The 144,179-nt window shown below is 35.6% G+C and overlaps 7 protein-coding genes across 14 annotated transcripts in view; 2 read left to right on the forward strand and 5 right to left on the reverse strand.

Moving 5' to 3' along the window:
- Positions 1-4,474: 4,474 nt before the first annotated feature.
- Positions 4,475-33,070, forward strand: LOC127813982 (COP9 signalosome complex subunit 7-like). 3 transcript variants are annotated; one of them, XM_052355177.1, is made up of 9 exons: positions 4,475-4,846; positions 8,330-8,405; positions 26,284-26,372; positions 26,976-27,065; positions 27,743-27,787; positions 28,254-28,324; positions 30,276-30,414; positions 31,743-31,851; positions 32,525-33,070. In XM_052355177.1, exons 1-8 carry the CDS (start codon positions 4,688-4,690, stop codon positions 31,815-31,817), a joined length of 744 nt encoding a protein of 247 aa, XP_052211137.1. In that variant the 5' UTR covers positions 4,475-4,687; the 3' UTR covers positions 31,818-31,851; positions 32,525-33,070. The 3 variants fall into 3 exon arrangements, with proteins under 3 accessions (XP_052211137.1, XP_052211138.1, XP_052211136.1); XM_052355178.1 differs by having other exon boundaries at positions 31,746-31,851; XM_052355176.1 differs by having other exon boundaries at positions 31,763-31,851.
- Positions 33,071-40,307: 7,237 nt separating this feature from the next.
- On the forward strand, positions 40,308-41,128 carry LOC127813984 (ethylene-responsive transcription factor 1-like). Its single transcript, XM_052355180.1, has one exon. It carries the CDS (start codon positions 40,384-40,386, stop codon positions 40,966-40,968), a length of 585 nt encoding a protein of 194 aa, XP_052211140.1. The 5' UTR covers positions 40,308-40,383; the 3' UTR covers positions 40,969-41,128.
- A 386-nt stretch (positions 41,129-41,514) lies between these two features.
- Positions 41,515-61,389, reverse strand: LOC127813972 (uncharacterized). 2 transcript variants are annotated; one of them, XM_052355153.1, is made up of 7 exons: positions 61,225-61,389; positions 60,948-61,049; positions 59,872-60,340; positions 51,597-51,907; positions 51,450-51,506; positions 45,989-46,428; positions 41,515-42,208 (listed from the first exon to the last, which is right to left on the reverse strand). In XM_052355153.1, the coding sequence occupies exons 3-7, from the start codon at positions 60,279-60,281 to the stop codon at positions 41,939-41,941; spliced, it is 1,488 nt and encodes a 495-aa protein (XP_052211113.1). In that variant the 5' UTR covers positions 60,282-60,340; positions 60,948-61,049; positions 61,225-61,389; the 3' UTR covers positions 41,515-41,938. The 2 variants fall into 2 exon arrangements, with proteins under 2 accessions (XP_052211113.1, XP_052211112.1); XM_052355152.1 differs by having other exon boundaries at positions 60,906-61,049.
- Positions 61,390-75,635: 14,246 nt separating this feature from the next.
- Positions 75,636-103,370, reverse strand: LOC127813969 (protein ARABIDILLO 1-like). Of its 4 annotated transcripts, none has more exons than XR_008026254.1 (14): positions 101,101-103,370; positions 100,734-100,892; positions 100,590-100,667; positions 100,339-100,470; positions 97,842-97,969; positions 91,958-92,045; positions 90,607-90,701; positions 87,025-87,088; positions 83,277-83,452; positions 82,476-82,697; positions 76,808-76,892; positions 76,366-76,577; positions 75,903-75,975; positions 75,636-75,808 (listed from the first exon to the last, which is right to left on the reverse strand). XR_008026254.1 is itself a non-coding variant. In XM_052355127.1 (13 exons), the coding sequence occupies exons 1-12, from the start codon at positions 102,448-102,450 to the stop codon at positions 76,395-76,397; spliced, it is 2,760 nt and encodes a 919-aa protein (XP_052211087.1). In that variant the 5' UTR covers positions 102,451-103,370; the 3' UTR covers positions 75,636-75,975; positions 76,366-76,394. The 4 variants fall into 4 exon arrangements, 1 of the variants encoding a protein (XP_052211087.1); XR_008026253.1 differs by having other exon boundaries at positions 76,212-76,577; positions 101,101-103,368; XR_008026252.1 differs by having other exon boundaries at positions 75,636-75,975; positions 76,212-76,577; positions 101,101-103,368.
- A 17,278-nt stretch (positions 103,371-120,648) lies between these two features.
- Positions 120,649-131,844, reverse strand: LOC127813981 (peptidyl-prolyl cis-trans isomerase FKBP20-2, chloroplastic). The gene is made up of 7 exons (XM_052355175.1): positions 131,677-131,844; positions 129,561-129,666; positions 129,253-129,464; positions 129,062-129,171; positions 127,024-127,132; positions 126,846-126,922; positions 120,649-120,916 (listed from the first exon to the last, which is right to left on the reverse strand). Exons 1-7 carry the CDS (start codon positions 131,732-131,734, stop codon positions 120,797-120,799), a joined length of 792 nt encoding a protein of 263 aa, XP_052211135.1. The 5' UTR covers positions 131,735-131,844; the 3' UTR covers positions 120,649-120,796.
- Positions 131,845-133,402: 1,558 nt separating this feature from the next.
- On the reverse strand, positions 133,403-139,068 carry LOC127813976 (phosphatidylglycerophosphate phosphatase PTPMT2-like). Of its 2 annotated transcripts, XM_052355168.1 has the most exons (7): positions 138,862-139,068; positions 138,197-138,569; positions 137,288-137,410; positions 136,275-136,368; positions 135,503-135,585; positions 135,333-135,422; positions 133,403-134,660 (listed from the first exon to the last, which is right to left on the reverse strand). In XM_052355168.1, the coding sequence occupies exons 2-7, from the start codon at positions 138,413-138,415 to the stop codon at positions 134,286-134,288; spliced, it is 984 nt and encodes a 327-aa protein (XP_052211128.1). In that variant the 5' UTR covers positions 138,416-138,569; positions 138,862-139,068; the 3' UTR covers positions 133,403-134,285. The 2 variants fall into 2 exon arrangements, with proteins under 2 accessions (XP_052211128.1, XP_052211127.1); XM_052355167.1 differs by having other exon boundaries at positions 138,197-139,068.
- Positions 139,069-143,183: 4,115 nt separating this feature from the next.
- Positions 143,184-144,179, reverse strand: part of LOC127813971 (uncharacterized) — a 2,151-nt gene continuing 1,155 nt past the window's right edge. The window contains exon 1 of the mRNA XM_052355151.1: positions 143,184-144,179. This exon is cut by the window's right edge and continues 1,155 nt beyond it. Within this exon, the coding sequence (XP_052211111.1) occupies positions 143,607-144,179 (573 nt within the window). The 3' untranslated portion in view covers positions 143,184-143,606.

A 144,179-nucleotide genomic window follows, 5' to 3' on the forward strand; every position in this document is an offset into this window, starting at 1 on the left:
TATCATGATATCTTTTGTCAATCCATATAGGATGATTTCATCTCTATTATGTGTCACTCTACTTCAAATGTCACTTTAATTCCATCATATCCAATATTACCTTTTATGTTTCAATATATTTTTGGTTTGATAAAATATGGTTAATGATTTATTGTTCCAATGTTAATTATGTAATAGGCTTTATTTTTATTATAATATTTTTATATTATAAATTATATAATATATGAGCAAAAATGAACTTATGAGATTAGAATTTCATAACATAAACTTATTATAATTATAATATTTATATATTCATAATTATATAACATATTAACAAATTAGTATTACCATATAATCATAAATAAAATAATTATTTTGTTATAAATTGAACTTCTATAAATATTACCTGTTTAGTTTAAATTATCATACTTTATTAAATATTTAATAAATTACTTTCAAAAAATATTTAAAAAATCAAATTAAAATTAAAATATTTGTTTGAATCACTTTCGTACTCAACATGATACTTAATTGCTAAAAATGTGATAATCTATTTAATGTATTAATTATTTTTTAGTACATTGAATAGCGGTATATTGAATTAATGGTGTTATAATACCCGAAAAACTTTTGGATCAGAAATATGAGATTTCAAAGGAAATTAATATAATAATAGCCAAAGAAAATGTCTGAATCGACTAGAGGGAATGCCCAGGGGCTCATATACCTAAGGAAATAGGCATATACCTATTAAGAATCTCAAGAAATTATTTTTAGTATCGAGAGAAATTGGATCAGGAATGATTTTCGCTACAACTAAAATATAACTATGATTCTGGCTGAAAACTGAATTATCGTAGGAGATTCTCAAAAGGTCAACGAAATCCCAATAAATTTCATATTTAGTATGTAGAGCAGCCTTTCAATGGTTTCAGAAAGAAATAAAATGATTTACGATCAAAATGAAGATTCGGACTTAAGTGCAATTTCTCAAATTTGCCCGATAGAGGTCAAAATGACATTTTTTCAGAATCTTAGAGGAAGAAATGAAGAATTCAAACCTTGAGGGACTCAATAGAAGTTATAGAAAGTTCAGGAGCTTCATGGAAAGGCCAAAATGTAAAGAAGTCAAAATGAAAAGGCAAAAATGCAATTTTCAAAACTTGGAGGCTGTCATGGTAGACCAAGCTTTTGGCCACCCTTCCCATCATCGAATTCAGTGGCGGAAGACCCAAGAAATTGGCAAGGAACGTCGGGGTAAGGCCTCAGAATAAATCTTAGCCGACAATCGGCCTTGGCTTGGTTGAAAATGGCCAAATTTTTGGCTGAAAGCAACCATAATTTACCCTCGATAAATCAGTTTTCAAGCAACTTTCGGTGCATTTTGGACCAATCTAGGGCATGGGAAGGCCTTAGTGACTTTGGGTGAAGCAAGATCCATCGTTATGGGGTTAGAATTTGTCTATAAATATAATATATAGTGGCTAAGAGTTTTGCAAGATTTGAGCTTCAAATCGATATCATTTTTGAATAAATTGAGGCACCAAACCATAAAACTTTTGTTGCCCATAAGGTGATGATCATTTATGGAGATTTTGAGAAATTTTGGAGTTTATTTGAGGGGTGATCGGAGTTTCGCCGAAAAAAACCGAATCTCGTCGGAGTCGGACTGATTTTTACTCGGGGATAAGTCTTTCAAGTGTTGTTTCAAACGCAAATTTGGGCAAAGTAATCGACTCAAGATAAACTATCTTTTGGTATAGTTAGTTTAATTTTTTGGTGTGCCGGCGCCGAAGAAGACGACCGAAGATAATTTTTATTATTTTTAAATACTAAAAACAAAGGAAAATAGATTAAAAATAGAAATAAGATGGAAAAATATTTATAAATACAAGAAAAATTAATAGTTTACGTTTATGAATTTTTATTTGGAAAATTTCAGGAGAAAATAATTATTATGAATTTTTGAAAGGAAATTTAATTAGAGAAAAATAGTAAGAGGTTTTGGAAAATTCTTATAAAATTTATGGAGATTAGTTAGGAATTTTCATGAAGAACCATTGAATAAATTACTTTATTAGGTATTTATTTTGAATTTTGAAAGAATTTATGACTATGAAAAATAGAGAAAAATTAAGAAAAATTATGGAAAAATAATGTTATTGATTTTAGTTGGAAATTATTGGCCAGGAAGTGATTGGCCAAGGAGTTTGAGGATTCGCACGATTTTTTAGTTTGACACATATTTCGAGATAAGTCGAATTTATGTTCAAGGTGAGTGGTTTTACCCCTAAAACTTATACATGTTATATTGAGGATGATAGTCATGAAAATGGCTAAGTTATTTGTATTATATGAGTATCTTATCATATTTATACATGTATTATTGCATCGATGTATTATAATTTATGCATGGCACGATATTATTGGCATATTGATATTCGTGTCGGGTCTGGATGTCGCCTTGATAGTGTAGTCGTAAATTCCCTAAGGACAAATGATGGAACAACGTTAGGATTATCCTGAAAGAAGGTTGGGATTCTGTCTAGGGTTTTGTGCCCGGCTGGTGGGCCAGGAAAGTTGCATTAGGGCACATGTTCATTCGCGTTATTGTATCATGCATTCATGTAACTGTCATTTTAACCCTTACCTAGAAGATTCATCTTCTAATATTTGACGTATGTCCTTAGAATATTCCACATTCTATGTGAGTTGAGCAGTCGGAAGGGCAAATGAGTAATCGACACGTGAGCATGATGGAGATTGTGATGGGTCCTAAGCCAAGGCCAGGACAAGTTATCATGTTTAATTGATTTACTTTATTTCAATTATTGTAATGTTGTGCTGATTAAGTAATATGTATAAATTCGTGGACGTTATGATTCGTTACTAAAGTTTTTTTTAGGTTTTGATCTTATTCAACTGATAATTATTAATTTCATTTTCTTAATATTAATTTTAGGAATTGATATTATACGAATGTGTTAAGGATTTTAGTTTGATTTATGTATATAAAAAAAAAAATTACAGCATATGATATAACGCCCTAAAGAGACTGGGGTGTTACAGGTGTTCTTCATTAGCACATTGAATGGTGAACAATTAATTAAACTTAAATTTTGGTGAAAGGTTGAGTATTAAAAGAAAAAAAAAGAATTACGAATATCAATCCTGCTAGAGTCATTTAAAATATCGGGTTTAGCTTTTTTTTTTTTAATTTATAAATCTATTGTGATTACACTCCCTGCACAAATTTAACACTAGTTCTTAAATTATTCTAATATTTGATCTGTTAAATTCTTGATAATAAATTTTTAGTTTAATACATATGACTCCATTTAATGATTATAAAATATGGGATTTAGTCAGTGATATACAAAACGTAAAGATTTGATAACTCAAATAATAAAAATTGCTACTTTAAGTCCTTACTGTGATGGAACATTATCACATGTATGAATGAACCCGTATCCATAAGTAACACATTACGTGATGGAACATTAGTGCATGTATGAATGAACCCGTATCCATAAGTAACACATTATGTGAATGCCTAGTTGGGAGTATTTGAATAGATTGATTGGTTTGTTATACTTTATTAGCAATTAAAAAATATAACATTTAATTTCTAATATGTAAAATGTCAAATTTTCTTATCCAAATTATTAAAAATTATTATTTTAAATTTGTATCCTGTAACACAAAATAAGATATAAACAAGAGAGTGAAAGAGGATGAAATCGAGTTCAACAAAGATAAAAAATAGAGAATAGTTCTATTATATTTTGTGATTGAAAATATAAGAATGTAGCATTTTTTAGGTTAGTAATTCATATATTTAGATGTTTGGGATTTAGGATTTTTTTTTTAATCTATGAGTAATTTGGTATTTTCCCTTGTCAAGGTAAATTTTAATATTATATGCCTCGTTGACGTGATTTTTTTATAACATAACATTTTTTCTTTTTTATGTAGCATAAATAATAACTTTATTTATTCTTAGGGTGTGTTTGATAGCATTTAGGTGGAAATGAAATCATTTTTCAACTTATATGGAAAACAAAAATCATCTCCCCTTAGATGGAATTTTCCATTAAAAAGAGGCAAAAATATGCTTTAATGATTGTATTATGAAATTCAATTCCATGAAAAATATAATATGTCAAACACTAAAAATGGAATTCAATTTATTGAATGTGACATTTTTTATGTATTTTTCATACTATCAAACACATTCTTAATCAATCTAATGATTAAAACAATAAATTTTAATAGTTAATATATAAAATATTGATATTATTATACATTATGGATCAAACGTCATATATTAATCTCGTAATATAAAAGATTAAACTTTTTCTCTATGGTTCGGGTCATACGACAAATAAATTGAATTTAAAATTTAAACTTTAATTTAAAAAATACAAGATAATTTATCATTTATTTTATTATTTAAAAAAAGGATGTCACTAAGGAGAGAGAGAGAGGGGAAGTGAAGTGACCAGAACGCAAGAGCATAAGTTCAACAAAATTTCTCAAATTTGTAAACCTTTTAGAGCCCTAATCTCAAATTCACCACCGATGGATCCCTGACTCTCCATAGAAATCCAATCTCAAGCTAAAACTCTAGTTTTGTCCTTCGCACAAGTCAATGATCTCTAACCATTTTCAGACCTGAGCTATTTTACATCCCAGTGATTCAAAGATGGACATCGAACAAAAGCAAGCAGAGCACATCGAGTTCTTCGTCAAGCAAGCGTCGACCCAGAAGGGCGCGTCTCTCTTGAACGTCATCGTTGAAGCCACTTCGCATCCCCATCTCTTCGCCTTTTCCGAGATCCTAGCCGTTCCCAATCTTCGTGAGGTCGAAATGCATCCACTATGAACATTATTTATGTAATTAAACTCTAGTCCGTTTTGTTTTATTTGCAAAATGTGCATCGCAATTCGTTTGTTTTAAGTTTTTGTCATTCCGTTGATGCATCATAAATCTAGTTTAAACCTGTGAAGTTAGGTGTTTATTCCGTCAGTTGGCATCCCTGTCCCAATTAATGCGATAATTGAGCTGCCAGTCGCTCAGGCCATTATATACGAGATTAGGACCATTAGGTTGACTGATTAGTTACCGGACCTTGGTGACTTGGGGTTACTTGGGATACAATGTAAGTCAAAGTCCTACTCCTATGCCAAGGGATTGTTCAAATTCATTAAGACCATTGCTAATTGTGAAACTATTTTATTTTGCGAGACATAAATAATAAATTCACAAGGAAAGTGCCCAAGGTGTGCAACTGATGCATCAGCATTCAGCAAAATATATGAAGAACTCATCTTGCACAGCCAAGGGGAGGAAATAAGAGAGGTATTGCAAGCAATGTCATGTTTGCGATATATTTGAATAAAGGAATAGATGCTTTGTTAAGTACTAGGATTGGTTGTGATGAAGCTAAAACATAGAGCAAATGGAACAAATTGGTCTTCCCTTCAATTGCTATGTATTGACAGTCACATGCCATCCCAGGCCGAATCTCCAAGATATTGCTACAACTTAATTGGTTGTACTTCCAATGAGCTACTTAGACTGGTTTGCTATATTTATTTCATCATCTATTACATTTTAAGTACTTTTCCCATGGACCTTTTGAGAAGCTCAAGTCATATGAATTTTGTTTCAGTTGGACAACCAATATTCTGTGGGATAACTATTATATTTCTTATGCTGTACTACACTCAATTAAAAGTAATTTTAATTCCCTGGTCTAGTTCATTACATCTCATTTTTACCTTTATGCTTCATTTCAAACTAAATTATCCATGTTTCTACATCTCTGTCTTTGTGATTGTTCATGTTACTTCCTCCCATCATTCAATTTCAAAGAGTCAAAACATTATAGCTCTATGATCTATGATGAGTTAGTTTAGTGTATAGTAGTTCTCTTGATTGGGTTTTCTTATTAACACAACAACCAAGTTTTAAATCCATTTACACGGGAATGGATATATGAACTCTAGCTGCCAATCTTCTTATGCCTAGAATCAATGTTCAAAGATTCAATAGTTTTATATTGGATGCCAGTTACTTAATGCAACCTTCTTTATGCATCTAGACCTGGGACCAGCTGTGATGGAAGTAATGTCTTCAACGAAGTATTAAGGGAATTACTCAATCCACATGTGGAGTTCTTGGTTGAGTTTTTCATATTAAATTTGGAAAATCTCACTACTATGCATGAATATATAATGTCCTTTCTCTCTCACTTCGCCTAAGCTTTCTTCAATCTTGATGCAAATTTCTTGATCAATAATTTAAAGGCATTCTTTTCTTTATGCTAAGTGTTTATGCACTGTTGATTTGTCATGAAATTAATAGACGAGGAAGAAAATAAATAAAAGGGAAAAGGAAAGGACAAGATTTTTATTTTTTGCTTGTGGTGTTAGAGTTGAGCCACTGTTGTTGTCTGAGTGTTTACATTGGATCCTGAAGAAACCAAGAAAATGCAATATCAATTTAGGTGTTCATTTGGGGTGGGTGGGTGTTGAATACCTCCTTTGTTCTAGGAAACAGAGAGAAGGCGAGTGCTTGTATAATGAAAGTTAATTTTAGTAGCTAGGACTTGGCTATATCTGCTTAAAGACAGTTTTTTGTATTGCCTCGCATTCAAGGGGTCTGAATAAATGGCAAAATGGTGGTCACTGGTGCTAGTGGTCAGGTATTAGACTGTGCGGGGTAACTTCATTATGGAAAAAGCAAAATGATGGGGCTAACATTGGACGTGCAGGTGTTTGAAGTTGCTCGAGGTGGCTGATGAGAGAATAATGTAGTGGCAGTTAGGAGCATGCTTACCAGAAGTCAAAACTAAACTAGTCTTGTCAGTTGAACTGATGCAACTAGGAAACTGCTTGTTAATGTGTCCAATCCAATGATTATTACCATTAGATAAAGGCCTAAGGCATTTTTAATTTGAAAACCTGGGCGATAATAGCAACTTTTAAATTTGACATTCAGATTCAAGATGGCATTAATGCTTTTTTGAATGTACTGTTGGAATTCATGTGCAGTGACGGTGACTTGTTAAATAAGATATTGTAATTTTCCCTTTGAAGTTTAAATGTTTTCTGCTGGAAGTTTGAAACACAGGCACTTGTGTGGCATTAGCAGCACAACCCACTAAGGCATGTACCTTTTTGTGTAAGTTGACTGCAAGTTAAGTAACTTTCTAATTTAGCAAAACATGTTATCCTTATAATAGTGGTTGAACCACCAGATCAAAGACTCAACTTCAACTGTTAGCTGCACCAGTATAATGTCTGGTTTGGTTTTATGAACTATATACCATTTCCTGTTTATTCAAAGCTAAAACTTGAATTAAGTAGATCTTTTTGTTGCCTTAACCTTGGTGGTATAGGTCACGCAACGTTGTACTTTGGAGGACAAAACATGGATGTGTTAGTCTACAGGCTAGGGTGCTGTCAAATAGGATTGTATTGATCATTCAATCATTTGGTCAAATAGGATTGTATTGATCATTCAATCTGTGCTGAATGTGTTTTGAAAGGATAAATACTGAATGAGTTTGAAATGCTCGAGAGCTGGACAAGATAGGGGAAAGTGAAAGTACACGAGATGAACTGGGTGGGCGAGTTTTCATTTTTCTTTCTCTTTTTGTGTTTTGTTTCTTACCTTCTCTTATGTGCTTGCTTGTTTTTGATAAGTTTGAGCATGCGCATTTGTTAACTTAGGAAGCTTCCATCTATGCATGTCTCCTCGCATGCACATGCATGATTCTGTTCAATTCTTGGTGTTCTCAGTCTGCTCTTGTTCTATCCTGTTGTTTCTCATTTATGATCGTGTACTATACAAGTTATACAAGTTTATTTTCATTCAATCATTTTTGTTGAACTTCTTATGGTTGTGTCAGATCCTAGATTTGACAGGAGAATTCTCAGCTATTTGAGAAGGAAATTTGGTGGGGAAAATGAGAGGGATAAGAATTAGAGAATTGAGGGGGAAAATTCGAGAGAGAGAGAGAGAGAGAGAGAGAGAGAGAGGAGGGAATTTGAATTGCTTCTATATAATTGTCATGGTTTGAAATGGCTGGGTCAGTTCCTCTTATACTGCCCTCAGCTACAGATTGGCGCCAAAAACGGTTACCAATCTCTAATACACTAGTATAACTTGCATTACTGGAACATTCCTCCAGCTATGTTAATTCCCTTTATTTTGTAAAGGTCTAGTAGCCTAAGTATGTGACAGGTTGAATGTCCGCACAGTTATTGACAGCAAATTTTGTGGCAGAAATATTTTGGAATCATCATCTAATACATGTTTTTTTTTGACTAACTGCAGCTTGAAGGAACTGAGAACTCTGTATATCTTGGTCTACTCGGTTTGTTTTCCCATGGAACATGGAATGATTACAAGAGTAAGCATTCTGTGTACTAAACTGAAAGATTCTGATCTCATCTTCCAATTTGCTGGACTTTTATACTTGTTTTTCCTTATTCTTTTGATATTGATTATGCATCTAAATATTGTTGTATTAAATTGAATACTAGGTTAAGATAGTTTTATTTTATTGTGAAAGAACACTGTTAGAAGTTTTGATGTCTACAACCGAAAAAGTATATCGTGTTCAGACAAGAATAGGCAAAATCATTCCAGTTGTTAGATGGCAGTGTTATTTTGATTAGAAATCTGATTGACCTAAAGTTTGTAGTCGATGCTTTTCTTGCATGATTTACTTTTTAAAATTATTCTTTGTTACCAACCTGTGGCATGTGGGATTGTTTTCTGACAACTTGGTGGGGCTGACATGGAAATGCATGTCTTTTACTCTGTTTAAACTTGTCTGGACTCCACCTATTTATTCCAGCCTTGCCTTTTGTTTCCCTCTTCAAAATTATGCAAAACAATAATAGTTGTGTAAACCTTCTGAACATATTGGGCCCGTTTGTTGTAGCTTAATTAAAGAAATTATAGCTTATAGCTTCTTAGATTATAACTTCTAAAACTTAGAATAAGTTGTGAACCTGTTTGCTGCAGCTTCTTAGAAGTTGTAGTTAAGTAGTTATGGTGTTTGATACCATAAGCTGTAAAATAACTTATTTTTGTATAATTGTCCATAATACCCTTAGTAGTTATAGAATGATAATTTAAAAATTAATTAGTGTATATGTATAACTTTCAAGTGTTATAAAAAAATTAATTAAAGTATAGAGAGAGAGAAAGATGACGAGAGAGAGGAAGAGATTTGAAAATGGAGATGGCGGTGGAAAAGAAAAACCCATGATTGCGTAGACAAGAGGGTAATTCTTTACTAAAAATAAGGGCAAAATTGTCATAAAAATGTAATTATTTAAGTAGAAGTTGTAAAAGCTGGGGTACTGACTGCACTCTCACCCTGCATTTAAAACACAAAACAAAACACAATAAAAATTTTTTATTTTTTTTTATTTATTTAGGCGAGAGGTTTATACTCGTCAGTGTACGAGTGCAGTTGTAGTCCAAATTTAAATTTATACTTTCTGGATAAGTCCAGGTCGTCCACTGAGAGATTTATTTATGGCAAAAGAAAAAGAATGTCACACACACACACACGCATTTAGAGGATGGATAACATGATTTTTTATGATTTTTTTTAGATAACAAATACTAGAAAATAAAACAAGACAGAAGTTGAAATAAATACTGAACGTGAGAATATGAAATTGGATAGTACTTGAGTTAAGACAATTTCAGTGCCAACCCGTTGATTCCCAAATTTAAGCATAAAAGATTAGCAACATTAATTTAATTTCAGATATGAGGGTTTGTTATTAAATGCAATTAAAGATAATGATAGCTCTAGTTTCAGCAATCCCCATACATGATATGCGGGATTCTAAGTTAAGAAACTACCATAAATTCAATTACAATTAATACACAAAACAACTAAATTAATCATCCGGGTTTGGGTATGATAGCGTTTCCAGTTCTAGTAACTCTCATGCATGACATGAAAGCTCTAAGTTAGGCTTACGCTCCAATCCAAACCTAGTGATTTTTCAATAATCAAAACACACTCATATTGAAGTTTAAACTAATGTTACTCATTTAAAGCGTAACTTTATTTGGGAATCATTAGCGTTGGACACTGTCCTTGCCTTAACCCAAGATTAGATTTAGCTACTCATCTCCATTAAATTAATTGACAGGAATTTAAATGACATAATTTAAATAACAGAATTTAAATGACAGAATTTAAATGACAGGAATTAAAATAGAAGAAACTAACCGGCCATTTAGGCGGTAGATAATTAAAATACAAGAATTAAAATTGCAAGAATTTAAAGGCATAAACTAACCGTCCATTTAGGCGGTGAACAATTAAAATACAAGAATAAAAATTACAGAAATTTAAAGGCATAAACTAACCGTCCATTTAGGCGGTGAATAATAAAGTAATAATAAATGACATAAGAATTTAAAAGAAGAAAGAAATGAAGGTAGTAAGATCACAAGAGAAAATACTAAAGAAAATGAGAGAGAACAAAAGCAATTCTCAAAGAGAGAATTCTAAGGAAATAACTAAACTTTGATTCAAGAATAATAATCACACTTACAAATGCAATCAAGTGAGCTATTTATAGGCCACAAGATGCAATACAAACCACACAATTTCAATTATTCAATTAGACATAATTATATCTAATGGGCACTCACACACTTAAAGTTAAATGGATTTTAGCTATAATACACACCTAATATTAAATGGATTTTAGCTAAAATACATACCTAATAAAGCACTCATAAAGTTAAATGGATTTTAGCTATAATATCCACCTAATAGTTAAATGGATTTTAGCTAAAAAACATACCTAATAAAGCTCTCACATAAAAAATAAAAATAGATTTCTATAAATTGGTTTTTTAATCTTTATTATGATTAAAAATAATCCTTGGGTCTTCTCCAAATAATATCTTCCATGGGTTGCTCAAATTGGGCCTTAATTCTTCATGGGCTTGAATTCTTCATGGATTTGAATTTTTCATGGGCTTGATTTCTTCATGGATTTGATGTCTTCATGGACTTTAAATCTTCATGGGCTTGATTTCTTCATGGGTTTGATTTTTTCATGGATTTGATGTTTTCATGGACTTTAAATCTTCATGGGCTTGAATTCTTCATGCCTAAAAAAAAAATAATTTAATGTTATTAATAAATTATATATTATATATATGTATTACACATGGCACACATATATATATATTAGATTATATTATATATATATATTACATGCATGCATATAATGATGTATATGTATTATATATAATTTTATATATTATTATTATTATTATTAAATTTTACTTTAAAATTTCATTTAATTCATTTTTCAATTTAAACTTGCATATAACCATAAAATATATATTAATATCTATTTAAACCATTTTTAAGATCAAAAGAAGGGTATAATTATAACAAAATTTTTACAAAATTAACCACTAATCATACCCCCAACTTAAACATTGCTAGTCCCTTAGCAATCAGACTATACACATGCCAAGTTTTAATAACTGTATGAATGTAAAAATTTCAAATTTGAAATCGAAATGCATAAAATTGAATAAATAATTTAGCATTCTAAATCAGATTTTTGGTTAAAGATCATACAATCTCAGGAATAGCAATTAGGATGACCAACACACAGACTTACTCTCTTGAAGTTTTGACTCAAATCTCACTATGGATTTTCCCTCCAATAAAAAGGATTTCTCAGGTGTACACACAAGGGGGTGCACCGTTATAAGAGTAAATGCAGAACAAGTTCAAAACTCAGTGTCATCCCAAATACAAGGAACGTATTTTCATGAAAGAACAAGGAAATTGATATAGCTTCATGATTGCAATAATGCTCTAGATGAGTAACTTCTGAATTTAAACATGATTCCCTACTCCAAACTCGAATTCTGAGATCACATGATTTATAGCATAAAATGGGACCAGACTGGGTTGTAATGGGGCTATGAGGTTAATACGGGTTGTCAAAGAAAATGTAGATTATGGAAAGTGTGTGTGTCGGGATTTTTTTTTTTTTTTTTTTAAGCAGTTATGCTGAATAGCTAAGAGAAGTTGCCCCATTTTTTTTCACTTTTTTTTTTTCTTTCTTTTTTTTTCTCTTTTTTTTTTTTTTCTCTCTTTTTCTCTTTTTCTTTCTCTTTAAATATGAAAATAGATAGACAGATTAATTCCCAAAAACACACCAGGTTGGTCAAAATTCATATTGTTTTGGGTAAAACGAAGGTAGCGAAGAAAGTTGTACTACAAATGGCTCAAAAGGGCTACCAAAGGAGGTTAATTTAAAGAAAGAAAAAGGTTTAATAAGCTCAAAATGAAAGAAATTGATCCCCCTATCATGCTTCTACAAAACGATGATACTCAGTCATCTAATTCAGAGTTTGAAACCAGTCAAACTTATCCGTTATCATACTAGACATTCAATGCGAATTGATGTTTTGAAGCCATTGAAAAGATAAGATAAACAATAAAGCATATTTAGAGTAAGTGTTATTTCACTCAGAATTAACGGTTATTAGGCTCAAACACTCACTTGGGTAATAGTCTCCACTTTTGTTGAGAGATCATACAGTGTACTAATCAGCTAATTACTGTTACCTTTGACTTTATGACCGATAACTAATTTTTAAATTTTGAATCCCCGATGAATGCAAATTACTTATTCTAATGCATATACGTTTTCAAATAAGAAATCAATGCATTCATGTTTTGTATTGCAAACTTAACCGGCTATCAGTGCATAACTTCAAGCTTTAGGAATAGCATTATTTAAAACACATAATTTTTTTTTTATTATTATTATTTTTTATTTTTTTAATAAGAGCAGATAAAGATAATCAAAATCACACAATACTACAAACTAGCAATAGCAAACTCACAGTTAAATATGAACCAGATAATTCATAATTAGACCTTACACCCCCCAACTTGAATTGCAGTAATAAACTAGGGTTGTTAGGAATACCTGTAACTCCACAAGTCCATAGATTTGCTGTGAACTGCTAAAACTTAAACAACAAATGAGCATACCATATATATATATATATTTATATTTTCACACCAAAATAAAAATTCCATGCAAGTCATAAGATAAAAAAAATGCGTCTCAAGAGTACAAAAAGTACTCCTTACTCAGCCATCTTATCAAAGACTTTGCCTAACAACATTCCACAGTTTTTTTTTTTTTTTTTTTTTTATTAAGAACACAACCAAGAAAAATCCTGCAAGTTGTTCAATACTTAAAATGCGTCTCAAGAGTACAAAAAGTACTCCTTACTCAGCCATCTTAATAAAGAGCATTTCTCACAGTGATAAATCTAAATTAATCGGACCCCTTTGGCGCTTGTTACTAATTGCCTTAGACCAGTCTATCCAAGGCTCATAAGGATCGTGCTGTGGAACATAAGTGTGTAATTTTTCTAGCAGCTCATCAATGGTGGATGCGGAAATGAGAATCTTTCTTGCTGAAAGAGAAATGAACTTTTGATCCACAGCCTGATCAAGAAAAGAGAGCAACCCATCAAAAAAATTGTTAACATTTAAAAGTCCAATGGGTTTGGTATGGAGATTACTCTTGGCCCAGGAGATTATACAAAACATTTCTTCAAGTGTTCCAAAACCTCCTGGTAAAGCAATGAAGGCGTCTGACTGATAAATCTTACAAGCCATACGCTCAGACATAGAAGTCGTTTCTATAAGTTGACCGCGTGTAATCCCAGAAATATGTGGTTCAGCTAAAGGGAATGGCATTACACCTACCACAGATGAATTTCCAAGATGTACAGCTTGTGAAACATAACCATTCAATCCACGACTTCCCCCTCCATATACCAAATTAATTTTTTTCTCTCCTAATTTTTTGCCTAGTTCGCTTGCTGCAAGTGCGTAACAAATATCACTCCCAAGTTGAGAGCCACAAAGTACACATATGGTTTTGATTCGACGAACTAACTGACCTTCCATGTTTGTTCCTTTTGTATGCCCTGGAAAGAGATTTAGCGATCAAAAGTAGCTATACAACAATTCAACAAGAAATAAATACAAACAAAAATCATGCGTATGTATAAGTAGTTGTGATTGTGGCTCACATCTTCCTCTGGTTTTACGTCCAGAAACGGCTTAAACACTTTCTATGAAGCGGGGATAAGCTTCCCATCCAATTTTCTTATAGATTGGCAAACAGGGTCGTTTTTAGTCAGATTCCCAAGACTATAGCGTTGGTGGTCACTTCTGAACTGGGTCCATAAAGCAAGAAGTTCTCTTTGCACTATTCCACATGGATGCGTCTCAAGAGTCAATCGGATATCATCCAAAGACTCCTTACTCAGTCCATCCTTTATGAAACTAATTTTATCTTCTCGATTTATGGACGTAAACCCCACAGATTTGCATCGTGTGTTACAGGTCCATCGAGCACATTTGTAACAACCATTCACTCTTTTCGCTCTTCTTTTCTTCGAAAAACTACTCTTCCCTAAACCTGGAAAGTGCTTAAAACTCGGTGAAGTTTCACCAGCTAATCGAACTTTTGCTTCGATCAGCCAACGAATATCTTCAGGAATGTTATTATGCATCAACAGCCTAAGTCTTTCACACCTAGCAGCATAAATCTTTTTCAAATCATTCTGTGGGAGAGATGGATAGTATTTGTGAATTTTTGAGAGATAAAAATCCATTTTTTTTTTTTTTTTAAATAACTATACTGAAAAGAAAGTAAAGAACTATAAACTTTGCAAAAGGGATGAGAGTACCTGATCGGAGGATAACACAAAGGAGAGAAGATTGAGCTCAAGAAGGGTGACTTGCCTCATACAGATATGGAGTCTCTTATAGAGCAACGGTCATCACTATTCTACACTCGAGTCGAGACATGTCACAATTACAGGGTCAGGCTTGGCGTCTCTTTTTCAACGCTTGGTGCCTCATTTTTCAACATTTGGCAGTGTGCCTTATCCTTTATAGGGCAGTGTGATTGCACTGCCCAAGAAAAGATAGCTACCACCAGCGTCAATTCTGTCTCTCTCAATTCAAATTTTTTTTTTTTAATTTTTTTTTTTTTTTTTTTGGTAAATTTTTTTTTTTTTATTTTTTTTTTTAGTAGGGGCCCAATAAAATCATATATATCACACAAGACAATATTATCAAGTCAATCAAAATTATTTCACTAATAAATCAATAAGTACACCTTACCCCCCAACTTAAATTGCGCATTGTCCTCAATCGGCAATAAAAGGATAGAAGATAGGCATACCTGACGGTCTTCAATACATGAACTCGTATGGAAAAATTTTTATTTAGACTGCATACAGAGAAACACTATTTGAATCAAAGTTAATTAAGTAATGCAGAAAATGAACAACTTATATATATACTTCTTTATTATTATTATTATTATTTTTTTTTTATTTTTTTTTATTTTTTTTTTTTCAGATCTATAAACATCCATTTAACCTAAATGGAAAGGTGGTCTTTTAACGTCAGATTCCCAGACGACATGAAACTTCCCTTATTCATCAGATGATGGTGGATCATCCAAATCCACAACTCCTTCATTCTCCTCAACACTACCCTGGTATGGTTTCAACCTATGACCATTGACTGTTAGAAGCTGTCCTGACTCCGGATTTTCTATCTCAAATGACCCATATCCTGAGATGAACTTGATTACAAAAGGGCCGACCCATCGAGACTTCAATTTTCCTGGGAATAGATGCAATCGAGAATCGTACAAGAGTACCTGTTGCCCTACCTGAAAGCTTTTTCGAATGATGTGCCGATCATGTAACTCTTTCATGCGAACCTTGGCCAATCGTGCATTTTCAAATGCTTCATTCCGAATTTCCTCAAGTTCATTCAATTGGAGCTTCCTGGATAAGCCTGCTTCAGTTAGACTCTTGTTGATCTTATGAATTGCCCAATATGCTTTATGCTCAATTTCCACCGGCAGATGACAAGATTTACCGTATACTAGCCTATAGGGAGACATTCCCAAAATTGTTTTGTAAGCTGTCCTGTATGCCCAAAGAGCGTCTACTAGTCTTAAGGACCAATCCTTACGATTAGCAGCAACAGTCTTTTCCAATATGCGCTTAATCTCCCTATTGGCTAGCTCGGCTTGACCATTGGTTTGGGGATGGTATGGTGTTGCAACCTTATGCAGTACACCATATTTATTCATTAATCATGCCACAACTTTATTACAAAAATGGGAACCCCCATCACTGATGATTGCTCGTGGCATCCCAAATCGACTGAATATGTTTTCTTTCAAAAATTTCACGACAGTCCTATGGTCATTTGTTCTGGCCGGGATTGCTTCTACCCATTTGGACACATAGTCAACAGCAAGTAAGATATATTCATGACCAAATGAATTGACAAATGGGCCCATAAAATCCATACCCCAACAGTCAAAAACTTCTAACACTTGGATCGGATGTAATGGCATCATGTTTCTCCTTGACAGACTTCCTAACCTTTGACATCGATCACAATTTGAACAGAACTTGTACACATCCTTGAACAATGTCGGCCAATAAAATCCACTCTGAAAAATTTTTGCAACTGTTTTCTTGACAGAAAAATGGCCTCCACATGCAAGAGTATGACAGAAATTGATGACACTTTGTTGCTCATGATCGGGTATGCATCTACGGATGATTTGATCAGGACAATACTTGAAGAGGTAGGGCTCATCCCAAAAGAAGGTTCTGACTTTTCTGAAAAATTTATGCCTATCTTGCTTACTCCAATGGTCTGGGATCAGACCAGTTGCCAGGTAGTTCGCAATGTCAGCATACCAAGGGACAACAGATGATGCACGAATAACATTCACTTCAAACAGTTGCTCATCAGGGAAACTGTCATGAATTGGTTCATCAAATTGTGTGAGATCTTGACTTGGAATCCTTGACAAATGGTCAACCACCACATTTTCTACTCCCTTCTTGTCTCTGATTTCAATGTTGAACTCTTGCAGGAGTAAGATCCATCGGAGCAGACGGGGTTTTGCATCTTGCTTTGTGAACAAATACTTCAGAGCAGCGTGATCAGTAAAAATGATCACTAGTGACCCTACGAGGTAAGATCGGAACTTGTCCAGGGCAAAGACAACTGCTAGTAACTCTTTCTCTGTAGTGGTGTAATTCTTTTGTGCCTCATTAAGAGTTTTGCTAGCATAGTATATCACATGAGGTTTCTTATCCTTCCTCTGCCCTAACACAGCTCCTACCGCGTAATCACTAGCATCGCACATAAGTTCAAACGGGAGGGACCAATCAGGGGACTGAATGATAGGTGCTGAAATGAGTGCATCTTTCAATTTATCAAAAGCATTTTGACAGGCAGGACTCCATTCAAACGGAACATCTTGAGACAACAAATGGCACAAGGGTCTTGTTATGGTGCTAAAGGAAGCAATGAATCTCCTATAAAACCCTGCATGTCCCAAAAAACTTCTGATGTCTTTCACATTCCTAGGGATGGGGAGTTTTTGAATTGTTTCAATTTTTGATCTGTCTACCTCCATCCCCCTAGATGAAACGATGTGCCCCAAGACTATGCCCTGTTTCACCATGAAGTGACATTTTTCCCAATTGAGTATCAGATTTGTTTCCTCACATCTTGCTAAAACCTTTTTCAAATTCTCCAAACAGGCCTCAAAGTTACTTCCATAAACAGAAAAGTCATCCATAAATACTTCAACAATCTGCTCAACCATTTCACTGAAAATGCTCATCATACACCTTTGAAAGGTGGCTGGAGCATTGCATAACCCAAATGGCATGCGCCTGTATGCAAATGTCCCAAATGGACATGTGAAAGTTGTCTTCTCTTGATCTTCTAGTGCAATTTCTATCTGATTGTACCCTGAGTACCCATCTAAGAAACAATAGTAGGCTTGGCCTGCTATTCTCTCCAGAACTTGATCCAAGAAATGCAAAGGAAAATGATCTTTCCTTGTCACAGAATTGAGCTTTCTATAATCAATGCACATACGCCATCCTGTCTGGATGCGTGTGGGAATCAGTTCATTGTTCTCATTTTTTACAACAGTGACTCCAGACTTTTTGGGTACTACTTGTGTTGGACTTACCCACTTAGAATCAGAGATTGGGTAAATTATTCCAGCATCCAATAGTTTCAGCACTTCTTTTCTGACAACTTCTTTCATGTTGGGATTTAATCTCCTTTGCATTTGCCTAACTGGTTTTGCTCCTTCTTCCAAGAATATCTTATGAGTACAGATCAAAGGGCTAATACCTTGCAAATCTGAAATGGTCCATCCTAATGACTTCCTGTGTGCTTTTAGAACTTTTATCAGTTGTTGCTCTTGCTGAGGTGTCAAACTTGAAGAGATCACTACTGGGAATGCTTCCCCTTCTCCTAGAAAGACATACTTCAAATCACTGGGCAATGGCTTTCTCTCAGGCGTGGACTGATGGCTATCAGGAGTCATGAGCTTACTGTCCAAGTTCCTTAATGGCTCTAAACCAGGCATCCATGTAGGCTTCTCACTTTCTTTGCTTATGACTTCCATTTCTTTTATTTCTTCAAAATCTTGACTTCCTTCTTTGGGTCTTCTCATGAACTCTTCAAAATAGTCATTGGTCAGTGTTTGGATCAAGTCTACCTCCTCCACTTCACTCTCAGTGTCCTGATGTTTGGCTACCCTGAAGATATTCATTTCTACAGTCATGTTCCCAAAAGATAGCTTTAACACACCATTCCTACAGTTGATGATGGCATTTGATGTGGCAAGGAATGGTCGACCTAAGATGACTGGCACAGGAGGTTGAGGCCCCTGATGCGGCTGGGTGTCCAAAACGATGAAGTCTACTGGAAAGTAGAACTTATCGATTTGTACCAGAACATCCTCCACAATTCCTCGTGGAACTTTGACTGATCGATCAGCCAGCTGAAGGGTCACTCTAGTAGGTTTAAGCTCACCTAATCCCAACTGTTGATACACACTGTATGGCAACAAATTGACACTAGCTCCTAAATCCAAGAGTGCTCGATCAACCTTTTGACTTCCTATGATGCATGTAATGGTTGGACAGCCTGGGTCTTTGTATTTGGGAGGAGTTTTCAATTGGAGAATGGCGCTGACTTGTTCAGTCAAGAATGCCTTTTCATGCACATTTGTTTTTCTTTTGACAGTGCACAAATCTTTCAAAAATTTTGCATATGAATGTGTTTGTTTGATTGCATCTAACAGCGGGATGTTGATTCTCACTTGCTTAAACACTTCATATATATCTGTATTTTGTTGCTCTTTTTTCAAATGATTCAACCTTTGTGGAAAAGGTGGTTTGGGCCTGTATTGAATTTCTTTCTCATTTTCTTTTTGTTTTTCATTTTTTTCATTTTTTTCATTTTTTTCCACGGTGGATTCATAATCTTTTGGTTCTTTTTCTTCATCAACATGTTGGTTTATCCTAGGATCAGTTGGTTTCTCAATTATTCTTCCACTTCTTAGGGCAGTCACTGCTTGCACTTGTTCATGAGTGTTGGTTTCACTATTTGAAGCTTCTACCTGGTTGGTTTGTCTAATTGGGTTAGGATTAGTTTGGGATGGAAACCTTCCGGGTTCTCTCACACTCAATGTTTGTGTTATCTTGGTCAACTGGCTCCTAATGTCTTCTACAGCTCTATTTGTTTGGTCTTGATTTTTGACAAGCTGAGCAACCTGATTGTTGATACCTGTTTGACTTTGGATGAACTGGTGCAAGGTATCTTCCAAAGATCTCCTATGAGGAGGTTGATAAGTATTGGATGAAGAACCTTGATTTTGTTGGAAAGTGTGCTGTTGTGCAGGGAAGGGAGGTTGAGAATGATTTCCAAAATCATTTCTCCAAGAAAAATTGGGGTGATTTCTATTATTGGGATGGTATGAATTGTAGTTCTGATTATTCCCATAATAGGCTCCACTCTGATTTTGATTTTGTCTCCCCTCAAAGTTGTGTGAATGATTGTTATTAGTCTGCCCATACAATACCTCCTTGAAAGCAGGTAGGGTAGGACATTCTTCAGTTGAATGATCTATTGCATCACACACAACACACTTTACTTCCACTTGATTAACAGATTGCACCTTTTTGGGTTGCATGTTTTCAACTTTCTTTGTTAAAGCAGTTAGTCTTGCATTTAAATCATCACTCTCACTTAGTTGGTATCTCCCTCTAGGTTGTGGATTTTCTCTTGAATCAAGAGCAGATGTTGGACCAACTTCCCAGTTTCTTGTATTCTCAGCCAATGTGTCAAAGAAGTGGAAAGCTTCTTCTGGAGTCTTCTCATAGAATTCTCCATTGCACATTGTAGAAACTAGCATTTTCAATTGTGGAGTGAGTGAATCATGAAAGAAACTGACCACTCTCCATTGCTCAAAAGCATGGTGCGGACAAGTGTGAAGAAGGTCTTTAAACCTTTCCCACGCTTGAGCAAAATTCTCATTTGGTTTACAGGCAAAGTTCATGATTTGTCTTTGAAGAGTAGCAGTTCTGTTGGCGGGGAAGTATTTTTTTAAGAAAGTTGTTTGCATTTCTCTCCAAGTTCCTATAGATCTAGGTGAGAGAGTGCTTAACCATATTTTTGCCTTATCTTTCAGTGAGAATGGAAAGAGTTTTAATCTGATGACATCCTCATTTACTGTATGGTCCATGCAAGTGCTACATACTTCCTCAAATTCTTTCATATGAGTATATGGATTTTCAGAATCCATGCCATGAAAAGTTGGCAACAATTGGATTATGCCAGGTTTGAAGTTAAACCTATGGTGGTTGATGGGAAGAATAATACAAGAGGGGGTTGTCTGCCTAGGAGGATGAAGATACTCTCTGAGGGGTCTGATCATCTCCTGATCAATGGGATCAGGGTCACCGTGGTCACTACCACGTGCAGACATGTTGTGTGCAAGTGGTATGTTCTCATTGTGTTGAGACATGAGCGATTGATTTTCTACAGTTCTACCAGACCTAAGTATCATACACAATGGACAAACAAAAATAAAGTAAAAAGAAACAGAGTTACCGAATTTATCAGGAGATGCTTCTTCTTTCTCTTTTTTTTTTTCTTTTTGTTTTTGCCTCAATCTCCCCGGCAACGGCGCCAAAATTTGACTGCACTCTCACCCTGCATTTAAAACACAAAACAAAACACAATAAAAATTTTTTATTTTTTTTTATTTATTTAGGCGAGAGGTTTATACTCGTCAGTGTACGAGTGCAGTTGTAGTCCAAATTTAAATTTATACTTTCTGGATAAGTCCAGGTCGTCCACTGAGAGATTTATTTATGGCAAAAGAAAAAGAATGTCACACACACACACACGCATTTAGAGGATGGATAACATGATTTTTTATGATTTTTTTTAGATAACAAATACTAGAAAATAAAACAAGACAGAAGTTGAAATAAATACTGAACGTGAGAATATGAAATTGGATAGTACTTGAGTTAAGACAATTTCAGTGCCAACCCGTTGATTCCCAAATTTAAGCATAAAAGATTAGCAACATTAATTTAATTTCAGATATGAGGGTTTGTTATTAAATGCAATTAAAGATAATGATAGCTCTAGTTTCAGCAATCCCCATACATGATATGCGGGATTCTAAGTTAAGAAACTACCATAAATTCAATTACAATTAATACACAAAACAACTAAATTAATCATCCGGGTTTGGGTATGATAGCGTTTCCAGTTCTAGTAACTCTCATGCATGACATGAAAGCTCTAAGTTAGGCTTACGCTCCAATCCAAACCTAGTGATTTTTCAATAATCAAAACACACTCATATTGAAGTTTAAACTAATGTTACTCATTTAAAGCGTAACTTTATTTGGGAATCATTAGCGTTGGACACTGTCCTTGCCTTAACCCAAGATTAGATTTAGCTACTCATCTCCATTAAATTAATTGACAGGAATTTAAATGACATAATTTAAATAACAGAATTTAAATGACAGAATTTAAATGACAGGAATTAAAATAGAAGAAACTAACCGGCCATTTAGGCGGTAGATAATTAAAATACAAGAATTAAAATTGCAAGAATTTAAAGGCATAAACTAACCGTCCATTTAGGCGGTGAACAATTAAAATACAAGAATAAAAATTACAGAAATTTAAAGGCATAAACTAACCGTCCATTTAGGCGGTGAATAATAAAGTAATAATAAATGACATAAGAATTTAAAAGAAGAAAGAAATGAAGGTAGTAAGATCACAAGAGAAAATACTAAAGAAAATGAGAGAGAACAAAAGCAATTCTCAAAGAGAGAATTCTAAGGAAATAACTAAACTTTGATTCAAGAATAATAATCACACTTACAAATGCAATCAAGTGAGCTATTTATAGGCCACAAGATGCAATACAAACCACACAATTTCAATTATTCAATTAGACATAATTATATCTAATGGGCACTCACACACTTAAAGTTAAATGGATTTTAGCTATAATACACACCTAATATTAAATGGATTTTAGCTAAAATACATACCTAATAAAGCACTCATAAAGTTAAATGGATTTTAGCTATAATATCCACCTAATAGTTAAATGGATTTTAGCTAAAAAACATACCTAATAAAGCTCTCACATAAAAAATAAAAATAGATTTCTATAAATTGGTTTTTTAATCTTTATTAGGATTAAAAATAATCCTTGGGTCTTCTCCAAATAATATCTTCCATGGGTTGCTCAAATTGGGCCTTAATTCTTCATGGGCTTGAATTCTTCATGGATTTGAATTTTTCATGGGCTTGATTTCTTCATGGATTTGATGTCTTCATGGACTTTAAATCTTCATGGGCTTGATTTCTTCATGGGTTTGATTTCTTCATGGATTTGATGTCTTCATGGACTTTAAATCTTCATGGGCTTGAATTCTTCATGCCTAAAAAAAAAATAATTTAATGTTATTAATAAATTATATATTATATATATGTATTACACATGGCACACACATATATATATTAGATTATATTATATATATATATTACATGCATGCATATAATGATGTATATGTATTATATATAATTTTATATATTATTATTATTATTATTAAATTTTACTTTAAAATTTCATTTCATTCATTTTTCAATTTAAACTTGCATATAACCATAAAATATATATTAATATCTAATTTAAACCATTTTTAAGATCAAAAGAAGGGTATAATTATAACAAAATTTTTACAAAATTAACCACTAATCAGGTACCCCAGTTTTGAAAAAGCCAGCTTCTACCCCTTCTAAAAGCTAGTAGAATCTATAAGTTAGAATTCTATAAGTTAAAACAAACACTACATCCCAACTTTTTTAAAGTTAGAAGCTAGAAGTTGCAGCTTTTAAGCTGCAACAAACAGGGCCATTATATGTAGGTTTTCTTGAACTCTGAGACTGCTGTTAATACTTAATAGCTTGGCAGTTTATGCTCAGTGTTGTAAAGGATCTTTACTGTTGCAATTTTTTCGACCTTTTTCCTATCTAGGGCAGTTATGCAGTTATCCCCAATTCTCATCTAGTTGGAGTCTAGTGGATAAATCAGATTGAAAAGGTATGATGAAATGGGGGATGCGCATTGATTTTTTGTGTTCATATTTTATTAAAGGATCACATCAGAGATCTCAAGATGCTTCATAGAGAAGTGAGGACAATTGGTTTGTCTATTATTGCCTTTCTTGGAACTCAACATGTTTAGCTTGTGGATGTGTTACAACAACAACAATAACATATCCAGCCTTTATCCCACTATGTGGGGTCGGCTACATGAATTCTAACCTTCTATGTATTTCTGTCTTTTGTCATATCTTCATTTAGGCCCACACACTTCATATCAAACTTTAATGTCTCTCCCAAAGTCTTATTGGGTCTGCCTCTACCTCTTTTTTTGACTAATTATTTCATTTCATCAACTCTCCTCATATGAACGTCTCTTGGTCTTCTTCTCACATGACCAAACCATCTTAGTCTAGTCTCTCTCATCTTCTCCTCGATTGGCACTACTCTTACTTTATTACGAATAATCGCTGTTGATATTTAGGATTGTTAAACCGAAGCCAACCAAAGAGAACTCCCTTGCGAATTCAAAGAAACTCGCAGAAACAAAAACCGAACACAAGAACCAGCACAAACCAGCAATGAAACAGAAATAAAGAATGATAAAAAAACAAACCAGAAGAGACAAGATATACCCTAGTTCGGAATGCCTTTAGGCAAACCTACATCCAGCAATCAACACCCATTCCAAACAGCCTTTATTAGGATGACAAAGATCAGTACACCAAGCTTCTAAACACTCATCTATCTCCCCGAGTACAAGCACACATTCTCCCAAGAAATACACAAGACTAAACTGCCTTTCTCTTTCTCAAGAACGGAAACTCCTCACTTGAACATAGACAAAACATAAACTCTTTCCTATCGGTCAATCGACTGCCTACCTCGCCCTCCTATATATAGAAAAGTGGCTAGATTCCCAAGGAAACTAACTACTATGGAAAATTACAATTAGGCCCTCAAATTTACAAAGTAATTACACTTATATTTAAAAACCCTAATTGATCTAAAACTTCCAACCGATAGATTTCAACATTACTGATCTTCTACCGCATCAAAACTCTAGGCAAACATCAACAACCTCATTTCTAATTTTATATTTTCTTGTATGGCCGCACATTCATCTTAACATCCTCATCTCCGCTACACTCGTCTTTTGCTCATGCTGGTATTTGACTGCCCAACATTTTGAGCCGTATAACAAAACTGGTCTTAAAATTGTCCTGTAGAATTTTTCTTTCAGTTTTAATGGGATTTTACTATCACATAAGACCCTCGATGCATTTCTCCATTTTAGCCAACCTGCCTTAATTCTACGTGTGACATTCTCGTGAATTTCTCCATCTTTTTGAATCACTGATCCCAAATATCGAAAATGATTTTTTCTTTGTATGATTTGATCTTTCAATTTTATTATAACATCCTCCCCTCTTGCATTCTTTCTAAATTTACATTCCATTATATTTTGTTTTCCTTCTACTTAATTTAAATCCTTTAGATTCTAAATTGTTTCTCCACAACTCAAGTTTAGTGTTCACTCCCTCTTTTATTTCATCCACCAACACTATGTCATCTGCAAATAGCATACACCATGGCATCTCTGTCTAAATGTGTTTAGTGAGTTTATCCATTACTAAAGCAAATAAGTATGGACTTAGTGGATAACCTTGATGCAGTCCCATTGTAATTTTAAACGGTTTAGTATCCCTTCCTCATGTTTTGACCCTTGTTTATGCACCGTGATACATGTTCTTAAGGGCTTGTATATAGGCTATTCGGACTCCTTTCTTCTCCCCAGACTTTGGTCTTAGTTTTGCTCGTGAAAAGTTTGAGAAACTTTTTTTTTTTTTGCTGGAAAAAAGTTTGAGAATTGATTTTTGGCTTTTGGTGGTTTGGAGATTAGTACTATGAGGTGATGAAATTTTGTTCAACATTCATGGTGACTCTTTTATCCAAGGCCCTTTATTCATTGTGAATGTTGTTATTTTTCGGCTTTGAAGGCCATGAGTCTCATGTTGTTTGTAGCAAGTTACGTACTTGTTAAATTTATAGTCAAGATTTGTTTATTATGACACCCATATTTTGGATATTGTAGAGGCTTTTCAAATGCTTGCTGAATAAAATTAGCAAAAAAACTTTCTGTATAAAGACTGTTGCTTCTTTATTGGTATTTTTTTATTTGTGCATGGGCGGTTTGACTCCTGGGTACCTTTCTCTTGAAATTTGAATTTCTTCCTCTAGCTTGCTATTAAAATTTTATAAGCCCCCCCCAAAAAAAAAAAAGAGATCCTGGCCCCACTGACCACCACTGGTCTGATTTGATGGGATAGCTGCACTCTTTATGAGTTGCATGGCAAGTGAATGGTTGCACTAATTTCACAGTTCGCAGTTAGTTAAATTCTTTGCATCTGTATGTGACAGGATTTTTTTTAAATTGTTTTGCAGTCTATATGTCAGCATTTAAGAAGGCTGAATCTTAGCCAACTACACCTAGAGGGGTTAAGGCTTGTGATTGTTGTTGTTGTTGTTATATGGTTGATTCTATTATACTAAAAAGCAAGTATTGAATTTGATTAAAAATAGACTGCCAGTAATTTCCTTCTGAAAGCAGTCTTTTGGAGATGTGCTTTAAACATTTTTGCTGCTGAAGTTTGATTTTGGAAATATTCATGATTTTTAGGTAATGCTGGTCGCCTTCCGCGTTTGGTGCCTGACCAAATTCTCAAGCTTAAGCAACTTACTGTGCTTACACTGGCTGAGACAAACAAGGTAGTGCACTGATTAGCAGCTGATGGTTGTTTATTTATAGTATATTGCTTCACTGATGAGTAATTTTATTTGCTTCAGTGCTTGAGCAACAGAAGGCAGAACTTTAAACCTTTTTTTTTTCCCTATAAGCATGTGTATTTCTTTGCAATTTATTCAACATTTTGCAGGAGAAAAGGCAGTGATTTAGCCTGTCTACCAGTAGAGAAATCAAATTATATTGCATGTATTATCAAAATAGCAGGCTACTCATACATTTGAAACTCAGCCGGTATTTCCATATTACATTATCAGAAATAAGCATCCCCATCAATACATGTATATATTTTTTATATTTTTTTGCTTCAATCAACTTGATTTTTTTTAACTTCCTTTTTGTGTGATCAAAACTATGTTGTCTTACTGAGCTAAAAAACAAAACTCTATTGTCTTTGCCTTTAAGAAATTAGAGCATTCCATATTTATATTGTTGTCTTGGTTTTGTTATTCTCCCATGACCATCAAACCATCTTGTAGGAGACAATTCAGAAGTTTCTTTTACCATGCGTCTCTGCTTTAGATATTTTTTTGATGTTCTTGTCCTGCAATCTTTTGATCATTTTTCAGGTTTTGCCATATGATGTACTGATGCAGGAGCTGGATGTTACAAATGTACGTGAACTTGAAGATTTTCTTATCAATGAGTGCATGTATGTGGTAGGTAATCCATTTCTGCTTCCTCATCATTCAACTTGCTGTTCTTGAGGTGGACTACAGAATTCTGCTTGATTCTCAGTGAAGCAGGGAAGGATAGCTGGACTTTCTCTCTCTCCTTCTACTATCAAATTTAATTTGGGTTTTTAACTGTGACAACACACCAAGTCTTAATCAGACTCGGTGATTTCATCTACATAGATTATAACTTGCGAACCATTTTCATCTATGATTTGTCTAGAATCTATGATGAAAATATCTGAGGGATTTTATGCTGGTTGTTGCTACTTAATACAACCTTCCTTCTTTATCTAGGTATGGGACCACCAACTGTGGTAAGGTTTAATACCTTCAACACTATGTGTTAAGGGGATTTCTCAATCCACGGATGGAGTAAGGGTTTTAAACTGTGGCATGAAAATAATTTTTTTATTAGTTTAGTGACAACTAAGTTTTTTCTGTAATGATATTTGAAATAAATTTCCTATGATGCTCATGCAAGTTACCTCTTTTTCCATGTCTAGGGATAGCTTCTATATTGATATCCTCCTACTCTGATCCTCTACCCCTAGCCACAAACATGAAACAACAGAGAAGAAAACTTAATGCAAGATTGAAGTAAAAATGTATTGGCTTTGACATTGTCTGCATGTTTCTTTTTCGTTTTTTCTTATTTGTAGGGCATAGTTAGAGGGAAGCTTGATCAGTTGCGAAGATGCCTGGAGGTTTGTTACTTACTGTGTTCAATTGAGTTTTTTATTTAGGGGTAAATTACACCCAACACCCCTGAGGTTTGGCAAAAAGGCAGAAACTATCCCCATGTTTCGGAAATGATAGGGACCTCTCCGGTTGTTAAATAACCCCTGACTTTTTAATCTTTCTCTCTCTCTGTGTGGAAACACCATGGCTGAACCTCATGGTGGGTTCAGCAATGGTGATTCCAGCGAGGGAGGGGAGGGAGGGGTTTTGGTCACTTTTGATTTTTGAAATTGTAATGATGGTAAAGTAACAGCAAGGGGGAAAGTGTAGCAAGTTTAATAAAGTTGAGAGAAGTCTGTCTTTTATGAGAGGACAGGGTGCTGGGTGTAATTTACCCTTTTATTTAGTTATATTAATATTTTTGGCAGTTGTACTTTATATAAGCCATGCAATGATGCAACTGGTACTTAATTTGGTTGCTGGTTGATGTAGGTTCAATTTGCCGTGGGCAGGGATTTGAGACCTGGACAACTAGGGAGCATGATACAAACATTATCCAAATGGTAATATTTCTTGTTTAGCATATTTAATACTTTGCCCACACATTGGCTGGAAATTTGGTTAATGTTTGCAAAATCATTTTTATGTAATACATATTTAGCTATCAGAATAAATTATGTTCATTATGAAGATAAGTCTAACTAAACGGCAACCTGGATGTTAATATCTTGATACTATATCAAATCTCAGTTAGTGAGCAAATTATATTGTGTATCATTGATGCAAGCTATTGTCTCTATAGTTCTAATCCCATTTATTGAGAAATAAATCATATGCAAATTGGTGTATGAGGAGTTAGTTACATAACCAAGCATCCAATATATGTCAAATTCAACAATAGTCGATTGAACACAGGAAACATTTATTTGAGTGAAGACATCATATTGAAAGGGTTCCAACAGACTATTATCTATCTAGAGAAAAGATGATCAAGAAAAAGAGATATTATGTATCCTTAAAAATATTGTAGGTGTGAAGAGAAAAAGCAAGATAATTGAGAGGAAGGATGTAGAGGGGATAACAACTGCCCGCTGTCCACTAAAAAAGTGGAATTTTTGTATTAGTTCAAGAAGCCTTGAATTCGTTGAATTCCTAGGTCCCGAATCCAATGTGCAGTAAACCAATTGGTCCCGCCCCAACTCTAACCTAGAAGTTGGCCCCTCCCTTTTTCTTTTCTTATAAGAAAAAGACCTTCACTTCCTAACACAGGGAAACAAAGCCCTTTTATGATTGATATTAGATTTTTGTTGGAATTAAGGGAATGAACTTGCAAGGTCAAGCCCTCAAGCCCTTAATAAGAACAATATTCTAATGCATAGAATTTATGGTGAGGACCCTCATATTTCTGACAGATGGGCACAACATTAATAGCGTAGTGATTGATATTACATTCACAATGCTTAAAAGCTAAGATCTCTCCAGATCCAAGATGTGATCTGTCATTCCCACTCCCAATTCACTAACTAATATCGCTTGAGAAATAGATGATAATAAAGAAAATCTAGTCATACAAAAATTAGTAATATAAATTAATCATGATGCAAATAAGTCATTAATTTGATATTTATGTTTCACCATCACCAATACTGTTTCAGACAAATCCATATGTAAGATTCATTAAGGCATGGGCAAATTTGGTGGTTTTATAGAAATGGTTAACAACGAAATCATCTCATGTACCATTGTAAGTTGCAAACCTAATAATGATCAAACAATTTTAACATTATTTTTGTGAATGTTAGAGAGACCTAACAGTTGTTTGCTTTCCTTTCCAGTTCTAAATCTGAAAAATTTTGGCCTGTCGTTTGTTAGGTGCATCTGCTAACTAATAATTTGCTGTGAGTTAAAACCAAAATTCCATTTAGAAAGGGTCTATGTTATACTTAACTTATTAATGAATTTTGATTAAAATTAGAGAAAGGTATCTAATGTTAATTTTTACTATTTTTATATGTTCTTATATTTTACCCCCTCCCTGACGAGAAAGAAGCTGCTAATTTCTCTGGGTGAATGTTTCTATGACAAGTTACTGAGGCAAACTGGGTACCAAATGCTTACTGTATATTAGCTGAAATTCAGATTACAATGATAGATTGGTATATTTAGAACTTGATAATTGACTTGCTGGGAATTGAGCCAATAACCTCATCCATTTTCTCACTTACCAAAAGGGGGAAAAAAACTTGTGTACCTTTTCCTTTTATTTTCTCAGGTTTTATTCATGGATAGGCAGTTATTTACACAGCTATCCAAACTTATTTAATGTGATAGGAGTTCCTGGCTTATTTATTACAAAATGTTGGGGCATGCTAAATAAGTTAAGATGTTGTCTTAAGACAACCTTGAGTGGTCCTTTTATTTTTTATTTTCAATGTTGGACTTCTTGAAGCTTATTTGAACATATTATGTTTATTATGCCGTTACATCTAGTTCTCACTACAACCAAAAACATAGGTTGAGTACATCAGACAATCTTCTTTTCTCAATTCAAGAGAAGATAAAATGGGCAGATACTATGAGTGAGTTGGATAAGAAACACAGAAAGGAAGTTGAAGAAAGGATTGAAGAAGTAAAGAAGTCACTTTCCCTCAAGGTCAGTAACGGTATTAGATTTCTCTTGTGGTTTTATATGCTTGGGCTGCAACTTTATATTATGTTTATTGGAGCATTCTGAGGCATTCAAAGTTCATCAATTCAAGTTTTTGTTTATTAGAGCCTTCTGATGTATCCAAATTGCATCAGTTCAAGTTAAAAGCAAAACAGAAAGTAGTCATAAGGGAAAGCAGCAGTACTGAGTGACGTAGCATGGAGATTGGAGCTTAGTGAAACTTTCTTTCGACACATGGTGGCCAAGCATGTTGGTTTATTCTTTTGGTACACGATATGAAACAGCATTGTGAGGAAAGAGGAGGAACTAAGGAAAAGTAGGACAGAATAGAGGGAGCGCAGAATTTACAAGAATGTGCAGGACATGTGTTTCTATTTGCTTTTTTATGATAACACAAGGAGACAAAATTCCTTTCTCTCTACCTTCAGGGAAGTAAGGTTGCCTCTTCTAACCTCTCTCTGTGTTTCCGTCCTTTTGATGTAATTCAACGCCTTTACATGCATTCAGCTACCATATTTGATAGCCACTCCCAAGTCCCTAAGGGTTGAGGAATCCCATGCACTCAACAACCATGTCTGATCATCACCTTCATGATTTAGGGAATAATACTGATGGTGACAGGTCCTTCTATGTGCATGGTTTACATCTTCCTTTTCTTTTGCTTCTACCTGATAGCCATTTAACTATACCTGGCCATATTCTTACTGCTGTGATCACCTGCTCTCAAATGTCCATGGATATTAGTGACACAAATTTCAGGAAATTGTTGAGGGCGAGAGGGGGAGAGAGATTGGGGAAGAAATGAAGTTATATCTTCCATTAAGCAGGAAAGTTAAAATACTCTTACGCTTCTCTTTTCTGAGGGAAAGTAAATGAAGAGTCGGCATCTTTCTTGCTGCATTCTTGTACATGATAACAGAATATATTTACATATGTATAGATGGATGTGGTCACATGTTTTCTTGTGACCTTCCATAACAGAAAGAAAAAGGAAAAAAAAAAAAAGATGTCTTTCCATCTGATGTGCATACAACTCCTTGCCTGCTTGCTTGCTTGCGTGCATGCTCAGGGAAGGCAAATAGACAAGGTGGCAGTGTGTTTTGGGCCTGATATCTGCATTTTTTAATTTTAGTTAAAAGCAGCAAGTTTGTCAGAAGTACCAACTCTTATATCAGAACCTTCTTCATCATCATCATCTTGTTTTTTCTCAAGTAGTTTCAATAGTTTCTGATTTTCCAAAAGGAAATTAAAAATGAGTCGTAATTGAATTGCTTCAATATGTTGGTCGATGTGGCTTACTTACGTCGTGGCAGAAGTTACACACTGTAAGCAGGCCGACATTGAGTTCCGAGGGCATGAGGAGATCTATTCTGGACCTGATGGAGTGATGGACTATGAGGAAGACCGAAGTCGACCCAAGAGGTAATTTCCTTTAAGTAGTGGAGTTTTTAAGCTTTAGCCAATAGTTTGATCATTACGTGTTAAATGAAGATTCCTGGGGATTCAATTCTGAACAGAAAACCTTTGCTTTGCCCATTGGGTTTCAAATAAGAAATCTTTCATAAATATTTCCTAGAAACTAAATATTAAAGAATTGTTCAATTAATATTTTAGCCATTGATTTGGTTACCCATCAACTTTCTTCGACCTCCTGAGGATATGCTCCTAAAATGCTGGCCACTAACATGTGGCCACCCAATGTTGGCCTGCAAATGCTATTCATGGAACATGACTTGACAAAACCAGTAATTTGATTGCTCTGGTACCCATACTTACCTTCATTTATTTATGGGGATGCCCAAATTGTATGATATTTATTTTCCAAATTGATTGCACAGTCAAGTACAAAAATATAGATTAGCATAAACTCATACGTACATATGAGGGAAAAAGTTTAGTATAAAATTGAATCAAAACGGATGGAAGCTAAGTAAGTTACCCCAGAGGGAAAGGCTGTCGTGTCGAGTCGAGTGTTTCAAGTCAGAGCCGCATGCCAAAAAAGGAAACATATTCCCTGCAATCTAAATCTTTTCATCTACATTTGATGTGCTGCTTTTTTGATATCTGATGAAGTTTTGAACTTGCAAAACTGCAGGAGGCGGCATCCGATAGGTTGAAGAAGAGATAAGCCAGCCGGTTTTGGCGACTGTCAGCCGTGTGAAATTGAACTGCTCTTGTCAAGTTTTAGACTCAGAGAGATTTGGCTGTTGTTAGTCTGTTTGGGAACCCTAATTGTGAGTTGTTTTGAGTGAGTGGAGCAAAGATGAGATTGGATTTGGTGGTGCGTGCGGGTGAGAAAACAAAACAAAGGAGCTAATATCATTATACAAAAGCAGTTTGTTTCAGTTTTTGTGCTTCTTCATACTCAATTGTGTTAGCATGCATGTAAAGTAGTCAAGTCTACTTCAGCTACAATAGATGATACCAATGCTTTCCATTTACCAGAAATAAGTGAATATTTCTAATAAATGGAGATTGCGTTGTGTATTTGTAATGGAATGTTTTTGTTGGATGAATTCTCATTTCACCAACTAAAACAGCACTAAGGTAGCCACAAAAACCTTAATGGGTACGACCTAACCATTGTCATGATTTTGGACATATATATATACCTTACCTGAAATGAAATGGAGTTTGTTTTCATTTATTTAATGCATGTTTGGTATTTTGAGGAAAAGGCTGTCTTTAAGATACACAATTTTTTGGGTATTTATGTCTTTTTCAACGTCTACGACGCATGAGTAACAATTTTAATTTTAAAAAAAATTAACTTTTTAGGGTAGTATAGATGGTTTGTCAGTTTGGAATACCGTGAGATTATAAATTTGATTTTACTTTTGCGAGATTATATGTTTATCTGTGTTTATTTGAGAAGTTAGGTTTTAAGCTTCGATCTTCGTTATCTAGGATGGGTTACAGATGAATCATGAATTTTAGAAGTGTAAAATACTCTGGGTCAAAAACTATCTGTGTACTTAAAAATCTTTCAACGTTTTATATTACAAAAAAAAAGAAAAAAATCTTTAAAAGAATCATTACCTAATCACTTATTCTAGCAATTTCAAGACAAAAAAGTGAAAAATGCTAGAGAGTCTGACAGTCTTATCGAAAAGGGGCAAAAAGACCATTTTACCCTCACGTCCTGCTCTCCCCCTCCCATGGATTTCCCTCCTGCTCTGCGAGTCTCCCCTGCCATGGTCGTCGCTCGCCTCTCTATTGTGCCTCACTACAATCGCTCGGCCTCGCCTCCGCGCAAAGTGAGGGGGGCAGTGAACCGCTTTACAAATTTGTAAAGTGGGTGGGACAAAATTATCTTTTTACTCTCTTTCTGTGAACCGCTTGTTAGGCCCTTCGGGCCCTGTAGAACGATTCCAAAAAAGTTTGGCTTTTGATTAGATAATGATACTCACGTTTACCCCTACGTGAATAATGATTAAAAAAAGTACATTTAATAATCATATTATCAAAAGGGTTGTTGACAGACGGGTGTTTTAGTAAAAGGGATGGTATTTTTAATTTTAATAATAAACTAAATTAGAGAATCATAAGTTTGAAACATTCATATTTAAAGAAAATAGACACAGATTTTGAACATTTACTAAATAGATATGCAAATGAATAATCGGATGACCTATTATGATTTTTATGTATGTAACACTGTTTAGGGTAGACATCCACTTAAAAGAAATAAAATATCTCATTTTTGATGTTATATGAACATTTGTTAATAAATTATTTTTCTAAGATACCTTGATGTGTTCTGTTAATAAGATTTAAATTTATAACCTCTAAATAACAATTAATTTATAAACAATTTTATCACCACACATAAGATCTTATTTTATTTAAAATTTTACTCTAAAAGTAGTAAAGTGGAATCGTCAAGCATCACCGAATAAATCTTCATTTATTTGTATGTATATAACACAGGTCATCCTTTAACAGGGTTAATTATACCAATAATCACTCAACTTTGCATTATGTGACTATTTGGTCGCTAAACTTTGAAATGTTATCTGTTAGTCACTCATATTTCAAAACTGTTACTACTTAGTCATTAAATTTTAAAATGTTACCTGCTAGTCATTAATATTTCAAAATCGTTTTTCATCTGTTCACTCATTAGTCATTGAACTTTAAGTTCACGAGTGACGGATGAGAAACAGTTTTGAAATATTAGTGACTAACAGGTAATATTTATTTTAAAGTTTAATGACTAAATAGTAACATATTTGAAATATCAGTGATTAATGGATAATATTTTAAAGTTTAGTAACTAAATAGTAACATAATGCAAATTTGAGTAATTATTTGTGTAATTGACCTTCCTTTAGTGTGCGTGTGTGTATATACAGTACTTTGCTATAACTTATTAGGTAGAGTTAGTTATATAAATTTTAAAAATATCTATATTTATGACTATATCCTCTATAAAATTGTTATATGTTGAAGGATTTTTTACTATTTTTTTTTTTGTTCTTTGTGATCTTCCCTCTCCTTTTAGGATAAACTTCTTCTATTTCATTCACATGTTTTGGCCAAGCTAGCTAGGCCTTCCTTTCATTTATTTGTTATCTTATACATTTTTAATATGTTATTGCATGATTCCATTAACATATTTAATTTTATTGTGTCTATCAATTTTTTTCTCGTATATAGAAATTAGGGCTAATACCCTGATTTATCTTCAATTTTGGATCATTTTTTAATTTTATCTCTTTTTAAAAATTATTTTAATTTGGTCATACTTTAAGATTGATATCAATTTTAATCTTAATCGACCTAACGTGTGGCCCAGTTGACATGGCAGCGAGATGGCGTCGATTTGCCTTGTTGCAAACTATGAGAACTAAATTGAAATAATTTTTAAAATAGAATAAAATTAATAAATAACTCAAAGTTGATGATAAATCAGGTTATCAGCCTTCCATAAAATGGGAGGAATATGAATAAGCCAAAACGACATTATTTTATTGATGTGTCAATTATTGAACACATCAGCATGTCACCTCGTCGCCATGTCAGTTGGGCTACACGCGAGGTTGATCGAGGATAAAATTGACATCAATCTTAAAATATAAGAACTAAATTAAAATAATTCTTAAAATAAAATAAAATTAAAAAATGGCCCAAAATTGAGAATAAATCAAAGCTATTAGGCATAGAAACTATTGTCAAAGTAATAGGAAAGTGTCATGTAACCTTTATTAAGTCCAAATCTAAATCTATGAGATTAAACTAAATCTAACTCGTGGATGGAGAATCTAGGTTAGATATGTCTAAATTTAAATTTAAATCAAAGATCTCCTTATTCAATAATAATCTTAACAAATATCAGAAATAACTCTAAATATCTCCCCTCTCACTTTATATAAAGGAAATATCCCTATAGATAAAATTATTTGACTACGAGATCATTATTATTTTTTTTATAAATGCCATTAATAATTTGAGTGTCAAAAACTATACGAGGACAATCCCCACCAATTCTTACAAATCAAATGGGGACTATAGTGATTGAATCTTTTATTCCATCATCACCATGATTAGGGGAGAACAAAAGTCCTGTTTACTCGAACTAATTGAATCAAACCGATCAAACTTGTCGGTTCGGTTCTATTTTTTTCTTGCATCTGTTTAGTTCAGTTAATTTATCAAAAGTTAAGTTTTCGGTTTGACTTTTTAGTTAGAAGAACCGAACTAATCAAACTGATCAAATTTTAAGATGATATTATTTTGGTATTTATAAAACGACGTCATTTTCTTTAATTTTGTGTGTTTTCTATCTATTACTTTGGTTTTTTTTCGTTTTTTTGTTTAATCTATTCGGTTTGATTTGGTTTATATGGTTTGGATTTGATTTCTTCATTACCAGTTAGTTCGATTTTTCAGTTTAATCGATCAGTTCAATTCGATTTAATCGATTAGTAAATTTCAATTAAATCGACCATTTGCACACTCTTAATCATGATAGTGAGATAATCGATAGTTTAATGTGCATGGCAAATGCCTTTGAGATTTTTTGTTTTTTTTCGTTTTAGGTGAAATACATTGGAATTGATAATGCTTAAACTAGTCTTTCCCGTGGCTACAAATACAATAGTTTTATATATATTTAAATAATATCTAAGTCTTCCCCTCGAGATCTTGTCCCCTTTGACCAGCATGGCCCATGCCTCAAATAAAAAGAATAATTTTATTTTAATTGGTTAAGAGAGAATTTGAGTTGATAAGTAACGTTATTAAAATTTAATTTGAAAGACAACTACCAACAAAATATATAATTATTGGCCATTGCATCTCCAATTAATTTGAAGGCCACATCTTTATCTCGATCATCTCTGCTTTGGATGATTAGAGATCAACGCTATATCTACTTATTTGGTACGAAATTTTGTCTCATAATTTAAAGTCACTAAGTTCAAAAATTTCAAAGATGAAAACTTCAAATATCTCAACCCCTTGTTGTATAAAAGTATAATTTCTACCAATAAACAAAATAACTTTAAATATTCGATACGCTTTATAGTTCATTTAGTATACTAACTTAATAGTCAAATACTGTAATGAAAAATGAACTCCGTTCGCCCCCAGAGTATAATCAAGTGGCAAAGGGACAGCCTGAAAGTTTGTCTGAGGGCTCCCAGTGTGGGTTCGATTCCTAGAGGAAGCAGAATGCTCTCTTCTGAGAAAAGACCTTAAGAGTGACATTAATGGTGCTAAAACTTACCATTTTGGTCATTTGGTCACATCTCTTGATTTATCTTTTCAGTGTAATTTTAAAGATGGAGTGGCTAAAAACATTAGTAATAAGACGTAATTCAAAAAAAAAAAAATGAACTCCGTCCGTTCTCACCAGTGATGTATAAAATAAATTTATCCTTTATTTTATTGTTATTGAAGCATGTGGTGAGATTATATAAAATTTGATGATTTTATGTGAAAGAAAGTCATGTTGTATATATCTGCGTCTTCAGAGAACTTACCCTAAAAGGAGGGTAATATTATAAAAAAATGTTATAAAAAACACATGTCTCATGTGCATGACATAATATATATATATATATGTATATATATAATTGGTAAAGATGTCATTAAAAGATTGTAACATGTTGAAAAGAATAAAAATAGAATTCTTTTCCCTTTTAGGTGGAATATATTGTTTTGTTAATAAGCTGAATAAAACTTTTCCATTCCATGTTTGATTGTTTAATTAGAAGGTAAACCTTTACTTTAATAAATACTATCAATAATTGTAATTAATTATCAATTAAGTTGACTCGAATAGTACTCTTTTGATTAATCTTATACTCTAATAATTTTTTTTGTTTATTGACGTTTTGGTTGAACTTCATACGTAATTCTTGAGTTTATAATGTAAATTATTGTTTAGGGTTGATTAAAAAATAAGGTTACGTTCTCTTTACTTTTTAATTTTCAGTTTTGAGTTAAGAATTCATTTTCGATTTTCTGTTTTGGTAGACTGTTTTTAGAAAATTAAAAACGCGTTTTCTTTGTCATTTTAAAAAACTATTTCTTAAAATAGAAAATTAGAAAACGTATTCTCTTTGAAATTTTGAAAATATATTTTTAGTTATATTTTATTCAATAAATTTGATTATTTAATAAATTAAAATATTTAATGTTAATATATTATTAAAAATATATATATATTTTAAAGTTAATGAATTTTATAATATTTTTTTTCCATTACAATAATAAAATATAAATAAATAAATGTATTTTGAGTTTGTTTTGGATGAAAACACTCCAAACAACTTTTTGTTATTTTAAGTTTTTCTTATAATTTTTTTTTTGTTTTCAAAAATGCATTTTTAAAAACAGTAAAGAGAACGTGTTTTCATTATTTTAGAAAATTAAAAACTAAAAATGACATGAAAACAGTAAAGAGAACACAGCTTAAGATTCTATTTATTGGTGTTTTAGTTGAATTTTATGTGTAATTCTTGAGTTTAAAAGGTAAAGTTATTGTCTAAGGTTGATTGGAACAACAAAGTAAGAAATACCATTCCATTTCTTTGTTGGAATTGTAGGGCTTTATTGGTGAAGTGTACATTGATCTATTTCACATATTCTACTGCTTACTTTTACCTATTGCACGTTAATTCGTTCAACTTTGATTACCTTGTTCGGTTAATAGTTCAACTTTGATTACCTTGTTCGGTTAATAGATATTATAAGAATTTTTCTATTTTTTAAGGCATGCAATTTGCACCATCTCGAGATAACGTCGATTGCATTAAAGACATTGTTCATATATAATATGTCAACTTTTAGAAGGTAAATGTATTTGTTACGAACTTGGGGGGGGGGGGGGGGGCGTTGGTATGCTTGAATGAGGTTTAAGGCGAAGAGGTTGATAGTATTGTTATTAACGGTCTAAAAATTATTCAAGTGGTCTTAATGATCTTTACTTGTGAAGTTAGCAATATATATAAGGATACCAGGTAACATAAGTTCAATTTGTGTATTTTGTTTAGCTAGTATAATTAAGTTTATCGTACATTTAATCTTATCTTATCTCAGTATATTCTTATTTGTATTATCTAAAGTCTCTTAATCTATGACATAAATATCTTAGTTTTATAAATTTTAACTCGATTAAATAACATTTTAACCATTGAAAGTAAAATGTGTATTTCATCCCCTTTATATGCTCCCCATTTTGATTAAAAAATTCAAGCCATATATAGCAAGTTTGAAAAACTATTTGACTTAAAATGGAACATAAAAGAATATTCAACCATTTATGTAAAAAAATAGAAAAAAAAAATTCAATGTTCAAAGGAGTACTACTCTTTTAACTTAATTTACAATCAATCTCAATTACTAAAAAGAATTTATTAAAGAAAATATTTACCTTGTAACGTTTGTAAAACGAGCAAGATAAGGTTGTATCAAAATAAGATTATAATGTCTTTTGAACTAAGATATAGAATAGTTAAGATAAAAATGAGAAATATTTCAAGATTTTTATTAAATTGTTTGTTAAATTTTTTAGAATATATTGAAGGGTATATGAATCAATTTTTTTTATTTGTAAGATTCAAGATAAATTTATCTAAAGTAGGAGAGATAAATTTATTTAGAAAATTCTAAATAAGAAGTCATGTAAGTTTTATTTTTTTTCTAAGAATTATCAGATAAATTTAACAAATATAATAAAAATACTTTTATTCAAAATATTTTTCATCTCTCACTTTTTTCAACACATATCTTAGTTAAAAAACACTACTCTTCTAAACAATAACACACACACACACACACACATATATATATATATATAAACATATATAAAACAAGCAATTTCCAAGTTCCTTCCTCTGAATTTAATTAACAGAAGTCTCAGGTGAGTGAAGGGCCCAAAAAATTGTTTACTTGTATCCTTTTCATCACGTTGGAATCTTTGTTATGACATCTCTCAGAGCGAAAGTTGTATGACTCAGATCAGATCAAAGCTATCATTAATTTAATTGTTGATTAAGTGAAGGCCCTAATTAGGGTTGGTGTTGAGATTACAATTAACAATGGTGATGAGTGAAGCCTTCAAAATATTCGTTTAACCAAAACAAACATGTGATCAATTAAATATTTTACATATAATGCTCTTCATTCCTTCTGTATTATATATATATATATATATATATATGGTTTATCTGTGAACTCAGTGAATAAGAAAAGAAAATATTAAACAAATAAGGCACATGGTATTCATTCACAGAGAAAAAGAAAAGAAATATTAAACAAATAAAGCAGATGGTATTCATTAGATTCAAGGAATATATATATATATATATATATATGCAGCTTCTCATAGATATGGCTTCTATAAAACGCCTAGAGATTACAATCACAAGTGAACAATCTCTCTTCATACAGAAAGAAGGAGACATCTTTATATATATATGTGTGTTTCCATTAATCTCATCTAAAATGGTGGGAGAAAGAGAAACAGCCATCTCATCAGATTCGGATTTTGCTATTCTGGAATCAATCACAAGGTATCTTCTTGATGATTCCGACTACCAGATGAAGGTTTTCCCGGTGAAGGGTCTGTCCGGTGCACCGGCGATGTACACCCCCAGTTCAAGCTCTGACAGTTCACCTTTCATGGATTGCTGGCAAGCAATGCCTTCAAATCTTGTTGGGTTTGAAGTGAAGGATACTGCCACTGGCAATGAAAAATCCGCCGCAGCGGCTCGTGAGCAACGCTGGCCGGGGTCGTACAGAGGGGTGAGGAGGCGGCCGTGGGGGAAGTTTGTGGCGGAGATACGGGATCCTAAGAAGAAAGGTACGAGGATTTGGCTGGGAACGTATGAGACGGCTGAGGATGCGGCGCTGGCTTATGACCGAGCTGCTTTTAAGATGCGAGGCTCCCGAGCTAAGGTTAACTTCCCACACCTTATCGGCTCCGATAACTCGGAGCCGGTTAGAGTGACTCCAAGATGCAGGCGGCGGCCGGAGAGTTCGTCGGACAATGCATCGCCGGAGCCAAAGCTGCGGAAATGCATGGACTGAAGCTAATAACTTGGATAGTGATTGTATTTCAACTCAATATTAAAACTCTGGCGGAATGCTTTTTTTTTTCTTCATAATGGTGAGTTTACCTAACGAACACTCAAACTCGAACCCAAACGAAAAGACAAATCTCAAAATTTTAATAAGACAAAATGATGGATCTATGAGAAGTATGTGGGGAAGAAAGAACTGCAAATACAGTTCAATGAGAAAGATGAATACGTACATGATTAGTTCTTCTGAGTCATGGTTGATATACTTGAAGATATATACACATATCTGTGTGTGCACACGATTCATATATAAATTCACATGTTGGAGTTGTTAGAACATGATTATTATTACTATATATTTATTAGATTATCGGTGATAAATAACTGCCATCATGAGATAAGATATAATGATCTTATGAAAGATACGATCATAAATAGATATGATTAGAGTTCTAAAATTTATGTACCTGACAACGACAGTTTATAAGATCAAGACTTGATAGGTAAAGGGCTCATCCAATTATTCCTTTTGTAACATCATGCCACAAGCAAATGACATAAGAAAACAAAACAAGAAGGCTAAATATATATCATGACAGCTTCTGCTTGTGCCTAGAAAGTATAATAGATGCCACATGGTCTCTCAAAATCTGCAAACCAAAAGGACTGAAGCTCATCATCCCCAAATTATTTAGAGGCAACAGATGGGATATCTCTATAGCAATAATGTCATTGGAAACTCAGATAAATTTACATACTCGACTCCAACGCTTATGAACAAGCACTAGTTTTGAGCCACAGAATGATGGAACCAAAGCTAATGGCATCTACAGAAGCAGTTGAATTGAGGGAACAGAAAAATCTTGATGAACAAAGAAGGGGGAGAAGTGTAATAGCTGAATATGCATGTACAGATTGCTTGATCAAGGTAGGGTGAAACGATTGATCTGGGAATGATCCATTCTCTAACTTGAGCATCACCTGTTCCACCTACTCGACCCAGCCTTCCGTCTACCACGTTTCCTCTTGTTCTTACTTGCAGTAATTTTGGAAATTGAGCGAATCTTTGGAGGCAGCTGATCATCCGAGGGAAGGTCATGATCTCGAGGATGACTTAGACGAACAGAGTTATCTTGATCTTCTTTTGGGACTTGAGGCTTCTCCATGGGCTTAATGTCGGCTTCCTTTGCGCTACTTAGCTTGCCCTTGGCTCTACGATTATACATCAAAATTCCACCATCCCCAGTCTAAAAACATGAAAGGTGGTGAATCAGGCAGACAAATATAAAGAGAAAATGGAAGCTTTTAGAGCTTCAATACTACTGAGTTGGAAGAAATATTGAACAAGCCAACCAGGTCCAATGTCTCTTTTAAAAAAACTATTTGAACTTTTGTTTTAATAATTCCACCAACAAAAATTTATAGAAAAATAATAATAACAACAACAACAACAACTCCAACAACAAAATCACTTCAAAAAAATATATATTTCACAACAGATCATAAAAAGTGGCTTCTCACTCTTCCCTCTCCACTGTTTCATAGAAGAACAAAAGTCCTGTTCTAATAATTCCATCAACAAACTTACCTCTAAAAAATAAGGGTGAATTGCCCACAGACCCCCGTGGTTTAGGTCATTTGCATGAAAATCCCTCATGGTTTATTTTTGTCCTAAGAAGTCCCTGTGGCTTCACTTTTTGCTAGAACATCCCCTCCGTTAGTTTCGATGCATATGATGCTAATTAAATTAAATTAAGTAAAAGTTAACAAATTTTTTCTAATATCTATCTGTAATGACAAGAAATAAAACATTAAAAATTAATAACCCAAACTTCAGATAAGGTTGCCACTAGTGGCGGCATAGAAGGGCCGCTGCTGGCAATGGTTGCAAGAGAGGGGGAGAGAGGCGGGAAGGGAAGGTAGGAGGAACCAGGCAGATGACTACAGGAGGAGGATCTCACTGTCTATAGGAGAGACCAAAAGTTCGGTTTACCCAAACTAACCGAACCAAACCGACCGAACTTGTGGGTTCGGTTCGGTTTTTTCTTGCATCAGTTCGGTTCGGTTAATTTTTCTCAAAAGTTTGATTCTTGGTTCATTTTTTTGGTTAGGAGAACTGAACTAACCAAACCGACCAAACTTTAAAAAAATATTATTTTGATGTTTATAAAACGACGTCGTTTTCTTCGATTTTGTGTGTTTTCTATCGGTTACTTATGTTTTTTTGTGTTTCTTCAGTTTAATCGGTTCAGTTTGGTTTATATGATTTGTGTTCGGTTTTTCAATTATCGGTTAGTTCGATTTTTTGGGTTAATCAGTCAGTTCGGTTCAGTTTTACTCTATTCAATTTAATCGGTTAGGAACTGACTATTTGCACACCCCTAGTTGTCGATGGGTATCATCATTGTCATGCTTCCTCTTCATCTCTTTCCTCTTTGAGGTGTGATAAAAAAACCCTAGCCACCCAATTAGCCACAAAAACAAACTAAAAATGAAACTAGACCTCCTAGACTTGATGAAAATCAACAAATCACAACTTAGCCACAAAATTAAATTAATAATGGAATTTTCCACCTCCACTACTTGTTGCAGAACGCTGTTAATTGTAGGAGTGGGAAAATCCCCCACAAAAATCAAATCATAAATGAAACCCAATTCAATTTGATTTTGATTTGATTGGTGGCAGCAACCTAATTCAAATTGATCTCCATATTGAATTCTTTATCAAAGAGAATATCAGTTCAACTAATAGCCACGTTGCTGGCTACCCTTGTTGATGTGGATAAGGAAAGGAAAAAAAAAAACTCTGGTTTAAGCTTCTCCACCTGCCATTACCACCACTGATCTGTCTATTGAAGTCCCCGCTCCTTCAAGGGGAAGAGAAAGGCAACAGGGAAGGCAGTAGCCTCCATTGCTGCATGACACTGCTATGCTGCTACCATCATTAGGGGTGTGTAGGAAAAACCAAACTGCCAAACCCTGGTTTCTTAAAACGAGCAGCCTGTTTTGGTTTGGAAAAGAAAGAAAAACACCAACATTAGGAGTGTTGGTAAACCAAAATGACAATAACCAACCACCTAAACATAAGAAAACCACTGCTAGCCTGCTATGTCAATGTGTATCTCACCTTGTCACTCTTAACCCTTAAGAAAATCCTAAGAAAGCCACCTCTCACTCAACACTCTGTATCTCACTCTCAGACTCATACTTGCTCAGGTGCAATGTGTGACGAAAGCTGACAGGTCTCACACCTTTGTCTCTCCCACCCTATTTGACTCTCTCTTCCGCCCTCCCTCTAAATGTCTCTCCCTCTATCTGTCTCTCTTGCTCTGAAATCTCAATGGAAGCTTTACAATAAAATTGATGAGAATGTGGAGTGTCTCTCCAGCTCTGTTGCTGGTTTTTCAGTATATTTATGTATTTGTTTTTATCATTATTATTATTGCTATAAGTAGTTGACAGGGTAGGAAGCTCTCCACCCTTTGTTTAATATGCGATGCAATCAATATCTTTGGTCTTTGTTGGAACTGAATTTAATTACATACCTGGAACAAGTGTTTTGTCTGTTTTGCGGCATGCAATCAACTTGACTGTTCTTTATGCCAATTACTTGCCAGTTGAATTTATAAATAGAGGTGTAGAAAAGTTGAGGAAAAAGTAAAAAGGACCCAACTGATTTAGGCCTTTTAGTTTGAAGGCATTCAATCTTTTTAGCTTTATTCAGATTTTTATTGCTGCAAACTTTGCAAGTACTGTTTGCTGATGTATTTGTTTGTTTATTGTATTGTAGGTTTGTATTCACAAAGTGACAGAACTCCTAGCATTTTGTGTGTTTATTGTTCCCATTTAGCATTTTATTGTAGGTTTGTTTATTGATTATGTTCCCATTCATGACATTTCCTTTGATGCTCATATATTTAACTTTTACAGGATGGATTACTATAGTTCTTCAAAACTTTGAATTGACGCATGTAATGTTCAAAAACTTCATGATGTTTCCATAATGTTTAAGTCTTGAGGCTTATATTTGTACATTTACAGATATTGTTAGATGGGATCTAAATCCTTGTTATTTAGGAAGGTTGTGAAACATATCCTAATGTCTCCTTTTGGATGTACTAAGATAAAAATATTGTCGTTGCTATGTTTACTTAAACTGCTCAAACTGATAAGTTATGATTTGGGAGGTTTGGAAAGAAATCTCCAAACTGCCAAACGAACTACTGGACACCCCTAACCCCAGCCATCATCTTCATCTCTGTTCCCCCCCCCCCCCCCCCCTCCCTTTACAGCAGTTGCCAGCGGCACCCTTCAGTGCTGCCGCCAGCAAGCTTCTCTGAAGAACGGACGGTTTTTTTTTTTTCTTTTTATTTTTTTTTCTTATTTCTTGTCATGACAAGAAAGATAAGAAGAAATTTGTTAAATTTAACTTAATTTTAATGAACATGGTAGATATCAAAAGTTAACAGAAGGGGTTTTTGAGTAAAAATGGGAACCATAGAGAACCCAAGAAATCAACATACTGGATGAGACTTTAATGCATAAGAAAAGAAACATGGGGGGATGGCAAATTCCAAAATTGCAGTAACAAGAGTCAAACTGAAGTTTGTGAATTTAAAAACTGCTAGCGATAGCCTCAGTTTCCCACCAAAGATATCATGTCTTAGTTTACTCATATAAGAAGACACACATCCTTAACACTAGTCAGCTCCAACAACTTGGATATATTGTCCACTTGCTCCAAGTCTATAATCCCTTTATTCCAAAACAAGAAACTTGTATATGTATTATATACTTTATAAAAACTAGATGAGGAGCGGAATTCCATCTTCAGGATGCCCACAAACTGGCATGGGTTTTCTAGCTCTACAAAGAACGAAGCCATCCATATCAAAACTAAAAAGAAAATCAGTATTTGAAAAGAATTAAACCTCAAGCATACCTAATTTACTACAGAAATCTGAAGACATCCAAAAAAAAAAAAAAAAACAGAATGGGTTTTAAAACAGCCTAGAAGAAAGACTTACAATTTTGGATGAACTTCCAACCTTAGGCTGATCTGTGCTTTCGGTTATATCAGGGACATGGTTCACTTGTCCGTGACTTGGAGCTTCATTTTCAGGGATAACCAGATCATCCCGATTATAGTTGGGTTGAAACTGAGTTGCATTATAAGAAGATCCACCTGGCATTCCATCCCCATTGTTGTGCAGAAAAGCAGGAGTTTGATCAGAGCTTGTCAATGCATTACCAGATGCAACCAGGCCCAAGTTATCAGTAGGAGAGAGCATCCCATGTTTGCTCGTTATCTTCTGGAGACGGGTCTTCATCTCGCCAATTTGTGTGAGTACATTTTCAATTTTCAAAAGGATCTGTTCCATGGGATTATCATCTCCGAAATCAAGGGATAACAACTCCTCACTGCCCCCCATCTCATTTCCATTCATCGTCTTCTCTGCACTAATCACTGCAGCCAAAAAATGGTGAGGGGATTGAATGAGGTCAGATTTGAGTACATACACAGATCTAGCCCATGGATCTTACAATTAAACGCTAATCTATTCATTTCCTAGATCCAACATGAATATTACAAACGTTTAATAGTATCAACTATCAAAATCAAACTGATTATGATATCTCCCTCTTCAAAGAACTAACACGAACTACGAAGATAGTTCCACAACAAAATTTGCACTATTTGTGTTGGAGATCACGGGCTCTCCCTCTTTTATAATATTTATGAAATTTCAAAAAAATGATAACAAAAAGGTAAAATTAAGAATGATACTTTCATTAATCAGTAACTGCAAGGAGCAAAATTGAGCTCCCTCATGAACAAAATTGCAGGTTGCAGATATCAATTAGCAAAATATTGAACACCAAAGAGACTTTAGGTAACACAATACCAAATTTAAGAATAAACAACAACATATCCAGCCTTTATCCCACTATGTGGGATTGGCTACATGAATTCTAGATTTTCCTGTGTTTCTGTCTTTTTTTATATTTTCATTTATGCCCATACACTTCATATCAAATTTTAATGTCTCTCCCAAAGTCTTTTTGGCTCTGCCTCTACCCTTTTTTTTTGACTAATTGTTCCATTTCATCAACTCTCCTCACAGGAATGTCTCTTGGTCTTCTTCTCATATGACCAAACTATTTTAGTTTAGTCTCTCTAATCTTTTCCTCGATTGGCACTACTTCTACCTTATTACGAATAACTTTATTTCTAATTTTACCTTTTCTTGTATGACTGCACATCCATCTTAGCATTCTCATCTCCGCTATGCTCGTTTTTTGCTTATGCTGATATTTGACTGCCCAACGAACTATACAACAAAACTAGTCTTATAGCTATCCTATAGAATTTTTCTTTCAGTTTTAATGGGATTTTACCATCACATAACACCCTCGATGCATTTCTCCATTTTAGCCAACATGCCTTAATTCTATGCATGACATCCTTGTGAGTTTTTCCATCTTTTTGAATCACTGATCCCAAATATCGAAAATAGTATTTTCTTTGTATGATTTGGTCTTCCAATTTTATTATAACATCCTTCACTCTTGCATTCTTACTAAATTTACATTCCATATACTCTGTTTTCTTTCTACTTAATTTAAATCTCTTAGATTATAAATTGTTTCTCCACAACTCAAGTTTAGTGTTCACTCCCTCTTTTGCTTCATCCACCAACACTATGTCATCTGCAAATAGCATATACCATGGCACCTCGATCTGAATGTATTTAGTGAGTTCATTCATTACTAAAGCAAATAAGTATGGACTTAGTGCAAAATCTTGATGCAGTCCCATTGTAATTTTAAACGATTTAGTATCCCCTCCGCATGTTCTGACCCTTGTCTCTGCACCGTGATACATGTCCTTAAGGGCTTGTATATAGGCTATTCGGACTCCTTTTTTCTCTAAACCCTCCATAATATTTCTCTAGGGACCCTATCATAGGCTTTTTCTAGATCTATAAACGCCAGATGCAGGTCCTTCTGATGATACCGATACCTTTCCATTAGGCACCTCAGTAGGTATATAGCTTCCATTGTTGGCCTACCAGGTATGAAACCAAATTGATTTTTCGAGACGTTTGTTTTTTTTCTGAGCCTCTGCTCTATTACTCTCTCCCAGAATTTCATGGTATGACTCAATTTAAATCCTCTGTAATTTTCACAGTTTTGAACATCTCATTTATTCTTGTATATAGGAACCAAAGTACTCTTCCTCCACTCATCTGGCATCTTTTTTTATTTAAGGATCGTGTTAAATAATTTCGTTAGCCAAGAGATGTCCTCTTCTCCCATGCATTTCCATGCTTCTATTGGTATATTATCCGGTCCCACCACCTTATGATTTTTCATCTTTTTTAATACTTGTCTTATTTATTTTGAACTTATGCATCGATAAAATGTATAGCTCACGTTCCTTTCGGAGTTACTAAAATGTCCCAACCTAACTCTTGTGTCTCCACCATCATTGAATAATTTTGTGAAATACTCCTTCCATCTCTCCTTGATCACTCCCTCATTCACTAATACATTTTGGTTTTTATCTTTTATGCATTTCACTTGGTTTAGATCCCTTGTTTTTCTTTCTCTTGCTTTAACTAATTTATATATATCCTTTTCTCCATCTTTTGTATCAAGTCATTTATATAGATTCTCATATGCTTTTGACCTTGCTTCACTAATAGCTATTTTTGCTGTCTTTTTTGCTTATTTATAATTTTTTATGTTTTTTTCATAGCTGCATTGATATATAACCTTATAACAAGTTTTCTTATTTCTAATTTTCAATTGTACCTCTTTATTCCACCATTTGTCTCTCCAAGAATTACGTTTGTCGTGATTCTTAGGGCAGTAGCCATTTTCCTCCACATTTGGTTTGCTTGTTCTTCTCCATTTTATTCCCTTCTACCCCTTTGAAGATTAATTGTTTCTTTCCTTTTAAATTCCACCACCTAATTCTTGGATTTTGTTTTATGTGATTTTTTCTCTTCCAATTTCTTACTTGGATGTCAAGTACCAAAAGTCTATGTTAAGTAGTCAAACACTCCCCCGGTATCACCTTACAATTCCTACAACATAACTGATCCTCTTGTCTCATAATGAAATAATCTATTTGGGTGCTTGATGTAGCATTTTTATATGTGATTAAGTGTTCGTCCCGTTTTTTGAACCTAGGAGACAGCATAACGTACCATTATATATCTGGCTCCATCTTGGTATTTGAGCAGTCTTTCCAAAAATGCTAAGTGTACTTAAACACAGAAAGCCTATGGAGCTTAAGCGCAAAGCGAAGTGAAGTGCACATAAATGAAATAAAGAGTATAAACTTTTATAAGCACAAAAACTATAAACTATTATAAAAGCAATCATTAAAAAAAAAAAAAAAAAGAGCATGAGAGTGCAAATTTAACAAAAGATGAGATGCCATTTTTCAATTATATTTTAGACCTATTTACAAGTTCATAAAATCATAGCAGAAAAGCATAAGGAAAAAAAAAACCATCCCTAATTTACAACAATTCCCAATCAATCAACCCGAAATTACAACAATCTCCGATCAATCAAATCCCTAATTTACAATCAATCAAAACCTCTAATTTATAGCAATCGCGAAGCAATCATCAATCCCTAATTTCCAGGAATCAAGAATAAATTAGCAATCCTTAATTTAAACCTAATTGACATGTTTCCTTCAATATTTTTTGCTTGGTAAATACAATTGAGTCTTATTTTTTCTTTTTAAATGAATATCTGATTTTATTTAGATCCTTTTAAGATCTGATAAGCGATAACAGCCTTTTTGGGGTAAAGATTCCATATAAGCAGCCATACCACTGTGAAACTTTAAACAAATCCAATGATTCATATTGTCTGATAAAAAAAACAAAAACAAGCATATTTCTGAAGCATGCTTTATAGCAACTCAAAGCTCAGTAAAAGCACAAATTAAGCATGCTACAATTGCAGTCAGTTAAAGTCGCTGCACTTTAGGCTTAAAGTGCGTTTTTTAAACACTGTACTTGAGCACATCATTTCTCTTTTGATTAATAAATGCCTATCCAACTCAATAAAATAAAAATAGTACCATGCTATACCATCATAATGGCGAAAAATGTAACTGGATAATTGATTTCCCAATTGCAGTATTGATTTCCTTAGCTAAGGAAAAGGGACAGCATGTGTAGCAGGCTTAACCTTAAAATCAATACTATATGTACCTGATTTAAAATGAAACCTGCTATCAGTAAGTACGTTAACCAAAGAGAGGGGCTGTTTGGTAACATTTTTCAAATCTCATTGTGTTTTTCAGAACCTATCATTGGGGAAGATGATTGGCACTGCTTGGGAGAAAAGACTTTATCAGACTTCAAGATTTGATCATCCCACTGAATTTAGGTCATCTATTCAATTCTCTTTGTCTACTGTTTCAGAATCTGAAATAATGCCATTAAGACATCCTAGCTTTGAGTATCTTAGAGTTTTGTATCCTTCTCTATCTAGCAATAAAATTCAGAATTTCCATTGTGAACATTGTATCCTTGCAAAACAAACCAAAAGCTCTCACCCTAATCATATCTATAAACCTTCAAAACCATTTTATTTGATTCATAGTAACATTTGGGGACTGGCCAAGACTCCCAATCTAACAAACACTCGATGGTTCATCACATTCATAGATGATCAAACAAGAGTTAGCTGGGTATTCCTAATGAAAGACAAATCTGAAGCCTATCTTGTTTTCAAAAGGCTTCATCAAATGGTTCAAAATGTCTTTCAATCATCAATTCATGTATTGAGATCTAATAATGGCCGAGAATATTTCTCAAATGAACTTAATCAATACCTAATTGAGCATAGTATTATTCACTAAAGCTCATATCCTTACAACCCCCAACAAAATGGGGTAGCTGAAAGAAAGAACCATCACCTTCTTGAGATTGCAAGGGCCCTAATGTTTACTCAATTAGTTCCAAATGCCTATTGAGGAGAAGTTGTCCTTACAGCAGCCTATCTCATCAACAGACTTCCCCAAAAATTCTGGAGTTTAAAACTCCCTTGAATGTCTTCCTTGAATCCTTCCCTCATCATACCCAAGTCCTAAACTCCCTTCTTCTAAGGTTTTTGGATGTATAGTTTTTGTACACAAAAACCAACTTACACAATCTAAATTGGACCCTAAAACACTCAAGTGCATCTTTGTTGGATACTCTCCTACTCAACAAGGATATAAATGCTATAATTTGGGAATCTTGGATTCCCACTAATTTTGTGTGTGTGTGTGTGTGCGAGAGAGAGAGAGAACAACATTTGTTTTCATTTCGTAAATATTAAACACAGATTATTTAAAGTAAATATCCAACAAACTGATGGCAGATGCCTGCTGCTACATATTTTGTGTCCAACTGTTTGAAAGCTATGTCTCAGACTTGTAATACCAAAAGGGCAAGAAAGTTTTCAACATACCACGCTTGCTCCAGTCATCTTCCACCATAGAAGCATCAGCAGCAGACCTCATACTCTCTGAAATATACTACTTTTTAGTCACTATTGACAAAAATAAAAAAGTTAAGTATATCATCAGACTCAAAGAACAATTCCAGAAGTGTGTACCATAGTAGGAGAACAGGTTATGGCGAGACAAATACGATGCTATGTCCACTGTGTCTTCGACTCTCTTTCTTTTCTTCCTCTTCATAACTTCTTTTCCTCGACTTTGACCAGAAAATGGATGTGACTTTGCACAGGAATCTTCTAATGGGCAGTTTTCTAATTCTGACCGCTTTCTTTGTTGACATTCTGCAAGCTTAATGTCATACTTCTTTGCTAGAGACTGAAATTCCTTAATCTGCAATTCTACCCATTTACAACGCCACATAAGAGGCCGTATGTACGTTCTCCAATGAGGAGTCAGCCTCTTCTTCCTGGAATATTGAAATGGTATTTGATGATTTCATATGGCACAAAATAATTTAAGCATGAATATTCATATGCAGGAGAAGATGAAATACGGATGAACTATGATTATCACTTCAGTTATATGGTTGAGAAAAATAAAAAGAGGACTTTACAAGCTTCATGAAAAGATCAAATGTGGGAGTTGCTAAGTTCCAGGAAAACTCAATTTCCGACCAAGTTCACATAGTAGCACTTCAGCAAGTTAGTACAGTAAGTTGGATTTAATAGAACAAATTCCACAATTTTTGCCCATACCTTTGACATCAATCAAAAAGGACAAAATTTAGTCTACATAAGCCATCAAAATCTCACATCAGCAAATAAATCAATTGTGTACAGCACACAAATACCAATTCACGATCCATAACCAAAATCTCCTTAATCCCTTAAAGGCACAACATTCGATGAAAAATTCAGGCCAGGCCTGTAATACCAGCTATTACAGATATAACCTATGACAAGAAGGGGGGCAATTGGATATTTATTTACTCACAGGTTCCAGCCAGACCACCAGGAACACAGGCTCCCGTCTTTCTTGAGTAAAACATTAGAATTTATTAAATTCATTTCAATTTTCAAGGTGATTCCTGAAATAAAAAAGAAAAAGTAGTAGCAATTGGGCTAAGCTGAAATGCAAAATCCTTCCTTTGCCCTTCTAGCACCAATATCAAACATGATTTTCATTTATCAGGGAAAATCATCACAAACACCTGTATCTACCAAAATGCATATTCCTAACATAACAAAACTCCATCATAATTTCTAAACATAAGCCTGTGATGAAGGTTATGCAGATAGTTGTCATTTCAGGTTCTGGAAGGACCTAGTAGAGTTTGGTGATAGTTGGAGAGATGGATTAGTTTTGTATTTCATCCATTAATTTCGTGATTATTGATAATGAAACTCTAGAGATTTTTTAGAAGAACTAGTGGGTTGATGCAAGGAGACCCTCTTTCTCCTTTTTCTTTTCACTAGGTCATGGTAGCATATAGAGTCAGATGCTTCAAAAGGTTATTACCTTTACGTTTTCTGACAATAAGAGAAAAGAGTCAAGAATTTTTGTGTGTCCTACTGTGCTTCAAGGCTATGTCTTGTCAATGCACTAATTTGGCTAAGAGGGAGATCACTCCTGTTGGAATCATGGACAGGATTGAACTGTTGGCTAGGGTGTAGAGCTGAGAGTTTGCCCACAACTTACATTGATCTTCCCCACAGGTTCTAGGTTCAAAACCAAGATAGTGTAAGATGATGTCACGGAGAGAAATCGGACAAGACTTGCACCATGGAAAACATAAAATTGTCTGGGAAGGTAGGTTTAGCATGAGTAAGAGCACTTTGTCTTGCCTCTGAATCATGTGTTGTCTCTCTTTTGTATCCCTATAATGGTTGTTAGAGAAATACAAATTGGTTGTTGAAGAGCCTCCATGTAACACCTTGCCCTCCCCGGGGTGCTACTAATAATTAAATAATAGAACCTTGGGGAAAATAAATTTGTTTCCTTAACCCACTGCACATTAATCTTTGATTAGTGAAACTTAACTCATTTAAATTGCCCACTAACTCACCTAGAGCCTAGAGGTCTACTTCCTTTTTGCTTGGACAATGAATCACCCTTCCACCTCTAGTGAGTTGCACCATTAATCTTGTAACGACCCGATTAATTGAAATTTAATGGCATTTTTGGATGAAAAGGAGCAATTATTTTTTATTAATTGAGGAGGGAGAGGTTGCAAGATCGAACCCGTAGCCAAACAAGTTCAAAGCTGGGTTTATGTAAAAAAAAAATCGGAGCAGCCCAACTGGCGCCAAGCCCAAGCAAGCGCGCGCCACGTGGGCCTCATGCAGGCGGCCGTGCGGCCAAGCGCGCCATGCAGGGCCCTGCGCGGCCCTGCTGCGCGCCCACATGGCTGCCTCCTGCAGCCACGTGTCCAGCCTGTTTTTGGTCCAAAAAAAGAAGTAAAATTTCTTCCATGTGCCCTACCACCTCTCCTACCCCCCTTGGCCTATAAATAGGCCATTGATGCTTGAGTGAAGGGGAGTTTGGGCGAGGGAGAGAAGGTGGATTCTTGTTGGTTTGGGCTTCGGTTGAGTGACCAACGACCCTGGTACGCTGCAAAATTAAGGAAAATAATTAAGGCAAGTTCTCTTCCTAGTTTTTGCAAATTCTTCTTCCTCTTTGTTTCAATCAAGAGGCAAGATCTCAATTTTCTTATTAATATGCAAGTTCAGTTTCTCCCTCTTCTCAAGTTCATGCTTGCAAGTTCTTCTCCTATTTTACAAGTTCAGTTCCTCTTTGCTCAAGTTATGTTTAAATTACAAGTTCTATTCTCTATCTCTTGTTATTGCAAGATCCTACCTCTTAATTTTCTAAATAGCAAGTTATTTTCCCCTTTTACTAGTAAATCATTTCATGGTTCTCAGTTATACCGCTTGAGTCTCAAATAGGGTTTTGTATCACTCTATCTTTCTTTGGGAATGATGCTTTATTGAGGACATGCAAGGATTTGATGTTATCTTGCATGAATGTTGTCCTATTGTGCTTATTGTTTCGTTATTCGCATATCAGTTATATATAAAAAATTATTACAAATTTGCATGTTATGATGATGCACGAAGCATGTGCATGAAAGTGGTTTTGTTAAGAATGTGTAAATGCCTCATGATGCGCATAGCGGACGAGTCCGCAGGATATATCCGCAAAGAAAGTGTTGAGTTCAAAGTTGGACTTCGGTCTTAAGTTTACGTTATGGACTTTGGTCTCATGGTTTGGACTTTGATCTCATGTTTATGGTTTTAAAAAGATTGCATATAAGCATGGATGCATGTTTTATTATATTATCATTTGAAAGTACCTTAAATGGCATCCATGACTCTTTTGCTTCACGATACCCATGACTCTTATGCTCACTTTCTTCCAGTTATACTTGCTAGACCTTGTGGCTCATGTTTGCTTGCATCATTCCAGGTAAGGGTAAAGTTAAGGTAGAGGGCGAGCCAAGTGAACCAGAATCCATGGGATAGCAGTGTGTATAGAGTCGTCTCAATCAAAGGTCCTTGGGGGTGTCTTGTGGTGTGTAATATTAAGTTATGCTTGTTTATTTAGGTTGTACCCCTGAGGGGATATGGGGGGTTTATGGACCCTGATGTGGTGTGTAATATTGAGTTACTTTTGTTTATGTGAGCATGTGGACACTATTGTGTTTGTCTATGAGTAAGAATATATGGGTGAGGCTTCCATTGTCAAGGAGGATGTGTAATGTTCTAATGGGTTTTGGCATTTATGACATCTTGTTGTGGGTCCCTAGCTAGGGGCGCCTACAAATCTTCTTATCATGTTGCCACTCGTGATTATTAAAGGTGCCCATGCAACAGGATTGTCACCTTAGTTTAGTTAAAAATCTAAATCACATGTATAGGCAAAGTATAATTGGAGATTAACCATCGCTTAAACCACAAGTTATACACAGACGCCTCAATGCCCAATTAAAAACACTGCTCAAAATTAAAAATTGCTGAAACACGAAACAGCATACTGCTGGCATTGGTCGACTGAGCAAGGGTGGACCTTGATTGACAAAGGATTTCTAGAATGCAACCCGACCCTCCTCCATTGTTGGTCAGTTGACTGAAGATTTCTAGAAAGCTCCCCCTTCTTCTAACTTACTCTCACGACCCTAGGGGTAAACCAGTATTTTGCCAGGAAGATAACCACTTGTATTAGCAGTTAGCTGGGGAGGTTAAGTGGTTAGGAGGTTGGGTGGTTAATTGGTTAGGAGGACAGTAGCTAACTGTATAACAAACCACTCCTTTGTTGTTATGTTAGTTAGAAGGCAAGCTCCATATAAAGCCAGCAGGTATGTGGATGGAGCATATCGAGAATAATACAAAGCTCTTCCCTTCCAATTCTCTTTCTTTCTCTTATCTCTCTCCCTTTCTCTCTCTTTTTCTCACATTCTGTTCTAATCAAGAGAACCAGATTACCAGAATTGTCCAACCCCAATTATGGGACTTGACATTTACCTGCTCGGTCAACTGTGAGGACTCCTTCAGTTGACCAAGTGACCATTTCCAGCAAATACCAATAGCTCTATTTCACCAAAACAAAAAATTAAACACAATCTTCTCACAGCGTCTTGCATGCTAAACAACATACAAGCCATCTATGGTCTCTCAGTGTGATTTAAACATACTACAACATAAAGTTAACATCAAAACATAACAATGTGCATAAAACTAATGAAATAACAACTAGTTCTCAAACGGCTCCTTCCCCTTCAAGCTACCTGCATAATTTGGCACATCGAATATGCAGCAATGAGTATTGATTGCTATTCAAAAAGGGTTAGAAATATTTTCGTGAATGCATGTCTTGTGCGCTGCTATATGTCAAGACCTCTAGCACTATTTAACCATTAATTTCCACCGTTTGGTTATCTTGACACCACTAAACAAACTACTATATGATCTCCAACATCACAGTGAGGGTTTGCTCCAACCCTCATCAACCAACACAACCACATAAAAAGTTAAATGCTAATCAAGAAATGATGAGTACTTCTTGTCATAGTTTCATGTAATGCATTTAAACAATTCTATTGCATTCTTTATAATAAACCATGAAACTAAATAACAAAACATTCAACTACATTAACCATGCATTTTGAAATTAACAATGAACTCTAACCTCACTAAGCTTGGTATACAGTACAATGTTGGAGCCTAGTCTCCTTCCTCTTCTAACTCTTAGCTTCTATCTTTGTCTCTTAGCTCCTCAGTTCTTCTCTTTAAATTCTCAGTATCTCCCTCCTCTCTTTCTTATTTGTTTCTCTTTGACAGTATTTTTCTTATTCTCTGTTTCTCTTCTCTTTTGTCCTTGCTTCACTGAGCATAAAAGCTTCTCAATTGAAGCCAAAACCAATTTCATATCCCTTCAGACAATCAGTTACCGCCTCACTAAAATGAAGAAAATGAAAATGTCAAGCTTAATTCAATGATTCAGCACTTATTAAATTAAGGAGATGACACCTCCTGCAAATTTAGTCATGGCATATCCTACTTAACACCACCTAGCCATTTGAGCCTCAAATATGCTCCCATGCATATATCTAGCCACTGTTTAAGGATTAAAACATGATTTTAATTATCTCCCTCTACTTTTGATCCTTAATCCAACTAGGATCACAAGGATCTTTGAGTCACTGAAAAAATTGACCATTCTACCTCAATTAGCAATTCCCAACTCCCCTTGATGAATAGTAAGATTACACCATAAATTTTTCAATACCCATGACCACATTGGAATTTACATTGTTCATTTGGGTCAACCAATTTCCAACTGCAACATGCCATGGGCATGTCGTGAAAACTCCTTACATAGCCAGTGCATCAATTTGGATTACTCATCATGCCTTTAGCTTGAGTTGCATTTAGTTGCATAACTATCATTGCAACTCACTCAGTCAACTAAGGCCCATGCTCAATCGACCAGACACTGGGACACGTTCAGAATACCTTGCCAAATTTTTGGCTTTTCTTGGTTGGGCTTCTTCCTCAGTGTCACAACCCTAGGGTTTGTTAGGGTTGTGATAGGGATTGGGAGAAGAAATCAGAATTGTAGGAGGGGGAAAATCAGTAGGAAGAGGGAGAGAGATTGAGAGAAAGGAGGAGAAGTTGAGGGAGATTGGAGAGAGTCCTAAAAGAGAAAATCAGATTTCATTCATTCAAATCAAGTATCCCCAATAAACTCCTAACAGCAGCCTTATATAGGCATCATTGACTTCTAACAGCCTAACCACTTGCTAACAATATATCCTAACAGTCATTATAAACCTATTACAAGATTACCCCCCTTTTATTATATTCCTATTACAACATTGACCCTCCTATACTCCTAGGTACATGACACTCAGCTGATCCAATGCTACCAGTGGACCATTTTCATGTTCTTGCCTAGATCCTCTCACCTAACCCACTTGATAACCATCAATCAAGAAATTAATTAAATGAATATCCCCATAAATTCATAAATAATTACCAAATTGTGAATTTCACTTCTATTAAAATATCCTCTTTTAAATTTCCTAAATTTTTTGGAAATGAATACTATGCATTTTTGAAACATAAAATGTTAAAGGCATGTTTAGGATCTTTCAAAAAGATTTCTGAAACTGAGCAGGGCCTAGTATTTTGAGGGAAAATTAGTCCATTCTCCATCACCCAGTTGGTGTCCATACAAGTCTTTTTGGGAGAAGACATATCTCTTCTTTTCCCTTGCATGAGAAGACCCATGAGTGTGTGTGCAGAGGTTTTGGGTGGTTTCGTTGCAGAAACTGAAGAAGTTGAAAACTGTTCTGTTACTTTTTTGCATTTGGCGCATTGTCCAACTTTATTTCATTGTGGTAAGATCACTCATTCATTCATACATATGCATAGCACGAGCAAGATAAATGCAAGGTATTGCTGATGTACATTCTTTATTTTGTTACACCTTGGTGTCATGCAAACAGTTTTGGGCTATGAACATGGGATGCAAGGTTGAGAGCCCTCCTATGAGTGTGCCATTAGAGCAGCCGCGCGCGCGCGCGCGGGGGGGGGGGAGGAGGGGCTTCATCGGCCATAGTCTGGACGATTTTCCACCTTGTGGAGTACATTTGGGTACCACAAATTAACAGAAAATTATTTAGTGCATTTCCATGCCTGGTGTATGCATGCGGTGTGACCTTATTGAGTTCTTGTAGCTCATACTCACATGATTTACATTCCATAGATAACTTTGACGTTGGAGAATAAGACTGATGCTTAAACACTTGGCCATGTAACAGGCATACAACTATATTAAGGAGCATGCCTAGATGTTATATTTTGTCACAATGATGTACATGGTAGTTGGTACTATGTTGTATTGTGAGCATTTACAAAGCTGTAACAATTGAATGCCAGGACCAACAATCAACTGTTGGGTCAACTGGTGCTAGTTCAGGCGAGAGAAAAGTCAACTGTTAGAGAGGAATCAAAGTGTGGGGTCAATTTAAGGTCAAGTGAAGGGAAGGCCAGTTGACTCTTGGGTGAACTGTGTGCACTCCAGAGAACAAAAAAGGTTGACTGGTGAAGAGGCCAACCAACAAGTGGGTCGATTGTGCATTCCAAAGAGTAGAAGAGATTGACAGTTGATTAATGGAATTCAACTGTCAACTAACAGTGACAGTTAATGGAAGAGATTGTGGGGTTGATTAATGGAATTCAATGGACACTAACAGTGTTTTAACTTAAAGAATAACCTATAAAACTACCCACGGGATTCCCAACTATAAATTCCATTATGCAATGATATCAAGTTGAGATACAAAATGGGGTACAAAGGGAGTCAGAGAACTAATAAAAGTAATTAATTAAGAAAAATTTTATGACTAGTAGGTGGAAAATGAAGGGTGGAGGATTGGGTCTCCTCACAATGGACACAATTTGAAAATTTTTACAAGGGTTATGCTACAAAATATTTAAAAGTAAGGATCTGAACAGAATAATTAAAAGAAGTGTTTTCATGTCCTAATTTTGACATAGTTCTTAGTCCTAAATAACACAAGCAATTAGCTGCTAAGAAAAACAAACTTAGCCAAACAAAACATGTTCGGATTTTTCCCCCTTTTTTTCTTCTTCTTCTCTACCATAACATTTTTTCCCTCTTTCTTGATGAATGGTAATGACAGTTGTAATTCTTGTTACATTGTGCCTTTAAAGATTGTTTTGTTAAGTAATACATTGGCTTCATTTTATCATTTCTCATGCCATGTAACTGTTAACACCCATGCGCGCAACTAATAGATTTAAAGAATAACTTGAACATGCTTTGTCCCTTCCATTATCATTGCTACCCTTGCAGTAGCAAATAGATTTAACGAATTCAAAGCAAACAGAACAATAACATGCATACCTGATCTGAAAGATTTCACTTTGTCCATCAAATGGCAATGCTGATGAAGCATCATCATGCAATAAAGACTCCATTTCAGCATCACTCAATGCCGTACCTTTTTCAACTCCAGAAACAGTATCATCAAAAGAACTTGAATCCTCAGTTGTGTCCTGGTATTCAGCTCCAACAAATCCAATATCACCAGAATTTGTATGCTCAAGTATATTAATCTCCACAGCTTGATTCTTGTCTGCTTCCTCAATTTTTTCATCCATTGAGCCGTCAATCTCAAAAGTACTGTCCTCACAATTACTTACACATTTCATATATTCATCTTGTTGTTTTCTCTTTACACCTACAGTTTCCTTATTACCTGAAGATTCCATGACACTTTCTGGTCGTCCTTTAAGTTCTAGATCAGGGCCCATAATACAAAATAATGTCAATTAGTAATTTCCCTAAACATCAATCAACAAGCCCTGTTCACCTGTAAAAAAATTCAGCATACGTTACTTGAGAAATGACAAGAATCACAAGCATTAATCCCACTGGATGGAGGTACATTGCCAGATGAAAAAATAAAAATATCAAAAAAGAATCATAAAAGGAAAGAATCGAGGAAGATATATGTGGTAATTGGGATGCTCAAAAAGAAAATGTAAAAACTAGGACCGTTTAGCAGACATGGAAATACTGAGTGGGGGAGAATATGATCTTTTTTTTAAAAAAAAAATCAAACACAAAGGTGAAAACAAAACAAAGTTATCAAATAACATGGTTTTCATTTTTTTTTTCAAATCAAAATGAAAATTTTGCACAAAGAGTTGAAACTAAAAACTGAAAATTCTGTCGAAGGGCCATTTCTTCGAGATCTTAACATGAAATTTTACCCATTTTTTTCAGTCCAGCGACAAAGAATTAATGGACAGTAATTCTTAGTAACAAACAATCTAAACACCGCATAAGCAATCAATTTAGCCTCAGTTTAAGCAATCAATCACAACCAATGAAATATGCATCCCAAAAACTTAAAATTGCATTCTTGAACTCACCCAGAGAGAAGACAGACAACAGATTGAACTTATCGGACGTGCCTGAATACGCCGCCGCCGCTTCCGCCAACGGCGAGGAAGTCACGCAACTAGCGCTACTATGCCACCAAGACGCCCAAAAACATCAACGGCGACCGCTTTTCACTGGAAACATAAAAAAACGCACCAAGAACTCAGAAAATTAAGCAACATAAACCAAACAATCAGAACTAAACCCCCTAAAACACGCGAAAAACCCATGGCTCGAGCGCCTAAATCACTTCGATCATCGGAACGGAAAAGCTCGTAATCCAAACCCTAGACCGACAATAATCGGTACCTGTGTGTGTTCGTGGAGAGTGAGATGCCAATCGCTGATTTCTGAATCGAGACTCCCTGTTGGTCCCAACCAACTACTACTCCAAAATCACTGCTTTCTATCGTATCTGTGGCTTCCAGCTCATTCCCAGGACGCATATATTCACAGAATTTTTCTAAAATTTAATTAACTTTCCAAAATCATACAATTCTGTTTCTATAAAATTTAAGGAAATTTAATTTATATAAAACTATTTAGCAAACTAATAAATCTAATGGTTTGGCGCCACGTCATCCATGACGTGTAGAGAGGCAGGTCAGTAATGCTCAATCTGCACTTGACTAAGTAATTTAGAAAATTTTAGAAAACCCGACGAAATCGAGTTATCGAAAGAGGGTAAAAGGACGATTTTGCCCCCATGTCTTGCTCTCTCATTTCCCTTCCCATGAATTGTCTCGTCCTTGCTCTGTCGTCTCCCCTACCATGACTGCCGTCGCCTCGCCTCACCTTGCCGACAGTCGCTACATCAATTGTTGGCTGGACGACGATGGCAAAGAGGCGACGAAAGCGAGGTGAGGCGACAACAACGAGGCGCAGTGGCAAGGCGAGGCGTCGGCCATGGCAAGGGAGACGACAGAGTAGGGGTGGGGGCAGTTGACCGCTTTGCAAATTTACAAAGTGGGCAGGGCAAAATCGTATTTTTGCCTTTTTTTTGTGAAGGACTCGGTAGACCCATCGGGCCCTGTAAAACAACTCAAATAATTTTCCACTCCCTAATCAAGTATCATAAATAGGATGTGTTTTGGTATTTTCAAAATATTAAATAAATATTTTTAGATTTTTTTATTTTAAAAATATTTTATAATATTAATAAAATATTAAAAGCACGTTCACAAACAGATTAGAGACATAAAAAAAAAAAAAAGTCTCTAATCAAAATTTTGAATTTTTCTTGAAATTTGTTTGAATGTATTTTTTAATTTATATTTATTTTTAGATTAAATAATTATTTTTTATAATTTTTTATTAAAAAATTTATTTACAAAAATGCCTCTATATTTTTTTATTTACTCATTTTCTCATCTTTCTATTTTTTACTTTTTTAAAAAATATTGTTTCCTATTTTCGTTTCATATGGTATCTATTCTCCGTTTTCATTTATGTGTAACTTAGTGTTTTTGAATATTTGTTAAAATGTATTTAACATATTTTATTTTTTGAATATTTATATTAGTTGATAAATTTTTTAAAATATGATATATTTATTATCAATCAATAAAAATATTTAATATTAGAAATAAAATACATTAAAGGCAATTCAAAACACTTGTAAGCAAAACTCTTATATATGGGGTTGCAATCGAGTCGAGATTCAGTGAGCTCAAGCTCGACTTGATGAGTAACTGTATTCACACGAACTCAAATTTGAACTCAACTCGAGCCTTAAAGCTCAGCTCAAGCTCGGTGAGGGCTCGAAGTTACAGGCAGTCACAGGTTGCGAATGGGTCTTGCAGACGTCCAACGGTTGGAGAATGGGACAAACTTTTATTTGTAATATATGTGAGAACTTTTATAATGAAAAGTTTTAATAATGTAACATTATTGTTTATTAAGACAAATCATTGTTTACATATTCAAGCACATGGATAACATTTTGGGTTTTTATAATATTAATGTGTAAAATATCAATAATTACTTCATTTTAGAAATAATATTAATTCAGAAAATATCGTATTTAATTTGTAATATAACAAAATATTTTTGTTATAGGTATAATATGATCAATCATATTTAATTCTATATATAAACTAAAATAATATTATTTAGAAAACAAAAGATTATTCAAATTAATATTTTGTAGTGCTACTGCCAAGATAAAATAATAATTTTTATGTGGGGAATTGCCTACTAGCTATACCTATAAGGAAGGAACTAACTATACCTATAAGTTAGGAACTAATCACTTGGTTAAGGGAGAATTTCTTACACAAATCTTTCGAAAGTTAAGTAGACTTTTATTGTAAGTTGTAAAACAATAGAATGACAATGTTTACTATAGAGTTACTATGTGTTGCTTACCCCATTTGAGAATATGGCTTCCTATTTATAAGGAGTGGTGCTGACATAGGAAGAGCATTCTTATCATTTTACAAGTTTGCGCTTTTGTATAGAAGTACCCTAATAAGGTGTTTCTCCGATGACCACAGGGCTTCCTAGCTTTTCTTTTGCGAAGTTGACTCAACAAAATCTCTTGAAGATCTTTTAGCTAAGGAGGCTTTATAGGTGATCCCTTTTTTTGGGTTTACTTTCCTTTAACTATAGCCTAGGTGGAAATTATTGATGGACCTTACCTTAGTGCTTTATTAGGCATTGGGCCTTAATTGGCCCAATAGATATCAATTACTCCTCATTATTTCCTTCAAGTACTTTGGAGGGAAGAGTTTTGTCATTAGGCATTGGGTCTTAATTGGCCTAATAGATATCAATTACTCCTCATTATTTCCTTCAAGTACTTTGGAGGGAAGAGTTTTGTCATTAGGCATTGGGTCTTAATTGGCCCAATAGATATCAATTACTCCTCATTATTTCCTTCAAGTACTTTGGAGGGAAGAGTTTTGTCAAATTTTATTTTGGGAGATGATCCCGAGAGATGTTTCTTCATCTAGCAATATTCACAAGCTTTAGCATAACCTTACCTCATCGGATATGCATCCTTTCATCCAAGGGTTGTGATTCATTTCCATCTTTTTCTAAAGTACGACCCAGATCGTTGCATCCTCTAGCATCTCATCTCCCAAGGTTTCCCTATAAGAAGAAGGCCTTCGTCAATTTTTTGTTTGTTACTTTTTGTTCGTATAGCTCTATTTTCTTTTTTTTGCTTGCCCTAGTGTGCGGTTGTTCTTCTAAAGACTTGTGATGAGGCTTTCTTCAAAGAACTCATTTTTTTTAGATTCATTTATTCATTCTAGCTTTCTAGACTCTCTTTGATTCTTATTCGACGAGCCTTTTGAGTGAGCAATGGCTCGGACTAAGCATGCAACGAGGATTGTTCCGCCTCAAGGAAAGGGGATGATTATGGGGAGTGGTTCTAGGTTTGGCAAGGTGGATTTGGAAAGAGTGTGAGTGACCTTCCCTTTCCCTGACAATTATGTGGTGTTGGTCTCTTAGGGTATGGCCACTCAAGAAGGGGGTGAATTGAGTGATTAATTTTTTTTCAATTTTAATAAATATTATTGATTAATGATTTTATTGAAAAATGTATATTTGATAAATATAATAAATTATATTTGATATTAATAATAAATATAAGCCACAAGATATAACAAAAATAAATATAATGAGCCACAACACAATTTATAGTGGTTCGATATCTTCATATACACCTAGTTCACTCTCCCAAGGTCTAACCACCATTGGGGTTCCACTAAAATAATTTTACCAAGATTTCCACACTAGCTCATATTGGAAACTAGATACACACCTAAATTATAACGAGTTCTAGGCAACTACTACACCAAGATTTTCTTCCTAACTTATATTGGAAACTAGATTCACTTAGATTTTAATGATTCTAGGAAAATCTATACAATCCACTATAGTAATTTAAATGTTACAAATAATTGTCCACACTTGGACACAAATAAGTAATTAAGAACAAATTATACAAGTCAATAATATTTAAATAAATAAATTTATAATCTAAAATAGAGAAGTTCGGATTCATCGTAGAAAATTTGAAGAACTTTTATTCTCTTGCCTTGTGGCTCTTCGGTGGGTGTGTAATAATATTTTGAGAGCTTTGGATTGCTTGGATGCTTTACTTGAGAGCGTTGAAAGCTTTCGGGTGCTTTGGATATACAATGGAAGTATTTGGATGCTCAAAAAATGAGTTTGGGGGGGTATTTATAAGGATTTTAGCCATTAAAGAAAGAGTTAATATAAAGTTTGAAATTCAGAAAATGTTTAGGTTTTCTCAAACAATAAGAAAATATGTCTTACCTTTAAATCAAAATAAATTTATTTTTTTGCATAAGAAATCAAGATTTGAAAATTCAAATATAAGATTTTAAGACATAAATGATTAAAACAAGAAAACATGTCTAAAATCAATCTTCTTTAATTCAAAATAAATTTATTTTTTGTATGAGTAAAAGAAAACATATCTAAAAATAATTTTCCTTTAATTCAAAATTTAAAAATTCAAATATAAACTTTTGAGATATAAATGATTAAAATAAGAAAACATATCTAAAAATAATTATCTTTTAATTTAAAATAAATTTACTTTTTGCATGAGTAAGAAAAAAAATATTTATATTATAAAAATATTTTTGTTAATCATCAAAACATAATTAATATGAGCAAGTTGGCTCAACATGTGGTAAGGCTACTAGAGGCAAGGCAAACTTGCATTGCTCGTGTTAACGACGAGTGTCTCGATGTTCACAAGGCTTTCTTATTTGTAGGTCTTCGATTTCCTATTCCCAAATTTGGTCTTAACTTCCTAAGGACGAGTTCTTTGGTTCCAACCTAGCTCCATCCTAATGGGCAGGCCCAACTGACTGTGTTCTCTATCCTGTGCCATTAGAGAGGAGTAGTGTCGTCCTTGTTTAGTTGTTTTTATATGCTATATGAGGAGTGGATTAGAAAACTAACCTTTTTACCTTTTAGAAGGTGTCAAGTGTCGACATGTCGTCTATTGATCTTTCCGATAAGATCGACAACTTTGAAACAAACTAGTTAGTGGTAAAGCCTTCCCTGATTAGGATGTTCCCTAGCGATGGTGTTGGGATTTTGTGTGGGAAACCCATGTGGCTTAGTTTCCTTCCCCCAAGGTTATGCTAGCGGTTTACAATGTGATGATAAAGAGAGCAGTTACTCTCGAATCCTGTGCACCTTTGAGAGGTCCTTACTCGGGAAGGCATGGCTGTCGTAGGATGGAGACTTCAAGTTGATTGGTTGGAAAACCTTCCAAATGTTTAACTGAATGGGTTCCTATTACCCGTTTGGCTGAGGGGAGTTACACCGAATCCTTTGAGAGTCCCTCCAAGGATGTTTTCCAGTTGGCAAATTTCTCTTTCAAGTATGAGTAAAGGGATATGAGGACTAAAAAGGAGGAAAAGTCCCACTTGCACACCTCTATGTCCTTGCATTAGCTAGTTTCTCATGAAGGTATTATTCTTATTCACTTTTTATGGTTGTTCACTTTTCATTAATAAGAGTTTTTATCTTCTTTTGCATGGTTATAGGTATGGGTTGTTTTCGTGATATTTACAAGAAGTAATTTGCCTTTAACATAGCCTGAAAGTGCAATGCTAAGGCTAGCAAGCAGTCTCGTCTTTTTCTAAGAAAGGTTGCTCCTATTATTGTGGCAACTACAACAAGCAAGGCAACTGCTTCTCCCCTTGTTTAGACTCTAGCTATCCCTGAGCCTCATTCTTCTTTGCCACTTACATCTCTTCTCCCATCTTAGATGGTTGTTGTGAAGACCTCCCACCTTGTTTCCTCTTCTTCGAATAAGGAAAATGAGGAAATAGTTTTAGCCATCAACCTCAATGACCACCACCATCGAAGTCAGGTACAGTGCAATCATCATCGCCTTCTTTTTCGTAAGGATCGAAAGATTCTAAATGAGGAGCATGATTATCATTATCCTCCCATCCTTCCTAAAGTTAATCCTCTCGCCCTCTGGCCCATCCAGCTTTGGAGCGATCATCGCTTAAAGAGAAACCATTTTTAGGTTTACTTAGGGATGGTTGACATAGACTCCATTGTCGACTCGAATATTAAGGCTCACGTAATTTATTCAACCATCATTTCTCAAGATAAACATGGGATGTTTGGCAACATTCCCTAGATACTGAACAGTCCTAAGAGGTTACTCATACAAGTGAAGTCTTTAGCCATTCCTTTGTTGTTCTCGTTATCTCCCAATTTCTTCTTTTCTTAACCTATCATTCATGGGCTTTCTTTCAGGGCATATAATAGATAGTGGTGACCAACAACCAGAGCCAAGCATACTATCCATCCGTCTAGGAGCAATTGGAAGGGTGGTAGAGAGAACGACAAATGTGGGACATTAATCATTAGAGAAACTAATCTCTCATCGAGAATCTTGAGTAAAAGCACAAGGAGTTAAGGGGGCACTATGAAAATGTTGGCAAGCATCTTGACGAGGTGAAATCCATCATGTTTCTCAAGTTAACTTGTTGAAGGAGAAGGTGCAAGAACTAAAAAGGGTAGGTAGGAAGTGTGAGCTAGCTGTGACAGCTTTGGAGGCTTTTTATTCCGTTCTTGCACAAGAAAGTGCCCAACAGAATGAGGAGTTGGTATCCAACCATTTTTGCGAGTTAACGCTTTAAAAAATGTGGGTTGCTTGACAGTTTGAGCAGAGCTTATTTGAGAATACTAGCTATCCCAAGACTGCTATGAGAGGAAAAAAGCTTATGCCAGTGAGTTCGTCAAATATGGTTTTTGTTTCTCTTGTTTTTTTCTTGAGTTAAAGTGGCCTGACCATCTTTCCTTAATAGAACTGCATTGATTACTGTGAGCTAAGTGTAATTCTTGAACTAGAGTTTGGAGGAGCCATTCAATCTTTTGGGCTATTCTTGAACTGGAGTTGAGTGTAATTCTTGAACTGTAGAAATGTGTGCACTGTTTGGAGAAACAACTGGAAATGGTTATAGCTACTTCATAACATTCATTAATGATTTATCTAGGTATGGTTATATGTACTTGATGAAGTATAAGTTTGCAGCCTTTGAAAAATTCAAAGTGTTTAAGGCTAAAGTAAAAAATCAAATAGAAAATAGTATCAAAATTCTAGGATCAGATCGAGAAGGTGAGTACTTGAGTACTGAATTCAATGAAATATCACATTTGACTCCACTTGCAACACCACAATTGAATTGGGTTTTTGGTAAAAGAAACCATACCCTACTAGATATGGTATGCTTAATGATTAATTATACTGATTTGCCTATTTTATTGTCAGGGTATGCCTTTCTTACAATAATTTACCTTCTAAATAGGGTATTAACAAAGTTTGTCGAAACAATGCCATATGAGATATAGTATGTGAATCAATCTAATCTTAAGCATGTTAAGATTTGGGGTTATCTTGCTTTTGTGAAAAAGCTTAAGATAAATAAGTTGGAGCCCCGATCAGATAAAGGTAGACGTGTGGGATATCATGAAGATTGTTTAGGATACTATTTCTACTTCCCAGATGATCAAAAAGTTTTGGTTAGTGGAAATGCTATTTTCCTAGAAAATGAGTTTATTCAGGAATACGGCATTGGGAGAAGAGTAGAATCAGATGAGGGGTCATCTGAACCACAATTCAACTCAAGACAAGATACATAATTGGAACAACCTAGTCCATCTCATGATGAAATAATACAAGGACCTCGTAGATCATGTAATACCCGAGAATTTTTAAAAGGACTCAAGTGTAATTTATTTTAAGCTATAAGTGAAATTTTTAGATAAATTAGTGTTATAATATAAATTTTCACAGTTATGAGATACCGAATCGACTGTAGGAAATGCTTTGGAGCTTATATATTTGAGGAAAAAGACATGGGATTAACGAGCGTTCCGAGATAGGATTTATGGTATTAAAAGAAATTGGAATCGAGACAATTTTTAGTATAACTAGGATTCAGTCTAGAAAATTGAATGATTATAAGGGACTTCGGGAAGTCAATGGAACCCTGAAGGGGCTTCGATTTTATGTAAGGATCAACTTTGAAGTGGTTTCGAGATGAAACAAAGGTCCTGTGAGGGCGTAAGGATGAAATCGTTCTTATTGAGAAACTTGAGTTATTAATTTTGGAATTTCGGTATTTGAATTCGAATGAAATTTATGTCTGAGGGTGCAATTGCAATTGTGCAATGCTCAAAGAGAAATTAAGAATTAAATTGAGGGATTTATGTGTAAATTTCATAGTCTCAATATATTATATATAATATGTATATATATACATATGGGCGTGGCAGCAAAAGGCAAAATTGAAACTGTAGAGAAGGAAATGGCAGAATCCGTGAGAGATTGGAGAAGATCTGAGGATATTTGAAGAAGTTATGTAGGATTTATGAAGAAGATTTGAGAAGATTGAGTAATAAATGTGGTGTAATATATATATGTGTGTGTGTGTGTGTGCGCGCGTGCGTGTTTGTGCGTGTGTGTGATGGCTGGGCAACAAGAAGATAGAAGTTGAGAGAAATGGTTAAGTCTTCTGCAAGTAGGTTGCCAAAGTGATGGGCAAGTCAGGAAGAGACGGTGCATTGCTTATAAATAGAGAGAGAAGTTGAGAGAAATGGGGAAGAAGATAGAAGAAAGTGAAGATGGTAGCTAACAAAGGTGTTGATTGGCCATGGCAGCAGTAGTTGGTTACAACACTAGCAGCAGCGGCGATCGTGCAACAGTAAGAGGTAGTTGGTGGTGGTCGCGACGAGCGGCAGAGGCGGCTAAAGATGGCTATTACAGTAGTATGCGACCATGGCAGTAGTTGGGGTAGCGTTGGAGGCAATCGACCATCGTTGTGCGGCGGCTGCCGGCGGGAGGGCCCAGGTGGCGGTGGTCAGTAGGTTGGCACACGCAGGTCACTGTGCGCATTTGAGAGGTTGGAGAAGAAAAAAGAGAAAGAAAGAAAAAAAAAAGAAAAAAAGAAAAGAAAAGAAAAAAAAAAGGAAAAAAGAAAATATGAAAAATAGAAAAAAGCTTCCGAAAATTTCAAAAAATTCTAGTAATTAATTTGGGGCTAAAAGGGCATGCCGAAACCAAAAAATTATCTGGACACGCATTTCAAGGTCAAGGCACGCATATTGAGAAAACCTGAGAGGCTAAGTCAAAGTGAGTGGTTTATCTTATAAATTATTTTTACGAATTCTGGTAGTGGGAAAATTGGGATAATATTTGAGGAATTATGTAGTGTAGAATTATTGAGGAAAAATAGAAAGAAATAGAGGAAAATTATGAGAAAAATAAGAAAAATAGAATATTGATATTTTTTAATAAATATACTGGGCATGGTATGTTGAGATTCCGAATTGAGTACATTAGAAGGCTGACATGAGAATCAAGATATTTTGAGATATGCTTAAGGTAAGTGGTTCGACCCTAAATCCGATTTTATGTAAATGATGTTAATATGTCATATAGATTGTATTTATATGTTATGATGAAATGTGCATATGTTCATGATAATATTGTTGATCATGCATCGCATATGTTTGAGAGTATGAGCCGGCATTGCTGCTCCACAAAGGGTGCACCCATACACCTTGACATGGTAATGAAGTTATAAAAAATGAGAGTAACATTAAGGTGCAATCGGCTCAAACGAAAGGAAAAGGAAAAAGACATTTTGCATATTCAATCCATGCACGAAATATGATTTTGTACCCTTACTTAGATGATTCATCATCTAACTTGGACTTTGTCTCTGAAATATTCAAACGTTTCAGATGGAAATTGTAGCAGAAACGAGGATGAAAGAGGCATATAATGGCACTTAGCAAAAGTGCATGATGTAATGGTTATACATTTATGTTGCCTATATATTTAAAGTTCTACTACTTTGAATTCTAAACGTTTTGAAGAGTGATGGTACATAACCTTATTATTGGTTAATGTTAAAGTTAAGATTTGATTCTTAACTTCCGTATTTGATGTTTATCTTGATTCTCATTCAAGATAGATGGAAAATTTGGGATGGATCTGAGAAATAATATGGTTTAACAATTAGTTTTGAATAGAAAAAAAATTATTATTTCAGAATTATCCTAAGTTATAACACGCCTGAAAAATAGGGTGTTACAATTAGTATCAGAGCGAAATTTTAGTTGGAAACTTAAAAAATATTTGATTGGAGACTCAAGAGTTCTATTGGGAATTGAGAATGCATGAGTCATGGATGGTTAGTCTGTTGTGACATAACCTAGTTGTCGAGTTAGGTTTGTGAATAGATGGTATGAATCATCAAGATTGAATAGTAAGAATGATTTGGTATAGATTGAGGATCTTAGGGATTAGGTCGAAATAAGAAATTATCAATTGGGTTGATAGATAATTGTCAATTGGGTTCATTTTCATTTATAATGGCGGAATAGTTAGTTGGAAGAGTTCCAAACGAGAAATAATTGTAGATTCCACTCCTAAAACTGAATATATTCTGACATGTGATGATACAAAGGAAATTACTTGGATGAAGAAATTCATCACTAAACTTGATGTGATTTTGACCATTAAGTTGTCAATACCATTATATTGTGATAACAATAGGGCTATTGCACAGTCTAAGGAACCCAAGTCTCAACAAAGATCCAAACACATAGAAAGTCATTTCCATTTGATCAAAGAGATAGTAGCACATGGAGACGTGTCAATGTAGAAAATGGCTTAATCTGAAAATGTAACTAACTTGCTGACTAAAGTTATAACTCAATCACAACTAGATTGTCATCATGAGAAGATGGGTATCAGATACCAAAAGATGATGCAATAGTGATAGGTCTAAATTAGTAGTAATGCAAGTGAAAAATTGTTAGTGATACGCTCTAATACTAGATTTATATGACGTCATAAGGGATACGATGTATTATTGTAAATATTAATATAATAGTCATATCTTCATTCATATTCTTCGTTCTTATGAATGATCCTAGATATAATGTTAAAGATTCTAATGTTAAGTTGTTATGAATATGAGAGTAGGATTCTTTAGTACAAGAATCTTAAAGAGTTTCCAATCCTTAGACTTCTCCGAATGGAGACTTCAATTAGTCAATTATGGAATGACTTATAGTTTACTATTTTGATTAGCATGAAACACTAATGATAAAAGATGATAAATCACATGAGATGTAAATAATAAACATAAGGGTGAGTGTTGGAGGACACACACTTAACGTGACGTCAATAACATATCACATAGTTAAGAGAATTAATGATTTATTATTTGGTTACAAATTGTGTAACTGGTTCTTTGATTACATGTGATACAGATGTCTTGTATACTGGTGTTTGAGATTTGTCATTGAGCGAAACCATCCAATTGAGATGGAATACTCTTTATGTAGTCTTTTTTCTATTGGTGTATGGAGATAGGTGATTGTTGGATATGATCCATTAACTTCTAGTGAGTGGTAAACATCCTATGCAACATTTTGTTGGTGGTTGATTGGTAAAAACCCTTAACTAGGGTATGAATGATAAAAAATGAGTTTCTAATGTCATATCGATCACACCAAATTAAATATTAGCATATTTATTGAGTTTAGTGAGCATAATCAATTCATGGCTTTCACTCACGGGATGTTAATTAATGAAATAATTGTATTATATGATAATTCTCAACCAAAATAGGCCAACACGAAATATGACTTCATTGTCTTATAGGATTAGTATGACTTCATTGTCTTATAGAATTGTCTTGATATATTACCAAATGTCACTCAAGATCTTTTGGGATATTTTGAGAAGATTGAAAGGTTCTCAAAATATATCAAAGAGTTCGATCAACATCAAAGGGGTTTGATATTTTCTAATTACTATTTAGTAGTGAACCTAGAAAGTTATACCCAAAAGTAAAATGACTAGATTAGTGAATTTGACCTCGTATATCATTTTTCACCACCATTCAGAGTTAATGAAAAATTAAAATACTGTTAAAAGTTAATAGTGAACCTAAATATGACTAAGAGTTAATGGGATTCAAATTGTAATTAATAATAGCAAGGAAAATGTGGAATAAATGGAAGTTTTTGTAAATAGAAAAAAGTTATCTCCTACATTTAATGTTTTTGCATGCATTAATTTTATGTATTTAGTGCATCTCTTTTTTTAGGTAATAATATAAATTGAAGAAAGCTTCTCATGGAAGCTCAAGAAAAGAAAAAAAAATAAAAGAAATAAGTAATTGAAAAAAGTCGAGCTACCATTTTCTTCATTCCTTCATTCTTATTCTTCGTATCAATTAGGTAAAAAGTTGACAAAAATTGTCGATTGGTAGTGGGCAATGATATCGCCGAAGTCATAGTAACGTCGTTGAAGCCACAACAACTTGCTGAAAGAAGCATTAGCTTTCGTCAATGACAAGCAACAAGAGTTGCCAGCCGACAAAGGCAACATTAGCAATAAGCAACAATAGTTGTTGACGACAGTAGCAACAAAGCAACAATAATTGCCAACGACAATGGCAATATTTCCGACAACCTTTATGCTATGTTTGTTTTCACTTTTTCCAATTTTTCTTATTGCTTTCTTTCTTGCCCCTAGCATTATTTTGTTCATGAAATGAACTCAAATTTTGAAGAACGTTACTAACTTTTGCTTACCTTACTAACTTTTGCTTACCTTAATCTTGGTTTTGACTAGCATAAAAAACTAGCAAAGGGTTTCATGTTAGCTTACTTGGTATGAATAAACTAAGACCTCCACACTTAAGGTGAAAATGGTCAGGATTGTAAAGCTTCCCCAACGAAAACATCCAACCTTTTTCATCCAGGGATATAAATATAATACGCTTTATTTACTTTTGATGTAATTAATGCATGTGGTTAGATTTTCTATACGCATCACGGGTTTATTTTTGTAAATTCTGGGGTGCATACTTTGATGCTTGAAACATGTTTTTAAAAGAGTTTTGAAAAAAAATATATATTTATCCTAGTATTTACCTATATAATGTTATTTAATCTACAATAATAAGTTTTTAGGAGTATTATCTCTATACAAAAATAAATCGTGACAAAAAAAAGTCAAGTTTAATGTGATATTTATCTCGACATTATGTTCTTTGCTAGAAAGGTGACAACGCTTATTGACTAATCTATTTTCTTTAAGATGACCTTGCATCCACTATTTAATAGAAAAAATAAGAGAAATAAACATAAATACATAAGCTCAATAAGACATATTAATGGTGTATGAGTGTAGAGTATGTGCAACATAAATATATCAGTGACATGATAAAATATCTCGTTTAAACTAAGGACTTGACCAATTTGAAGTGTATCTTACTCAGAATTAACTACTAAACTTCTAATATTTTTCATTAGAAAAGAATTCATTACATCGAACCACAATTACTTCCCTTTGCCCAACACCAAGACTCTTCACAAAAGCATAGTTTTAGACTACATTGCACAAAAACAATAACATGATACGTTTCTAATACGGAATAAAAATAAAAAAAATGACATTTTTCAAAAAAGAAGAAAATAAAAATTCAGGATAAAAGCATAAATGAAAAAATATAAGGACTTTTTTTGTAAATATATTTTTAATATAAAAAATTATAAAAAAATATTATTCAATCTAAAAATAAACATAAAATTCATTATGATTCATAGGGATATAAAAAAAAACCTATGAAAGCAAATTATCAATGAAAGTAGGGAAAAAAATAGGGACAGCTTCAAATCAACAACCCTAACAAGAAAAGGTGGTTCCAAATCACTCTGAAAGATTATAACAACACAATCAAATTATCACAATAAAAATAAAATCATTAGTTTATAGATAAGAATCACTAAATCAGAGTTGTGAATAGACAACAATATCGAGCAATCGACAGTGGCACTGAGCACGAAATTGTGAATCGTTTCGTGTTGCACGGAAATGATAACACCAAGCACATAAACCTCAATTCATATAAATGCAACACTGAGCAATCGACAACAAGGGGAAACCAAGCAATCGAAGTTGGAAATGCAAGAAATCAAACATCGAGCAATCAAAGTTGGAAATGCGAGAAATCAAACATCGAGCCATCGAAGTTGGAAACACGAGAAATTGAACATCGAGCAATCGAAGTCGATAGTTAAAGAGAAATCGAACATAGAGCAATCGACCGACAAAATGAACAATGATAAAAGGGACAGCCAGCGGTTCGAGAGTTAAGAGTCGATAGTCAAAGAGAAACTAGGGCTAGGGCAACCCGGGCCTGAGAATTAATATATGCTGATTAGAGACAAAAATTCTTCCGTCTCTAACCAACGTTTGTGGACGAAAACACATTCCCAAATGATAAACATGTTTTCGATATTTTTAATTTATTACAGAACGGTCCCAAAATATTTTTGAAATTGTAGAAACAATCTGAAAATATTTTTGGGCGTTTTTGAAATTTCAAGTTTCAAAAACAAGAAACGTTTTAAAAACGCCAAAACGACATCTCCAAGATGTTTCCGTGCATCACAAGTTTTAGAGATCTCGAGATCTAGATAAACACAAGGCTAACATCCTAAATCGTCGTCCCAGATGCAGATCGACCAATTTCAAATCATTATTTATGAAACACAACGCGGGTGCATCACAAAATTGTTCCATACACCTACAATGCACAAGACCAACAATGCTCGCCCTAAATAATCCTTACCTTGTGTCCTCTGTCATTTGTCTTTTCCTGTGTTAATTTACTTAGTAAAATAAAGCTATAAACCATTGTGATGATGATCAAAATATGATTGTTCTCGTACACAATTTTATCTCAATATTGTAAAGGGAATTGTAACTTTTAACCTTTACCCTTCAACCAATCATGAATATAATGCAAAAACTTACACCCAAAATGTCTCCTTGGCTCTATAGTTTGATCTGAGGCATATAATAATAGGTAAGCTTGAAAGCATGTTAAAAAAAGACAAAAAAGAAAGGGGAACATGAAATGAAGAGAACATGCATAATCTACCTGACCCACTTCAACAGAGATTCATGATTCAGCATCAGCAACAGAGGCATTTCTAACACTTCCAATCACATTTCTGTAACAATGGTTCCCAGATTAAGTCAAAACCACATTTATAAAGTCTTAGGAACAGCTCTAAATGCACCATTTTACAGAGGATATCTTCATCATAATGCAAAAAACCCGAAAAAAGAAGAAAGAGACGAAAAGAAGGGCGATATGCTGGTCTTCAAACCATCACTCACCAAACTACAAGCTTAACGTTTATGATTGAATAGAAATGATAATGGAGATAAACACACAGAAACCTACACAGAGCGCCTTGAATAAGATTTGCCAGAACTGTTCCCAGGCGCAGTGCTAGGTTCTTCATTGAGGTTACAGACATAGCATATTGCCACGGCACACCAGTCTGCTACTTAACCAATGAAATCTAACTGAGAACAAAATGCCTCCATCAACAAACCTGGCTCAGATTGTTTCCCCCTGACCAAACTACTCCTTGGCTTGAAGTTCCATCTGGTGGTGCTCTAGGTTGCGGAGGACTATTCTTGCAAAAATTTTAGCTTCGAGTGGTGCAGTTGCTGCTGCAGCTGCAGCACGCAAAACCCGTGGTGCCCCAGCATTCTGCAAAAGGTTAACATGGTGCACTGCATGCCGGCCACCTGGAATTGTGAACTGCAATTCAAAGAACAAATTGGCAGAGGGTTTTATCCTGATAAGTACAGTTTGTTCAATGTCATATAGTGCCAGAAGGCATATGATAGGTAAAGATTAGTTTGTATTTGTTTTCAGAGTTTAGTTTACTCCTTTTCGTATTTATTTTCTTTTTTGGGTGCAAGTGTATCTGTGTGCGTGATTTTTTTTTTTTGGGGGGTGGGGTGGTGAAGAGATTCCAATCCATGTACCTGGAGAAGGGCAAATGCGGCGCATGCTTTAAGTATGGAAAAAGGATTTCGCAGCATTATCACAAATCTTCCAATCTCAGCACCACTAACAAGAATCAAATAAGAACAACCATAAAAATTTAAGAAGAATACAAGAGGAAGCGAGTAACTGGAGGAAGAAATCAAATCATATAAAGGAGTATAGATACTTGTGACATTATAGACAAGGATCAAATTTTAGTTAACACAGTGGCAGAAATTTAGAGATACTTTAGGAACATTTTAGAAGCAACAAAAGAATTTTTACATAGAAATGATGTGAAAGCATAAATTGAAATTATGTAAATGCATACAAACTTAAGAATTACTAAATTAAATAAAATATAATTTCACTATGGTTTGCTTCTCTCTATTGGAAAATGAAAATGTTTAGGCTGTTTCCATAGAGGCAAATGAAGATTTTATTCCGTAATCATACTATAACATTTTAGTTCTTCTTTCTTCCTTTTTTTTTTTTTTCGGGCAACGTAAACTTCCCATACTATATAATTTTAGTTAATACCATAGTTGATAGCCCAAAGTTTTCCTTTAGATTTTCATTATTCATATTTTGCAACATTTTGAGGAAAAGACATTGATAGTGCATGAAGCCCCTGCTTTATGAGGACTGTCCGTGTATGCAACCTTACCCTTGTTTTGCAAACAAACTGCTTCCACAACACTTGAGGAAAAACAAAAAAATGAGCATGCTGATATTGATAAATAGCACATAATACATCATATTCTTGGAGTCTGAACACTCAAGTCTTTAGAGTACGCAAGGGGGGAAGTGCACTTCCACATCAAGGAGGACATCGGCACTAAACAGATATACCTGATAACTGTGAGAAAATAATTAAGAGAGAAAAAAAAACACATATAATAATTAGCCTCTCTTAACTTGTTATTTATAATAAACATAATGATCCTTAAACCTATAGGTTTAATCTAATTACAAATAAAACACACATATAATAATTATAATATATACTAATAATTCTAACATTCCCCCTCAAGTTAGAGCATAGATATCATATGCACCAACCTTGATATAAATATATTCCACTCGATCACCCTTTAGAGACTTGGTGAAGACATTTGCAAGTTGATTATTGGAGTTCACAAACTCTATAATAATAATATCTTCAACCAGCTTTTCTCTAACAAAGTGATAGTCGATTTCAATATACTTAGTCCACTCATGGAACACTGGATTGGAAGCAATGTGTAAAGTAGCCTGATTATCACAAATAAACTTCTTAGGAGACACTTCACAAAACTTGAGTTCCTGCAGGAGTTGTTTAAGCCAGATGAGCTCACAAGTTTCATTAGCCATAGCCTGATACTCTGCCTCTGCACTAGATCTAACTACTATATTCTGTTTCTTACTTCTCCAAGAAACCAGATTTCCTCCCACAAGAACACAATATCCAAAAGTTGACCGACGATCAAAAGGAGATCCTGCCAATCTGCATTTGCATAACAACAAATATCTGTGTGTCTCTTATCCTCATAGAGTAGCTCTTTACTTGATGCTCTTTTGATATATCTTAGAATTCAGATAATAACATCCCAATGAGAATCACATAGTGAACTGAGGAACTGGCTAATTACACGCACAGCAAAAGCAATGTCAGAACGAGTGACTGTGAGATAGTTTAACTTGCTTATTAGTCTCCTATACCTTCCAGGATCTGAATAAAGCTCCCTCTGTCCCAGCAAGAGTCGGACATTCGAATCCATTGGGGTGTCAACTAGTTTGCAATTCACCATAACAATTTCTTCTAACATGTCAAGTGTATACTTCCTTTGAGAAATTGAGATACCATTTCCTGATTGAGCAACTTCAATACCTAAGAAATACCGAAGTCGGTCTAGGTCTTTGGTTTGAAAGTGCTGATGTAGATGTTCCTTCAGCTTCTGTATTCCAACCTGATCACTCCCTATGATAACAATGTCATCTACATAAACCATAAGGTAGATACATAAGGAAGAAGAATGGCGATAGAAAACTGAATGATCAGCCTCACTTCCAAGTGAGACCAAAGGCTTGAACCACAGTGTTGAACTTGTCAAACCACGCCTGTGGAGATTGTTTCAGACTATAGAGAGACTTTCTGAGTTTGGAGACTACATTGGACTCCCTCTGGACTCCCTCTAAACAACAAAACCAGGTGGTTGCTCCATATATAACTTTTCTTACAAATCACCATGAAGAAATGCATTTTTAATATCAAACTGATAGAGTGGCAAATGACGCGTTGCAGCAAGAGAGAGAAAGAGGCAAACAGAGGCCATTTTCGCAACATGAGAGAAAGTATTGTTATAATCCAGCCCATAGATATGTGTAAAGCCTTTGGCAACCAAGCGAGCCTTAAGACGTTCCACCTGGCTATCAGGACCCACTTTGGGAGTGAATACCCAACAACAACCAACGGGAGTCTTTCCCGATGGTAAAGACACCAAATCCCAAGCACCATTTGAATGTAAGGCGTCAATCTCATTTAACATAGCTTGGCACCAACCAGGATGGGACAGAGCTTCACCTGTGGTTTTAGGAATAGAAACAGAGGAAAGACTCGAAACAAAGGCACTATAAGGAGATAAACGGTCATAACATAAAAAGTTAGAAATAGGATGGGGATTACGAGTAGATAGTATACCTTTGCGAAAAGCAACAGGGAGATTGTCGAGCTCAGGATCCAAGGCAGGAGGGACAACAGATGGAGCGAGCGAGTCAAGAGAGTCTTGGGATGGAGCAATGCTAGCACCGGTAACAGGATGAGGACGACGGTGATATGTAAGAAGTGAAGGAGCTATGGTAGGTGGACTGGAAAACAGTAGGTTAGGCGCCACAGAAGAGATAAACAAACCCAAGGAGGACAATGAAAGAAAAGAAAAAGGGACAGGCAAAACTGGTGAAGACTCTGTGAATCAGGCTGAGCAACCCAAAAAAAAGACTGATGTTCAAAGAATGTAACATCAACAGATAAAAATAGCGATTCAGCTTAAGAGAGTAACACTTATAGCCTTTTTCAACCGGCAATAGCCGAGGAAGATACACTTGAAAGATTTTGCAGCAAGCTTATCTTGTCTAGGTGAAAAAAATGCACAAAACATATACATCCAAAAACATGAAAAGGAACAAAATAAAGTGGCTATGTAGGGAACAAAAGGGAATGAGAAATTTGCTCCTGTAATGCTGAGGATGGCATGCGATTGATTAGATAACATGCAGTTAGAACAGCATCACCCCAAAATTTGGTGGGAAGATTGGCATGTAAAAGGAGTGTCTGCGCAATCTCAATAAGATGGCGATTCTTACGCTCAGCAACACCATTTTGTTAAAGTGTGCAAGGACAAGAGGATTGATGCAGGATGTCATTAGCAGTCATAAAGGTAATAAATGGAGAAAAAAAATACTCAGGGGTATTATCATTATCACTACGGAAGGCACATATAGAAACTCCAAACTGTGTTTTTATTTCAACAGTAAATGTCTGAAAAATAGAAAACAACTTGAACCGACTCTTCATAAGAAACAACTAAGTGCAACAAGAAAAGTTATCAATAAAAGTTATCAATAAAAGTAACAAAATATGAAAAACCAAGAGTAGAATTGACGCGGCTAGGCCCCCATACATCAGAGTGCACAAGGGAAAATGGAGCATCAGCCCTATTATTGACCCGATGAGGAAAAGAATGACGAGCGTGTTTACCATGCTAGCACGACTCACAATTAAATATGGACAATGACGACAAACTAGGAGCTAATTTCTTCAATTTGGAGAGACTGGGATGACCGAGATGATAATGGAGAAGATCTGGGGAAGCAGCACTAGTGCAAGGTACCGGTGACCTAGGCACAACAAGATGATAGTGTCCCTGTAACTCACATCTGACGCCTATCGTCCGCCCCGTACCCTGGTGCTGAACACAAACAAAGGTAGGAGTAAAGAGAACAGAACAATTATTAGAATAGGTAAATGAGGAGAAAAGAAGTTCATTACCACACATATGGTCAATGGCGTCAGAATCTATAATCCAAGGACTAACAGATGAGCCTTGAGCAACACAAGCAACGGGATTACCAAGATGAGACTGCTGGGTGGCCTAGAACTTCAGGAAGGCATCATACTCAATTGCAGACAAAGGTACCAATTGTGAACCTAGTGGAGATTGAGTAAGACTATGATCGCTCTAAAATACATGAGCTACACTGGTAGATGATGCAGGTGGAGTAGCTGACCGACTATGTTTCTTCCAACATTTGTCCTCAAGATGACCCAGTTTCTTACAAAAGGTACACTATAGACGTGAGTGATTATTATTACGTACTCTATTTCCTTTAACGGTGGAAGCCTGAGATACAAGAGCTGAAGATTCGGCTGGAGGAACAACATGAGAAGAAGAAGACATACCATGTGCACCTATCATATTCAACAACCTTTTGAAAGAGTCATTCATGGTAGGGTTAGTGGAGCTGGTCAAGATTTGATGTCTGATGGCGTCAAACTTTGGTTTCAGACCAGAGAAAGCAATAAGCATAAAAAACTTCTCTCGTTGAGCAATTTGTTCAATGCGGGTCGTAGTACGAGGAAGAATAGCATCAAATTCTTGCATGAGAGCCCGAACCTACCCTAGATAAGATTCCATGGATGACTCCTGCTTGAGATTCTTGATATTAGAAACCACAATGTACAAACATTGGATGTTGTTTGTATAACACTCTTCTGCTTCCTTTCACACATCAACACAAGTTTTAAAGGGGCGAAAGAGCTACATGATAGATGGATCAATAAACTGCCATAGAAGGCTACATAACTGGGCATCAACTTATTCCCATCTCGCCCAATTAGCTTCTGGCACACTTTCAGCCTTCGTGGTAAGATGATCCGCTTGACCTTGCCTTTTGAACTACATTTTGATAGATGCTGCCCATGAGAGATAATTGACAGACCCTATCAACTTGATAGTGGTAATAGTGGTTGTCCCAAGATTGGAGGCAGCAAAGGATTGAGAGGTAGTAGGGGCAACGACAGAAACCGAAGCGGGAGTAGCACCAACAGAAACCGCGTCACTGAGGTCAGACACGGCGAGGACTTTGACACAAGAAGTAGCTGTAGGGGTCGGCGGCAGTCAAATCTGGAGAATTCAGTGAAAGAAGACCGGCGAACGCACTGTCACGCGCCGATGTGTGGAGGCAGAGGCAGCACGTGGCAACGTGTGGCTGGTCCGACGGTGGCGATTCTTCTGCGGTCGGCCGATCTGGAGGCGGTGAACCCGAGGGTGGTGGTGGTGGTGGAGGTGGAGTGGTGAGGTTGTGGCCAAACAATGGGGTTTTGGTATGGGCAGTGACAGTTAGGGTTTAAAAGTAGCTAGAAAATGATACACAACGACGACTAGGGTTTTTGTCCCACCGGTGGCTCTGATACCATGTGAGAAAACAATTAAGAGAGAAAAAAAATTCTAAAAGACTAGCCTCTCTTAACTTGTTATTTGTAATAAGCATAATAGGGCTTAATCTAATTACAAATAAAACACACATATAATAATTATAATATATACTAATAATTCTAACAATAACACCTTAGAAACAACACACACACACACACACACACACACAACAAAAGTGCAGAGAGAGAGAGACCTGCATCTCAGATGACCTGCCTCCTGAATTCGAGCTGATTCAGTTACTTGTGTCAAAGCTGTAGGAGCTGATGATACAGCGGCAGCACCAAATGCTTGTGGATCAGAAAATGTAAGGACAAATGCTTCAATGTGCTTCAGAGCCATTCTCCTAGCTCCATCTAAGCTCACACTTTTAGACGTGCTCTCTGATGAAGTCCCTACCAGTGCTAATTCATCCATTCTGTACAAAACATGCATACATGATAATCAATTCATCATGATATCTAATAAACATGAGGTGACGTTAAGACACAAGAAGATGCAGAATAAATTGCTTGCTAAATTTTCAGCAAGTTGTTCCAAGGATGCAGCCCTATAAAGGTAATGCTCAAGGTTGAGATGTGGAGCCCAGAACTGATATGTAAGATGGATACTAGGAAGGTATAAGCGTCTTAGTTACGGACTTACGGTTCCATTTTACATCTTCTGGACAAGATGGGTTTGGCTAAAGATTTTGTGAATAAAGGTCTTTGGGGCATTTTGACCGTCACACCCTCGGTTTCAGTCAATGGGTCTCCCAAAAGACTCTTTGGAAACTCAAGAGGGTTGCAGAGGAACCATTTACCCCTCTTACTGTTTATTATACAGAAGTTGTGCGTGTCACTGCGTGGTCTCACAACGTTCAAGGTGTTTCCTTTAATTACTCTTATACCACCAAATGAAGAATAAAAAGAGAAGGAAAAAGATGGGATGAACAAAGTATTTCAAACAAAACTTGGATAAGAATCTTAAAATATAGAAGCAATTCATGTTCAAGTACCTTCCATCAAACATGTATGCTAATGCCAGCGCAGCCATGAAGCGTGCCATTTTAGATGCTGATGAAGAACAAAGACGAACAAGGGCAGGAACTCCCCCTTCCTCAACTATTCGAAGAGCATTACCAGCGTTAAATGCAAGATTCCAAAGAGCTCCAGCAGCAGTCTCATGGACATCCTGAAAGAGAAGTCTATTCAAGCTTACAGCATAATAAAAAATAAGAAAACAGGGGAAAAAACACTTTTACCAGGCACTACAAGCACAAAATATTTAGCAAAGATGCATGCTGGAGCTATACATTCAAGAAATAATTCTCATCATTCCACCACATGAATTGGAAGTGCCAGTAACAGGTAACCAGGACCATATGTTGAAATATTTTAAAAAATCTCAAGTATACGTACTAAAGAATCTGAGATGAGTTATCAGATGCAGGCATACTTCTTTAAAGCATCATGACAGAATTTTACTTCTCTTGCTTAATATTTATGTATTTAGTTTTCTATTCAGTTTATTATGGAGTGAGGATGAGTTATCAGAAGTACAAAGATACCTTTGAACATCAATTTGGACAGAAAAGTAGGAAGGCAAACCTCCACAGTGCTGCTATATTCATAATATCATAACAAAAAAAAATGTGTGTCAGAGAGAGAGAGAGAGAGAGAGGGAATGAAATTTCAGCTCCCTCCCTCTCATAAAAGTCAACAGGAAGAATCACCTAACCCTACTAGGAACCTTCAAATTTCATGCCAGGACATAGACCCACAGCACCTAATTTGGTGCTTCAGCAGTTAACTAAAAAGACTATCCTAGCTTACAAAATTTCATTTCTGTGATGTCATGCCAAGATCTAAACCATTGTACACTCCCAAAATGAGCTCAAAAAAAGGCAAACACTTTTCTACCTTACAAAATGCCATCCCATCTATGTCATGCATAATTTTCAAAATTTTATCAGCAATTGAAGACTATTACCTATCCTATATTCCAATAGTCTGGATTGTGGAAAGAGTAAGCATAAGCTGAGAGCCAACCGTGACGCATATCAATCAACTGCTAGGCAATCATACTAACAAACGAAAAGCAATGTGCTCATTTTTAAATTTTGTATTGGCACATTCCTACAAATCTTCACCTCACCAAGCAATATAGTTCTCACCCACTTCAAAATAAGCTTAATATAATAAGATTATGCTTCCACCAAATCAAAATAACTGCTACAAGCCACTCACATAGAATCTGATTCTATAGTTATAAGCACTATATCTTAAGCTCCAAAGGTATCTCTTTCAAATTCTCAAGCATAAGCTCGTGAACCTAAAAAACAATATAGCAAAAATCACTAAATCTTGTTATCAATCTAAGAAATTGTGAATATGATATAGAGAGAATACATCAGTTTGAGGTGAAAAAATAGAAAGCTTAAGACACAATTCCATCATTAAAAAGATGAGTGCCTGCCAATAGGAGGCTTATGGGATTTATGTAAGCACAACAGAGGGATATTGGTCTGGTGTAAAAGGAGAATTTTCTTTAATACTTGAATCGTTGATGACCTAGGCCTCCACTCAGAGGTGCACATCATCTCAAGCATATTATATCCACAAAATTACCAAAAAGAAATCTACATCGTTTTCGTAACTAAGAATCTGAGGTCATCTGGATGATAAAGTTCAATGATGAGAAAAAGATAAACAAAAGCCGTTTTTGGGGGGAAAAAAACAAATGAGTGAATGTGTGTATTAGAGGGTGTATTAGAGGGCGGGCCTCTAGATAATAGAATTAAGAAAAAGGAACTAACAGCTAGGAGAAAAGACCAACCAAAATTAATATTCAAAGAAAAAAGCGAAGTTCCAAGGGTATTATACTATTTTCCTTTTCTTCATCATCTCTTATCCTGAAGGGGAAAGGAGTTTGATTTGGATTTCTCAATTTTAAATAGTAGTCAGGAATTTAGAATCAGCAAGCTAGAAGAAGCAGAGTAGGGTAATCATGACAGTGAAAAACTGAACGCTAACCTTTTTAGTAGATGGTAAATGCCAAATACCATTTTTTTACGACCCTAGTGTTTACTAGGGTTTAGAATGAGATTTTGGAAGAAATTGAAGAAGAAAGAACAAAATAGAGGAAGGAAACAGAGGGAGAAATTGAGAAGGAAAGGTGAAGGGTGGTGAAGGGTTTAGACGAACAGAGGGAAAGATAGAGTGAGAGGGAAAACAGAATGCTTTATTCAATCAATCGATAGTCCTTATTGTTTACAACCATTCAGTTATCAACCAACTAACAACTCAAGTACACCCTTCACACTAAGGAAAAATACAAACAAGACACAATTACACTAATGCCATTAGGATCATGACACATTTCTCTCTTCTCCTTGTTCTATCTCAGTTACTTTTCTACTTTCTGATCCTTTTTTGACAAACCTTAGATTTTTTTTTTTTAATCTCAAATTACTTTGTGAAAGAAAGGACGACGTTTTGTTAGCGATTCTTGTTACTGAGGCAACTTGCTACGGTGCAGCTCAACAGAATAATAGGAAATCAATTTTCCTCATGTTTTTGATAATCTTTCTTAAAATTGGCCAACAGTTTTGACAGAAGCAAATAAAAACTTTGTTTGGATCCAAAATATATAACAACTTTCTTCCAGCATAAAAAATGTGCATTTTACAGACATTTACTCACATGATATGGAAAAAACTGGCGGCAATTGATCTACTCTGGTCTGCGTTTACTGAAACAATGCCCTCATTTAGAGCATCTCCAAAGAAGAGTGCCATTTTGGAGTGCTAAATTACCTATTTACAACTTTGAATAGTGTTATAGCATTTCTAAAAAATAAATCTGCTCCAATGGCAGGTGCCAAAATAGAGGTATCATTTAATATTTTAATATTTTTTATCAAATTTTAAATTCAAATAATCAATATTTTATAATAAAAGTTGAAATAGAGCAGTTGGAAATGGTGGTTGGAGTTTGCATCTCTTCCTTTTTCACTCTCCAGAGGTTGCAAAAATGGCACCCCAAGAAGGTTGTTACCATTTTACAACCCCATATGCCACCCCCATTGGAGTGGTTGATTTTTAATTCAGGGTGCCATTTTGGCGGTTATGGAAATGGCACCCCAGATGCCACTCCCCATTGGAGATGCTCTTACAATGAGAATAAACTAATCCCAGAACTATTATAATGATCTATGATTAAAGACCTACACGTGAATCTGATCATGAGAATGCACCCACTTATAATTACTTTTAACAATCTTCTGTACCAGCAACGCACATGAATTTAGGAGTGTCAACCAAGACTCAATTTACACTTTGAATTTGGCACTTACCTTTCATCTTGTTAAATGATGAAATTTTTTCTTTCCATAAATGGTCCATATATTAAACTATCCAACAGTAAAGAACCCTCAAGTCATTCGGTAAGCAGGTCCATCAGCCACAAGCTGCTTCTATAAATCAGTGGAAGTGAAAAGAACATAAGGTAATGCATTCATCTGCCTATTTAACATATAACCTTTATATCAGTACTAAAATTCACCACCACACAGTGTCAAGACTAATCACAAACTATCAGCCAACCACAAAGTTTTGCAATATTAATCAATCAGACAATGACAACAATGACCATATGACAATGGTTATAAAATTTCCATATGGTAGAGGAGAAGAGTCCAATAAATAATGAGTAATTCAAAATTTAATGCAACAAATAAGAACATGAAGCAAATTGAATACTTACTTCAGAATCAGAGCGTGCAAGTGCTATCAGAGGTGCAACTCCTCCTTCTCGTCCAATAGCAATACTGATAGAGAAACGACAAATGAGACATTAAATAATTGTGAGGCTTGCTTACTGAATTAGATTATGGTTTCTATACATGGCTGGCTTAATTAGATTTCTTTCCATTTTATTTTTCTCACTGCTTAGGTGTTTGCAGGTGGGTAACAATGCCTGATTGTTGACCTTCTGAAACTCCATCCTACTCAATCCAATCTTACCAGTAAATATCTACTTTGCATTAAGACGAATCTTACTCGGGTTGACCATGAGAACACAAGCAGCCTACTGTCACGTACCTAGGCTACTGACCTTTATTTCACAAGTTAAATTCGTATTTTTGGAGGGAATTCGCTTGCTGCAGGAATGTTCCAGCAATGCAAGTTGTATGCAAGTTGATAGACAAGTTGTACTGATTCTAGAAGGGACTTGGCAACCGTTTTGGCACCAATCCCAAGCTGATGCAGTATAAAAAGACTGACCCAGCTCATTGTTACATACGAGTGATAATTGAATCAGACTCTCTCTCTCTCTCTCATTCTCTCATTTATCCCCCTCAATTCTCTATTCCTACCCTATTTCCTTCTACATTCCCGCGTAATTCTCTCTCAATTGGAGAGAATTTCCCCTATTAGATTTCGGATCTAACATCTTGGTATCAGAGCAAGATCCTGGCCAGTGTACTCGAAGGATCAGACGATAGCTGATGGTACGAGGATGAGGCAGATAGTGATGCAACTCCAACAAGTATCTGCATCAGTGGTGGAAATTCAAAGCCGTGTGGATACGATAGAAGAGAAGATTGGATCGGTGGTGGATCGAAAGTTGGAGGCAATTGCGGAGAGGTTTCGCGGAGACATGCATGAGCAGATCAAGGAAGAAATGAGGGAAATGTGGGATCAGGGCAATTTGCCACGCGATCAATTGTAGCAGTTTATGCTTATGTTTTTTCGGACAACATCATGTAAAAATTTCGCCTAATTTTCCCCTTAAGGAGCGGTTGGAGCCAATTCTACCAGGAATTGGTACTAGTAATTGGAATGCCAAACCATCGGAGTTGGAGGGGGATTTGGCCATGGTTGGAGAGAATGTGTTGGAGAAAAGGCAGGAGGTGCCAACTCTCTCACAACACACAGAATTTCCAGTGGCTAAGCTAGAATTGCCAGTATTCGAGGGAACTAAGCCTCCATAGTGGATCAAGCGGTGTGAGAAATTATTTGGAATCCACCAAGTGGCAGAGAATCAGAAGGTGGCCTTAGCTTCGGCATACCTCAATGACGCAGGGGATGTATGGTTCCAAGGGTGGTCCAAAGTAAGAGAGAATTATAATTGGGAAGATTTTGCCAAGGGGTTGTGTGAAAGGTTCAGGGAGAGGAATGATAGATGTAGTGGAAGAATTCAATCGCCCAGGGGCTGGAGGTGTGGAAGACATAAGTCGTTGGTAGCAGGCTACAAGTGTGCTCTCAGTTAGGCGGCTCAAAATTTCAATATATATATATATATGTATATAAAGATCAGTTAGTTTTCTCATTGTATTGATTGTCATTTTTCTTCATTCATTTTCAATAATATTCTCGAGGTATTTTTCTCTCTCTTGTTGTTTCTTCTTTTCGACTGTGAAGCTCTTGCTTCATGGTATCAGAGCCTTCAACTAGCGTCAATGGCTTCCAATTGTGAATTGAGTTCTTCCTCCTCCTTACCTAACTCTACTTCTACACTATCATCGGCTTCTTAGTCATGGGAGAAAAGTTGCACTAACTTCAATCAAAAGTTGGACTGAATGGACGAATTGTTGATTCGGCTTGCTAGGATGTATCAGGTCAGTATCCTGACTAAAACTGAGGATAACTGAACTGAGTTTGTGGCGGATTGAAGTAACCAATTTGGGGAAAAGAGCATGATTGAGGAGTTCAACAGATTAAGGCAAGCTAGATCAATGACAGATTATCAGGTTAGATTTCAGGAGCTAAGGTCTCTGATGTGGAGCTTTCAGCCAACCTTGACAGAGTATTATTTTGTATCAAGATTCATTAATGGTCTTGATGATGCGCTAAGGCTTAGTGTGAAAATGTTCTATCTTACTACGATGGAACAAGTAGTGGAGAAGGCGAGGCTACAAGAATTAGCACTGAAAGCCATTTATAGAAAGCATGGACTGCCACCAGAAAGTTATTGTAAGAGCAGCTCACAAGTTTGTAATGGACCACATGTAGCTAAAGGAGTTTTGACGAAACAATCCGAACTAAAACAATTTTACAATGGCTCAAGGAAGTTGATACTGAAGCTATGGAGCGTGGACAGGCAACCGATGAGGACTCAGACCAAAGGAAAAAACTGGAGGTTGAGGGCAAGAACGGTTCTGAGGCAACAGATTCTAAGAGTATGTCTTCTTTGCCTTTGGCTTTGGAAAAGACTGAGGAGTCACATGTTAAGATAATTCCAGCTGAAGAAAATCTCCTTGTTGTTTTGAGTAAGTTTGATCTCGGGCAATATGACAATATTACTATCATGTCACCTGGTATAGACCAAATTCGAAAGATAAAGAAACAGAGGAGATTGCTGCCATCTGGTTTGGGAGATTGTACATTCGAGAAGAGAGCCTTGACATGGCTATCCTTGGAGTCTACCTTTTATTTTTGCAAGAAAAACAAAAGCAACAAAAGGTAGGAGAAGACGAGACAAAGTTTAGAAAGAGAAAGAAAGCAAGCTGAAAGAGGAGAAGAATAAATCAGATTGTTAAGGCTGGAATTGATTAAAGATCAGGGTCAACAGCTACCAATTATTGGGGATAAGAATTGTTTGAAGGGAAGGAGATTGTCATGACCCTAAGGGTAAATCAGTAAAGGGGCCGGTAGTAGCTGTTAGTTGTTATCTAGCCGGGGGGGTTAGGAGGTCAGGGGGTAAGTTAACAATACTACCTTGCTGTTATGTTAGTTAGGGGTGTTGTTATATTGTTAGAGTTGTTGTTATGATAGAGGCTCTATAAGAGACCCACGGTAATAAGAGGAAGAATCATCAATTGATTGAATAAAACATTTTGTTTTCCCCCCACTCTTCTTTCTCCCTCTGTCCGTCTAAAACCTTTCATTTCCTTCTCCATTTCTCCTTCTTTTTGTTCTGTTTTCTCCCTGCAACTCTGTTCTTTCTTCTTCAATTTCCTATTCAAACCCTAGTAAACCCTAGGGTTGTGACAACAATATGAACCCAAGTCTTGTTCTACATTCATTTTCCAAATTTTGGAAGCAACCATAAAGCCACCAAGACAAAAATTGATACATCATGAGCTAGTGACCAAAATCTTGCTGTCTTATGCACAGATCGAGGGGATATGGAGTTGATATTGTCAAGTACCGAAAAGGATGATTAACAAATACCCCTTCTTAGATGTACATTTGCATAAGACTTGTAGAAAGTAAAATCCCATAGAATAATAATGCAGTATACTAAATGAAACTATAAATTGAAACCATAATTATGATGATGATGATGATGACGATGACGACAATGATGATCTTTAAAAATAATAACAAAATTTTAAATTACCTATTTGTTTCTGATACTGACAATCCCCATAAAGCACCAGCAGCCCTCTCCTGAAGACCTGGAGAGGCATTTGAACAGGACTGTGCAAGAGCAACCTATTTTAAACAACAGTACAAGAAAGCTTCAGCGTGTTGTGGATCTTGCCACTACTCATCATAGAGCATACAGGTGTTCTCATAATTTTTCACCTCCAAAGACAGCAATATTCTAAAAAAGCAAAGAAGTTCAATTTCACCAACTTCACATAAGAGGACACAACACTATTCTTCCTTTTTTAGGCAGTATAAACTTTATGTTGAAAAGTATTGGCTCTCATCAATTAAGCATAGATTTTTAAAAAAAAAAAATTGCACCCAATAAGTACTATTTTATAGTAATAATCTGTTCCTCAAGAAGGAGACCCACAATGATATAACTTTGATGCACAAACAAACTTATGTAATAAAAATAGAAATTGAAGACAATATTCATACAAAAGTATTGGTTATTTACCCACAGCAATTTAACCAAGGATGCATAAACTAGCTTATCAAATAAAAACCAAAACTGGTAACAATACTCATGCACAGGTATTGGCTATTTTGTCAATCATTAGAAATTAGTAGGATTATTGTGATAATCCTATGTTGTAGTGCCAAATACAACAATAGCAACACTAATTCTTAATCCCACTAGGTAGAACTGAATGCTTTAGGAAAAAGAAAAAAAAAAAGGAAAGAAAGAAAGAAAAGAAACTCAAAGATTTGTATATGGCAACCAAATGGCCATAACTGAACAAGATAACAGGGAAAAGGCAATACAGCCTGGAAAATCAACCAAGGCAAATCTTGGGCATTGATAGACCCTTCTCTGCCCCCAGCAATTCTAGGCTGAATCAGGCAGTATAAAGCGGATTTTTAATGACTATTCTCATGAAAAAAACATATGCCGACATGATAACTCCATCATCCGTGCAAGAATAGACATGTATGCCTGCATGGCATGCAATACATTCATAAATGAAATGGAACATGCATTTCTACAATCCATCTCTGAAGCGTAACATGCATGAAGTCATGTAGATCCTAAATTTACAGGTCCAGGATGTTTATTTTCAGATGGTGATGGGCTTGACAAATAAACTTTCAAGTCATGGAAGAAGCTATAAATAATATTAGGTTCTTTGCCTAGAAAAAGCAGAATAAGACAAGTTATTTGATAAATTTAAAGAGAGAAAATAATGGCCAATATCCCCTGGAGCATTAAAGATATCCTAGGAAACACTTGCCATGGTAGACTTCCAACGAAGATAGTTGTATTAGCATCTTCAAACAGAATGGATAAAATGGTTCAAGCACAAGGAACAACATACCAATGCTTCAACACCACCAGCTGCTGCAATTGCTTCTCTGTTTCTATCATCAAATGATAAATTCCATAACGCACCAGCAGCTTCTTGCCTGTTTGAGACAAATAACAAGTGATGAGGCAACACCCACTTATCATTACAATTGTCTAGATTGCAACAAAAATTCTACTAAGTTCTTATGCATGGTGAGGGATACCAGATTAGACATCTAGCCATCACATTGACAAGAAAGATGGCGGGAAGGTGGTCAACCTTAATTGATGTAACTCAACTTTAAACTACACAGGTAGAAAGAATCTAAGTAAAGATCAAATGTTCTTAGCCTAAATTGGACATCATAATCAAGCTTATTCTTTTTCTTTTAAGGAAAACAAAAGTGCAGCTAAAGGCATCAACATCATGAAAAACATCTTTTATGCATCCTAGTGTTCTTCTCATTCAAGGGAGGATGATGCAGAATAATGTTTTGGTCCTTCTGTTACAAAATGTGAATACAAGAGAAAGTAATGGATATTGATGAAATTTACAAAAAGAAAAAAATAAATAAATAAATAAAAACAGCTCGAGGAAAGGTGCCACTTAGAGTGTGCATACATGTAAAAGATGCACCATCTCAAGTATAATTGCAATGTTGTAGGAACAAAAGCTTGTACATCATATAACTAATGGGACACCTAATTGTGGAAGAACGTTTTACTTAAGTTTGTTTCTCGATTATGTCATTGTAATGTTATATGTATGCTGTGGTTTGTTTGCTGTAATTAAGTTAGGCAGTGTATCATTCTGAACTTAGGCTCGCTGAGTATATAATCTCAACAGTGCTTCTTCTATTGTACCTTTTGGTTCATTAATCTTTCTTTCAGTAAAATTCATGAGAGCATTCTTTTTCTTCTCTCTCTCGTTATCTTTGTGCCCTAGGTTTCTTTGTTGTCCTAGCTATTTGTTATATGGTATCAGAGCCTAAGACATGTGTCCCTGGCATCTCATCCTGACCATAGTTCCTCTTCCTTTCTTCCACCTCATTCATCTTCCATGTTGTCATCTGCCTCGCAGTCTGATTTTGCAGTGGTGGCAAAAGCTTTCAGTTTTATACCTATCAAATTGGATTCGAACAACTTCATTTTCTGGAAGGCTCAGATCTTAGCAACAATCAGAGCCTTCGATCTCTTATCATTCCTCAATAAATCATCGCCTCCGCCGAAGTATGTGTTAGATTCAGTTGCTCATGAAGCTGGATTTGGTGAAGCTAGATCTTCGGTGGTGAATCCGGACTACTTAAACTGGATAAGGTCAGATCAATTGCTACTTGGTTGGCTATTTTCTACAATCGACAAGGAGGTGTTAGCGCAGGTGATTCATTGTAAATCATCTACCGAGGTATGGTCTTCACTTGAAAGTCTTTATTCTCACCAAACCATAGCAAAATCATTTCAATTAAAGCATCAACTAAGATCGGCTAAGAAGGATTCATTGTCTATCAATGACTATTTTGAAAATCAAGACTATAGGTCATGCACTTGCTGCTATTGGTGAGTCTCTTAACGATAAGGATTTGCTTCTTGTAATTTTGAATGGCTTAGATCATGAGTATGAGACTGTTGTTAGTATCATTACTTATCAAATGGATGAAATCAATCTAGAGAAAGTACAATATTTGTTATTGATGCATAAACAGAGATTAGCCTCTAAGAATATGCCACAATCGTCTGTGAATTTTGAATCTGTTATGACTGCTCCTATGCATGTAAACATGACCTCATATATGCCACGAAATGGTAACAGTAGAGGCAGTTTTGTACAAAGAGGAGGTGGATATATGAATAAAGGGGGAAGAGGTCAGGGTAGAACATCCGGTAGACAGATTTATTGTCAATTGTGTGGAAAACTATGGCACTTTCTAGACAAATGCTATCATCGATTTGACAGAAATTTCCAGAGAATATCTGGTCAAAATTTTGGAAAATCTGATGCAGTTCATCAAACTGATTCAAGAGCATATTTAGCCTCCCATAGTGATTCTAACGAGGCCTTCATGAGTGACATAGAATCAGCTCAAGGAGCTCACTATGGTCATTTGTCTCAACCATTTGAAACCTTATCTCAAGCTTCCTTACCAGAACCCTCTTTGTTTGTTGATTCTGGCGCAACAAATCATATCACCTCAAACCTCAGCAACTTGTCATTGCATGCTCCTTACAACAGTGGTGATAAAGTCCCCATTAGTAATGGTAAGCAGCTTCCAATTTCTAACATTGGTCTTGGACAATTATACACTCAAACTAGACCTACATCTATTATTTCTTTACCTAATGTTCTTCATGTACCTCATATAAAGAAGAATTTAATCAATGTATCACATCTTACGAGAGATCACAACGTGATTGCTAAATTTCATTCCGATTTGTGTTTGATTAAGGACAAGAGTTCAAGGCTAGTGCTACTTCGAGGACATCTTGAGGATGGACTTTGCCAGCTAATTCCAGCATTTGGCCATGATCACAGCTTTCCAGCCCAACCTGTCAAGCCTAAACAGCCTACAACCTTTGCTGGTAGTACATTTTCTTTGAATCATTGTAATGATTTTTATTTGAAAGATTGTAATAGACAGCATCCATTCTGTCATGGACTGTCTTGTAGTGCTAATGTAGCCCAACAAAATAACACATATCAGCAATGGCATGCGCGGTTAGGACATCCTACTTTCAATGTACTGCAATTGGTTCTTAATAAAAGTTCATATCCCTTGTTCCCGTTCAGCTCTTTCCTTTTGTGATTCTTGTAAAATTGGGAAATTTCATCAGCTTCCATTTGCTACTCATGAAATTACAGCAAAGAGACCATTGGAATTGATCTATTATGACTTATGGGGTCCCTCTCCTACTGTTTCTATTAGAGGGTACAAATACTATATCATATTTGTTGATGCATACACAAGATATACATGGCTATATCTATTGAAATTAAAGTCTGATACTTTGTCTACTTATGTCACTTTTCATAAACTTGTTGAACCCCAATATTAGACCAAAATTAAAGCCATTCAAACCAATAATGGGGGGGAGTTCAAAGCCTTGTTGCCTTATCTTCAAAGCCATGGGATACAGTCTCGTTTTACTTGTCCCTATACACACCAACAAAATGGTGTAACTGAGAGAAAACATAGACATATAGCTGAGATGGGACTTACATTGTTAGCCGATGCTCATATGCCTCTAAAATTTTGGGAAGAGGGTTTTCAAACTGTTGTTCATATCATAAACTTGCTCCCATCCTCTTCTCTCAAATTTAGAACCCCATTTGAATTGCTCTATCACAAGCAACCTAACTACCTATTGTTGCAACCCTTTGGATGTGCTTGTTTTCCTTACCTAAGACCCTATATCAAGCACAAATTTGATTTCCAGTCAACCAAGTGTATATTTCTTGGATATAGCCATACTCAAGCTGGTTACAAGTGTTTGCATCCATTAGGAAGAGTTTATGGCTCTAGACATGTGCATTTTAATCCGGATGAGTTTCCATTTCCTACTTTGTTTTTGTTCTCTCCTACTTCATCTTCCACATCTCAGTTAGTTCCAAGCGGTTCTTCTACTTTGTTATTTCAGTCTCTTCCTTTACCCTTCTCCACTTCCACTTCTTCCTCTTCTCAAGTAGCACAGCCCTCAATTCCTACCTTATCAACAACTGTTTCTACTGATTCCTCTGCCTCATCTGTTGATCCCTTGCCTGCAGTACCTGATACACAGCCTTTCTCACCTAGACCTACAGTTCATGTTCCTAAACACAAAGTTGTCCCAGCTCCTTCAATTCATCCCATGCTCACAAAGTCCAAGACTAAACAATTTTTAACCTCTTCTCCACATGCCTTAGTGAATTCCTTAGAACCTAGCTCAGTTCATGAGGCCCTATTAGACTCACGATGGGTTAAGGCTATGAAGGAAGAGTTTTCAACCTTGTAGCATAATAATACATGGGATTTGGTTCCATTTTCTAAAGATATGAATCTCATTGGCTGTAAATGGGTGTTTAGAATCAAGTATAATCCTGATGGGACAGTTCTTAAGCACAAGGCTAGGCTGGTGGCCAAGGGGTTTCTTCAAAACCCAAGGATTGATTATGCTGAAACTTTCAATGCTGTTGTCAAGGCCCCTACGATTAGAGTATTATTCTCATTAGCTGTGACTTTTGGCTGGGACATACAGCAGATTGATGCCAACAATGTCTTTCTAAATGGTGATCTCGTGGAGGAGGTTTTTATGTCATAGCCTAAGGGGTTTGTAAGTTCACAATTTCCCTCTCATGTATGTAGGCTGGAGAAGTTTCCCTATGGGCTAAAACAAGCTCCTCGAACTTGGTACACAAAATTGAGGGTTGCTCTTCAATCTTGGGGATTTTCAAGAGCTGTGTCTGATGGCTCTTCGTTTATCAAGCAGACTCCTAAGTGTGTGTTGTTCATCTTAGTCTATGTGGATGATATTTTGATTATGGGATCCGAATCTGCAGCTCTTAAGGCATGTATTCAAGACTTGGATACTTATTTTGCTTTTAAAGCCCTAGGTTTTGTCAACTATTTTCTAGGGTTTGAAACATATAGAGATCGCAGTGGCATTTATCTTACTCAATCCAAGTTTACCATGGATTTGTTGAAGAAAGTTGATATGCAAGACTGTAAGCCTTGTGCTACTCCTGTAAATTCTGCTATTTCCTTAACTAATGAGGGTGAATTCTTTGTCAATCCATCATTATATCGGATTGTTATCGGGTCTTTACAGTACTTGGCATATACAAGACCAGATATAGCCTTTGGAAGAAATAAACTAAGCCAGTTTTTATCGGCCCCTAAGCAACATCATTGGTTGGCATGTAAGAGATTACTCCAGTATCTCCAGGGTACTCTTGGCTTGGGTTTGTTGTTTTCTCTATCCCCTACAGATTTATCTCTAGTTGTGTATGCAGATGTTGATCACGGTGGTTGTAGGGTTACTAGACAATCTACTAGTGGAGTTTGTGTGTTTCTTTGCAATAATCTGGTGGTTTGGAGTTCCAAGAAGCAGTCAGTGGTAGCAAGATCAGTTGGAGAGGCTGAATAGAGGGCTATTACTCAAAGTGTTACAGAAGTTTTGTGGCTGAAGTCATTATTTGCTGAATTGGGTTATCCAGGTGTTCATACTCTAGTCATATGGAGTGATAATCTAGCTGCCAAGAGTATCATTGAAAATCCAGTGTCTGACTCACGTACTAAGCACATTGAAATTGATGTGCATTTTGTTCGAGAGAAGGTGGAGAAAAATGAAGTAGATATCAGATATGTTCCTACTTCTCATCAGGTGGCTGATGTCTTTACTAAGGGATTGCCAAGAAGCAGATTTCAGTAGTTGTGTGACAAATTGAGTCTAAGATTGTCTCTGTGTTATCTCTGATTCTCGTGGCTCTTCAGGCCGGAAGATGTCCAAGAGGGAGTTTGTTTTGAGGGGGAATGCGGAAGAACGTTTTACTTAAGTTTGTTTCTTGATTATGTTGCTGTAATGTTATATGTATGTTGTTGTTTGTTTGCTGTAATTACGTTCGGTGATGTATCATTCTGAACTTAGGCTCGCTGAGTATATAATCTCAGCAGTGCCTCTTCTATTGTATCTTTTGGTTCATTAATCTTTCTTTCAGTAAAATTCACAAGAGCATTCTTTTTCTTCTCTTTCTTGTTATCTTTGTGCCCTAGGTTTCTTTGTTGTCCTAGCTGTTTGTTATACTAATAAAACTATATCAATCAGGACCTTTTTTGGCCTTCAACAGACCTTATAAAGGCCAGGTAGCAAAATAAATCATTGCATCCCAAGGAAACATTAGAGCACCTGAAAAAAGTCAAAATCCCATATCCCAGTCAAACTACCTGACACCTTCATGGGGGGAACGTATGAGTTGCACAAGTGCTTCAAGAGCACCTGCTTCTTGTCCAACAGCAGCATTGTTACTGTTGCTGTCCCCGTGGGCAGCCAAATTAGCCAAGGCACGAGCAGCCTGGAAAATAACCAGAAGGACATTTTACCACAAATTACTAGAGCAAAATGTGATACACACATGAAACACTGGTCAATGGAAACTCAACATAATGAATATATTTGTGCACAAAATTATGCAAATGAGGGAAATACTACCATGAATGAAATTGTGAGACCAACTGGATTAAGTGGTAAATAATATAGAACTAGCATCAGAAAAGACATAACAAAGGTAAAGGACCATCTGAGTGGAAAAAAGAAATAGACAATTTTTTAAATGGAAATAGATGAAAAGCTAACATCAGACAACCACTAAAAGAAATTGTGAAAAATGATATACTCCGTGACAAACTTAGACAATTCAAGCCTCAACAAGGGGAGTGAGGTTCCAACAAGACCATGACAAACTGACGATTTTGAACCATCAAAATATGATAACCAAAGTTACTTTCAAAAAATCATATATTTTTCTAAAATGAGAAAATAGAGTCCAGAATATATACATTCTTTTTCCTTTTCTTTTTTTTTATTATAATCCTCTAAATGCCCAAAGTACATATCATGTAGTATCTCCTTTCTTTTTGTTTTGAATAATCCTGTATAGATTGACAAAGAGAAGCCACGAAGGGGTAGAACGCTATAAAAAGAAGCAATGGGAAACCAAAAGTTCACAATGTCCAAAACCAGGAATCAACATATTATCCATGAAATGCATGAAAGAGAACAGCCAAAAAGAAGAGTCCACCTTCAACCTGAAAAAAAAAAGAAGGGGACAGGCAAAAAATGACCCTGCAAACTGGGGGAAAAACGGAACTTTTTACATGTTCAGAAAGCCTCTTATTTCTTTCGCATCATATACATTACAGAGCACAAGAAGGGAAGGACCCCTAACCTATATGCTGGCTGACCCATAGGAAACTCTGCCTCCAAGAACGAAGAAAATATATCATTAAGGCCATTCACTGTATACCTAAGTATAGACAAAGCTCCACACCTTGGCCATAGGATAGTGGAGTACAAGATGGTTAATCATCTTGCTTGCTGTTACTCTGTACACATGTAGCACCAACCAGGGACTACCTATCTATGCTACCTCAGGTTGTCAGGAATAACAACAGGATCCTAAGCGTCTGTCCAAACATTGCCAAACCATATAAAAAGCAGCTAGTGCATCTTATCTTTAATAAGAACTACTTCACCTTATTACAAATTACCTCATTTCTAATTCCATCTTTTATATGGTCATCTATCTATTACAACATTCTAATTTCAATTACATTTATATTTTTTACATGTTTGTGCTTGATTGCCCAACATTTGGTGTCATTATTAAATAAAATTCAAGAAATAGTCCTCCAGAAACCAACTAAAATTAGCGATGCAATCAATGTACTAGCCCCCTCTAGCATCCCCATATTATGCCATGCCACCCTTCTTCACAACCCATGCCTATCAATTGCAAACCACCATACCCCCACTTGCCAAGTAAGAAGCTCAACTTCATAGTGCCAAAACCACTCCTTTTATGGGGAAGGCAAACCAGATCCTATTTAACACAAGGTGGTACCTAAATTCATCCCCTAAATCTTCCCAAAGAAAATCTCTTGGTAAATCTCAAGTCCACTAGCAAAGGTTGAAACCAAAAATGGGAAGAAGCATAAGTTAGAACTCAGAAGAGAACTTTTAATTAAGGTACACACCCTTTGAAAGGTATTGTCTGTCCTCACAATGCTCAATAACACCATTCCAAATAGGCTTCCCTACAAACGACAACCCAGAGGAAGACCAAGATAAATAGAAGGGAGACTAAATACCCTATTCAAAGAAGTTGCTTAGGCATCAATATTCAGGAGAGTTAAGACCTAAAATTTCACCCTTAGTCAAATTAACGTTCAAGCTTGACAATACTTCAGAACAGAGAAAACCACACCTTAAAATTTCACATCTCTCTGAACACACTACAAACAGAGAATATCAGCAGCAAATCAAAAAGAGGTGTGACCCTAACTGAAGAACTACAGGTAATATTCATCTGAAGAGAGAGAGAGAGGCGTAACACATGAGACCTTTGGAACCACTCTTTAGCCTATTGTCTAAACACTCTAGCTTGGATCTCTTCTTGTCACTGCAAACCTAAACCACCTCCTCCATTTCAAGCCAAACCCCATTTTGAGTAACAAGGAAAGTAGGAAATCTCGTTTAACATGGTCATAGGCTTTCTCAATATCCAAGTACACATGAGGCTTTTGGAACCACTATTTAGCCTAGTGTCTAAACACTAAATAGCCCATCTAGATTGGATCTCTTCCCTTTGTGCAAACAATGCTTCTTGATAATATGAACCAAACAAATACACAATACAAAGATTAGTTTGGTATATTAATGCACCTGCTCTTGCACTCCCTCAAACTTGCAGTTCCGTGCTAGCATCACCAAAGCATGCACACCACCTACCACTGCAACCTCCATGCTACACTTGTCATCAGCTGCCAAATTTGCAAGGGCACCAGCTGCACGTTCCTGAAGACAAAAATATAAATTAATCCTCCCATCTTACTACATTATGGAACTCAGTTTGTATACTTAATTTTGGATTTTTAAGAGGCTACAAGTTCATTGTGCAATACAAAAGCACATACCAGAACCCCATCACCAGTAGACCATTTGAAGATAAGATCAACTAAAGCTTTTATAGCACCAGCCTCAGCAATTGCACACTATTAAAAAAAAAACAAAAGTGTTATTAGAGTGAAAAGTGGTGTATAGTGTGTGCAGCAAACAACCTTATGCTCTTCCCCAACAGAGAGATTCCATAGGCCTCCAGCAGCCTCTTCAGCAACCATCCTATTCATAGACCGTGCCAGATTTGCAAGAATGTTGATTCCTCCTTCTTCTGCAACAGCTTTCGCAACATTTGCATTCACAGACAAGTTTGCTATAGCCTAAACATTGCAGAAGATTAAAATTAAGCAAAGCTACACCAGTCAGTGAGAAAATTAAGCTTGAATAAACGGACAGCACGAGGAAATTATAGTTAGCAGTAACAATGTCTCAATTGTGTTCCATAAGAATACTATCAAAACAATTCAATGTTAATAAGAAGAAGCAAGATGAATCATTAAGTATCACTTTAATTCCTAAAAATCCTACCTTTGCTGCTTCGGATTGAAGCCCTTCACGCCAAGATCTTGCCAGGTTTAGAAGAAAACGTATCCCACCATCCCGCATAACTGCTTCAGCTCTACCACTATGAATGCTAGCATGCTCATCATCAACAACAACAAAAGTTGCAAGTCCTGTGGCTGCCCTTTCCTGAACATCCTCCTGTGAACTATGCATCAAATTGAGCAACAGTGCTGCACCTTGGTTGAGCCAGAAATCATCCAAACCCTGTGGGTTGCTCTCAGCAATACGTAGAAGTGAATGGGAGAGGATCCATTCAAGCCATGTCATGATTTCATCCAAGTTCTTATCTTTTTTCTTCGAATTTCTCCAATTTGAGAATACATTCCTCTCTTTCATTGTTGTGCCAGCAAGTAGAGAATTTAACCCTTTGAAAATGTTAGTAAAGCTGGCAAACAACAATTTACCTTTGTTATTATTGGTGACAAAGCTGGAATCTTCCTCAAGAGCTGGACAATTTAATGCACACAAGATCTTCAAGCTTTGCGAAGATGACAGCAATCTTGAAACAGCAGTTGGAACAACATCTGTTCTTGAAACATCTAATCCAGTCAAGTTAGGGAGCTTACCCCAATGATGTGTGGCCACACCCCATTTCATACTTGGAGCTCCCGCAACTGAGAGGAACCGAACTGAAACAACATTTCCTAATGCTACCTCATCAACCTTGAGACAATCTATGAACCCAATGTCTGTCAAAGCCCCACAATGCTTAGCCAAAGCATTTATTGCTTCTCCATCAACATCCCTGATACCTGAAAGCCTTAGCTTCCTAAGTTTAGAACAGCAAATTGCAATTGCTTTGATTGCATCACTGGTGATCCTTTCACAAAAATCTGGACCAAGTTGGAGGCTCTCAAGTACTTCATGTCGAGCTGCGATCACAGAGAGAGTAGCATCATTAATTTTCCTGCAGTAATCGCCACTGATTTCACACAAACCCCTGGCCTGGAGATTAATTATCACATCAGCAGATTCTGGCCCGCGAAACCGGAGTTTCTGAAGATTCACACATCTAGAGGCAAGTGAAGCTGCCGCGGTAGCATCACATTTGTGAGCACGGAGATCCAGAGATTGCCACAAACATGGAGAACTGCCCAAAATCCTCCATGTCCGGCAGGTTGCTGACAAACTCGCCCTGTCCCGGTAATTCAGACAAGAAAACAGCTGAATCACTGTATCATCAGGTAATTTAGTCCAATCCACTTGCACTTTTTCATCAGGATGCGAATCCTCATCCTCAATTTCTGGGTAGCTCGGCAAAACTTCATTGTTCTTCCCCTTCCTTGCCACTTTCCTTCGGACCCTACGGCTCATATCTCAATAAGTTAACTGAGTGAACCCTTAAACCAGTTATCAGAATGAAACCCCAATATCCTGTAACATTAAGAATCCGAATTCAGAAACAGATGACGGATTGGACATAAGACCAGAACACCAGTACTCTTTAGCCTGAAAACCCCAAACCTAGAAAGCCAAACAAGCGATTTCCCAAAACAGGAAAGCAACGCGGACCGGTCCAGACCCAAACACCATCAAACTTCGAGACTCAAATCTTCAAGCCATGCCCTCTCAATCTCAAAATCCCAAATCAGGAAACCAGTGAAGCACCAAATCAAACCCGGATACGAATGCCCTTTAGCCTCAAAAACCCTAATTCCCAAAGCAGTCGCGAATTCGCTCCCCAACTGACAACCAGTCCAAACGTATAGCACAAACGCAAATCAAACCCTCACAACACAGAGAAATCCAAGAGCGGCGATGGAAACCCCACCAATTACGAATGAATGCATCACAGGGAATGAAGTTAAGGGTCCCCTCAAATCCGATTGATTTGCCGTTCTCGGCTTGTGGGTATACCCTATAATCCTCTAAACTAGGCCACAAATTCGCACCCTTTTACAGGAATTTCATTCACAGAGCTTCAATGGAACATACACAGAGAGGGAGAGAGAGAGAGAGAGAGAGAGAGAAACCGTGGGGTGAAGAAGATTAAGGGAGAGAATTCAGGTCGGTTTCACATGGGATAGATAGCAAGGCAAAGAAGCACTTGGCTACACAGACCCATTGATTTTGCCCATTGATTTTGTTTTTGTATGTTGAGGTGAGCAGGGAACTTTGGATGGATTAATCTCACGGAGCATTACCGTCTTTGCCGTGTGCGAAGTCATTTGTTGTTGTTTTTTTGGTATAAATCTACAATTTTTAGGTAAGAAATTGAATAAAATTCAAGGATAAAGAACAAGTGCAAAGAAACCGAAAATAGAGGGCAGGGAGGAATTCAATGCTTCGCTTGGATACTGAATTATTGTATCATCGAGAATTATCTTAACCAAATCTATTTGAATTATAAACCGTTTCTAGTAGCTAGATCTTTGGATCAGCTTGGGGTCAGCCACTGTTGGAGCGGGGCAAAAATGGGGGAGAAGTGAAGACTTGCTTGGATGGAAAAGTGAAAAAAAAAAATGATAAAGAGTTAAAAAAAAGTATATGAAAAGAATAAATATGTTGACCTATCAATCTAGGTTACTTTATTGATGAAGAAATAAAATATATATGTTAGCTTATGAGTTGAGGATATTTTGTTATAAATTAAGGGTCGTGTTAAATCAAAAATAAAGAAATGTGCTAGCTTATGAACCAATACCGATTGTCCACTTTGATAAATGGATTAACGACACCTTACAAATGAAGAGAGAAGAAACGTGTTGGCTCATAAGTCGATGACACTTTACTAATGCGTAGGATCATGCTAAATTGAAAATTTTTAAAATATAGGCAAGCAAGAGAATAAATGTGTTGGTTTGTGAACCAATGCTAATTTTTCGAACAACTTTGAAATCCCCTCAAATGAACTCCAAAATTCATCAAACTGATACCAATCTCACCATCTTGCCCTTAGAAACTAAAACCCCATACTCAAAATCCCCTGATTTGACCTTAATCTCTTTGATTTATTTGCTCAAAACCTTGCACCTTAACCCTTATTTATACATGAAACATCCATCTGAATCTCTCCAAATCTACTTCTTGTTGCATGAATACAACAATTAAAAAAATTTCATCCGAGAACCTTAGCAAATAGTCGGTAGGCCCCAACAAGAAGCAAAAGGTAGGAAACCACCAGAGGAGATCAACAAGTGGGGGCTCAACCTGTTGTTTGGGAAGTAGAAGAATGGAGCACTGGAGAAACAAGAGGAATGAGGACGGGAGAGGCAGAGGTGCCTCAGATAGGTCTTTGGAATGAGGCCTATAAGGTTCACAGATGAGTCTTCTGAAGGGTCTGTAAGATAAAAGACAATCAAAAGGCACACAGGGACCCCTCCCAAGAAAAGTCCCAGGAGGAAAGAGAGCCTTAAAAGGCTAGCCTTATTGCCATGAGGTAACGATGGTTGCAATCTTGGGGGTCTTTGGGTGACCTAGAAGGTCACCAAAGACTTGACTGGATGCTTACATGGATACTCGAGAGGCTCATCCACAAGTGCTCATGAAAGATATATAAGCTCGTGGTACGATGCGAGGGGTGGCAAGGCACTTGGCACAACGTGAGGAAGCATGCAGACTCATTGGCTAAATAGTGTGCGGCAGACATACGACAATGTGCACTGCTAATGGGCACGATTAGGCATGGGCATGGCAGTTAGGGCATGCATAACACATGCTGGCGGGCACATGGCATGGCTGGAGCCAATGGGGCATTTATGGCTCATGTTGGCATGCACATAGCACAGCATGGGCTGCGTATGTCTTTGAAAGACCTGGATAGGTCTTTAGGGTCAGCCCCGAGCACAATCGCATGGGTTCTCTAGATGGTCGCGCTTAGAAGACTCTTCTGTGCCTAGGTCTTTCGATAGGTGGCCCTGTGCACAGGTGAAAGACCATTATAATTATTAATGACCATAATTATTGATTTTGGATTTTCCTTTGACTCCAAATGACGATACCCCAACAAATGCTTGTCCGACCATGACACGCTTCTTGAGAATTTTCCCAAGGACTTATCTAGAGAGATCTGTCTTAGGGGCTAGGCTACAACACTATTGTTGTTACCAGATTACAACAATTAAATTTATTTATCTTAAGAAAAGCTAGAACAGAGCCCCTCGATAAAATAATGAGGTCAGGGATGCTGCTTAGGGGATCAATAGGGTCCAAGCTTGATCTGTTGTCCTGGAGCTTCGAGGACTCAGATAGGTCTCCAGGGTCTTCAGCCCCAGGAGAGTCTTCAGGGGACCAAGGATATGAGGGTCCCGGAGAGTTTCCAGGGGAAAACCTTTGGAGGTTGGCCTTCGGGAATTGATATCCCAACTGAGTCTACAATCACAGAAACAATCAAAAGGCATACGAGGATCTTCCTCACGCGAGCCCTCTAATGCCTAAGTCAAGCATAGATATTTTGAAGCAAAATGTGGATGTATGTAGAATGTAGATTTAGACAATATGGGTCTTTGGGGGGTAGTCTCCTGATGAGTTATATGTGGTTTAAAGTCTTAAGTCTTCGACTCTAAAGTCTTAGAGGGAGAGATTGTGAGTTGAGAGAGGTTCTGAAAGGATTTGTTTGCCCAAGAGTAAGAGGGTATTTATAGACATTTGGTGGGGTCCATAGATAAGAGTCTTTAGACTCTTCGAGAAAATGCATCGGGTGAGGCTGAGGGGTCTATAGATATCTTTAGGGTGAAAGTGCCCCGATGAGTGTCTCCCGGTGGGTCCAAAGGGTCTTCAAAGCCACCGTGTAACTTAGGCTCAGATGACTTTGATGCAGTCTTCGGGCTATGCAGAGTATAAGGCTCGACTGTCTCGAGGACTCTTTAGAGGCCCCAAGGGACACCAGTCTCAAGAGACTTTTCTGGGTTCCTAGACTTAGCAAAAATCTTCCTAGGATTTTTTGAATTTTTCTAAGGCACCCTATAACAATAGCTCCCACTCTTGCCTTGGGCTAAAAGGAAAAGAGAAAAGTAAAATAGTGGATGCCGAAAACTTAGGATATAGGTTGAGCCAAATATTAGTCATCGAGGGAAAGCCTCTAGGGGATTTTTTTAGCGAATCTTAGACTTTTAAGGACTCAGACTATAGATATGTAGTGGTCCCTGATGGGACACATTTCCCCCTAAAGAGCTAGAGTCATTCGAAGCACCCAATAACTCTTCCGACCAGCCTAGAGACTCTTCACTGCTCCTAGCTCCCCTGAGATTCTGAGTCTCCGAAAGATTCTTCTACTCCTGAAAAACAAACACTTTGAGGTAAAATGGCTTCCTCATTTTGAAATTACCATTTCCCCACGGATGTTCCCCTTGGTTCTAAGAGATGAAATAGCCGATGGTTGTGCTCGGGCTTACCATAATCCTTAATCGTGGAAACCAATGGGTCCTAGATCTACAAAACTTACGACTATTGTTAAAGGAAATAGGGTAGAGATTCACTTAGATAGCTTGAAAGTGGGACTTAGAATTCCACTGCACCCTTTTGGAATGCAATTTTTATAGGAGGAAATGTTGGTTCCGACCCAATTGCATCTGAATTGCTGGGTTGTGCTAGCGGGATTTTTTATCTTGTGCAAGGAGCGCGGGGTAAACCCCACTACCTCTCTATTGTACTGCTTTTACCACGTCCAGATCATGAATAAAGATAATTGTGTCCTCCAGATGATGCCTATTAAGCTTAGGTTGTTTAAGGGCGATCCTCAAAAATTAGATGATTTTGAGACTAGGTGGTTGGTGGTTACGCTGCCTTTAGGATGTTGATGGTCATCACGAAGTTGGCGCACTGAAGAAATAAGAAGTGCAAGGCGTGAGTAGCCGGACATAAATTTGCTGGTGAAGGAACACCAAGAAGAGATTAATAAACTGGTCCCAATGGGGTTTAGTGCTCTTGTCTGACTTAACAGTCGACGAGCGCCTTATAGCGGCGAGATAGATGGTTGTTGAAGGAAGCGATGATGTTAGTCCGTCAAGACCGATTGAGTCCCAAGAGGCTACGTCCTCGTCATCTTCTTCGTCGAATGATAGCAAAGAAAATAAAAAAAGTGAGGGAGAAGATGACGATAACTAAGAGGTAGATGTAATGGGGGATGAGGACGCGACAGAAGAAGATGAGGAGGAATGGTGCTAACCCTAACCTTTTTCTTTTTTTGATTGCTATTTTGCTTTTTTTGATATTTTGATGATCATACTGATGACCTATTGTTTTTGGCACATAAAGATAAAGTGATACCGGAGAATAATGTTGGGCAGGCTGGAGGAAGATATGTAATGGGCGTAGGAGGCCCAACAGGAAACACAACCACAAGATGCCCAGGTCACTCCTCATTTTGAAGAGGGAGATACTTCATTGGCTCGGAGGAACAAAATAGCCAAAATGGATAGAGAGGGGACAAGCGCGGCGCGGGCTACTGCGGGTCCAATCTTGGATGACTTCCCCTTGCTAAATCTTCTGTCATCTCCTCAACCTTCAAGCAAATATGTTGAGGAATGAGAGATACCGCTACCACCATCACAATTAAGCCCAAGAACACAAGCTATTTAAGAGAATGATAGGGCAACAAGGGAGGATGCTGAGGCGTAGGCCGAGTTGGAAAGGCACCATGATCAAAATCAAGTTGTGTGCAACCTTCCTTTTCCACAGCTGATGCAACACCTCGAATGAAGAGAGCTAGATATGGAATCTAGAAGATGCCCCCACATTCATTTCCAGATATGGGCCTCATCCATCAAGGGGTGGTGCCTTTGAGGCATCGACAACTTAGAGGGCACGAATTCAGGGTGCGCCTCAGACTTCTAAACACGAATTCTATTAGAAATCCGAGAGTTGGGGCAAGATTGATTTATGCCACGATACAGCCCCGCAATGAACTAGAGTATTCAGGGAGCACCCGGGATCAATTGAACATGGCGAAAAAACACTTGGTTGAGGTATGAAAGGTTCTGAATTGCTTTTTAAAGCTTTCCCTCCTTTTATTGTATCCATTAATATTTGGGCTTTAACTTGAATAGCAGGGAATCAGGGACAAGTGATTGCAACGGCTAATGCTCGAGCAGATTTAGCAAAGGCTGAGGTGAATAGGGATAAGATGGTCTAAGACTTCTTTTGCCAAAGATATGAGATTAGGTGATTGGAGCACGAGGTTAGGGACCAAAAGGAATATGGGGACCAAGACCAACGCCATGAGCATGAAGCCAAAGAGGCAAAGAAATTGAGGGATTCCCTGAAAAGTGAGGTCGAGCAGCTGGAGGGTGAGTTGAGAAAGCAATAGAGGGTTAAGGTGTCGTTTAAGGAAGGTAACGCCTTGACCATTCCTGAACTCGATCATTCCTTGGAGGATATGAGCAACCTACTGGCTCAACTCTAGAAGGCGAGAAGACAGTCTGAGGAACTTACTCGCCAACTCAAGGAGGCAAACACTGATGCCACCCGAGCTGCGGCTATTAAGGAATACCGACTCTCCAAGGCGTGCTGTGAGGAAAATAAGAGATATGCCTATGGCACATTAAATATGGATTTTACTTAGCCTAAGAGTATTTAAAGATGACGCACCCAACAACCGACCACTCAAACGTTATTTTCATGGTTGAGAAAGTTAAGGAAGGCATCCACAAATGGAAGGAATAAAGGCTGAGGTGAGGGATCTACCTAACCCAACTGGACCATGGAGTCCATATACGCTGGAGCTTGATTCAAATCCTCTGATGCGGGCAAATCAAATGGCTCCTCAAATGACAGAGATGATTGATGCTATGGTCGACGTTGAATTTACGAACCTGGATTTTATAGAAGAGGTCTTTGCTCCGAAAGACGAATTTCCTGGAGCACTGATTTAGCTTCAGCCTTTCTTTACCTTTTTTTGACTTTTTTACTTATCTTACTCTTTGTATTTTTGGAATTACACATACATCAATAGAATGAGCATTCTCTTGGGAGATGGATTGGTGTCTGGGATAGCTAAGTGCGTGGAATTAACATATGTATGAATCTTATGCATGTATGCAACATAAATAAAAATGAGGGAGAATCATAAAATGATTAAGTATAAACAATACTCAGTTACTAGTAGGGGCGTGCCTTCACTTTAAACAGGGATCGCATGTTCTATAAGTATATGCGTTCCTACATATACATGGGCACACTGAGAAAATCCAACTCCCTAGTGTAACGGGGACACTGACTTTTTCTAGCTTGTGAAGGGTAAAGCAATTGTATATATAAAGTTATGGAAAGAGTAAAATAATTTCAAAGGTATCAGTATACCTGCCAGGGCACCATGAAATATTAGGCCCTAATATGTATATATATATATATATGAATAGAAATCCAACAGATATCTAGAATAAGATATAAATCATCCTGCATCTGGCATTAATAGGGGCTACCACCACCGCCACCTATGATTAAGGGTAATGAACGTGCCCAAGTCCCTAGACCTCCTTAAACCCATCGGTCTCATTCGTAGCCTGGTTGTCGCCATTATTACCCTGAGGTTATCTAGGAGGGAGGACACTGACCCATAGAGTCCCTTTGCAGAAAGGTCTGGCCGAAAAAAAACGGGCACAGGATAAGAACACTCTAGCGTAAGAAAGGGGGTGAATACCAGTGGACCTGCATGAAATGATATTTCCTAAACTTCACTCCTTCCATCGATTGAAGCACGAATGTGCAAGGTAAGAAATGCAGTCATTAGAGGGGGCGTCCCTTGTCTTTGCATACAAAAACAACAGAACTATCTCATAGGTTGTATCATATGCCCACATGAAAGAGAATACCGAGTGGAGAGGATTAGGGCCCATCTTCCTACTAGCACGAAGCATCCTCAGAGGCACTCTATTTTGTTTGTGTGATTCGCTAATCTACGTCCATGAATTTATTTTGTTGGTTCGACTATTTAGTGCAATTTCTACATCAACAATCAAAATATCAATATTTTATTATGGCATTTCAACAGAGCTCCTACTCAAGACGCATACTTCCGTAACCAGATAAGAGAAAAATATTTTTGTTATAACAGTTCAGCGAAACGCCTACATCTGTGATTATGTGAATGAGTAATAGATGTTTTGATTTTAGCAGCTTAGCCTGTGGCCCACGATAATAATGTTTTTGTTTTAACGGTTCAGTGGAGTGCCTACGTTCACGATCAAATGATAGAAACATTTTTGTTTTAGCAGTTCGGCAGGGTGCTTATGTCCACTATTATATTCAATATCAATGTTTTTGTTTCTATGGTAAAGTGGAGATCCTACAAAAGACACGTACTTCCACAATCAGATAAAAAGAAAAATATTTTTGTTTCAGCAGTTCAGCAATATGCCTATGTCAGTAATCATATGTGTTTTTGTTTTAGCAGTTCAATGATAAGCCTACATCCGCAATCGAAGAGAATATCCATATCTTGTTCTGGTAGTTCGACGCAATGCCTACGTCTGCAACTAAAGAGAATATCTAGATTTTGTTTCGGTAGTTTGGCGTGATGCCTAAGCCCGAAATCATGTCCTAAAAATGGAAGTTGACCCAATGACCACGTCAAGGGATGCCCTTATCTCATGATCTTTCAAGGTGCATAAGTCACGATACTATGTCATGCCTTTCTGAATATAAAGGTCTATCAATAATTGGGATGTTTCTCCTCAGACACTTGTATCCAAAATCTTGTTTATTCATAATTATCCAACTCTGAATCCTGAATACAAAAGGTTGATATGGGTCGAGCCTAAAAGATTCCATCCCGTTGGCTCCCCAGCGTGAACTATGTCAGACTCTTAGTCTTCTTCTGAATTGTTGCAAAACAAAACACACACATATGTATGTTACCATATCCTTTTTTTTCTTTTTTCTTTACAAATGCATTTTGTTTGCGCGGTTCAGTACATACACCTACTTTCACAGTTTACAAGGAGTTAGTTTCAAGTTAGTGACGTCTTCGCATGAGACTTTCATGCTTGCATCATGAACTTATTGTCTTCTAGAAAGGCATAAATTTTTTCCAACTGTTCGAGATTTGCGCTTGTGAAGCCATCAATAAAACGTTGCACAACCTTTTACCCTTGAAACATTCATGGCTGAGGTCATGAGAAACTCTTGTTGCAGCTGATCATGCTATCCCGCCTTTGTAGGGATATAGTGAACTTTAAGTACCAAACACCTTCTGGAAAAAGAACGCAAATGCAGTAATCAAGAAACAAGAGTGGTAGCAAAAATAAGATGTTGCAAATAGTGTTGATAATTAATCTTCTCTCGTCAGCACTTTGTGCAGCTCCCCGACTCCTGCCTCCACTTGAATAGGTAAGTCTCCATTTGCTCCAGAGTTCCCTCGAGCATAAGGAAAGGCATATATGAGGAAACTGACAAGCCCAAGCTCACCATGATACGTTTGGGTCGGGATAGGATGCACCTAAGAAACTGACTGACCCAATTATCCCTAATGAGGAAGCTGCTTCACTTTTGAATAACTTTAGGGCTCGTTCTCCCTCAGGAGTCGACATGATTAGGGAGTTATTAACCTCACCATCACATCCCCGCTTAACAAGGGCATGCATGAGAGGCATGTCTCTCAACCTTCTTACTTTCCTAGACTAATTCATTGCTTTGAAGAATAGACCAAATATAGGATGGGGAGGTTCATTTTTCCCCCTGTCGGTCGACGTAATAGTAGGGAAAAAAACCTTGGAAGCTTCATAACAGTAGGAGAAAAACCTCGCGAAAGCCCCCCGGTGCCTCCCTGGAGGATTTGGAACATGATTAATCCGAAAGCAATGCAAGCTGGCTTAGGAGCGTTGAGATGACATCTTTACACAAATGAACCTCTGGTTTTTATGAGGGAGGATGACCCCTTGCTCGTTCCCACAGACAACACTAAATTGTTGATACCAGAGTACAATAATTAAATTTATTTATCTTGAGAACAACCAGAGTAAAGGCCATCAATAAAACAATGAGGTCTAGGATGTCGTTTAAGGGATTAACAAGGTCCAAGATCGATCTGTTGTCCTGGAGCTTCGAGGACTTGGATGGGTCTCCAGGGTCGTTAGCCCTAAGAGATGAGTCTCTGGGGGAAACCTTTGGTTATGCTTTGGGAATTGATATCTCGGTTGAGTTTGCAATCACAGAGACAGTCAAAAGATACTCAAGGATCTTCCTTACTTGGGCGCTCCAATATCTAAGTCAGACATAAATGTCTTGAAGCAAAATATGGATGTACGTAGAATGTAGATGTAGATAGTATAGGTCTTCGAGAGAGTAGTCTCCCGATAAGTTATATGTGGTTTAAGTCTTAAGTCTTCGGATCTAAGGTCTTAGAGAAAGAGAGATATTATGAGTCGAGTGAGGTTCCAAAATGATCTGTTTGCCTATAAGTAGGTGGGCATTTATAGACATTTAGTGGGGTCCACGAATGAAAGTCTTCAAACTCTTCAGGAAGATACATCAAGTAAGGCCGAAGGGCCTGGAGATATCTTCGAGGTGAAAATGCTCAGATAAGTGTCTCCGAATGTGTTTGAAGAGTCTTCGGAGCCACCGGGTCACTTAGGCCCAAATAACTTTAAGGGAGTTTTCAGGCTATGCAAGGTATACGGCTCGACTTTCCCAAAAACTCTTTAGAAGCCCAGGGGACTATCGTTTCAGGAGACTCTTTGGGGTCCCCAAACTTAGCAAGAATCTTCTTAGGACTTTTTATAATTTTTTAAATTTTTCTAGAGCATCCCACAACAACTACCATATATAGAGATTCCTTGTCAACAAAGAAAACACAAGTCGTTGGCAGTCATGGTTGACCTTGGACTTGTTGGATGTGTGAACAATTAAGCCTCACCCAATTGGCAATCCTGCATTATGCAAATTTTTAGATTTGTTGAAAATTGCAATCGAGGTCCTACCTAAGTTTGCAATATTGCTATCAAGGACTCCTAGTTTTTTCTTAAATTACATATGGCCCAAAGTAAACATTGGATTAAATTTGAACACCTTATGTTTTCAAAATTGAATTCTTACACTTTTAATTTTGAATTACCAATGGGGACCCCATTCAAAAATTACCAAAAATGCCTTTGATGTGATTTTTATTTTACTTATATGCCTTTAAAGTTAATTTGGTAGATTTTGGCTCCTTATAATATTATTGAATTTTCTCTATAGAGTCTTAAATTACTGAAATACTCTTAAAAATTTCTTATTCTCGAAGAAATTATAAAAATATCTCTAAATAAGGTCACAATTACTATGGTATCCGCCCCTTTAGTCCCTTATGTGAGAAATTTTTATTTTCTTACAATTTTTCCTAAAAATTATGGGTATTACACATGGTGTCTAACAAAATGACACAAATAGCAAATAGTATATGAATATTACCCTTTATAAGTATTACCCTTTATGTATGTTACTTGCACAAGAAATATGCAATATTCTTTAATTTGGGATGTGTTGAGGCTGGATATTAAAATATTATCTATGTCTTGACTTTGAAAAATTTATCTTAGGAAAACCTAATCGTGCCCTAAACTTGTTTTATAATGCCTAGTCTTACATTAATCAAAGCAATGTGGGGCATGTTAAATTGTCATTTATAAGAATTATTAAGAAAAACATGATGAAAAAACTTTTAGGACTCATTTGGTTCTCTAGAAGGAGAGTAGATCTAGAAGGAGAGTAGAAGGAGTTAGGTTTGGTGCAATCAACAATGGAATGACCATTAAATGCCCTTAGACTAAAAATATATTTTTTTATTTTTTTGGGTAGATAAAATATTATTTTTATTTTGAGTGCTAATAGAATATTATTTTTTTTTTCACCTGATAATGAAATATAATTTTTGTTTTAATAAATAATATTTATATTTTTGAGTGTTACTAAATAATATTTTTATTTTATTGGATGTCAATAAAATATTGTATCTATTTTTTTGGTATTAATAAAATATTATATTTATTTTAGGAGTTGATAAAATAATACTTTTATTTTTTGGTGTTAATAATTTTTTTTTTTGGGTGTTAATATAATTTTATTTTTATTTTTTTTTGTAAATAAAGTACTTTTTTCTAAGGGTATTTTTGTAATCTTTCAAACAAAATGAAAGGTAAAAAATTTGTAATTTTTTTTAAAGAAAGAGAGTGAAGATTCTATCCACTTTTTTAGGTCACATTTGGTTGGAGGAACAGAGGGAGGAAGGGGTTGATGGAATGGAAATGGCAATGAGATTTCTTTTAAATTTTGTTTGATTGGTACTATGAGAATAAAATAGTGATTATTTTCCCAAATTGATGGAAAGGCTTCCTATTTCATAAAATGGGTGTTATGATTATTTTTACAAATTGCAGTGCGATTCAGTACTATTTCTGCTCACCAAACTAGACCGCGCGGTTTGGTTTGATAGAAAAATCGCACAAGTGATTTGGCGTATTAAAAATATCAAAAATTGATCAAATCAGACCGTGCACACCTTTATCTATCATCATCCGTCGATGCTGCTATTGTTTATAAAAATTGTTGCCATATTAGTTAAAATTTATCCATACATATTAGACAATCAACTAATTTTTATTAAATACATGCAATTATATTGAATTTTATTTAGTTTTTTAGCTATTAAAAATATAAAAAATTAATTTCATGAGTTGCATTCAATTAATACATTTATATTTTGAGTTAATATTTGCTATATTTTAAATGTTACTTTTAATATTATTGATGTATTTGCCCTTAAATAAATGTTTTGACAATATTATTTATATATTTTTAACTTAAAAAAGAGAAATAATTTTTAGCATATATTCAATAATTATCCAACCTTTTGGCATTAGACATTTATTTTATAAGATTTTTTAATTTTTATAATGTAAAAAGATTAATTTTATTAAATTATTATTTTTATTATTCCACATCATCATTTCTTACTTATACCAAACATAAGGATGGAATGTAATAGTCATTCCATTTGGTTCTTATTCCTTTTTCCTTTCCTTTCAAAATCATTGCGTCCATTCCTCCATGTACAATGGAATGAGCATTTCCTAAGGAACGAATAATTCAATTCAAAAGTTGCAATCAAGCACATTTGTGTGCCATTCCTATTCCATTTAACCAAACAACACCTTAAACAAGATATATAATTCAATATCATTAAAATTAGGAGAAAGTATAAATTCGATTTAATCAAACCTATTGAATCGATCCGACTAAATTTGTCGGTTCGATTCGATTTAGTTTAAGTTATTTTCTTGTAATGATTCGATTTGGTTATATTTTTTAAGAAGTTTGATTTTCGATTCAGTTTTCTTTGTCGAAATAACCAAACTAATCGAACTATAAAACGACATCGTTTTTAAATTTTTTTTCTTGAATTGGTGTTTGAAGTTTACAAACAGTTTTTTTTTTTTTTTTCGATTTTTTGTGTTAGTTTAATTTTCAATTTGGTTTATATGGTTTATGTTTGATTAGTTCGATTCAGTTTTGTCACCTGGTTCGATTAATTCAATTAGTTGATTTTGATCGATTCGATAATCGAATCGACCGTTTATACATCCCTAATTAAGATATTGATTCGAACAAATATGATTAAAACTCTAAAATTTATGTTGTTACCCAGAAAAATACTCAAAGGGTGCTGAATTAGATTTTTTTAAAAATTAATCATTTTTATTTTTTTTGAAAACTCTTTTAAATTTGTGATCTTAATACGTGGTTATTGAAATAAGAATAAAAATAATAAAATCAAACAATCACAAGGAACAAGAGAATTTTTATAGAGCTTTGACTCTCAAGAGTTTACTCTTCTCCCTCAAGACTTAATTTGAGATTTCACTAGAAAAAATAAACACAAATTTTTAATTGGAACTAAAACTAACAAACAATCTATTGACTAAGAAATACAATCCATTCACATAACGAGTGAGTAAAAAAATAACAATCTTATAATTAGAGACAATCTCAAACAACTCACTAATAATTGAGAATTTCATCAGCACACTTCCGGCACTTGAATTTTCTCACTTTTATTTCATTGTTCTTTCAAGTTTTTTGTTTTTATTGCATATTACATTAGCATTCATACTCATCTTGCATTTATGCATATTTTCAGATAACTAACTATTATAAAGAGAGGTAAGAAGTAAATTTGAAATTTAAAATTTCTTTCAGTATTTTCAGCATCTCCAGCTTACATCTGTTGGATTATAGAATTCAAACACATCTTTGAAAATTTTTGAATAATTTAAGGGACGACATTTTATAAGAAGAGATTTTTACTTTTTAGCATAAGGAAATCAGATCATGACTTTGAGGTACAAGATGAAAACACATTTGAAAAAATATACCCATGGCGTGCAATCAAAAAAGATGCAGAAATCAAGACAATTAGAAACGATCGTTGAACTTCAGTTGACTTAAGCCATAACTTCAATAAACCAAAGTTGTCTAGTAATCAAAATATAACTTTGATCGAAAACTAGATCAACCTAAGACACGAGGCCAAACATTTGGGCCAACTTCGATTGACCAAATAATAACTTCAGGCGACCTAAATGCCATACGAAAAAATTTAAATATTATGCCTCACTTCAATCGAAACAATGGTTAACCTAAGATTGAAGGCCAACATTCTGGCTAATTTCGGTCGAGGTAAGATAAACTTTTGTTGACCTAAAATAAACTTCAATCGACTTAAAATTCTTACATTTTTCAGCACAATGAGTTGATAAAATATATTTCTATCATAAAAATATTTTTGTTATTATCATATCATAACTTTTACATTACAAGAGACTAATAAAATATATTTATATTATAAAAATATTTTTATTATCATCAAAAATTTTATTTAGATACCCTTAAGCTTAATACATGTATTGAACTTTGTCTAATAGAATTAAGACTTGCAACGATAATAATGTTGCTACTACTCTCGTGGTAGTTTTTAATCTAAATTATTAGAATATTTGATCAAATAATACATGAGTTTTGATTATCTTATATTTCAAATCATTTGTTGTATATGCTTGATTGAATTTATCATTTATGAATGACTAAATCAATTTGTGTTTTCTATAATAAGATTATTGGGTAAATTCTACAAAAACCTCTCTAATTTAGGTTATTTTAAGAAAACCCCATATGATTTATTTTTTATATTTAAGGTTATTCTACTTCATTTACTTATTTATTTCTTCAAATACAACTTTATACTTAAAAGAGAATTACAAATATAGCTCAAAACACACAAACAAAAAAGTGAGGAAAAATTGCACATTATACCCTTGAGATTTACATTTTTTTAGCAATTTCACTTTTTAAAAGAGAGAATTGTGTTAGATAGCTAATAGCCAATGTAATACCTAGTCAGATCCAAAATATGAACTCTAGATAAATTATGAAAAATTATTGGGGTATAACCCTTCATAGTGACGAGCTACACTGCCTATGTGCAGTGTCAAGTAAGTTAAGGCCGTTGCATCGGCCCTTGGATGTAGTGACAAATGAGCAAGAGTCCTCGCATTTACTTGGACGGATGCGAGTAAAGAAGTTAGTTTAAAATCAAAACCAAAATCAAATCCAAAGTCAAAGTCAAAATCAAAATCATAGATTAAAGATTAGGTCATGGAATATATGAACATTAACAGACAAAACTATGGAAGTGATAGATATAATGATTAAGAGAAAAATTAATATTATATACCTTCAAGAGACAAGATGGGTAAGGAAAAAAATAAGAACTTTATCAGAAACTAGATATAAAATATAGTACACAGGAAATGATCGAGCGAAAAATGGAATGAGAATTATTATGAATAAAAACTTAGTAAATGAGGTAGTGGATGTAAAGAGAATATGGGATAGAATTATTATAGTGAAGGTTGGTCTAGGAGGAATGACTATGAATATCTTTAGTATATATGCATCGCAAGTAGAGTTAGGTGATGAGATAAAAGGAAAATTTTGGGAGGACTTAGAAGAACTCATACAAATTATACCAAGAGGAAAGAAAGTGATTATAGGAGGTGACTTAAATGGTCACGTGAATAGAGATAAAAACAGTTGTAGAGAGGTACATGAAATGTATGGACTCGGGGAGATTAATAATAAAGGTAAGTTTATTCTAGATTTTACTATGACATATGAGCTCATCATAACCAATACTATGTTCAAAAAACGAGACGAACACTTAATTACATATAAAAATGTCACATCAAGCACTCAAATAGATTACTTTCTCATGAGACACAAGGATCAGTTATGTTGTAGGGATTGTAAGGTGATACCGGGGGAGTGTTTAACTACTCAATATAGACTTTTGGTACTTGATGTCTAAGAAATTAGAAGAGAAAAAATCACATAAAACAAAATTCAAGAATTAGATGGTGAGATTTAAAAAAGGAGAAACAATTAATCTTCAAAGAAAAATTAAGAGATAGAAAAGAATGGAATGAAGAAGGACAAGGTAAATCAAATGTGGAGAGAAATGGCTGCTGCCCTGAAAAACACGACAAATGTAGACATTGGAGAGACAAATGGTAAAGCCCCAAACCTTAAGGAGTTTTGGTACAATTGAAAATTAGAAATAAGAAAATTTGTTATAAGGCTGTATATCAGTGCAATAATGAAGAAAGCCTAAAAAATTATAAAGAAGTGAAAAAGACAGCAAAAATAGCTATTTGTAAAGTAAGGTCAAAAGCATATGAGCATTTATATAAATGACTTGATACAAAACATGGAGAAAGAGATATATATAAATTAGCTAAAGCAAGAGAAAGAAAAACAAGATATCTAAACCAAATGAAATACATAAAAGATGAAAATCTAAATATATTAGTGAATGAGGGAGTAATTAAGGAGAGATGGAATGAGTATTTCACAAAATTAATCAATGATTGAGTGGATGAAGAGTATTTCACAAAATCTAAATTTCCACAACTCATCTGATATCTTTTTTAATTTAAGGATTGAGTGGATGAAGAGTACTTTGGTTTCTATATATAAGAACAAATGAGATGTTCAAAAATGTGAAAATTACAGAGGAATCAAGTTAATGAGTCATACCATGAAACTCTGGGATAGAGTAATAGAGTAAAAGCTCAAAAAAGAAACAGACATCTCAAAAAATCAATTTGGTTTCATTCCTAGTAGGTCAACAATAGAAGTTATATACCTACTAAGGCGCCTAATGGAAAGGTATCAGGATCATCAAAAGGACCTGTATATGGTGTTTATAGATCTAGAAAATGCCTATGATATGGTTCTTATAGAAGTATTATGGAGGGTTTTAAAGAAGAAAAGAATCCGAATAGTCTATATACAAACCCTTAAGAACATGTATTATGGTGTAGAGACAAAGGCCAGAACATGAGGAGGGGATACTAAACCGTTTAAAATTACAATGGGACTGCATCAAGGTTCTACACTAAATCCATACTTATTTGCTTTAATAATGAATGAACTCACTAAACACATTCAGATATAGGTGTCATAGTATATGTTATTTGCAGAAGACATAGTGTTGGTGGATGAAACAAAAGAGGGAATGAACACTAAACTTGAGTTGTGGAAAAATAATTTAGAATCTAAGAGATTTAAATTAAGTAAAAGGAAAACAGAATGTATGGAATGTAAATTTAGTAATAATGCAAGAGTGAAAGATATTATAATAAAATTAGAAGACCACATCATACAAAGAAAATACCATTTTCAATAATTGGAATCAGTAATTCAAAAAGATGAAAAAATTCACAAGGATGTCAATCATAGAATTAAGGCAGGTTGGCTAAAATGAAAAAATGCATAGAGGGTGTTATGTGATTGTAAAATCCCATTAAAACTAAAAATAAAATTCTATAGGACAACTATAAGACCAATTTTATTGTATGGCTCAAAATGTTGGGCAGTTAAATACCAGCATGAGCAAAAAGCGAGCGTAGCGAAGATGAAGATGCTAAGATAGATGTACGGCTATACAAGAAAAGATAAAATTAGAAATAAAGTTATTCATAATAAAGTAGTAGTACCAATCGAGAAGAAGATGAGAAAGACTAGACTAAAATGATTTGGTCATGTGAAAAGAAGACCAAGATATGGTCATGTAAGGAGAGTTGATGAAATAAAATAATTAGTCAGAAAAAGAGATAGAGATAGATCCAACAAAATTTTGGGAGAAACATTAAAATTTGATATAAAGTGTATGAGCCTAAATGAACATGACGAAAGATAAAAAATATATGAAAGTCTAGAATTTATATAGCCGACCCCACATAGTGGGATAAAAACTGAATATGTTGTTGTAAATGCCCAAACATATACAAAGTTTTTAAAATAATAACTAGTTTTTCTTAAAAATATTCTAATAAAAAAAAAGATAATAACATAAATGTATGTACAGGCTTAATCTTATTACTGTCACATAGCAGAAACTTATTATTTTGGAGAAGTAAGATTTCCACAGTGGACTCATTTTCCAGTCTTGTCTATCCGAGTCAGTATTATTCTGAATGCCATTGGAGAGCACATCATTGATTTGAAGCTATAGTATGCCATATATAAACATATATAAAAATACATATTCATATATATATATATATATATATTCCTATTGCCTTTTAATGTAAGTGATGGCCAATCCCCTGCTTGATAGTACTTGTGCATTTCAACATCTGCCAAAAAAAATTATCATCTTACAATGCAATAAAGGCTCACCATTCAATCACTCACACACAACATCAGAGTAAAAGGCAATTGTCCTCCTTTGACAGTTCTGAATGCTAAGCAGTTCCACATCAAAAACCTCAAATTGCTTTGCACTGAAAAAGGTGGAAGGCCCAACCTGTACAACACAAACAAATTTCTCTAGTCATCCTCTGCTGAACATAATCTCTTGCATTCAATGTCACCATGGGAAAGGGTGTGAAATGTTTGTTAGACACGCAAGCTATTCAAATGAATGTACGGAGATAAGGATGTTAAGATGGATGTACAGACATACGAGAAAAGATAAAATTAGAAATGAGATTATTCGTAATAAAGTAGAAGTAGTGTCAATCGATAAGAAGATGAGAAAGACTAAATTAAGATAGTTTGGTCATGTGAGAAGGAGACTAAGACACGCTTATGCGCGGAGAGTTGATGAAATGAAACAACTAGTCAAAAAAAGCGGTAGGGCAGACTCAAGAAGACTTTGAGAGAGACATTAAAGTTTGATATGAAGTGTATGAGTCTAAATGAAGATATGACAAAAGATAAAAATACATGGAAGTCTAGAATTCATGTAGCCGACCCCATATAGTGGGATAAAGGCTGGATATGTTATTGTTATTGTTGATGATGTAAGAACAAGACTAAAAGAGACTCTTGTGAGGAGAGTGAATGGAATGGAATAGGTATTTAGCAAAAGAGGTAGATGAAGACCAAGAAAAATTCAATGAAAAACTTTTAGGCTTGATATGAGTTACAAGGAGCTAAAAGGATTTAAGCTTTTTGGATCCCTGTATTGCACAGGTTTCACACTAGTTTTATAATACAACAGTCTAGCTAATCTCCTAGTTACACGGTGTGGATAAAACTGTATCCCAAAGACCAGGGATAACATCTACCTATTCAAACTATTTCAAATGTATAACACAGGGCTGAATTTGGTTTGTTATCCTAACATCCCCCCACAAACTCTACTGGGTGGGACACACAGTAAGTTTGGACTGGAGCAACTTGAAGCGTCCCAAGCTGAAAGCCTTGGTGAAGATGTCAGCAATCTGATCAGCCGAAGATATATACCGAACCACAAGGTCACAGCGATGAACTTTCTCACGAACAAAATGATAGTCCACCTAGATGTGCTTTGAGCGTTGATGAAAGACTAGATTTTGGGTCATATAACCTGTGCTAATGTTATCACATAATATCATCAGAGCTGAGGAGAGAGAAATACCAAGTTCCTGAAGCATCTGCTAAAGCCAAACAAGCTCGGTTGTGGCAAAAGCAATACCACGATACTCGGCCTCAGTACTAGAACGGGCAACAACAGATTGCTTCCGAGATGACCAACTGATGAGGTTGCCACCATAAAATATGGCATATCCATGAGTAGAGTGACGATCATTAGGATTACCTGCCCAATCAGCATCAGAGAAGGCAGTAAGAACTGAGTGAGATGCGCGACGAAGTAATAAGCCATGAGAAATAGTTCCACGAAGATAGCGAAAGATCCTCTTTACTGCTTTCCAATGATGACACATGGGGCGATGCATGAACTGACAAACCCGATTCACTACAAAGGATATATCGAGTCGAGTAATAGTAACATATTGTAGGGCACCAACAACACTACGAAATAAAGTCGGATCAGACATGGATTCATCGTGCTCCAGAAGTTGAGATGCAGTCTCAGCAGGAGAAGGAACAGGTTTAGCATTATGCATTTTATATTTCTCCAAAAGATCCTGGATGTACTTGTGCTGACAGAGATGCAACCTAAAAGAAGTGCGAGAGACTTCAAGCCCCAAGAAATAAGAGGGAAAGCCGAGATCCTTGATGGAGAAGAGACAATCAAGAGTGTGAACAAACTCATCAATAAAGGCAGGATCATTCTCAGTCACAATTATGTTATCAACATAAACAAGGACATAAGTTGATAAAGCACCACAGAGACGTACAAATAAAGAAGAATCAGTATGACAAGACGAGAAGCCGAGTTGAAGGAAAGTATCCTTGAGCTTGTCAAACCAAGCTCGGGGTGCCTGCTTGAGACCATAAAGGGCCTTATGAAGCTTACATACATAATCAGGACGAGATGAGTCCACATACTCAAGGGGTTGCTTCATAAACACGGTTTCTTTAAGCTCACCGTTCAAGAAGGCATTATTGACATCCATTTGACGCAAAGTCCAACCATGAGTGACAGCCATGGATAATAAAAGTCGAACAGTGGTAGCCTTAACAACAGGACTAAATGTTTGAAAGACATCAATCCCGGGCTGTTGACTGAAGCCTTGTGCAACTAGGCGAGCCTTATACCGTGCCACCGAGCCATCTGCATGATACTTAACACGAAACAACCACTTGTTACCTACTATGTTAGTGTTCAGAGGTTTAGGGACAAGACTCCAAGTTCTATTACGTTGAAGGGCGGAGTATTCATCATGCATGGCGGCATGCCAGGACGGATCTTTGAGAGCCTGAGAAACGATTCCAGGAACAGTAGGAGATGTGGTGGTGGCATGAAGGACTCGAGGCTTGAGGTGTCACGTTCGAGCACGGGTGATCATTGGATGGATTGAGTGCGAAGCAGGGCGAAGGTGAGACGGGGCTGGGAGATCAGTGGGCTGAGAAGACTGATCGATTTGAGATGGTGAGTTGGGCGGGGCACTAGGTCGAGGGATTTGAGCAGCAGGTGGAGATGAAACGAATGGAGTAGGGTTAGGTGAGTGCCGAGAGGACAGTGGAAATGGAGCACCAATAGAGACAAATGGTGGGTGGGGATCATCATGTCTCACTGCTTGATGTAGCAGATCAAGAGAAGCAGAGGGCGGGGAGACTGTAGGGACAGATGGTAGTGGTTGAGCGAGGGAGCTATATGGGAAGAGGGATTCATCAAATATGACATGACGGGCAATGTAAACACGAGATGAAGAAGGGTGTAGACACAAGTAACCCTTGTGTTTGGAGCTATAGCCAATAAAGATACAAAGAGTGGATCGAAAGGCTAGTTTAGTAGAGTTATAGGGTCAAGTATATGGGAAACATAGACAACCGAATGTTCTTAGGAAGGAGTAGTCAGGTGGTGTATGAAAAAGAACTTGATGCGATGAGGAGTGATTGAGAACAAGTGTAATAGTATAGTTGATGAGACAAGCAGCAGTATGGAAAGCATGCTCCCAAAGGGTAAAAGGTAAATTTGCATGGGCAAGAAGGGATAGACCTTTATCAACTATATCTCGATTTCGTCGTTCCACAGCCCCGTTTTGTTCTTGTGTATGAGGGCAAGACAACCGATGACCTATGCCAAGTGTATGAAGAGATCGAGACACATTACGATATTCACCACCTTAGTCAGTTTGAACAAATTTAATTGGTAATTGAAACTGAGTTCGAACCATAGCATGAAAGGAGCGAAAAAATGTCAAAAACTTGGGATTTGTGCTTCATAAAATAAATCCAAATATGCTTAGAGTGATCATCAAGAAATTGAACATAGTAGTAATTACCATTAAGAGAAGGCACAGGGGCAGGTCCCCAAACATCGGAATAAATAAGATGAAATGGAATACTAGATGGTTCATGCGAAAATGGTAAATGACCACGATGGGCTTTGCCAAGTTGGCAAGATCCACACATATCGGGAAACTTATGAGATGAAACAGGTAAAGAGAAACTAGAAACAAGTTTCCTAGTAATGCGCTCATTGGGGTGGCCTAACCGAGCATGCCATCCATGAAGATCGGTTTTGACACCTAGAAAGACACTTGGAGATGGAGAAGCGACGGTGGATGGAACTTTGTAAAGGCCATTTTCAAGATGTCCCTGGAGGAGCGGAAAGCCCTGAGAAGTTTTCACAACACATGAGTTAGCAAAAAACTCAATGGAAATGTTATTATCTTTTGTCAACTGTGAAACACTCAAGAGATTTTTCAATATCCGGGGAACACGTAGCATATTAGAGAGAACAAATGGTGTATCATGTGTTAGTAAAGTAGATGACCCGACATGGGTGATAGGTAACTTCATACCATTACCAACAACAACAGTTTTCGGTCCGGTATACTCGCCATGGATGGATAGATTATTGAGATCGACTGTCACATGATTTGAAGCACCCGAGTCAAAATACCAGGAGTCGGCTTGTGACTCCAGTCCAGCCAACATTGCTGAAATTTGGGGCGCATTCTCCGCAACATATGCGTGATCAAACCTGCTATAACACTGAATAGCAGAGTGCCCAAACTTAGTACAAATTTGGCATTGAATTTGCTGCCTATTGGTACCTTGTTGTCGCCCATGGGGACCCATATGTGGGTTGATCGAATGGTGTTGCTGTTGTGGGTAAGACCTTCTGCCACGTCCTCTATATCCACGTCCACGTCCACGATAGCCTCTGGAGGAATTATTAAAATGCTGTTGAACAGGACGTCCAAAATTGGAAAAATGTATGTTGGGCAGTGAATTTCCATGGGTGGCATTGGCCACGTTAGCTTGTAGCAGATTGGTTCGAGACCGCTCCAAGTGCTCTTCTTCTTGCAATAGCATACCCAATAAATCTTCAACTGACACGAGATCGTTTCGAGTGAGAATTGAAGTGTAGAAGGCCGAGTATTTGTCTCCGAGTCCCATTAGAATGTACCCAACCATATCATCAGAAGGTATGGGTTGTAAGTTAGCGGCGAGTGTATCAGCAAGTCGCTGCTTTTGTTCCACATATTCAACCATAGATTTGGAGCCCTAAGTAAGGGTTTGAAGTTGCATACGTATTTGCATCACACGTGCCCGAGTTTGAGACTTAAGGATAAGCCAAGCATCCCTAGAGGTTTTAGCATTGGTAATATTACCTAATAGCCGATCACTGATTGTGGATCGGAGCCAAAGGAGAACCAGCTTGTCTCTTCGTGGGCACAACGTGGTGGAGGTTGGTGTTGCGAAAGCGGCGGACATAGAGCCAGAAGATGCTGATTGTGTAGCAGGTGGGTCATTGAGTATGAAGGACTCCAATTCGAATGCCTCCAACGCAGCCTTCACCGTTGCGCTCCACACATAGAAATTATCATGGTCTAACTTTATTGAAACTGATGGGAATGACAGTCCCATGTTTTGGATAGGTGACGCAGCAGCTAGAGGTGTTGTGTTAGCTAGGTTTGACGCCATGAAATTGGTTGTAGAGGGGACGGTGTTTTGGATCGAAGTGGAGGAGCCGATTAGGCTGTTATGGCTCTGATACCATAAAAGGATTTAAGCTTTTTAGATCCCTGTATTGCACAGGTTTCACACTAGTTTTATAATACAACAGTCTAGCTAATCTCCTAGTTACACAGTGTGGATAAAATTGTATCCCAAAGACCAGGGATAACATCTACCCATTCAAACTATTTCAAATGTATAACACACGGCTGAATTCGGTTTGTTATCCTAACAGGAGCTCATAGATAGATAAACATGAATAACAAACTAAAATTCATGCAGACAATAAATTGTGAGATTAATGCCTTGATCTGTTATTCGTATTGTTGTATAGGCAAACTGATGAGTTATGTATGGCTCAGCAAGAAACTCTGAATTCTCTAAGATCTAAATTTGATATAACTTTGCATCTATTACTCTTCAAAAAGCTTCAAGCATATCCATATTGAAACCTTGATCTCGAGCGGGGCATTAGCTCTGAGTGTGATTCCTAAACAGGATTCATCTGAAGAAAACAATATTTTTCTTTTCGTTGATTCAACCAGTAAGTGGAACAAAAGATTTTGTGAGATGTGAAAGGTAATAATTTTTGGACATTCTGCGAGCTATGTCCAAAAGGGGATAATGATCTGTTGTAGCTTACACATTGTTAGGAGTACATTGAACAAACAAAACAACAGAGTAGATATCAAAGTTGTAAGATATCCTAGCACTGCAGAGGAGAGTGAATTAGGAAGCAGAAAAGGAAATTCAAAAGCAATAAAATGGCATTATATTGGGTATTGTTGAGTATGAAAAGAGAAAACCGAAAAAGCAATCGTGAAGAACCATGTGGCCAAAAAAGCAATAGTGTAGAACTATGTGGCACTTACAGGGGGTCCGAGTTCTGGAGGGATAATTAATCTCCTTTTACCTCCAGGTCTCATGTCTTGAATTCCTTCTTCAAATCCTGCATAGTTTATCTTCATTTTTAGATACTTTATCTCGCTGCTCATAATGGGAGAGTAGGAAGTAAGAAAATGTTGATGTCTGCAATGTAGTTTTGAAAACCTGGGACAAGAGCTTTAGTGCCCACTCGGATTTTGGCAGGAGAACCCTGTAAGTAGGTGCTGTCAATACGCCTGCCCGATTCATTATAACCAACGTAGTGAAAAGTCACCTGCAGAGAAAACTCAATCCAGTAATGCATGCAGGTAATGGTTCCAACATATCAGTATTCTTGTTTTGACATAATAAAGATCATTCTACCTTCTGACATTAAAATCAGTTAAGATTGCATTTGGATAGGGTCATTTGACCCTGTCATTTCGTTGTCATTCAGAATTTGGAATCCTAAATCCATTGTTTGGTTATATAATTGTTGGAAGCATTTGGATTTGGGTGTCCAAATCCAAAATCCAAGGTGGATTTGGACACAAAAAATAGAAGGATTCGAAATGACACCTACATAGATGTCTTTTCAAATTAAAAAATTTAAAACGGAAGTATTTCAAATAATAGAAGTTAAAATGACAAAATTTAAAATCCCTTTATCAGGTTTAGTTCAACCAAACAAGTTCAACAATTCCAGCACAAAACAGCAAAACATGACTAATAAATAGAACTTGCACTGAGCTTAAAATAAAAAGTGTGGATTATGTTATTGTGAGACTTTGAAGATAAGTTATTTCAAGAAAATATCAATGTAAATATCTTGGATTAATTATCCAAAAACACAGTGAGATTATTGTGAGGATATTACTCATATAACCAAAGCAAGATGGTCAAAATGGGGAAGTGTCCCTAGCATTTTATGATATTGTAAAATTCCTTCAAAGTTACAAGGAAAGTTTTGTTGGACAGTTTTAAGACTAGTTCTGTCGTTTGGCAGAGAATATTGGGCAGTAAAATACTAACATATGCAAAATATAATGTCAAAGTGACTCCTGTTGAGAAAAAGATATGTGAGACATTAATAAGATGGTATAGCCATGTTAGGAGAAGACAAAGAGCAGAGCGGATAGAATGGATGACGTTTGTAGAGAAAGAGGTAAAAGAAGACCAAGGAAAATTTTGTGGAAAATTCTTAAACAAGCATAAGTTATAATGACCTTATTGACGATATGGTCATAGACATAAATGATTAATAAATTAGAACTTATGTTGCCAGCTGCACCTAGTGGGATTATGGCTTGAGTATGAGGGCTACACATAGTAACAGCGGAATTGGGTAAAGCAGCAAGATTAAAATTTAGTGATTGTTAACAAGGCCAAGCTCATTTGACAATAGAATACAATCAAGGAGTAACTTTATTTTTAATGCTGAATTACGGGTTCCACAGGATGCATACAAAGCAAATTAGGGAGAAGGAAAAGCAGAGATTCAGTTGTTCAAATATTTACAAACATTTTATTGACAATAGAATAAAGAAAAGCATAAGTGCAAAAGATTTTACAGGAAGGTTTTAGAGATCCAATATAAACAACAACAATAACAAAAAAAAAAAACGATATTTTGTCTAGAATTCATGATAAGAAATACAAGTCAAAAAATTGGCCATCAAGATTGTGATATTGTTGTTTAATGGCCATCATACCAGGCAAAACAGTCCTAGTAACCTACTTCCAAGAAAGGTCAGTGTTGCTTCGCCCCCCTCCCCATATCAATAAATCTGGAAAAAAAAAGGAAAAAAGAAAAGAGGATTGCATATCAAACACCACCACCACCACCAATAACAATCACAAGCTTTGATCTCACTAGGTGGGCTCAGCTGCATAAATTTTACATTTCCAATAATCTTTACCCATGGCCATATCCTCTACAGGCCATTATATTTTATGTAATGTTTAAGGGTTCCAACAAGTTTTATTTGGTCGTCATCCCCTCTTTTGCTACAAAGTTCCTCCACTTCATCCTCTTGCCTCAAAAGTGCAAAACAGGATATAATGGCCATACACCATACAGAGGGTATGATCATGGTTGGAAGTCTATCATACATCTCCGATCTCCAGAATGTTCAAAACAGTGATATTGATGCAAGAGTTCACCAAAAAAAATAAAAAAATCCATTACTTTTAAAAATATTAAAAAAAAGTAAAAAGGGAAAACCTGTTGACCATCTTTTGGGCAATCACCTTCACCAACTTCAAAATCCCGGTATATAAGGCCCGAGTCACTTTTTACATAGTTTTCTGATGTCACTACTTTTACCTGAAAACCTGATTTAAAAGCAAAAATTGTTAGTTGGCAAGTAATGGAACTTCTCATGGAATCAGTAAATCATCAACGGGAGGACAAACCTTCTCTAACAAAATTGGGGAATTCTTCGGGTGCATTGTTTTCCTTCTGTACCCGCTTATTCTGTTCTAGTAAGCGTTTTTCATCATATGGGTTTTTAATTTTTGGCTTTCCAAGTGAAGGTGATGTTGGAAACAAGCCTAATGTCAGAAAAACAAAAAGAAATGCCCGCCTCAAGTTCTGCCTATAATGCAGAGCATCTCCATTCTGGTCTCTAGCCATGCATAAAATGTTTTCCATCAGCAACTAAAACAATCCAAATTGTAAATAAATCTTGGAAATAAAACTGGCACCAAATAGTCAGTCCTACCCATCATCCTTTATGTTGCACCTTGAGAAAGAACATGCAAGCAGCTTCTTTCGGAGAAAAGGAGGACCAATTGTGGGAAAGGCTGAAAGTATTCTGTGATTTCTGTCTACACAAATGCAAATCAGAGAACAAATGAGCAGACAGAAAAAGGTCAGTTTTCCTATAAGACTGAGGGACATTGAAAATGAAGAATCAATGTCCATAGTTTTACATAGTTTTAAGAAGCTAAAAAAAAAATTCTCATTTGGTTTGGAACAGGGATAGGATGAGATTAACTACTAGAGAGAATGGCATGCTTACAGAGTAACCACTCAACCTTGATTACTGTAATAATGCATTTATTTTGTCTCTTCATCCTACCTTCTATGCCAGAAACAAAAAAGGGAACATGAAAGGCATTCTAGTTTAAGATGGAACGGTTCAAGGATTCCTCCTATATTAAGGCAAATAATTTCATGTGGCATATACAAATAGAGGGAAATGGTCTAAGACGAGGTCCTACAACAGCATTATCCTTAACTACAGTATAATTGTCAAAGATTAGAGAAGGAACATTAGTATTTTCAATGTATCAAGTATTAGATAATTAAGAAACAATATTGGGGCAAAATGAATGTAACTGAAGGATGCTAAGGTGAATGTGAGGTAAAACTAGGATGGAGTTGGGTAGGGGAGAGCAAAAGTTGGGTTTACCCGAACTTGTCAGTTTGGTTCGGTTTTTTTTTTTGCATCGGTTTGGTTCAATTAATTTTTCTCAAAAGTTCGATTTTCAGTTCGGTTTTTTGGTTGAAATAACCAAACTAACCGAACTGACTGAACTTTAAAACGATGTTATTTTGATATTTATAAAACGACGTCATTTTCTTCAATTTTGTGTGTTTTCTATCGATTTCTTTGGGTTTTTTGCGTTTCTTTGGTTTAAATCGGTTTGGTTCGGTTCAGTTTATATGGTTTGGGTTTGGTTTTTACGGTTATCAGTTAATTTAGTTTTTCAGGTTAATTAGTTGGTTTGGTTCGATGTTGCTCCCTTGTTCGATTTAATCGGTTAGTGGATTTTAGTTGGTTCGGTAACCGAACTAACCATTTGCACACCCCTAGAGTTGGGAACAAACAAATATGTGAGATGGTAGAGGTAACCATCTACTGAAAAAAAAATGAGAGAAAATTGATAGAGATGGTTTGCTAAATGCCCCCATACAGTACAGGTGGCATATGTACTAGAGGATGAGGTAGGGAGATCAATACTAATTTAGGTAGAGATGGTAAATAAATGCATGAGTCAATTATTCTTTAACCAAAATCATGCATTTGATAGAGTGAAATGTATGAAATGGACTCATGAACTTGAGTCCAAATAGTAGGAAAAAAAAGAGGACTTGGTTAAGTCAACTTGTATAATTATTTAATTAGTAATTAAATGTGTATGTAACGACTTCACATTGAACTACCCTGACCCTGAGGACTTGCAAATTTTAATTTAAATACGTACAAAAACGACCCTCCCCCAACCCCTTGATAATGTGTAAATTGTCATGGATGGTAATGATAAAATGCAATAAAACAAACAACACAATAATATTAACATAAAAAATGGGAACAAAACCCCTTGATAATGTCAGTGCAGATATATGATATGCACTCCAAATCATCAAAGTTCGCAAAACTGATTTAAGGGCAGAGATTTTCTTGCAACCTAGGGAAAAAAAGAAAAATGACTGAAAAATTATACCCAGATGGAAATGGCAAGTTATAATATAAGAAAAAGGATATCATCACTCGGAGGAGCAAAGCCATTGGCATTGTGATTGCACAATCGCAATATGAACTATAAACAATGAAATCTCACTAAGCAAGATTAAAAAATGGCAGAGCGGAGATAGGTGGTAATGATGAAGTTACAAGATTGCTACACACTGACATGCAGTAAATCAAGTTTGTTTGTTTCAATACAGAGCATAACTTTTTGAGAAAGAAAGCTTAGCTTGGTTGTGCAACATAAAGATGATACCCAGATCTTTCTTATCCCTTAAACCATGAAATTCATATAATTTCCCAGGAACCAAACAAGAAACACCAAAGAGAGAGAGAGAGAGAGAGAGAGAGAGAGAGAGATTACAAGGAGAAAATTGTGTGGGAAGAAGACAAAGTGTTGATGAGGTAACCAGACTGGACATGGCTTTGTGGGTGAATTTTGGCTCTTCGTCGCTGCCCTTCCTCTTCTTCTTCTTCTTCAACTTCAGCCTGGTACTGTCTCGGCCGAGCTTTATCTTCTCAGTGACAAAATATCATTGGAACCCCTACACTTCTGTTTTATTAAAATACGAAAATATCATTAACATCCCCTCAGATTTCAGAAATATCTCCATTCTGTCAGTTGATGACTTACATTTTAATTAAGTAAATACTTACTTTTATTTATATTTATATATCATATTTATTTGATATTTGTATTCTTAATTCTTGAATTCCTTAAATTGAGTGTTACATTCCTAAATCACCTTGCAATATATCATTTTTACAGTTTCACCCATAATTATGCTTTTTTAATTAATTAAAGAAGCAATATTATAACACAAAAAATAAATTCAGTACCCATTTTAATACCAACTAAAACTTAAACATCAACTTAACGTTTGCCCCCAAATTTGATTAAGGGCCTTAATTATATTTTATAAATCTCATTAAACAGCTTTATTTTTAATTAAAAGGTAAATTTAATAGTAACTTCTAATATTTTTTTAATAGTAAAAGAGACCTTATGCTTGTTAAAAATAACAAAGATTATCCTTAAAAATTAGTATAAATTAACAATTATACCCCTCTCTCTTCCATCCACTTCTCTCAATCTCTCGTGTATCCTAAAAAATCTTTATAGGGACCTCTCTTAGGTATCTTTTGGAGGCTCTCCTAAATACCCTCTCAGAAATTTCTCTTGGGTCTAAAAATATGTCAATTAGTCTCTGAAATCTTCGTTCAGAAATTCATAACATACAATTTTGAAATACTCGGATGTTTTTCTAATTGACAGTCTTAATCTTTATATAAATAAGGAGTGATTTCTCTAATTGAGATATGATCAAAATTTCACTCAAAGTATATTTCTATTACTTTTACATACTCTCCCAGAGATTAACTTAAGTATCAAAAGTCCTGTGCGAGAGACACTTCACACATTGACTATTTTTTGTTTTGCAGGTTTTTCGAAGATTATAATCTCAAAACATATATTCTTCTTCAATAACAAATTTATTATCATATCTAGACAACAATACATATATATTATTATATAAAAATAAAAATTCAAAAACAATCTCTAAGCAAATAAAAACAATGCTAACATATTTAAAGTGTTACAACCACATTAAAATTGGGATTTCTTGTCCTCTATTTGCAAAGTGTTTCACTTCGTTATTTGTTTGCTATGACAATCAACAATAGCTCTAATAATTGTGAAATTTATTTTAAAATGAAACTTGAAAAAAGAAAAAAACAAATATTAATTGTAAGAAAATCATTTGATAACATCTTCAACCCGAGCATTAGCATGGATCCAACTTGAACCCAACAAATTTGCTAGGTTGGATGTGCAATCAAATCTGTAGGGTTTGGACAAAGTTTGATTGGCCAACAAATTTCTGATGGGGTTCAAGTTCAAACCTAAGAGATTGCTAGGTTCTATCTTAAACCCAGATTTAATCCTCCATTGTTGATTGCAATTGAAGTTGAATTTGTGGAGCTGAGTTTTGATGTGAATGTTCAAATGTATGTGACAGAGAAAAAGGGTTACTTAGGGTTCAGTAAAGATGAAAATGAGAAAGAGAAAATGAAAGGAAATTTGACGGTTGTATGTTAATAGCAAGAGAGAGATTACAACGTGATATTAAAGGTTGAGAATAATTATTACAGATATATGACTCATAAAAGGTACTTTGTGAAGTTATAACCTAACCTTTCGAGGTGATTATTACAACTTACCTTATAATTAAAGCAAAAGTTACCTTGCTTTCTCTTAAAACTGTTTACCTATTTTTTCTTCAGAAGAAGCAGATATAGTTAGTTCCATTGCGACCATAAAAGAGTTGGAAAAAGCAATCTTGAAATCAGTTAAATGGATGTTGCTCTACCCAGAATCAAAGAAAACTGGAACAAAACAAAAATTGTAAGCATAGGCAGCTTCTCTCTCTCCAATCAATCACCATGAACCTGCATCTTCTTCCCTTGATCTGGCTGAAGAATTACATATAACAAGCCTGCATGGAGAGACAAAATTCAAGCCAAAAGCTCATATTGGAGTTGCACAATCTTTAGTCAGCTCCACTCATCACAATAGTCATGGCAAATCATAATCTAATTCATTACGTACAAGAATAGGAGTGAAGAAGAGCATCTCTGAGCAACACACGCACACACAAGAAGAAAGGAAGAAGAAGACCATCTCTTTCCCAAGTTCCCTTACGCAACATTTGTGTGTACTCTATGTATAGGCTTTGCATTTGATATTTCTCTGTGCCTGGAGAGAGTCGAGTCAACTTGCATTATAGTTACTTGTGTCCCTAGCTCTCGGCTGGGTAAGCCCTAGAACAGCATAATCCTATCTTCGAGGCAGAGAAGAGCGCCAGAGGAGTTCAGAAGACGTACATTATTACTCATCTGGCTGTTGCTGTGATTAACTAAAACAAAAATGTAAAAGACCATGCTTGATCTCCCTGGCTGGTTATGCCTGCTTCAATAGACCTGAACATTGACACCAATACTTCCCAGCTGATCCACGCTCACTGAGCTCCTAAGTTTCTTCTTTGACGTTTTCTGGCTATAGCATCGCAGCCACAGGCATGAAAGCCTGGTGATAGCAGCCTGGCTGGCAAACTGAACCCTACAAGCAAGGCTCAGCTCTGCTAACGACTCATTACCTACTAGACCTGAGTCACGGCTTCCATCATACCCATCAAGATCTGATTCAGTTACCATCACTACAGAGGCATCATCAAAGGATGCAACATTATGTTTTGCCAGGAAGCCTACTATTTTTTCACTGGAAATGTTTGTGTCAATGTTGCTTTCATCTCTTTTCACCTTGTGAAAATAGTAGTCTTGAACAGCCTGCATGAATCATAGTTTAAAGCAAAAGGCTGGATAATTAATCTTTTTCATTACAAGAAATCACATCCATACTCAAATGAATAAATAGGCATTTGTTATGCCAGCACAGAGGCAATAAAGCAAATTATAATTGACTCGTCCTGTCTTATCAAACCAAGAATTATGACCAAGCAAGAGGTTGGGCATCTATTTGTAGATTATCATGTCAAAAGATGTTCAATGACTACAGGCAAACATCCTTTCCTATCTTTTCATTGAGAAAACAAAGCAACGACAGAGGGAGTTCCCTTCATCAAGCAGTTGCTTTGTCACTGGACTCCAGTGACCATAAAGATGGAATAGGCATTTTCACAAATAAACCCGAAGGAGCAGTTTCATGCATAAATTAATAAATTACCCCATGCACTATCCGCCACTTAAAATGAAAACAACTTTAAAGGCACACAGCCATGGTCCCAGATTTGCCATGATTGACCCCAAATCATGAACATAACCCTTTCATTGGCAGAATTTAATGCATAAATCATAGGCACTTCAGGGATTGGCCAAAAATAGCTTGAAATATAAAGCTTACGCATCAACAGCATGCTGCACTATCATTTGTTAAATTTCCAGGACAACTTCAAATTGAAACATTCTAAAACTAACATATGGCACAAGAAACATGCAAACCTGCCACTGGGAGGATGCCAGGAGTACCCTTGGTCTAATGGACCTCACATATGCAAATGCAACCTCTGGTGCCATCTGCTTGTGTTCCACCTATTTTAGAAGGGAAAATCCGATTAAAGCAACTTCCAAAAAAGTAAATAACTAAGTGATTAGGGTTATGTGATGCATACCAAGTAACATAAAACAATAGTTGTGCTACGGCCCCGACCAGCCTTACAGTGGACATATGTTGTTTTGCCACAAGATGCATTCTCTTCATTAATGAAATGATATGATGTCAAGAAAAACTAATTTGCATTTGGAAACAGAAGATGAAGATTCTTCAAATGAAAAGGAAACCCAGCAGAAAAGAGTGAGGACAATTAGACCAACTACTTATATCATGTATGTCAGACATGGTAAGCAAAAGGAGATGATGAAAAGCCAGGAAGAACCCCCCGCCCTCCTCCTTCCACAAGTCATATGATAGCACATCAGCACATCAAAGTACAGAAAGAACATTATTTATTCATCAGGGAGAGAAACAAACATCAAAAGATCACAAACAAACAAAAGAAAAGAAAGTGGGGCATCAGTCAACAGAATTTTTTGGCTTTTCCAGGGAAAGAAAGAAAAAAGGTTACAAAGACTATTCATATGGATTTGAAAATGCAGTCAGATGGGAGAAACTGCAAATTCTGAGAAGGAACATAAGCTATGATGTGCAAGATTTGAGGTTTTCATTCTACCAAAATGCTCTAGTTAGTGGAAGCTGATCTTCACACTCTTAAATGTAACCATTATAGTCTCATGAAATTTAAAGCCCCATCTTTACTAGCTAACCAGTAAGGGGAGACATGCGCCCTATTGAACAAAAAGTGAATTGAGTAACTTGCCTTATTTTGTGTACTTTAGAAACTTTGTAAAACAGGGATGCATGTGAAACTTGAGAGGGATGATTACCATGGATGAAGTCTACAGCTTTGCAAATATCTACATATGATGGTGCAAAAAGATAATCTCTGGTAGGAATCACCAAATGATCAATGTTGTTAGTCTGCAAAAGCACATAAAATAATAGAAAAAGTCTCAATAAGCACACCAAAGCAAGTTTGAGAGACCAGGATAAATGACAGAATGGAAGGCACTTCATATTCTCATCTCAAACTCAAGCAATTTATTTCCCTTTCGTTTTCCTTTTCCTTTTCTAAGTTTGCTTTACTTCTGACGTTACAGCTTATGGATATCTCACCAAGTTTGAAAAAGAGAAATATTTGATTAAAGCACATGCAGATGCAGTCGCACGATTTGTCCAATTCACAGTTGATTCTTCTATAATCTCAATTCACCATATATATTCGACTTGATTTCTATATGAATTGAGTCGAATCGTACGATTTGGCTCATGAATCGTACAATTCTAATAACAGTGCTTCATAGTTTATATATGTACTAAAAAAGAATTATTAAAAAAAGAATTAACTCCTAATCACCAACCCAATATGCAACTACATCAATTCATTGATAGTTCATTTGCAATGACATTATTGCCAATAAAAATGGAGTGCCATACAATGCATGCATGGGATTGGCAAGTTTAACAAAAGCCACAAGTTCTTTGCATAGGCTTAAAGGAGGGTCATTCTCCATTCCCTAAATTACAAGAAATGCCTTTAACTTTGAACTATTCACTCATAGGCCCCTCAAAAAAGTCCACATTGCTCCCCAGCAGTTATTTATCATACAAAGTTTTTTCCCCTTCATGGAGAGGGGATACAGAAAATTTTCTAGGTTAGACTTGCTAACATGTCAATCCACTTCATACATCCAATTATGCAAACATGACACATTTAACCAAGGAGGTATAGAATCTACCAGCTTCAAAACAACCTACATGAACCCAGCTGGACACTTTAATTTTTTTGATACACAATATTTTGCTACTTTGAATAAAAAACAACATTTAAGAGGCTCACATGATATAAAGATGCTGGGACCAAAGTCTCATATGACTCATTTAGTGTGACCACTCCAGAAACACCAAGTTCTTTCAACCGTGGAACATCAGCAGGAAATGGAACGGCACCTAACAAAATAAACTGGCAGCAGAAAAAGTTAGCACACAAATTGCCAAAACAAGACCTACTGCATGCATTGCACAATGCTGCACCTAAGAACCACAATGGTAAACTTTGAAACAACCTTTATACCGCAGAAAAACATATAAGGCAAGGAATAATATGTAACGTTCATTGAATGAGCATGCATTAACATGAAACTAGCAAATAAAGTGCAAGAAAACTAGCAATCCCAGTTATAGTCGAACAGTCAGCAGGGTCAATTACCCAATGGTACCTGATCTATATCTAATCCGATAAAGAGATAAGACATTGCAAATTAGAGAATACTAAAATTTTTAGTTTCTTTTTGCAACTTGATTATTTTAGATCTCCCAATAGAATATTTATTGTCTCTAATTTCGAATGGTCTCCTTGCACCTGTTGCTTCTTACATGATCTCCTTTTGCATAACTCGTGACTACAAAATGATTTCACTTATTATTTTACACGAGTTATTTCCTTGTGTATGCCTGATATAGTGCCATGCAGTAACAGTCTTAATTCGAGTGAATTAGAAATCTAACCCATATCAATAGGATTAAATGGTTGACAAACACATTTATTTTTATGAAAAAAGGGAAAAATAATATAAATAAGGTTTTGTTCCATTTTGATCCTCATCCACTTCCTAACATCAAAACTTGAAGAAGGAATTAAGGCTATCGAGAAAATGAAAGACAGGATTAATAAAATATGGATAAGTATTAATAATAAATGAGTAAAGTGTAACATGGAAAGAAGACAAGGTTTAATGAGAAAGTATACCTCATCAACCCTATCCCACCAGCGGAACTCAGACTGAATCTTGTTCCTCACAACATTGTACAGCAACGTTGGATAGAAAAGGACACGAGCCCCTGCTCCAACCAAAACCTGCTTTGCCTCTGAAACAGCCAAGGCGCGGCGATAATGATCAGCAGGAAATTGCTCTTCCACCCCAGTTTCAAATTCCCCCACCCCCACCTTCAGTTCCTCAATATGCATGCCTCCAATATGCGCCCTCACCAATTCAACCAATTAGTGAAATACCCTTTAAAGCTAGCCTTCCTCAATTGAACTAGAGACCACTCGAACGGCAAACTGGAAAGAGAAATACAATCCCTCCAACCAAATGACAACAAACCCTAACCTCACCTTCCTAAATTGTCAAAATCAGACCAAAAACTCCAATCAAATTTGCAGGAATCGTAACTAGAAAATGAAGCCAGTCCACCACGATTCGCCTCGAACCGAACAAAACAATTCTGAATCGAAATACTAATAAAACAACAGAACCCTGTAATTCTTATACTTCAAAAACCCTAGAAATCAACCCATGAATCCAAGGTACACGAAACAAAAATAATAATAACAACAACAACAAGAACCCACGAACCAGCTCAATTAAAAACTATACTCAAACAACAAAGATCGCAATTTGTACAGCAAACCTTGAAAAACAATTCGATTCAAGAATGCACATGTTCTTCGCCCCATTCAGAAAGAACGGGAATGGGTAGATTTGGCAGGGATTATCCCCGGACCAGAAGCAACACGAAAGGATCGCTCCATCCGAAGCAATAAATAGAATTCGACGAATCTCTTCTCTCTCACTCTCTCCCTCCGGCTTTCCTTTTCTCTCAACAAACACCAGCGGAAATGGGAGGAGGGAAAGGACAGATATAAATTTATAATAATAAAATATTCAATTTAACATATTTTTACAAAATTGTCAAAAAAAAATCAAATATGTTTTTAACAAAATTCTAAAAAAAATTGTTGATTATTCTATTCCATCAAAATAAAAAAATAAAAAATTCTTAAAAGTCAGACAGATTGACAGACAGGCTTACGGAATAGAGGTAGAAAGACTAAAATGCCCTCGCCCATATTACATTGCACTTTTTTCAATGTAATGTGAGTGGAGGCATTTTAATCTTTTAACTCTCATTCTATAAGCCTGTTTATCAACCTATTTGGCCCTGAAGAATGATTCATCGAACAAAATTAAGGGCAAGAAAAATAAAATATCACTAACTAAATATTGATAATACAAAAGTGATATAACTGTAACTAATTTCAGAACATTTGACACCTATTTATAAACATAAAATCATCTATAGATGAACACAAAAAATCATATTCTAATAAAAAAATGATGCATGAGCATATTCCTTCAAATGAGATAAATCTCACATAAAATTAAATTTGACAATATTATAATTACAGTCAAATTCGAAATCATAATCATGATCAAATTAAGAGTCCAAATTTCAGTTAAATTTGAATTTTGGATCACAATTGTAACATTAATAATTTTAATTTTTTTAAATAAATATGTTTAATGGAATATTTTGAAAATTTAAAGTGCCACACCACTTTTTTAATAAAGTATAAGTATATTTTTATACATTCACCACATATATTTATGTGAATGTGCATGCACATTTTTATTTATAAATATACATACATGTAAATATATTTTAAAAAAATAATTTATTCATTTTGGCATGAATAAATTAAAAAATATTATCATTATAAAAAAGTCGTCTTATATTTTTTATCAACCAAACACTAAGGCTATGTTTTTTTTGCGTTTTTAATTTTTAATTTTAAATTTATTTTTAATTTTTTATTTTGATAATTTGTTTTCAAAAACTTAAAATGTGTTTTTTTTCATTTAAAAAAATTATTTTTTAAAATAAAAAATTAGAAAATGCGTTTACTTTATAATTTTGAGAAAAATATTTTTATTCAATAAATTTGATTATTAAATGATAAAATTAACTCTTTTTAATAAAATTTTACTATTAAAATAAAATAATAAATTTGATTAATAAATTATATACATCTAGTGATAATTTATATTAAATATTATTATATATAATATGTGTAATACACTATATGTTATCTTATATTTTAAATTATAATATAGATATATTATATTTTTAAAATTTTAAATAAATATATAATTTTATTTTTAAAATTTAAGAATAATTTTTTTCTTTTTTTTCCTTCTTTTCTTTTTTAGAGCCAAAACTTAAAAAATAGATTATGTTTTTTATGTTTTGAACTTAGAAATTGTTTTGGCTGAAAACAACAAAAACAACATTTGTTGTTTTGAGTTTTCTTTATAATTTTTTTTTATTTTTGAAAATATATTTTTAAAAATGACAAAATAAAAGTATTTTCATTATTTTAAAAAATTGAAAACTAAAAATAACCTAAAAATAACAAAGAGAACATAGCCTAAAATTTTGAAACAATATTTTATAGTCAAATAAACAGAGCCTAAATCACATTTAAAATATTTTTAGGAGAGAATATCTCTTTCAAATTCCTTTTGATTTAGTGAATGGCATTCGTAGCAACATTTTATTCATGGAATATCATTTGATAGCAATAGATTCTATCACTTAATATTAAATTTTTATTTATTATTGTTTTAAAGTATTAAAAATAAAAAATAATTATATATATAACTACTTGTATTTGTGAGAACACAATGATTATTCCCCCTCAAAGCTATACTAAAATAAGCAATGGGTCAATGTTCTTGCATTAGGATAGTTCCTAACCCATTCCTCGATGCACACTCTACTACAAACAACAGATGAAAATTTGGTAGTTAAAACTAGAGAGGAGAACTCTAGGTTAGCCGAGCGCCTCACTTCTTAAGTTTTGAGTTCATAAGTACGAGCTAACCCGATAGTAGTAGTCAGACTTTATGAGTTTTGGGCTCATAACCTATCTTTCAACCCACTAATAAAACACTTAGCTTATTGTTTGTCTATCAAGGTGTCAGCTTGTGCTAGAAGCCTCTCAAACCGAGTTTGATAGTCAGAAATAGTACCTGTCTATTTAAGCTTGCATAAGTCTCCAAAAAAATCTGCATATTCCATATCAACAAACCTCTCTAACAATCCTACCTTCATTCATTCCCAAGTAACCAAGTTTCCTTGATTTTTGCATCATTGGTATCATAATTGAGCATCTTTTTTCTAAGTGGTAGGCTGCTAACTTGACTTTGATCTGCCAATGTTGTCCCTTGGAATTCAAAGAATTGTTCCGCTCGATAGATCCATAGGGTCGGATCATTTGAACCATCGTAGTAGGGAAAATCAAGCTTTGCAAACTTGGGAGTCACCAATCCACCTGCGTTCCCAGCACCACCTTTTCCATGTGGTCCCCGATTCTTATTGATGGACCCTTCTTCCAACAATCTTAACTGGGAGTTCATTGCCCCCATTAGTTCTTCCATTTGCTTAAGGAGCCTTTCTAGACCTGACCTCAAGTTCTTTATCTGAGCTTCAAGTTGTTGGACTCGTTGCTCTTTGGCCATCTCGAGCTTTGATACCAAATTGTTACGTACTTGATTGATGGCACGACCACGGCCCCGCCCTTGGACTATGATGTTGAGGCGAATGGATTAACAGATTCGAAAGAAATTTAATAGCAATAGTCAAGAGACAAGTTTTGGAAATGTTTTCTTTTCATATTCTTCATTGCGTATCAACATTGAAATTTATAGCAGAAAGGCTAACATCTTAGAGAGAAACTAGCAACAATAGCTAGAAAATAACAACTAAATAGTTCATGCCCGCTAATTCTTGCTAACCCACTAACTCCATTGATTATTGCTAACCCACTATACAATTGAAAATATTTAAGTTAATAAACTGAAATTAAACAAACTAAATGTTGACACATAACATGTTTTCCCTTTATATAGATTGAATGAGACAAGATATTTAGAGTTAGGATTGTTGAGATTTGCTTTAGGATTCTCACATTTGCCTATTATTAAAAAGTGAAATCTCTTATTTGAAAATTAAATAAGGATAAATCTATTAAATTTAATCGAGGTTAATCTTTTAGATCTAGATTTAAGTCGGACCCTTACGAGTTTGAATTTTGGACACTTAGCAAAGTTTGATTGGCTTCGTTTGAAAGATATTTTCATAATTTTGCTATACCACATCAAAATATTAGTTGAGTCTAAGTTAGACCATCAAAATTAAAAACTCAATCCATCTTACCTTCCATGAACAATATCAAAATCCCATTGTATAATGCTCATTTGCTTTGTTTGTCCTTAGGGCCCAATTGAGTTATAACTAAAAGGCCCACCACACCAAGTGCAACTAAAATTGGGCCCAACTCAAAAACTTAATGGGCTTTTAGTTGAAAGAAAATGCCCAAGCCTTGTGTTCAAATCTCTTTTAGGGGTGACTCCAAATACACAATTTGTGAGTTATTATTATGTGCTTGACAAATTTATTTGTTGTAGACTCGAAAGGGTTTTACTGATAGAAGAAAAAAGAAAAAAAAGGAAAACACATGCAAAATTTAAACTAATGAAAACAATGTAAGATTAACTCTAGAATAAATTATATCGACCTTCGAGTTTAAAAAAAAATCAAATATTAATTAAAATAAAATAATTATCTCGAAAGTGTTTTAAAAAGTTATTAATACTAGGGTTACAAAAATAATAGATCCTAGTAGTTAATCATGAAAGAATCATTCTAATCTTAGTTACCTATCTATATTAGAATCACATAACTACTAATTAGTGCTAATAACATAATTTTTTTCTAAAACTAACAACTTAAGTACTAATCATAAAATCCCTCAAAGTAGTGCAAACGATTCACTCCACATGCTCGAGAACTTGGGTTATTGCAAGATTGAAAGACTAAATCTGCCTTCATGTGATTGTCGATAATCTGTATATATACTCATCTGCATGTCCGCCCAGTCCTAGATGTGAGAGTCATAGTTTTTCAGGAGAATAAAACGGTTCTAACCAAAGATTATGTATTGATAGTAGATCTCTCGTGTTTCTTACATTAAAAAAAAAAATACTAATAAGTAACTAAACAAATAAATGATTCAAAAGAAACTCGAGCCCAACAAGAAAACTCAGATGTATTGATCGAAATGAGATGATCAATTTCTTGCAACTCTCTTTGTATCTTCAAATATACTTTATATTGGAGGTATGTCTGCACTCGACAACAATTAAATACTTGGAGAAACCGACTTACGAGATACCTTCTTGGTTACACGAACTAAAGACTTCCATTGCAACTATGGGCGTCATTAGTGCACGAATCTCTCCACTTTATTAGGAGTGTGCAAAAGCCATGTATGAAGCAGCTAACTCTGTTCCAACGTATCTACCAACCAGAAGCTAAAAACCATTCGATCGCCTGAAGGATGAGATTTTCTGGAGCCTAATCTGCTCTTTGAACTTGGCTATGAATTCCCCAGCCTTCCTGTCAACCTCTGAAGAATAAAGCTCCGAATCGTCGACATTCTCAGCTTGATCTCCTTCTTCTTCGTCTTCTTCTTCTTCTTCTTCTTCAATTTCTTCTTCTTCTCCGACTGAAGCGTGGACAATCTCAGACCTGTTCTCTGGCTCTGCCTTTTCCACATCAATGGAGGGCAGCTGCAAGCTTTGCTTCCCAGAAATTTGATCAAGATTTTGTTCAAAAATCATGTCAAATTCTGCGGTTTCTCCAATTTTACTGGCATTTGGAACACTTTCCCTCGCTCTAATTGTTCTAACTGATTTCCCTCTTGGCAAAGGCTTCATGAAAGCTGATGCTTCTGCTTTCGCCTCAGTATTGGTGGATTCTCTCATGCTCTTGCTGAAACTCTTCAAGTTTTCGCCGCCATTTCTCTGCGAATTCACCTCTGATAAAGAGCCAATGCTGAATCGTCGAGTGCTCTTACTGAGCAGTGTTGCTTCACCGGATCTGAG

The sequence above is a fragment of the Diospyros lotus genome, chromosome 12 (genome assembly GCF_014633365.1).
Source record: "Diospyros lotus cultivar Yz01 chromosome 12, ASM1463336v1, whole genome shotgun sequence".
Classification (NCBI taxonomy): domain Eukaryota; kingdom Viridiplantae; phylum Streptophyta; class Magnoliopsida; order Ericales; family Ebenaceae; genus Diospyros; species Diospyros lotus.

What these genes read in the sequence shown, in the direction of transcription:
- LOC127813982 (XM_052355176.1), top strand. Translation starts at nt 4,688, where the DNA reads ATGGACATCGAACAAAAGCAAGCAGAGCACATCGAGTTCTTCGTCAAG. An exon ending in CACTGGCTGAGACAAACAAG is followed by an intron (nt 26,373 to 26,975) that starts GTAGTGCACTGA and finishes ATCATTTTTCAG; the next exon opens with GTTTTGCCATATGATGTACT. An exon ending in TCAATGAGTGCATGTATGTG is followed by an intron (nt 27,066 to 27,742) that starts GTAGGTAATCCA and finishes TCTTATTTGTAG; the next exon opens with GGCATAGTTAGAGGGAAGCT.
- LOC127813984 (XM_052355180.1), top strand. Translation starts at nt 40,384, where the DNA reads ATGGTGGGAGAAAGAGAAACAGCCATCTCATCAGATTCGGATTTTGCT.
- LOC127813972 (XM_052355153.1), bottom strand. Translation starts at nt 60,281, where the DNA reads ATGGGCCCTGATCTAGAACTTAAAGGACGACCAGAAAGTGTCATGGAA. An exon ending in TAACCTGTTCTCCTACTATG is followed by an intron (nt 51,507 to 51,596) that starts GTACACACTTCT and finishes AGTATATTTCAG; the next exon opens with AGAGTATGAGGTCTGCTGCT. An exon ending in AGATGACTGGAGCAAGCGTG is followed by an intron (nt 46,429 to 51,449) that starts GTATGTTGAAAA and finishes TTTTGGCTGCAG; the next exon opens with TGATTAGTGCAGAGAAGACG.
- LOC127813969 (XM_052355127.1), bottom strand. Translation starts at nt 102,450, where the DNA reads ATGAGCCGTAGGGTCCGAAGGAAAGTGGCAAGGAAGGGGAAGAACAAT. An exon ending in CTGTTGGGGAAGAGCATAAG is followed by an intron (nt 100,668 to 100,733) that starts GTTGTTTGCTGC and finishes TTTTTTTAATAG; the next exon opens with TGTGCAATTGCTGAGGCTGG. An exon ending in CTGGTGGTGTTGAAGCATTG is followed by an intron (nt 90,702 to 91,957) that starts GTATGTTGTTCC and finishes TGTTTAAAATAG; the next exon opens with GTTGCTCTTGCACAGTCCTG.
- LOC127813981 (XM_052355175.1), bottom strand. Translation starts at nt 131,734, where the DNA reads ATGTCCAGTCTGGTTACCTCATCAACACTTTGTCTTCTTCCCACACAA. An exon ending in TGCAACATAAAGGATGATGG is followed by an intron (nt 129,465 to 129,560) that starts GTAGGACTGACT and finishes ATGCATGGCTAG; the next exon opens with AGACCAGAATGGAGATGCTC. An exon ending in CTCCAGAACTCGGACCCCCT is followed by an intron (nt 120,917 to 126,845) that starts GTAAGTGCCACA and finishes TGTGTTGTACAG; the next exon opens with GTTGGGCCTTCCACCTTTTT.
- LOC127813976 (XM_052355168.1), bottom strand. Translation starts at nt 138,415, where the DNA reads ATGCATATTGAGGAACTGAAGGTGGGGGTGGGGGAATTTGAAACTGGG. An exon ending in GGTGGGATAGGGTTGATGAG is followed by an intron (nt 137,411 to 138,196) that starts GTATACTTTCTC and finishes TTCTGCTGCCAG; the next exon opens with TTTATTTTGTTAGGTGCCGT. An exon ending in TGGCATCCTCCCAGTGGCAG is followed by an intron (nt 134,661 to 135,332) that starts GTTTGCATGTTT and finishes TGATTCATGCAG; the next exon opens with GCTGTTCAAGACTACTATTT.